The 144,179-nt window shown below is 46.7% G+C and overlaps 2 protein-coding genes and 1 pseudogene across 3 annotated transcripts; 1 reads left to right on the forward strand and 2 right to left on the reverse strand.

The window, feature by feature from the left end:
- Nucleotides 1–10,578: 10,578 nt before the first annotated feature.
- Nucleotides 10,579–99,284, reverse strand: SUSD6 (sushi domain containing 6). 2 transcript variants are annotated; one of them, XM_045564830.1, is made up of 6 exons: nucleotides 99,069–99,284; nucleotides 58,774–58,978; nucleotides 21,844–22,041; nucleotides 20,642–20,780; nucleotides 16,829–17,256; nucleotides 10,579–14,662 (listed from the first exon to the last, which is right to left on the reverse strand). In XM_045564830.1, the coding sequence occupies exons 2-6, from the start codon at nucleotides 58,892–58,894 to the stop codon at nucleotides 14,637–14,639; spliced, it is 912 nt and encodes a 303-aa protein (XP_045420786.1). In that variant the 5' UTR covers nucleotides 58,895–58,978; nucleotides 99,069–99,284; the 3' UTR covers nucleotides 10,579–14,636. The 2 variants fall into 2 exon arrangements, with proteins under 2 accessions (XP_045420786.1, XP_045420796.1); XM_045564840.1 differs by lacking the exon at nucleotides 99,069–99,284 and adding an exon at nucleotides 59,262–59,310.
- A 24,497-nt stretch (nucleotides 99,285–123,781) lies between these two features.
- On the forward strand, nucleotides 123,782–127,151 carry CCDC177 (coiled-coil domain containing 177). Its single transcript, XM_045554805.1, has 2 exons — nucleotides 123,782–124,120; nucleotides 125,021–127,151. The coding sequence occupies exons 1-2, from the start codon at nucleotides 123,819–123,821 to the stop codon at nucleotides 127,149–127,151; spliced, it is 2,433 nt and encodes an 810-aa protein (XP_045410761.1). The 5' UTR covers nucleotides 123,782–123,818.
- Nucleotides 127,152–135,749: 8,598 nt separating this feature from the next.
- Nucleotides 135,750–136,262, reverse strand: LOC123643782 (annotated as a pseudogene).
- Between the last annotated feature and the right edge of the window lie 7,917 nt (nucleotides 136,263–144,179).

A 144,179-nucleotide genomic window follows, 5' to 3' on the forward strand; every position in this document is an offset into this window, starting at 1 on the left:
GAGAAAATATTTGCAAAATACATATCTGACAAAGAACTTATATCCAGAATGGAAAAGAACTCTCAAAACTCAGTAATAAGAAAACAAACATCCCAGTTTTTTCAATGGGCAAAATATTTTAATAAACACTTTATCAAAGAAGACAAATGGATGGCAAATAAGCACATGAAAAGTGGTTCAGCATCCTCAGTCACTAGAGATTTATAAATTAAAAACACAATGAGCCAAGCAAGGCGGCACATACCTGCAGTCCCAGCTACTGGGGAGGCTGAGGCAGGAGGATCACTTGAGCCCAGGAGTCTGAGGTTGCTGTGAGCTAGGCTGACGCCACGGCACTCTAGCCTGGGCAACAGAATGAGACTCTGTCTCGAAAAAAAAATGGTTTGGTAGCAATAAACCCTATCGATATGTAAAATAATACATTATACTAACATATTAAAGAAAAATATGTCATCTTAATAGATGCAGAAAAGGTATTTGATAAAATTAAACACATTAATTATTAATAATGCTCAGAACTGGCATTAAAAGAAACTTCCTTAACTATGTTGATGCCCAGGGCCCGAGACCACACCTGCAGGCAGGCAGAAGGGGCTTCTCGGCACTTCCTGCCCCGAGGGGACTGCGCGTGTCAGTCGGGGCGCTAGAGAGGCTCGGCAGAGAAATCAGGCTCGTGTGACGAGCTTGGGGGAAGTTCGGAGGCAACATGGTTTTATGCTGGACTAGGTGCCGTCAACAAATGGGGACAGCTCTGTGACTGGAATTTTCATCTAGGAGGCGGGGCCCTCTGTGGACCCCTGTTTCATGGGTCTGCCTGTTAGGCTGCCTCTGCCCCTGGGAGTACCTCCTAGGGTGGCCACCAGCCATGAGAATGCCCTCAGTGCCCTTGGCCGCAGAGCAGGGGTCTCCAGGTCTGGGCTACTGGGCAGTGTCCCCGCTCCCACGCCGTCCTTCCCACCACGCCTAAGCCTCGCGCTCCCCACTCACTGCCGGGCCATTGTCCACGCCGCCAGCTCTGCCTGGACGGCCTGTCCCCGGCCCGCCTGGCAAACTACAATCGATGCAAGACCCCGCTCAAACGTCCCTTGCTCTGTGAAACTCCTGCCATCCCCGTGTCGCCTCCCTCCTCAGCGATCCTGCAGCTCTTCTTTCCTAGTTCAGCGAAACACGGAGTCTCTGGGCGGGCCCTGCTGGGCGCTGGGAGTCAAGGGTGGACGAGGGGGCCACAGGCCGGTGACAACACTGTTACAGAGCCTCAACGACAGAGCGGCTCCGTGCGCCCAGCCCCCAGCACCGCCTGGCACTTTGCAGATGCTCAGGTGACATTTGCTGAAACAAAGGAGTCTGTGATGGGTTGAACTGTGTCCCCCTCAAAAGATATATTCGAGTCTTAACCCCCAGTACCTGTGAGTGTGACCTTATTTGGAAATAGGGTCTTTGCAGGTGTAATCAAGGGGTCACACCGGACTGGGTGGGCTCTCATCCAGTGGCTCGTGTCCTTATAGGAAGAGGGAAATTTGGGCCTGGACATGCAGGGGAACATGCCCTGTGAAGACAGAGGCAGAGATTGGAGTGACGCATCTATAAGCAAACCAACGACAAGGATTGCCGGCAGCCACCGGACGCTAGAAAGGAGCAAGGGAAGATTCTCCCCGAGAGACTTCAGAGGGAGAATGGCCCTGCGACACCTTGATTTCGGACTTCTAGCCTTCAGAATTTTGAGAAAATAAATTTCTGTTGCTTTAAGCCGCCCGGTCGTGGTCATTTGTTAAGGCAGCCCGAGGAAACGCATCCGGGACCCAGGTAGCCGCGCATTTCTCGGACTCCCAGGTCACCTGCCCAGACCCACCCCGGGTCCCCGGTCAGGCCGCTGCTCTGCTTTCCGCTCCCGGCCGCTTCCCGGCCCCGCCGCCCCCTCGGCCGACACCAGATGGCGCCCGCGGGCCGACCAGCCGGGCTGCGCAGCCCAAGGCTGCGGAGGGGACCGCGTCCCCGCGGGTTGTGGCGCCCGGCCGCGATCCCAAATCCAAGATGAAGATCAGACATCCAGTTCTTCGCAGAGGAAGTGGTTTTTGTCCCGTGAGAGAGGTGGCCGACGGTCTCCGCTGCCAGGTGCCCGGCAGCCCGGCGCCCTGGGCGGCCTGCGCTGCGCTGCCCCGCGGGAGGAGCCGGGGGCCGGGGAGGCGGGCGCGCCTCGGGCGGGCGGGCACCAGGCCTGCGGGGGCTGATGCGCCGCGTCGCCGGCCGGGCCGAGGCCGGGCCTTCCTGGGCGAGGACGGCTGCCCGGCGGAGGGCATGGCGGTGCAAGGGAAGACCGAGCGAGGGGGCCACTCCTTTTCCCGGACTCTATTTTCAACTCCTGACTTGACATCTCCCTCTGGTTGTCACAGGCATCCCCAGCTGCTCACAACCTCCAGGTCTGAATGCTCAACCCATCAGCTCCTTCCCCAGTCTGCATCTCTGAGAACTCTCCCCAAAACTGCCAGTCATTTTTTTGATACCGTCTCTCTCTGCTCCTATGGCCCGTGTGGCATCTGGGGTTTGCCCGCCTCTTCTGCCCCTCTCCCTGCCCCTCATTGGTCCCGGCCGTCTCGGTGGCGCACCTGGTCTGTGCACCAGCGGCCTCGCATTACCTGGGAGTTTGTTAGAAATGCAGAGCGGGGGGTCCCACCAGACCCGCCGCGCCAAGGCCTGCACCGTGAGTGGTCCTGGGACGGGAGAGCGCTCAAGCCGTGGTGCTAACCCGTCGCTCCGCACCCGCTCTTGCACCCGCTCTTGCACTCCTCCGCCCCTTTCCAGCACAGTAACAGGGACATTTGCAGACACAGCGGACGTCTCCCCTCCCCTGCTGAAATCCGTCCATTGCTTCCCATCGTTCCTGCGCGACCCCCGTTTATCATGACCCTCGCGTCTCTGCCTGCTCCTCCAGCCGCATCTCACCCCACTCTCCCTTCTGGCCACATGCCCCTTCCTATTTCAGGTTTTCTGACATGCTGTAACTTTTATTTGGAACCCTCCTTGCCTAGCTAACACTTACGCATGTTAAAGTCTCAGCTCAAGGCAACTCTTCCTGACCCCAGCCGGTTCTCACAGGCAGGGGCCGTGTGGGTCTTGTTCCCCTCCCTATTCCTAGTGCCTCCTACAGAGTGTGGCACACAGTGGGTGCTCCATGCCTGTTTGTTAATTACACATTTGTTGATTACTATGTTGGAGATGACCCCTGAGGGCATAAGTGCTTGTGTTTTCCAGGAATATGGTGACTCTTGGTCCCAGGAATGTAAGAGGCCACAGCACCAAGTCCCTGAAAGTCTTGGGAGCCTGGTTGTTAAACGGCCTCCAGAGACCAACCCCAGGAGGCACAGCAGCCCCCATGCGTGGTGTGTTTGTGGGGAAACCAAAGCCTTCCTTCGTGCACCCCTGTCCCTTCAGATGTTCAGCCCCGGCCCTGGCTTGATTTGCAGCAGGTTGCCTTTGTGGCTGGGCTTCTCGCTCCCCTAGGGAAGCTCTGCTATGGGGAAGTCCACAATTGCCAAACCCTCTTCAGTGAGAATCATAGAGTCATCTGCTACCCCAGGCTCAGAACAGTTTAAGCTGTCCCAGACAGGCTGCTCAGGACATTCCTAGGTTGTGAAATTTCCTTTTATGGGGGCACTGGAGCATCATAGGAAATCTGAAATGCCAAACAGCTGTTCACCTCTCGGGTGTGGGATGGCATGGTCCCCAGGCCCCATGACGCTCTTCTACCACCAGGCAGCTTGGAGGAGGGGCCCAGGCCCAACTCGAGAATGTGTCATGTCTTGCCTGAGGTTCATAGCAGATGAAATTCCCATTTTAGTAGCTGAAACAGAAAAGCCTGGCAAGTCCCCCAGCTCTAGTTCCCAAGGGGAAGTGGGAAGACCTGAGAACTCAGAGCATCCTCTTGTACAACCCCTCACCTTTCACAAGCAAGGCCCAGAGAGCAGACAGGAGCTGCCTTGGTCTTGTGGCTTTGCCTGACCTTTCCAGGGCTGCAGAACTCACCCTGACTGCTGACACAGCAAAGCAACTGGGACTGGATTTTTCTAAATGGCTTGGTGTCCTGGCTTTGGGCTTTCCTGAGAGGGATTCTTGGGCAGGATAGAAGGTGGGATGTGGTCGGGTGCTGGGGAAGATATATCCAGGAAACAGGGACCAGGAACCCAGGGAGAAAAGCAGGGGAGTAGAAGAGGTGAACCAGTGAGCAGTGTGGGGTGAAGAATTCAGGGGAGGCACACCTGAATTTAAATCTCAGCTCAGCTGATTATTCATTATCTGTATGGTCTTGGCTATACTTGAATCTCTTTGAGCCTTACTTTCTTCACCTGTAAGATGGGGGTAATGATGTCTGCTTTGCAAGAATGGCTGAGTTGATTGAATAAAATAATATCTTTTATTTTTTGGACAGAGTCTCACTTTGTCAATCCAGCCAGAGTGCAGTGGCATCATCATAGCTCATTGTAACCTCAAACTCCTGGGCTCAAGCGATCCACCTGCCTCAGGCTCTCGAGTAGCTGGGACTACAGGTGTGCACCGCCACACCCAGCAGATTTTTCTATTTTTTGTAGAGATGGGGTCTCACTCTTGCTCAGGCTGGTCTTGAACTCCTGGCCTCATGCAATCCTCCTGCCTTGGCCTTCCAAAGTGCTAGGATTATAGGCATGGGCCACTGCACTGGGCCTGAATAAAATGATATCTTTAAAGCACTTTACCCAGTCCTGGGAACCTACTAGGTGGTCAACAAACATCCAGTAAGGTCAGGGAAAGTGGAGTTATGTGGCAGATGCCCTGTGCCAACTCACGCTCCTATACCACACTCCTCCCCAGACCAGTGTCCCTACTGAGGCACAACTTCCTTTGTCCCTGCCACCTTTCACTCTGAAAATAGACCCTAAGACCCCACACCATGTGAAGCTTTGCTTCTTGGACAACTGAGCCAGCAGGATTGGGGCAGTGTCATTTCCTTTCCCCACCCTGGGCCATTGCAGAGAGGGCAGACCAGCCAGTTCCTGCCATGGACTGGTCGTTCAGAATCTCCCTGTGGCCCTTTCTTCTCATTCCAAGGCCTGAGGAAGCAAAGGACGTATCTCTTTTCAGAGGGGCCTTGCCACTCCCAGAGTGGGGCGTTCTCCAGCATTGCCTCTGCCCAGCCGGTCTCACCACCCTTGCCTCTGAGCTCCCTCTGCTCCTGCCTTCTTGGAGCAGAAGACTCTGCCACTTGCAATGCAGGCGAAAGAGGCTGCCTGCCACTCAGCAGGATAGAAGCCGGTGGGTGATGAAGGAGGCACAGCCCGGCAGCCTCCTCCCTCCTCCAGCACCTTGTCTCCCCAGTCCAGGCTGCAGATGGGCCACAGCCTCAGCCCAGAGAGGAGAGACAGGAAGCAGAAAGTGAGCGTTGCCCCAGGTCTTGAACTCTGGGAAGTACCCGCTATTCATATGGGGGCTCTTGTTGCCTCCTGAACCAGGAAGGGAGTGAAGAGCTTCCCAGCATTAGAGAGACAATTTGAATTTTTGGTAAGAGCCTCTTGCAACTTCCCCAGACACTTAGACTGCCTGAGGAGGTTTGTCCTTGGGTGTCACTCTTCCTTCCAATCTCTCCAGGAGCAGCGTTTGGGGCCAGGGAGCCACAATGAAGAACCAGCAACCCCAGCATCCTCCGGAGCAAGGTGCAGCGGGCAACGGGGAAGTAGAGGGCAGTTGGGCTGGAGAATCGAGTGGAGCAGGGCTCAGAAGCCAAGCAAAGGAGAGTGGACTTGCTGAGGGTGGGGGCCCAGAATTTCAGTCCTGCTCCGCCACCAGCTGGCCAGTGGCCTTGAACAAGGCAGTGTACAGCCATGCACGTCAGCGCCCCCATCTGTAAAACTGGGCGTTTGAAACAAATGACCACTGAGGGTTTAGGGTCTATTTTCTTTCTTGCTCTAAATAATAAACACTCATGAAGAGTTTCTGAGGAAGAAAAGGAAGTCATTCAAGCCAAGTCTTGACAGAATTTAGCCTGGAAGAGGCACGCTAAGTGTCGGGTCAGCTGGGTGTCGTGGTTTCAGCCAGTCAGGTTTTCTGTTCTTGCAACATAAAGAAGCCTGAATGTTTGTGGGCAGTGTTCATTGAGGCAGACATTAAGGCAATGGGTTGTGAGACAGTCATGTTTGAGTCTCAGTTTCCATCATTTCAGAGCCATGTGACCTTATGACAAAGTTCCACTTCACTATTTTGAGTCTGTTTGTTCACCTGCAAAGTCAGGGTTCATCACAATGCCCACCCTCCGTGTGGTTGCCAGGCCAGGAGGAGTCACGGCGGGCCGAGCGCCTAGAAGGGCTCCTGGTACATAAGCAGGCACTCGGTAGGCCTGGCTGTCATCCTGAGCCCCAGCAGGCCGCCAGCTGTGTTTAGGCTTCCCTGACTGCATCCTCACTTCTCCATCCTCCCGCCCTCCTCCCCGCTCCTGCCCACTGCGCGGCCTGCACTGCCTACAGCTGCCATCTCCTGTCCAGGTAAGCAGATTGCTCCCCTTATTGGAACTCAGACCTCACTTCCTTCTTCCTGAAACCCTTGGTGTTTGGGGAGCCATTACCACATCCTTTCTCTCTTCCCGCTTGCTCCAAGACGCCTGCCCTCTCCCGGAATAGAATCCGCACGCTGCTCCTGCGAGCTCTGTTCAAGTTCCCTAACCGCACTGGCGGCGCGGTGGCTTTCTGCCCCGTTTGAACTTCCCTTTGCTGCTGTTCCCTTCTAAGCACCCCCATCCCACCCACACACGCCCACGTGAGCTTTGGTGACCAAGTCCTCTTATTTTGTAAATCCAAATCAATCTCAGCTAATTTTCCCAAGAACATTTCTAGGACAGTATCAAAAGCTTTCGTAAACATCCAAGTCCAAAACATGTTTTCCCTTCATTAACCGGGAATGAAAACCTATTGGGAAAACTTTGTTAGTGACGAGTAGTCCTGACTTAAGTCCCAGGGATAACAGCTTCCTTATTCTTGGTATTACAGCCTGCAGGTTTTATGATGTATGTATCTATATTTTGAATTTGGAGAAGGAATCACTGTTCTGACTTTTCATCTCAAACTTGGATTTCATGATTTTCAAGATGCCTCTGTCACAAAGAGGGAGCAAATTGTACTTAAAAACTCAACTTCAGGAAAATGAAACAAGTGTGAATTAAAATACTATTTTCTTTCAACTGGCATATTTTTTAATTCCCAGAGCTGGCGAGGTTGTGGGAAAACTAATGCTCTCCAAAGAGTATAATTTGGAGTCACTTTCTTGGTGGGCAATTTGAGACATATCAAAAGCCATTAAAATGTGCATTTCCTTTGACCCAGCAGCTTCATTTCTAGCACTTTATCCTAAGGAAAGAATTAAGAATGCTCTCAAAGCACTGGTCAGAAGAATTAAAAATTTTTGGTAACCTAAAAGTCCAAACTACCAATATGATAGAAAACTATGCAGCCATTAAAAATGACGTAAATGAATGTTTTGAAATTGCAAAAGATTGTGAAGTTTAAAAAAAACCACATAAGATACTATTAAAAGTGATCTTTTGGAAGAGGAAAATACACATTGGCATATGAGAAAGACTGAAAGTATACATGACATTATCAGTAGGTGTTCGTATATGGGTGACTTTTCTTTCTAGATTATCTGAAATGAATAGGCATTACTTTTGTGTATTTAAAGATATTTTTAAGTAGTCTGAGAAAGACCCAATTGAGAGATTGTCACCATTTTTGTTGTTGTCTAACAGTCTCAACTTTCCAACCTGGGAGGTGGGTTCTGCAGCAGGGCAGGAAGTTTCTCTTCTCTCCGCCCACCCACAGTTCACACCTGAGGCAACCACTTCAAAGGCGGCCCTTTTCCCCAGCAGCTCTGCAAGTTTTATGGGCTTTGCTACCTTTGTCCCTCTTCGCCTGTCATCGAGACAAAGGCAGCAAGCCTCGGTTGACCCCATGTTGGTGTGTCTCCCTTCCCTAGGCTCTCTGCAGCCTGCACTGGGGCCCAGCATTCCTTACCTGATGGGACAAGTGTCTGCACCTGCCCTCCAGTGACAGTGAAGACTTACCGCTGAAATAAGCAGTCTTTGTGAACTTTCTTATCGTGCTCTGCATAGCTTAAATGCCTCCTCCCCTAACACCCGCTGGGCATGTCCCATTCTTTGAGATAAGGGTAATTTACTATCCTATGAAAAATATGCCATTTCCTTGCCCTGAAATTAGTGCTTTTTCTCTACGTGAAGCTCCACGGTTAGAACACACTCTGACAGGCAGAAGGCAGGTGCGTGACGGCCTTGTTCCTGAGGAGGGCCTTGAGGCAGGCCGTGTCACATGGAGCAGGAATGTCACGGGAAAGGGTCACCCCAGCAGAACGGCACGTGTTTGAATTGAATCCTGGCTGCACCTAGGACAAGTTACTTTGCCTCTTTATTCCTCCGTTGCATCATATGCGTCGTGTGGTGGCACTGCTGGCAATAAAAAAAGGCCCCTATCTTGCAGAGTTGCTTTGTGGATTCCATGAGTTTATGCACACAAAGGGCTTCAAGTCAGGCCTGGTACACAGTAAGTGCTTAATCAGTACCAGCTATTGTTGCCATTATTCTTTTAAAAGTTGGTAAAGTGCTCAGTAAATGGTAGGCCTCTTCCCTTCACCGTCCTCCCTAGTAACAGCAGTGATGTTTGTAGGATTCTACGAGGGACTGGTGCCACGAAGGTAGGACTGGGTAGTTGGGTGGTTGACACAGATGGCCCTAAATTTTTTTCTCATGAGAAATGTTTTCTCTTTAGAGAAACGCATGCTGACCATCACCCCAAGGCAAGCTTAAGAGTGCCCTGTACATACCTGTCTCACGCCCTTAACACAAGTTCAGCTGCTCGCTGGCGGCTGGTCTCTGCCGCCTGACAGCTACCTCTTTGCTGCACATACTCTGCTTTTCATCTTCAACCTCCACCCTGAGACAGGCCCCGGCTGTTGTGAGGGCTGAATCACGTCACTCAGAACAGAGTGTGGCACATTGTAAGGTACTATCACCTCCATTTTACAAATGAGCATACTGAGGCCTAGAAGTCAAATGACTTGCCCAAGACCCTGCAGCTTGCAAACAAAGCTGGGCAGTCTGGCTCCAGAGTCCTGTCTTTGAGGGAGAAGGATCCTGTCCCCAGTCACCACCACCCCCATTTCCAACTTCTCCCATTGACACTGGCATTTAGATGTGTTCAAACCTCCCCATTAAGAGTAATAAGCAGCCCTCTTTCAACCCCTTCCTTCTTTCCTCCTTTTTTCCATGGCTTAACTTCCTCACCTCTGCTTCAAGCCTCTCCAGTCTGGAATGTTCCCACCACTCTACTGAATGTGTCTAAACCCAATGAGTTAAATGGCTTAAACCTCCTTAGCAGGGTTTGTCCTTCCCACCTTCTCTTGGCTTCCAGACACCTCTCCCTTCTCTTCTCCCTCAAACAAGTTCTCATCTGCTCGGTGTCTGCTAGGTCTCTCTTCTGGGCTCTAGGCGTCAATACCCACCTGCCTGGTGGACACCTCCAACTCAGCATGTGCCAAACTGAGCCCACCACTTCTCCTCTCCCCAGACTGTCCCTTCACTTCCCCATCTCAGAGAAAGGTGTTGCTACTCCCCCAGCTGCTGGAGTCAGTGGCTGGGTAGTCTTGACGCCTTTTTCTTCCCCACATCCAGCCAGCCACAAGCCCTATTGATTCCACCTTCTTAATCTCTCTTGAATCCACCAACTTTTCTCCATCCCTGCTGCCGTCACCCTAGTGGAAACCATCGCTGTCTCAGACAACACCAGTGGCTTCTTACATGGTTTTCAGGTATAGTATGTTTTATCTCCCAAAACCCATCCTTCATAAGCAGATGGAGAGCTCCCCAAAAAAGAAAATGTGGATCTTACTAAGTCCCTCTGTTACTTAAAATTGTTAAGGTGCTTCCTATTGCCCTTAGGATGAAGTGCAAACTTGTCAATGTGGCTGGTGAGGCCCACCACAATCTCATCCCTGCCCACCTCCCACAGCTCATCCTGAGCCACTCCTCCCTCAGCCTTGCTCTGCAGCGACACCAGACCCTTCTTGTTTCTTAAACACAATGTGCTCTCTGCACAGGTAGTGTCTTGCCCCTTGGCCTCGCTGTACTGGCCTTCCCATCTCAACTTCAGTGCCTTTTCATCCAAGAGACGTTCTCTTGAGCATCCCCATCAGACCTTATGCATCCCTGATCCTAACAATTACTGCGCACTTCTGCCAGTTGGCCTTCCTCGCGTCTCCAAAATTCCATGCAGGTCCAAACCACACATCTTGTTCACTGCTGAGTCCCAGCTTGAGCACAGTGGTTTGCACGCTGAGAGCACTCCAACAGCAGAGGCAATGACTTCCACCTCTGTTTGTGGTCCTTCCTTCTCGTACCACGGGCCCCTCCCTGTCAGTCTCCCCCATGTCTTGCCAGGCCCCGCCCACCACAGTTAGCGTCTCACCCATCAGGAGTTCCCACCCACATACATCCTTTTCCATCTGGAGTTTCTGCAAAAAACTTTCTGGAAGGATCACATCTGCAACAACTGTCTTCATAAGAATGTTTTTTAATTATTATTTAGAAATGCAGTTATATACATAGAACAATTAAAATTAAATTAAACTTTGTACAAATATTAAAATACTATCTTCACACCCACTGCAATGTACAGGATACCAAAAAATATATATATGAAATAAAATAAAGCAAATCCAAACTGATTGAGTGACATCCTGCACAGGGTCAATTACTCATGTGTTGTTTTAATCCATTACATGTGTACCATTCTACAAAGGATCCCAGAGTGGTGCAGTAATCTGAAGAAGCCCGGGCAGGGTGCAGGGGCTGTCACGCAACCTGCGTCCATCTCTCCTCCCTGCTTGGCAATCCGAGCACTCTGCCCCTGTGTCCTCTCCGGCTAGCTCTGCTGCTTGGCAGAGCACTCAACCTTGGGGTTTTTGTTCAAAATTCTATTAGGTTTTCAACTGGAAATTAAGAATCGCTTCCCAGCAAAGCTGGGCCTGCCACCTTTCCCACTCCAGAGAACCAGCAAATGCACCACTCAGACAAACATCTGCCAAGCAAAATACTCTCCAAGCCCCTCCTTGGGGCACCAGTAATGACTGTCCCTATGCTAAGAATCAGGAGACTCAGCAGGCCCCATGAGAGACATCCCAGCCTCACTGTCCTCGGCAAGCACATCTGGAATTAAGCTGTGACACCTCCATGCCACTTCCCTTCTAGGCTCTTTTTTCTCTTTGAAGAGGAAGGAGAAAAAAAAGTAAAGATGTAGAAATGTTTGCAGCATATTCCATTCTCTACGTGTGGACGTTCCCCAGAAATGGAGGCAACAGTGTTACGTGGGAAGCAAGAGGTGTGAGAGCCCAGCTGGGACCAGGAGGGAAGGGATCCATCCCCGGGCCACCACCAATGAAGCAGGAAAAGTATACCTTTGTCTGTCTCGCCTTCAGGCTTCTGCACAGAGCTTTAAAGCTGGGGGTGGGAGGAGGAGGGCAAGATGAATGGGGAAGACAATGTTAGTTTAAGTTCTATTTGCAAATGGAGTGCTTGTAGAATGTACATGGAAATGCCTTATAAAACCAAAGTGGCCAGGACTAGCCCACTTCACAGTTACAGCCAGTGAAATGGGAACACAGCACACAAAGCATAGAAATGGCGACAGACAGAGCCAACAAGCTAAACTAAGGCATGGAGGGGACGGAAAATTTAAGTGATTTTCACCATATTCTGGCCCTTGAATGGGACTGCAAGTCGCCAGGATATAAAACCTGCATTGAGTCAGCTCAAATGTGCAAAAAAAAAAAAAAAAAACAAAAAACCACCACCCTTTTAAAAATCCTTTGGTGCTGACCATTTCTTCTGGACCAGCCTTCTGCTAGACTCCCCCAGAGATGATCCCGGGAAAGCAGGGCTGTGGCCACAGTTTCTCCCCACTTTTTCCGGGCTCCTCCAGCAGCCTCCCTCCTAACAGCCTGCCATCTGACGCCAGCCCTGGTCTCTCCGCCAGGCCCCCACCTCAAGGCAGCTGTGGAGTCTCTAATCCCTCTGCAAGGGACAAACCCCAAAAGCCCCAGAAACAGCAGCACATGGCTGAGGGTTAAGAAATTGCTTCGGGGAAAAGAGAAATAACTGGGGGAAGAAGCTGTCACGGACTTCAGCAGCAACCCAAGAATTAGCTCCCGCACCCACAGGCCCAGCAGCCTCCGGGAAGTGGGCCTCATGAAAGCCAGTGACAGGAGGGGGGGGGGGACCTAAGGCTCCCATTGTTCTGATTTCTTACTCTCCTACCAAGTGGGCAAGCCTGGGCTTGTGATTCCCAGAGCAGTGTTAATGGAGGGCGAGCTGGAAGGAGGCTTTGGGAGAAGGCAGGCTTTCCATTTTACCGAAGGCCAAGCTGGTCACCAGCTTGGCTGAATAAACCCAAAACAGAAAGTGCAATCTCTTAGGGGAAAAAGCCCAGAGTAGCAAGGTAGAAAAGGGTAAGATCTTTCATTTTAAAAAATATACTAGAATAGAATTCAGGTTTTGGAAGAAGATCGAAGCTGAAGGCTCAGCAGTGAGACTGTAGATTCTTTCCCCTCACCCCATCTGCCCCTGCCTTCTTTTTTGGAGGAAGACAATGCCACCACTATGGGTGAAGGCGAGCCCATGTGGCAAGGTGGGTAGGGCCATTAGGGACCCCCTCCCTAACCAGTCTCATCTCCCTTCTAGTTCTAGCACCTTCTCCAACCTGTTCCCTACCTAACCGTGCTTGCCTAGGCTCTGGGCACAGTAGCCGAGGGCTCCTGGGGGCGGGGGACGGCCAACAGGCACAGCAGGCACTGCCCGTACCCTGAGAGGAAGGAAGGAAGACTACGTGCGGCAAGAGGCCAGGGGACGACCGGGCGGTAAAGTGCGTGTGTGACAGTAGAGGCAGGAGGTGAGGGCAGCGGCTGGGAGGATGCTGTTCCCCTCACCTTCCAGCCACCCATGCCTGGAGCTAACCCTGCTCGGTGAGGGAGCGAAAATACACTGAGCTTTTTATTATTTTTACCACCCCAAGCAGAGAGGCTCGGGGGAGGAGCAGACATGCACAGAGTCAGTTTTGAAGTTTCCCAGCCCCAGTGCTTCAGGGAAAAAAAACAAAAAAACAAACATTCCTTAATGCCACATCTATCTTGTGAAGATAGTAGCCTGGTGGAGATGGCACACCCAGGCTTGCTGGCACTCCACACGTGGCTAAGCGGGAGCACCCCCTCATCACCAGGGCTCCTCCTCCAAGGGCCCTGCACCCCAGGCTGCTCCACGCCCCTCCCGCCACCTAGGGCCAGGAAGGTCAGAGGTGCACGTGGACTGTTTCTCAGCCCTTCCCCCAGGGTGCCAGGGAAGAGGAGGAGTCGCCTGTCAGCTGAGACATGCAGAGGGGTGGCAGAGAAGGGCAGAAAAGTAGGAAAAGCAGCAGCGCAGCAAGCAGCAGGCCACTCCCTGGGCACAGTTACTAAGGCACGTGACCGTGGTGGGGAGGATCCTCAGGACCGGGCTGGAGCTGCCTGCAGCGCCCGGGGACGCGGTCTGTGCCTCTCAGCCTCCCCTCCATCACCACAAACCCAGACAGGGGCAAGTTGCCCAGACTGCCAGTGACCAGATGGGCACTCCATGGCATCCCAGCAACTCTCCTGCCCCGGGCCCCCGTGAGCAGCAAGGAAGCCAGAGCTGTCTGGGACAAAACCCAGGAGGCAGCATGAAACTTCCCCTTACTGCTCCAGGGAAACAGAAAAAAACCAAGGCCAGGAAGGCCATGCTGGAAGTAGGAAGTGAGAACTTGCATATTAGGAAGACAATCATTATCAGCCACCTGCCTTCCCTCCCCCAGGATCTTCTGGATGCTTCTTAGAGACTCTCAACTCAACAGGGCCAGGAGCCTGCACCTCTGAGCCAGGCAGCCAGGTGCTAGGGCAGCTTTGGCATAATTTTCCAAATCCTCTATCCTCAGCCAAGGGAACGTGCCACTCACTGGTGTCAACTGGGACAAGCCCAGGGACCAACACTCTCATCCCAATTAGAGCCAATCCTGACTCAAGAGCTCTCATGCTTGGATCTGCCCCTGCAAACGGCGGCAGTGACAGCCCTCAAAGGAAACAGGCCAGACCCAGGCCGGGCCCCTGCGTGGCGGGGGGCAGCAGTGCAGCCACAACGGCTTGTGGACAGCAACACAACAGGGAAAACTGGGCAGGGTGGGGAAGGCACAAGTAAACATGGCAGCATCAGCCCACGCAAGCCACGGCGCTGCCACCAAAGAGCTGGTTGGAGGGGACCCAGAGGCTTAGGGGAAGGGAGGGCTCGATCCAGCACATTCAAATATGTCCCCGACAGATGGGAAGGCTGGGCCAGGCAAAGAGCCAGCTCCTCCAGCTGTCCAGCAGGCAGATGGCGACAATCTTCCTTGAGTGTCCAACGAGGCGGGCCTGCAGGCCCTCAGAGATACACAGATACACAGGTGGCAGCTCAGGTACCTGGGCAGGGTGGCTGGAGAGTACAGGGTGCTCAAACCCACAGGGAGAGGGAGGAGGGCAGAGGACCCTCACAGAGGAGAGGCCGGCTGCAGCCCTCATGCTTCTTTCAACAGTGGAATATCTGCAGGAAGACAGGGAAGGAAAGCACAGTGGTTACTCCATGTGAGTCTCTCCATATTGTTCCTGATACCCTTGTAGGGGCCCCCACACACAACCCCTAATCTAAAGAAATAAAATGCCCCCTCATACATTTCTAAGTAGGCAAAAATTTCCTGCCTCTTTTTTAGGCCTTTTTGGCTATCTCCTCCCACTGCCTATGCGATAAGATCTGGATGTTCAATCTGGTTTTCAAACCACCACCATGAACCCTCTTCTGCCTTAGCTCTGCTGGTCTAGTCACTCCCCTTTCTCTCCTAATCCCGCGCTCTGAGGCTACAAGGCCCTGCTTAAGTCTCACTACCTCCTAAAGCCGTCTGCTAGTTGTGTGGTCTCCGATAAATCACTTCCCCTCTTTGGGTTTCAGTTTCCTCATATGTCAATGGACCTCAAGCTCCTGACTTCCTATGGTATTATCAGTCCCAAACAGCTCAGGTGTGGCCTGCAGTGAACTCACTGACCTGTGTCTTGTTTCCTGAACCCCTCACTCTGACACAGATCCTGTAATTCTTGGTACCACTATTCCTCAAGTATAGGTCCCACTGTCTTCCCAAATGACTGACACTCCACGAAGGCAGGGAGCATGTTTCATATTTCTCTGTATCAACCCTAAAACCTAATCCAGGCACAAGATGGGCTCTCAAAAATGCTTGTTCAGTACATGGAACAAAGTGCGGCATCGAGGAAGAGAAAGACGAACAGGGACCCATCTTTGCTCCTTGGGAGGAAAGGGCTGCAATGTGCACTTAAGACATGTCTCACAGTAAGTGTGGCTGACTGTCCACGGGTCACTGGCTTCCACATTCAAGCTCGCGAGACAACCAAGAAAAAAGGCAGCAAACTGCTGATAACCAGGAAGCACCAGAAACACAGGCTGTTTGTTTTCAGATATTCCAAACCTTAGGCATTTACCATGCCCAGGATACCCAGGAAGCATACAGTTTTCTCCAAGGCTCTTTTCGGGAAACTTTATGATTATAGAAGTCCTCACTACAGAAAAGGACATACAGGTTTAGTTTGCATCCTGAGTTATACTGGGATGTCACTTAAAGATTTTTTTTTTTTTTGAGACAGAGTCTCGCTTTGTTGCCCGGGCTAGAGTGAGTGCCATGGCATCAGCCTAGCTCACAGCAACCTCAAACTCCTGGGCTTAAGCAATCCTACTGCCTCAGCCTCCCAAGTAGCTGGGACTACAGGCATGCGCCACCATGGCCGGCTAATTTTTTCTATATATATTTTTAGTTGTCCAGATAATTTCTTTCTATTTTTAGTAGAGACGGGGGTCTTGCTCTTGCTCAGGCTGGTCTCGGAACTCCTGACCTTAAGCCATCCACCCGCCTCGGCCTCCCAGAGTGTTAGGATTACAGGCGTGAGCCACCACACCCGGCCAAGATATTTTTTTAAAGTGACAGACTCAAGCCCAAGGTTAAATTGGGCTCCAGGAAAGACAGAAACACCAGAAGGCAGTCATTTCATTCTACGGCTTGTTTGCCACAAATACGCTGGAATCACCTGGAAGGAAGCAGATTTTGGAGCCAGACTCATCTGGCTTCAAATCCCAGCTCAGCAATTTACCAATGGGCCAAGCTACATATCTTCTCTGAGCCCCAGTACCCTCATATATAAAATGGGGATAGTAATGAATACCTATATCTCAGGCGTATTGTGAGGTTTAACTGAGACAGTGCAAGAAAACTAGCACAGTACCTGGCGTATTTCTGTTTAGGATGAAGGAGCTGTCTGCTCTAGGAGAGAGACAGGCTCTTGTTTCTCTGTAATACATCCCCATGCCTCTTTGTTATTCCTGACCTTTCAGGAACATAGAAATTATAACAAGAGGACAGACCCCACCCCCACCTTCAACCAGCTGTCTACCTTTTGATTTAGTACAGCCCTGTGACCATGAGAGACTCCAAACTATAAGAATTCATAGACAACAGTGAAAAGTCTCTCTATAGAGAGCCCAAAGCCCTACCTGGTACTCAGAGGGTAAAATCCCATTTTATGGGCTAATAGCCCAGGTATCTTTCTTCACTGAAAATACACCAATTATTAGAGAGGCTCAGTACTTCCTCCCTCCCAGCAAGGACCTCATGCAGCTAACGATTCAAGTTCAGGTCAGACCACCTACCATCTGTGTACTCCTCTGAAGTGAGGGATAAAAGGCTTTGTATGTCACTATTCTCTGAATCTGCAGTGTCTTTGTGTGCCAGTCGGCTGTTCCCTGAGCCGGCCACCCAGGAGGAAGTGGTTGCCTGATGCACCATCACAGTCTCCGAGCCCCGAGAGCCCCAGGCTTCACACAGTCCAGACTGGCCTGGGGCCTCATCCTCTCCACCGGCAGAGGAGCAGGCTCCCTGGTCCTGTAGCTGCTGCTCCCTCGGCACACTCCTCCCACTGGGCCCAGACCCTTCCGACAGCACGATCTGCACTCTGGGGTCAGCGGGCGGCACACAGTGGCCGGAACTGCCATACACAGCCTCCTCGTACGACGGCAGTGCGACCTGGACTCCATCCACCATGATGGAGACCTGGTCCCCAGACACTCCCTGGTCACGCCTGGATTGGAGGAGGAAAAGGCAAAGGAAGAATTAGAATAAACATAAAGATAAACAAATTCCATAATAATATCAAAAACAGCCACCATTTTTGAGTACTTACTATGTGTCAGGCACAGCGCTAAGTACTTTAAACAATTTATCACACTGGATCCTCACCTGAGCCCTTTCAGGTAGGGATTCACCAAGAATGCAGATGAGGCTCAGAGAAGTTAAGTAACTTGCCCACAGTCACACAGTAAGGGATGGAGCTATGATTTGACTCCAGTTCCGTCTCCTTCCGGAGACAGTGTTCTTAATTTCTGGGTACACAGGCACCTGGCCCTCTGGTCCTGTGCAAAAACTAGGAGGCCAGAGATCTGGAAATAAAGCCATGCATTCAGCACAACTAAGATACAGGGAGAGAATGATGGTGGCACATATCTGTGAATATACTAAGAACACATTTCACTGTACACATTAAATGGATACATTGTATGGTATATGAATTATACCCCCATAAAGCTGTTTAAAAAAAAGATGGGGGGGAGCAATATGGTCTTAAAATGAGATACTGGACTGAGAATCAGATGAATTGCATATTTCCAATTCACCCACATTGCTTGACTTTCTTTTTTAAACTTTGTAAACTTAAAAAAAATTATATGTGAATTATAACAAAAATACAGAAAAGAACACACAGAAAAATCTACATACAGTTCACTGACTTATCTAAAGGTAAGACTGGTATAAAACTCCTACCTAGGTCAAGAAATAGAACACTGTTCACACCCTAGACCCCCTGTAGTGTCCCAATCACTCTCATTTCCTCCCCACAAAAAGGAACCGCTATCCTGACTTTTATGGAAATCACTTCTTTGCTTTTTACTTTAATAGTTTTACTATCTAAACATGAATCCTTCAACACTGTAGCTTAGCTTTGCATATTTTAAAATTTTATACGAATGAGATACACAGTACATTTGTGAATGTGTATGTCTGTGCATCTCTGGCTTCTTTTACTCAACATTGTATGTGTGAGATTTATTCTTTGTTATAAACATAGACAAGGTGAAGACGTTATTTAGCATGCACCACCTAAGAACCTCCTCTCAGATATAACTACAACATTATCACACCCCAGGAACTTAACATTGGTGTAATACACAAATTTTCCTAACTATCCAAAAATATATTCATTTCAGCTGCAACTGTGTTTGCATCCAGGACCCAATTAAGGATTACGCATTGCATTCAGTTGTTCTGCCTCTTTCACCTCCTTTAATTTGTAACTGTCTACTATAGTTTTTATGATACTGGCATTTTAACAGTCCAGGCTAGCTGTCTCATAGAATGTCCCACAATCTGGATTTGTCTAATTGTTTTCCTCAGGACTGGATTCAGACCCATTTCTGCCAAGAACATTACACAGGTGATGTTGTGTCCTTTCGGCTCATCACATCAGGAAATACACACGGTCCATTGCTCAACCATTTATATTGTTGCTAGATTGTTGTTAGCAGATCTCAATTTCCTTAGCTGGACTTAGAGATAAAAATCTGTGGTAATTCAAATAATGTACTCACTGTGAGGAGAAAAGTGGCCCCTTAAAAGTGCCCAGAGATTTTTGGAAGGAAGGAGAACTGATGGCAAGGTGGCACAGAAACCAGTGTGTACACTGGCATGTGCTTAACTTTTGCTATTCAAAATAGATATTTTTGTTTAAAAAGTAGTAATTTAAGTGGGGTCTAAATCTCCCCTCTACTCACATTAGGCAAAATCAGCCAGTTACTCTTAACAATCTTACTATAGTAGTTAACTACAAAGGGGGAAAAAAATCCCCAATATTCCATATTAGGGATTGAAATATTCCATATTTCATCTAATATATCTATCAAAATAGATCATTTTGACTTTATGGAGAAATAGCTGATTATGTCAAGTAAACAATCTCCTTCAAATTCTCTTTATCCTATTAATTAACAACCTTTAAAAATAACTCCTACCCCTTCCCAAAAACAGAAAAGGAAGGAGAAAGAAAAAAAATCACACAGTATACAGAAATTAAATTTAGCCTGGTCCTTATCTGTCAATTCCAAGCCTGGAGCATTTTATTGAATGCAGTTCAGTTTGGCCCTTCATGCCTGTGAGTTACAACAGTGACTGATGAGGGGCTGTGAATGAATATAAAAGATGTACTCAGGAGGGAATGGGAACTGCCAGGAAGAGTCAGGGAACTACAGAAGCCGTGACAGTCCGGGAAAGAAGTCCATCACTGGGAATCCACTCGGGGCCAGCACCACCGGGGACCCTCCTATACCCCCTCCCCAGTTCAGGATGATTTGTGGCTAATGCACTACTGGAAAAAGGCAGCCAAGAAAATCCACTTTCTCTGTTTCTCATCAGTGTACGGCAGTGGCTCTCAAGCCTAGCTGCACATCAGAACCACCTGGGAAGCTTTTTATAAAAACCAAATGCCAAGGATCCAATGTGTGGGAGATGGAGGCCCAGGTGTTGGTATTTGTTTTTAACCCTCCAAGGTGCCTCTACTATGTGTGGCCAGGACTGGGAACCAGGAGTACAGGGCAGTGGCTGACAAACAAGCATGCATCAGAATCAGCTGGAGGGCTTGTTAAGCCCCCTCACTGGGCCTCAGCCCCCGAGCTTCTCATTCAGCTGGTCTGGGATAGAGCCTGAAGATACACGTTGCTAACAAGTTCCATGATGCGGATGCTGCTAGAACCACACTTTGAGAACCACTAATGTAAGGGAAATGACATGGCTTTCGAATTGAACAGATTTAAGTTCTAATCTCAGCTCTGCTATCATTTAGCAATATGACCTTGAGTGAATTACTTAACCTCTCCAAGCCTCAGTTTCATCATCTGCAATGTTCTTATGAGAATTAAGATAATGTATGCAAAGCAACAAGCACAGTGCCAGGCATATCCAGGCTTTTTTTTTTTTTTTTTTTTTTTTTTTTTTTTTTTGAGACAGAGTCTTGCTCTGTTGCCTGGGCTAGAGTGAGTACCGTGGTGTCAGCCTAGCTCACAGCAACCTCAAACTCCTGGGCTCAAGCGATCCTACTGCCTCAGCCTCCCGAGTAGCTGGGACTACAGGCATGCGCTACCATGCCCGGCTAATTTTTTTCTATATATATATTTTTAGTTGGCCAGATAATTTCTTTCTATTTTTAGTAGAGACGGGGTCTTGCTCTTGCTCAGGCTGGTCTTGAACTCCTGACCTCGAGCGATCCACCCGCCTCAGCCTCCCAGAGTGCTAGGATTACAGGCGTGAGCAACCGCGCTGGGCCCAGGAATTTAACACATGGCAGGGCCCTCCCCGTTCCCTGGGCACACACAGACCAGCAGAGGCCGGCCGCACAGGAGCACTGCTGCTGGGCTCACCTGCTATGATGGAAAGACTTCAGTTTTGGCTGCAGTAACACAAACAGCACCACGAGGAGGAGAATGAATGCTACGGAGCTGGCAGTGGAAGCCACTATAGACAGCGTGGAGACCCCGAGTGATGTGTGGGTATCCTTCTCTATAAAAACAAACCATCATCAGAAGGGTTTTGCACCCAGACACACAAAACATAGGCCCCATAGCTGATCCTTTCAAACACCCTGAGTGATGCCATACAGAGATACCCCTATGGTCAAGGTCATTTCAGGAATGACAGTGTAGAATAATCTACGTATACATGGTGCTTCTGGAGAGGGACCATTGCCCTATCCTGTTTCCTGAATAAAAAATTCCCTTCACTCTGGGACTTTGAGGTCCATCTGATATCTATACTCACTTAACCCTAGAGAGTTTACCTTTATAAACCACTCTGAGCCTATCCTCAACAGCAGGTTGGTAAACAGCAATCATATAAATGGGCACATCATTCCACCATCTTAAGTCCCACTCATGTTTTCCCGATGTGGCAGGATAATTTCTAAGAACTGGGCTAGACTAAGTCCCTGTCCTAGGGTCCCACAGCTTTATTTGTAAATCTCAGGTTGGTTCCCACCCTTCTCTGGCATGTCACAGGTCAAACATGCTCTGGTCTCGAAGCCTGAGTGTGAAGCACAAAGATGGCCATATGACACACACTTTCCTGCAGGCAGCTGGATTTTCCTGTCATGCAAGACAGGAGGAGGCAGGAGGGGTGAGAGGTCTTCTGTCCAGCTGGACTATAGCTCCATAACAAAACAGTCCATTTCCATTCAAGGAAAAATAAAATGAAAGAGACACCAGAGAAGGTGTTAGCACTGTGCTCATTGTGTTAGCAGAACACGGTCAAAGGTTACCAAGATTTGGCCAGGCAAACAAGAGATCCTGAACATCAAAGGGGCTTTACATAGCAGGGCAGACGGCTCAGTAAAGCCACCGAGCCCCTTGGTGGCTCAGTGAAATGCAATGGGACATGCACCACCAACCCCAAATGTCTTCCACAAACATATGAAATCCCAAAGGAAGGGAGGATCCCAAAGGAAGGGCATCAAATGGGGCTATGCTGCACTGCAGCAAAGGGTGCTCCGGAGGAAGCAGCACCACTCCCCAGGAGTTAAAAGAGAGCAGAACCCCAGCAGCATCCCCTTCTCATCCGCCAGACTGACCTTCGTTGAGATGGCAGCTAATCTCCATGGCCGGTTTCCACTCGCCATTCTTACACGTCAGGTATTTGTAATCACCCTTCAACATGTAGCCTTCAGCACACAGGTATTCGATGACACTGCCCGCTGTCAGGGGGTCTCTGCAGGGCCGGGGGTGGCAGATGTAGCCACCATTCTCTGGCTCTGGTGGCAGGGGGCACACTGCAAAGACAGAGAGAGAGAGAGAGAGAGAGGAGTGGTACAAAAGTGAGGTTTTCCAGCAGGAGTCTCCTTTCCATGAGGCAGTGCTAACCGCCTTAACAGGAAACACACGAGGAGCAAAGAGTCATCCCCTTGGGAAGGCAGCTGACCAAACCCTGGAAATTCAGGGTGCCCCTGGCAGAGAGGGAAGTACAGGGCAACAGGGGAAGTCTGGTTGCTTTACAACATTTCCCGTCTCCCTCCCCACCGCGCCTTAAGAAAACTGCATCCATAACTGAACGGCAGACTCTAACAAAGTCTGGAACCTACAGAGATCTAGACACAATATGGTTTTAATAAAACCTACTAACACACACAATGAATCAGAGTAAAAGGAGGTAAAATACTGTTAAACCTGTTTCCACATCAATGTCAGAAAGGGCTCCATAATATAATAAAAATGTGCACTCTTGGCCTCAGAGGGGATTTCTGATGGATTTCTTGGGAGGCTTCCCAAGCCCGCTGTGCATCTTGCATTCTGACTATGGTGGTCACTGGCATCACTTATCTCTGTCCCAGAGCAAATCCCATGTTTTCATTCAGGTAAGGCTATCTAATTTTAAAAGCACCTTCACCTCCCATCTTATTTACTTGTCCTGACAACTCTGTGAGTAGGTATCATTTCTCCTCTTGGAAGATGAGGACACCGAGGCCCACAAAAGTTAAGTGACTTTTAGCCAAGCTTAAGGCAGGGCAGATGGCAGGCCTGGGATCAGAGTCAAGACTTCTGACTCTAAACCTGCGTTCCTCCCACCAGCAGACGCTGCTCCTATCCTAAGAGCTGCATGGCCTTTAAAGGGGCATGTGTGTATCAAGGTTACCTGCCCTTCTCTCCTTTCGAACCGTTCAGTTAGGAGTTGACAGGGGTGTGGTGGGAACCCTGGCGAGTTGCGGTAATGGTAAGTCAGGGGAGCTGGAAGGGCTGAGCAGCCCCCAGGAGGAGGAGGGCAGCCTCTGACTCCAGTCTGGACAGACACTGCGGAACTGAGGCCCGCATGCAGTGGACTGCTGGGTATTCCCAGCTGAAACAGGAGGGGTGCAGTGGGGGTGCTAAGGAATCACTGTTTGGAAGGCTGGGCTGGGGGAGAAGAAAACATGCTGGCAGGATGGCCAGGCACCCATGAATGCAAGAAACACCAAACGTTTTCCAAAGGAAGTTTGATTTTGCTGACACATACCCTGCCCCCATCCTGAATATCACAAGGACATCTGTATGAGAATAAGAACCGTCACTTTTTCTCACTTCCTCTAACAGGCCTGGAGTGACTGGGAGTCATGCTGCAGTGCCTGGCTATCCCAGATAAGGTGTGCTCCCATCCACAACACTGCCCGCCCGCACTACCACGCAGATGTGCCCTCACAGCCTCTCTCACAGATGCCACCTTGCTCCAGTCTACACGTGGCCATTAAGCACGCTGACTGCCAGCCAGGCTGGGGGTGGGTACCAAGTCAAAAAGAGATGCTGGCTCTCTGCTGTCAAGCTGCTGATCAACTGGAGGGTGGGGGAGTGGGAAGACTCCATTTTTAAAAAGCTATTAACAAAGCAAAACAAAGCTGGGTAGGTGCCATGGGATCCAGAGAAGTCTGGCAGCTTCTCTGAAACTAGGAGAAACGCAAATAAGCCCCCTCAGTCCCCTCTAAGGACACACCTTCTCGACTCTCCCCTCGCCCAGCAGGGTCTTGAACAGGAGGGAGATAGACACAAATACTCCTGGCACTCTACACTTGAGCCAAGTGGTTCAGAAAGCCGGCCAGCCAGATTCCCAGAGAAACCTCCGCAAACTGCTTTACCCTTCACATATTCCCTCTTTTGTTCAGGGCAGCAAGCCTGCCACAGATCTCCCCTGCTCCCTGGCTGTCCTTGGAGTGTGTCTAATTGGTTCATTTCCTCGGCATAATTAATGCTGAGCACCCCTGGGCAGCTCCTGAAAGCAGGCAGGACCCTCACGAGTCCAATGTGCTGGGAAAGACAGTCTCAGGGGAGAGCTGCTGACTCTACAGCCACTCCTACTTTGCTGGTTATTTCTGCCCATAAAGCCCATGTCACCACAGAATCTTTGAGGGGGACCCTGGAGGTCACCTAGCACTCATTTCTTAAGTAAAAAAAAGTGAGGCTGACAAAGAAGCGACTTGCAATTCAATTTAATTTCAACTCAACTAATATTTATTGATTACTGTGTAGGGGTCATTGTGCTATGCCCTGAAAAAGGAAATAAAAAGATAAGTACTTCAGGTACTTGTAGCCAAACAGGGATATGACAATTAAGTGTACACATATTTTTAAAACTCATTTTCTTTATGGCTTGTAGGTTCTGAGTTTGTTTAAAGGACATTTTTCTCTACTCTGAGACTGTCAACATAAACATAACTCTAATATTTTCTTATAACATTTTACAGTTTGTTTTACAGAAAAAAACAAACTCATGGGATATATGTACACACGTTATATATATATTGATATATATATTGTATATATATCAATATATATACATGTTATATATATATATCAATATATATCACGGTGTATATACATGGTAAACAAATTCAAATATATATATACATGGTATACAAATTCAAAAAGAAGGGTGTACAGTGAAAAGTAAGCTCCTCTCCTGTCCCCTCATTACTTAGATCCTCTCTTCAAAGGCATTGCACCAGTTTTTTCTGTATTCTTCTAAAAATATTCTATACACAGATTTGTTCTAATACATGTCAAAGAATGTGATTCATGCCAGAAGATATCACATCTTGTGAGGGGGAGACCAGGAAGAGCTCTCGGAGGAAGCAGCATTTCTGACAGGCTTTCCCTCACCAGGCAGGGAGGTGGCAGTCTGAAGCAAATGCACTGAAGTGGGAAAATGTAGGTTAAGCCTAGAGAACATCAAGTAGCCCAGTTTTGCTGGTTTGAATTATAAAAGTCCAAAAAATTTAAAAATGTGAAGAGGGATGAAACCATCTTGCAGAGGGACTTGACTACAACAGGAGATATTTATACTACCATTCAGCGGAAAGGGAGAGCCATTGAAGGTTCTTGAGAAGGTCAGCATTACCATAGGAGCTGAATTTGATTTAACAGATGAGGAGAGACCCCTTAGGATTATGTCAACACTACAGCAGTCTCAGTATAAAAGTTCTTTTTCTGTTTATCTATGAAGGTCACATGAAAGAAATAAGATAGAGTACATCAGGTTAAACATCATGAGATGCTGTTCCAGGTTTAAGGAAGGAAATGAGGAGGCCTTAGAAGAAAGGGTAAAAAAAAAAAAAAGGCAAAGTCATCTTAAGACACTGAGAATACATGGAAAAAATGTGGCCCCCATGCCCAAGAGCAGAGTGGGAGAGTCCTGGCCAAGGGCAGATGTTGAAGAAGACCTTCTTGGTGATTCCTGGGAAGAACATCAAGGAAGAGCAAAACCCATGCAGCAGATCAATCACCCAGGGGCTTCTGGAAGCGGCCATCCTAAGCAAGAGGCTGTCTTAATCTGCACATCAGGCTCGCTCTCTGACAACTCCAGGTCCGCAGAGGGAACTTCAAGCTCCATTCTTAATCCCAAGAAGGCAATAAACTCATATGATTTGGCAATGCTACATAATTTTAAAAAGAGAGAGAGAAAGCCAGACAATTTTACAGAAAAAAAAAATCAATTACTTCTCCTTAAGCTTCCTCTCTGCTTTCCATTCTCTGCCACAGCCACTTAGGCCCCCAGTGGGCATCCGGTGAAGCCCACCCGACCAGCTGGTGAGTAAGGATGCAGATGTGGAGAAGCAAAATGATACTTCCACCTCAGTGACCTCAGCTGACACCCTCAGCAGAAACCCACATCAGCCCTTCTGCAGGTGTTTTGCTTTTGTTGTTTTGGGGACCTGCCTTTCAGGAGGAAGTGGTGAATTAAAACAAAACAAACTTTTATAACATTCCATAAGAGCAAAGCAAAACAAGCTCCAAAGGCCCTGGGGGTCAAAGCATTCAGTTTAACAAAATGAACACATACCTGAGCCCCTTCAAATCAAAGCATGAGGAGTACGGCACATGAAGATCAGGGAGGCAAGCACGCCTGGAGCCTCCACGGGATTAGAGTAAGAGAAGCAGACATTGGAGCATCCAGTACATTTTTAAAAGACTCAGCAAAAGAGGTTTCTGGCTGACAGACAGTTATCAAGAAAACACTGCATTCCGCAACACAGTAACTGAGGATTTCAAGGATGTCAGTGTTCACTCACAGGTTTGAAATAATGTAGTGTTAGACTAAAATATTGGTACAGTAGCATTTAGGACACAAGGGGGCACAGAGAAATAGGTGCTTAATGAAGGTGTTGAAAGAAAAAATGACCAGAGAGAAGATTTCCTGGGAATTCAAGGGAGAAGAAAGAGGTTCCCCCAAACCCAAGGCACAAACTCTGCATCTGTAATCATCAAAAACACAGCTGGATAGTACTACAAATGTCCCTATTTGGTTGTAATTCCATCAAACACTTAGAGTGGGCCCTCTCCACACAGTATCTCTAGGAAGGTCATAAAGGAAAATGTGACAGAACCATGCCCTCAAAAAGCTTACAATCCAGAAGACACAGATATTGCACATGGCCAACTCTAATATAAATCAACGCAGTAAATGTGAAATATGACACAAGCTGCTCAAATGTGAGCTTTTCTAATAGCCTGGGGTGTCCTTCTGGCCAGAGATGACCCTACTCATCTGGCACCAGGGGAGGGTGAGAGCCTGGGGCAAAGAAGAGAAACTGGAGCAAAAACTGGGGAGGGGAGGAAAGAGTGGACAGAAATCCCAAACCTAGCACAGTGCTGTCGCATAGAAATATAATGTGACCACAGATGTACTTTTAGATGTTCTAGTAGCCACACAGAAAGGTAAAAGGAAACAGGTGAAATTAATTTAATACATTTAATTTAACCCAATATAAGCAAAATACCTTATTGTTTGTAGCTCAACATGTAATCAACATAAAAATTTACTAATGAGATATTTTATATTCTTTTTTTCATAGTAAGTCTGTACTTCAGCACGTCTCAGGTCAGACTAACCACATTTCAAGTTCTCAGTCACTGCATGGGGGTAGCCAGTAGTGGCTCCCAGAGGGGACAGCAGAGTCTCAGTGAAGGAGCCCCTCTTTAGAATCACGCCACGGGGCAAGAATGTGAGGTTAAAGAGAAGATGTGCAAAGAAGATAGCATTTAGAACTGAGGGACCCTTACTTATTTAGAAAAGCACTATTTATGTACTTGTTCTCAAAACCCTTTCTTATATATGAAGGTCCAATTTCTATTTCTAGCCCTCAATGGTTTGTCGGAGCAAAGAGAGCCAGAGAAAAAGCAAGGTGAATGCAGAGAACAAAGGTTCCAATGCACAGTTTTGGATATAAGACAAGGAAAACACTGATTATTGCAAACAGCAAAATGCCTGTGCCAAGCACGCTTCTGAATTCTCCCTACATGCAGCAGGTACTATATTTTCTCCATTTTGCAGATATAGACAATGAGGCTTAGCTAGTTAAGTGATCTGCTCCAAGCCAAAAATTTGTAAATGGCAGAGCGAGATTCAGCAGGCACCCTGGCTCCTAAGCTGCAGGCTTAGCCACTGAGTAAAGTCCGGCCTGCTAAGGAGTGCAGGACATCAGGAAAATGTGCCAAGTGCTGTTTTTTGGCTTGTCCCCCCATTTGATTTGCTCAGCCTGGAGCTTTGGAGACATCTAGCTACATTGTCCATACAGTATGTGAAAGGAAAAGTCATACCCCAGTATAAACAGTTTTGTTCAAAGAGTAGGTGATTCTCCTCAAAAAGCCTCCCAGGCAAGTTGGAATTAGATCATTCTAGATAAATACAAAGAGGAAGAAAAAATGATCACATCCAATTATGGTCAAAAGGTAACTACATTAAGTTTCACAAAACCCTCTACGAATGTACTATTACATCATACAGATGAGCAAAGTGAGTGAGAGGTTAAGATACTTGCTAAAGGTCACCCAGCAGCTCAGTGGTGCAGTCAGGATTGGAAGCCGGGAAGGCTGGCTTCCCACTCCACAGCACTGGGCAGTATCAGAGGGTCCCAGAGCGAGGCTCTCCTCCCACATCCACAACCTGCCAAGGGAGCCACAGAGAAGAGAGTCCAGTGACAACGACAATCTGGGTACAGCCTGCCTATGGGCACTGGTCTGTTTGGGCCTCAGTTTCGATACATAAACACACTGAACCAGACCACCTTCTGCCACTTGCGGATCTGTCTAAAGTTGGCAGGCCTCACCACCTCTCCGAGGTTTCTTCATAGAAGTCCTGCAGCCATTGTGGTTTTGCATTGTGCACAGGGTACGAAGGGGGGGGGGTCCATGCAGAAGCTCCTGCCCTGGGGCAGATTCCTGCCTCAGGCTTGTGGCAGGAGCAGGAAAACAGGTAGGAGTCCAGTTACTTAGGAGATAACCCAGGGCTGCTTCTGTCCACGGCTCTGCCCAGCCTTCTGCCTTCCTGACCCCCGACTCAAATAGTCAAAAGTCTGAAATAGGCTGCAGTGAGAGGGAAGTGAGATGATTTCTCATGCCACTTGCAACTTTCCTCTCCTGTGAGACAAACCTTCCCAGCAGTCAGACAGGAAGCCCATTGTCCAGCCAGGATCCCTTTCTCATGAGAACTTCCCGCTCACTGGGGGAGCGCCTGCCTGCGGTAGCTCAAGCCTCTCTGAGTGTGGCGCAAGAGCTGGGGTGGCGAACTCAGGGAGAAACCACCATAGCTTAGGCTGCCCGTATGGCTCCCCTCGGCCCCCACTGCATCTTCCTAAGAGAGGCCCAGCCTGAGCCCTGCTCTGGAAGATCAGCAACTGACAGGGGGGGGCCTGGCCTCAGAGCCTGTGCATTTTGTTTTAGGACTGGGCCCCTCACTCCCTCCACCTCCCAGGAGAAGGTGAATGCCAGCCAGGGGCCTCTGAGTCAACAAGAGGGAGGAGCACTTTCTTTATTGTACCTGCCCTAAACATGAAAACTGTCACCTGGAAGCAGCCACCAAAGTCCTTAGTCATTCAGGAAGAAGTACTACTTCTCTCCTCGGCCTGGCAACCCTGATCTGAAAGCACACGCAGTCAGCCGGAACCCCACCCATCTCCAAGGTTCCAAGGTTCCAGAAACCTTCCCAGAACTCGCCAGAGAGAATCAAACAGCAGCACAGGGGAGAGCTTACCAGCCTGGGCCTAGAATGAGACCACCTGGGCTGCGTGCTGCTCTAACAGTTACCCACTGTGTGGTCTCTGGTAGATCTTCCTATTCCTCAGTTTCCTTGTTTGTAACATGGAGATACAAAGGTATCTACCTCACAGGTACCTGGTACTGGGTCTGTCACACACTGGGTGTTCAATTAGAGAAGAGTTTTATTATTCCTCCTCTGTGTTCCCATAACATCTTCGTCACTCCTCCTGTAAACCATCACCATAGTATTGTCATCTTCTGTGATTACTTTCTTACAGGTCGGTCCTTCCCCCATTTCCCCACCCACCCAAGCTACAGGGCAGGGACTTGTTCTCATATTTTTGTCCCTAGCACTTGGCAAGGAATCCTGCAGACAGCAGATGATTAGTGAAAACGATGTGACATTTCAAGACACTGTCTTGTTTTTAACTGCAATGGACCACAATGGTTCTGATTTGAAATGAGTCCATGACACATAACAGCAAAGAGAATCCTTCTCCAGGGTACATTTGAATGTTCTCTAAATTGGTATCTACCATGAAAATACACTGCCTACCTAACAGGACCAGAGCCACGTGGGGTCAGACGGATGAATCTGGGCTTGACCCAGGAGTCCTCTCTGCAGCCTTATCAACTGCCCTTACTCCTCTGAGCCTCACTCCTTCGTAGCCAATACCCAGCTCCACGGGGTTTTTGAGAGAACTAATACAACTGCATACTTGAAAGTGTCTTGTAACATGCCTGGCACATATCAGGCACTGATAGATGTACACATTTATTTTCATATAGTGAACTAAACCCTTATCTCTGATTTTTGGAATGGGCAAAGGCTTTGGCAAAGAAAAAAAGGATTGTTTCAGAAATTTCTGGATACGTGTAGAGGAGGCAGGCAGAAAATATGGCAGGATGGGCATTGGGGGGACCTTGCTTTGCTCAATAATAAGCCAGCCCCCTTTCCCAGTTCCCTTCTCGGCCCAGGCTGCGCTTGGCTGCCAAATGGCCTCCATATGGCCTGTTACCCTTTCACCTCCTCTTGTTCTCTCGGCTCAGGTACCTGAGGAACAGGCTGCCAGCTGGGGCTGCTGCCCTTCCCCTGTTACGATTGCTAAAAGGAAGGGCAGGCAGGAGGACCACTCTCCTTCATCCCGCCACCCTGCTGCTCCAAGGCCAGGCCTGGGCCACTCAGTGTCCAATGCCACCCAACTCTAGTACAGTGAAGAACAGTGCAAAGCCCACCGCTGTCTCCCACCTCCAGGATGGTGGGATGATAGCAGAGCTAGGGAACCAGGCTATTCCATGTGTATTAACAAATGTTATTATGTTTCCCTTGAAATGGTAGTTAAAGGGTTAAGAGAAAGCAGAGGATACTTATTTTTTCTTCATTAGCAATTGCTACTTCTTGGTCTCAGCTCTTTCTCCCTATTATCTACCTAAGCTACACATGTTCACTCTCCCCCCCTCAGAATTTCCCACCTACAGGAGGCAGGCTGGTCCCCTGGAGGAAGGGCCCAGTCAGCTGCTTGAGGGCCTGTCCAGCCTCAGACAGGTAGCTGACAGGCGGGTGGTAATTAACTTAGGAGGCTGGTCCAGAGCCGAAAACACGGCTGGAGTCTTGGGTACAAAGGTCAAAGCTGTGGTTTTGCTTCCAATTCTACCATCTAATGGTAACTCCTAATGCCAAGTCCAGGGCCAGGCACACACAGTAGGACTTCAAGAAAAGCAAATTAAAATTTAAAACAAATGTAATGATCTCTATTGCCTAAAAGGGTAGAAATGAGGGAGAGAATTAACATGTACCACCGGGCACTACACTGGTGCTGTATGTTTATTATCCTATTTAATTCTCCCACCCTACAAGGCAGGTAGTATAATGCTCAATTTGTTCAGATGAAGAAACTGGGGCTCTGAAAAATTTAGTCATGGCCTGAGGTCACATAGCTACTAAGTATTAGAGTCTAGGTGCAAATTCTGGCTTTCCCTTCTCCCTATTATAGGAACTCCTCGGTTACAGACATCACCACAAAAATTTACCCCAAGACCTACAAAGAATAACATGGGGGTGTGGTACATATGGACAAAAGCTGCCATAATTCCTGTCTGGAGAAGAATATGGACTGGTGAGTTTAGTTATGCCCAGAGGACTCAGTTCATATCTCAAGTGGGGCCACATTTTTCCAGAGAAGTGGCGGGAAAAGGCAAGACAGATAGTTTCCTTCACTAATCTGTGCACTACAAACAATAGAGCTATTTAAGGATCACAGATACCAAAGCTGCAAGTGGGAGAAGATATGTGGGCATTTTCAGCTGAGAACACAAGTCTTCTAAGAGGGATATGTGAAAGGAAGACTGTCACTAAATGCAGAATGGGAATGTGACCTAAATTAGGGGGCTACCTTTCTGCCAGCTGCCCAGAGCATTCATGGCCACTGGGGCATCTCTGCCAAAGCCCCAAATAAACAGCCTCTGCCATGTACCACCCAACAGTGGGTCAAGCTGTGTGTTGCTTCTTGCAGGTACTCGCTAGGTCACTGCTACTCATGGAAGCCTAGACAACTGCAAAGAATGAAAGGAAACACTCAGTGAACTCTAGTTATAGATGGTGGCAAAAATCCACTGAGGCAATGGCCTAAAACCAGCAAAACATCACGGGTCTTTGAAAACCGCTCACTAGTAGTTGAGGGGTGGAGCTCTGAATGGTCTTTTCTGAAGAAAGAGATGTGCCTGGGTCTAAGGCATGCCACAAAGTGAGCCCTGTACATTCTGTGGTTAAGCCTGGCCCTACCATGAAACACGGACTACAAACATAAAAGGGACAACAAAGAGTCGTGGCGGGGAGGAAGGGGGTTGGATGAAGCTGCCAGGGTTATGCATGTGGTCTTTATCACCTCTGAACCAATAAATATAAGGAACACTGTGCTCAATGTGCACAGGCAAATGAGGTTGAAAGTTACAAAGTCCACTGATCTGGATATTTTTCCTCCGCTGTCTTGTGGGAGGTGAGATTCTCTGCTTTAACGTTTAATATTAAACTACAAAATTTTAAAGCACCTTCTCTCAGACAGGAAAAGCAGTTTGTCCTGCCTTCTTAGTATCTTTTGCCCTTCCCCAGAGAGGAACTTTAACCAGCTGACTCTGGACAGTGAGTAGTCAAATCCCCCAGGTGTTTCTTATGTTGTTTCACTACTTTCAACTTCGGGGGAGATTAGAGTTGGGAAGCTGGAGGAGGGTCACCAAGCCTGTTGCAGGAGGGAAGGGGCGGGCTTCCTGCAGCCTTCCTCCACACCCCACAGCTTCCTACCCTACCCGAGCCACAATAGCCGGAGGTCTGCAGGGATGGCCCACATGTGCTGGTCTCTAAGGCCCCAGGTTGGCATGCCCATCAAGGACAGTAACTACCATGGCTTCCAGTGCTTTGATGAAACCTCAGATGTATGGCCTCCTGGCCAGGCGTCTACAATTGCATATTGTTGGAGCACTCGTTGTATCCCTGAGGGTTCCAACTTTCTGTACGTTTGCTGTGGCTGAACCAAGAAAGAAAGCACATGTAGATTTCTATAGCAATTATGATTCTATGAAATATTTTAAGGAGATGAAGAAGGCTGTTATCTTTCAGAATGCAAAGTGACTTTGGAATATAAAGAGTTTCTTTGGGTTAATTTACATTGAAGCTTGTCACTGCCCAGTGTTCTTGAGCTATGAATATGTGGACTGAGGAATTGTTTCTCTTGATAAATAAACAATTAACAAACACACAGACACACACACACACACACACCCCGCTTCTAGGTCTCTCTAAAGGTCTGGATCAGATGAGGCCATGGAGGTGAATCGAGGTGCTGCTCAGCACACAGTGCTCCTGGCAGGTCCCTCTGCTCCTCCCACATGCTTTCCCTGTGAGGCCTTCCCATGTGTTTCTCTCCGAGGAAGCCATACTTATGATTCTTTAAGGATCTTTAAAAATGACAGGAATCCATTCAAACTGGCTGTGAAGTCCAATGTAGAGTGGGTACCTGGCCCTCAAGGTCTAGGACTTGCCTGAGATTTTAGCCTATGTATTTATCAGTCTGGCTCTAGCACACTGCCCAGGTTCCTTGATCTTATCTATCAGCCTGATAAGGTAGATGTCTTATCTGTCACCTAGCCATGGCCTGTCTTGCTCTTTGGATTCCTGGTCAGAAGACATTGCCTGGTGCAGCCTCACCCACTTTGCATATCAGTAGATAACTATGTCCAAATGCCACATCTCAGTACACACAAAATACCCTTTAATCTCTTGTTCTCCAAATAACAGGTTTAATACTTTCACCCGGAAGAGAGTAAAAAAAAAACATTTACAAGTGTTAATTCTTATTCTCTCTTGGTTTCACTTTCCTAACAGGAATTCCTTCATTAATTTAACAAATATCTATTGAGCACCTACTATATGTCAAGTTGGTGCTACAAATTCAAAAGCAAATAATTCACATGATCTGTCCTGAGAAGACTTTAGGGTCTCTGGGAATAAAGATAGGAAGCCCCAACCAGATTAAAATGAGAGTAATATCTACTTTGTTTATCACCTAGAGTCCATGTAACTATTACATTTATCCATTCATTCTTTTTTTTTTTTGAGACAGAGTGTCACTTTGTTGCCCGGGCTAGAGTGAGTGCCGTGGCATCAGCCTAGCTCACAGCAACCTCAAACTCCTGGGCTTAAGCGATCCTACTGCCTCAGCCTCCCTAGTAGCTGGGACTACAGGCATGAGCCACCATGCCCGGCTAATTTTTTTGTATATATATATTTTTTAGTTGGCCAGATAATTTCTTTCTATTTTTTAGTAGAGACGGGGTCTCACTCTTGCTCAGGCTGGTCTCGAACTCCTGACCTCGAGCGATCCACCCGCCTTGGCCTCCCAGAGCTAGGATTACAGGCGTGAGCCACCACGCCCGGCCATTCATTCTTTTAACAAGTTTTTACTAAGGACCAAAGCACTGTGGCAAGCAACAGAGGAAGGCAGGTGGGAAGATGAAGACATCGGCCCTCCTCTCCGGGAGCTCACTGTCTAATAAGTGACCGTAACAGACAGACATTAGAAATCAATATGGGCTATAGGACGTTCTGAAGAAGGATTAATCCAATGAGGAAGAGACCAGAGGAGGAAGAAGAAATGGTATTATAGCTCCAACTTTAGGGGAAGTAGGACTGCAAACACAGGACAAAGGACCACTGTGGAAAGTACATGTTGGGGGAGATACGGGCACAAACAAAGGCAGAGAAGCAAGAAGAGGTGGTATGTGTATGGGAAGTAGCAACTATTCCCAGGTTTAGCAGGAGATAGCTGAAGATTTATAAAATCAGGCTGGTGCCAGAACAGGGAAGAAATGCAAGGCTTAAAGAATGTGAAATCTTAGGTTCCTCTCCCATGAGGTGAGATTTTTAAGGACCCTTCCAGTTCTAAAATGCAAGGCCATGTGATTCATAACAAAATGAAAGCCTGCTCTATAGTACTAATCCTGCTGAAGAAGCCAGCCACATAAATCTGCCTGCCTCCCCTGGAAACTATTTCCCAGTGAGCTGGATGTGCTGGGGAGGTGGAACGGGAAAAGGGGAAGAACAAGGAAAACCATGTTGAGTTTTTTCCAGTGAAGATTCATCATGCTTCTCAAGTATGCCTAGGTGAGAGGGAACAGGAAAGAACTGGAGGGGCTGGGGCAGAGAAAAGGAATACAAAGATGTCTTGTGGTCAGTTTCTTTCCCAGGGTTCTCTCACATGGCAGCAGATGGCCGATCCCTGGAGGACTGGATCCCAGAAAGCAGCTGCTCCCAGGTCCTGGTTCTAACAGCTGGGGTCACAGGTCCTCTATGCACAAGCTGAATGCCAGAAATCAAAGGGTCCCTTTGTGCCTGCACGCATGAGCTCTCACGTCCAGCCTCATGCCCTGTGCCTGCCCGGAACAGATGACTAGGAAAAATAACACTACACACTTTGACAGACCACATTTGCAAATTCATGGAAAGATAGAGTATTATAAAACCCAAGTTTATTTAAATTACCTTGACTTTGCTAAGATGCTAATTATTTGGGAGATAAAGGACATGCCCAAAGGAAGGTCAAGAAGGGGGTGGAGGAGGAACAGAAGAAAGAGCATAATCAGAAGAAAATCACTAAATGCCTCTGGTCCTTCTCTTCTTCCTGCCCAATGCAGGGAGGAGTCTGGCTCCACACCAACCAAAAAGCAGGCTAGATATTTCATGTATTAGAAAGGGGAATAAAAATCCATAAAACAACGTGTGTGTACACAGAGGAGTATAACTGTATGATTACATAATTAGGCACATTAAAGTATTTATACTGCTGAGACTAAAAGCCCCTACTCAAAGGCATTCCACCAAAGTTGAAAGGGGGAAAAAAATAGAAAATAAAGCATCTAATTGCAATCTTCCACAAAGCCAGACATCCCCAGCTGGTGCCACAGCTGAATTCTCTTAATTAACATGTTGTAACAGCAAGTACGAAAGACACTGTATGCTTATCAACTCCATGCCGTGGCCAGCCAGCCATGGGAGAAGCCCGTAATACTGCTGTAATTAGAGAGATTTTTCTTTTTTCCATTGTAATAGTACCCTGGTGTGGAATGTTGGTTAGTTATTCTTTAAAACTTTGTTGTTTAAAGCACATACCTAACAACTCTATACCCACAGTTAGGGACTAAGACTAGAGAATAAGACAAAGTTCAGTCTAGGAGCTGGTTGTTTTTTTCCTAAACTCCCCAAACTTGGGGCTTTATCAGTTGGAAAAAACTAGCAATGTCTGAGCAGACCAGGCTTTTAAATTAAAGCCCATCTGATAGCTTAAAATCGTAGGTTAAATGTATCTAAATGGAGTAAAGATGACAGAAATTAGCATATAAAATGAGTACAATACAGGGGGAAAGGCATTAATACATGAAGAGACTAGGTCAACATGGAATGTATTCCAGACAACAGACTCCTACAGTTCTGGAAGGGCCTTTCACACTTACAAAGAGCGCTGCGTTTTTGCATGATTCTTAGTCACACCAGCACCTGTTGCAGGTGGTCCCTCCACTTTCCTGAAAAGGCCCCTCAAAGTCACACAACAGGTTTACATATTATAAGAAGGTCATGTTCTTAGAAAGCCAAACAAGATTATAAAATGCCTAATTATACTCTGCCCTTTAGACACAACCTTGGACAATATAGGCATTTTGGACATTATTCTTTAGCTGTGTTTTTGCTCTTTACAACTGAACAGGGCTGTTGACTGATAGTGAATGTCCAACTGATACTAAAGATTCCCCACTTCTGGAACACTCGCTGAATTTCAAACTCTTTCAATTCTATCGACTTTAGAAGGCCTACCCTTCTTATAACTACCATCAGCAATTTCATTTTTCCATTTTCAAATCCTTACAAAATAAAGGTCCAATAATTCCAGTTGCTGCTCCAGCACACACAGCTGCACAGACGGAGCCCGCAAAGCCGCTCAGAGCGTGCCGCTGGCTGGCAGGCAGCCATACCTCGCAACGCAAGAAGTTCTTTCTCAGCTGCTGCACAGAAGTCCAAATTCACTACACAAAGAGGGTTGGAGTGTCAATTTACAAGGTACCAGAGCACAGGTTGTTCCTAACACAAGTGTTTAAAAGTAGACTGTTCAGAGTTGCTGCACCGGTTATCAAATTTAGACTCCTTGCCCCCTCTCTTTCCTAGCCTCAAAGGCCCAGAATCATTTGGCAAATCCAGAGAAAATCAAGGTAGGCCCACAAACAAATGAGGACCAAGGATCTCTGGCACTCAGCAACAAACACACACCTGCAATTTACAAAGAGACCAGGACTGCATCCAGAGCGCAGAGGTTTGCACCACACCAAGGGAAGCGAAGCTAGTCAGCACCTGCACAAGCCTGTTACTCAGAATGACAGCTCATCCTGGGTTTCCCCAGCCTCTATGCCTTGTTGATGGAAAAGACTTGTCAAATGTGCAATCAGGGCCCTGAAGAGTCTCACAGATGTCTCCAGCCAGACCTTGCAGCGGAATAACATTAGCAGCACAATACTTCCTTCCCCAACCAACTGGCAGCAACTTGGCCTATGGAAAACAGAACCAATATGCCTCAGGTCCTCTGTACTCCTCCAAGTGGGTAATGTCCTCTAGGGCTAGTCCATTTGTACTTGCAGACCTACCCCTGCAAAAACAAAACCACCCACTCCAAAAGGGCACAGAAGCTGCAGTACAACTGGTTTTGAACTTGGGGACTGCTGCTTTCTCCCCCAACTCTTCCAGAGATCCCTCGATCATCCCATCCCAGAAGAGAAAAATAAATGTGAAAACTTCCACTGTGACTTGCTGCAGATGTGGGCAGAGCCACTGAAAGTCAAGCCTGTTTTAGGGGCACTCTGTTACTCAGCTGTACCAAAGTGATAACTCAGAATGCTTTTAGCAGTCTACCAACAGTTTGATGCAGAGTATGGGGCCTCAAGGCTTTCAAGAAAAGGGGGACAAAGTACTGGTCTTCAAGGGCAGTAACTTGAGATGGAAGTTAAAGACTCAGGCTCCAAGCTAAGTGTCCCTCCTTAGCACCTCCTCTGCTAGAAGGGCCCCAAACCCCTGGGTGGAGGGAGTCAAGGCTGGCAGTGGAGCCTTGGCCTAGCCTGCACCCTAGGCTGGCAACAGGCCCCAAAGAGGAACCACTCAATTCCCAGGGCTACAGACACGACATTTCCACAGGCCACACCATGGGTCTGTGCCAGGGTACTTGGGAGTTGGGAGGCAGTGGTGGCTGAGAGTGGCAGGCCCAACCCAGGCATAGCAGCTGAAACTGAAATAGTCATTCATCTTCTGACTATTAACAGAACTGGGCAGTACTTCCCCTTGGCAATAATTTACTCTCCCCACTTCTACTATAAATTAATAGACCCTGAGATAAGTATAACATGTTTATGCTTATGTGTTCCCACTGATACAACCTCTCAAGAAAATATTTTCCCAATTTCCATTTTTCACGAACAGCAACTGCTAGATACATTCTCTGTTAAAATGAACACTTATTAACTGATCCTCTGATTTTATTTATAATCAAAAGTTTTTACTTATCACTAAATTTTTTATTTAAAATCTTTAAAGGGGTATAGGGCACAGAGGAAGGACATAATTCCCAATATTGGTAAGGTTGGAGGAAACAGCACTCTTCTACCACTGATTAGGCATGTGGTGACTACTGTCCCCATGACCTGCGCAGTAATCCCTGGCCAATGTCATTCCAAAATGACCAGTGGAGGCTTGAAACCTGCTGCACATTATGCTTTACCCCACTGGGTCCACCAGGGGATATCGCCTCAACTTGAAGCGGGGCCTCATCAAAGCTTTACTCAGGGTGGTGCCGAAGAGCTGACCCCACTCAGCCAGCAACAACCTGATGGTCCCAGCTGCTGTGCCCTGCCAGGGGGAGCTGCGCAGGGCCACTGGCTTCACTGCGGGGCCATGCTCACCCAAGGCAAAAGCAGCAGCCTTCTACCCAGCCATTCCTCACCAAACTGCAGGCCTCCCTTCCAAAAACTGTGGACAGAGTCGGGGTTCCCTCCTGCTGCCCGCCTGGAAGCATACTCCAATTCACCCTCACAGGCTAACTTCCCCCAAATTTTTCCTTATGATGCTTTCTTTTCAGAATCTTCCAAAGGCTGCCAATTTCTTTCCACAAATCTAAATATTTCTGCCAGATATGCAGGTCTCTCCACACTTTGGCTTGTTCCATTATTCCATTTTTCCAACGTCAAGTCCCCCCAGGATGCCGCACTGGCTTCACTCACCCATGACCATGGCCTCAGCTCAGCCCTCTGGCTCTTCTCAGCTCCTCTTCCTTTCCCTCTCCCTCAATATCCTTTACTTTTTCCTCCATCAACTCAAACCCAATCCATAGTGTAACTCCTGATCTCAGTGCTCTCTTCCACAGGAAATTTCCTTCCTCTTTGAACTAAAGCATCCATGTCCTTACATACCATTTAGTTCACCATTTCTAAATGTAAGTTGGTCCTGCCTCTCCAGTGTACCATGAGCTCCTCCAAAGGGCAGAGTACTCACCTTTACTATCCTGGGCAAATTTAAGGCACTGGACAAATACCTGACAAAGCCTGTGTCTGGAAGGGCTGATACGTCTCACAACATGGACAAACCAAACTAATGCTTAAAAAGACCTCAGATCTTGCTTCGCAGGGTATCTCCCCTCCCCACACCCGACTCCTGACCCAGTCCTGGCAAACTCCGAGACTTCTGCCTGCAGTCAGCCAGCATGCCAGCTCGCATCAAAGCATGGAACAAAGGCTTTCACAACCCCCCCCCTTTCAGGGTCCAAAGCTCTTCAAGGGCACCCTGTTTAAACAAGAGGTACAGTATATTTTTGAGAAATAATGAAGCAACTTCCCATAAGAGGAAAGGAAAAATTCCCAAGTGCAAAAAAGGCTTCTTGGAAAACAAACAGAACAGCTTCCCCACCAGGGCAGAGAGAAAGGATATGACATCCAGGCTCTTCATCCTTGGCAAAGCCTGTTATGCAGGGAGCAGGAGAGACCAGGCTGTGGAGGAAAAAGGGAGGCAACTCCTTACGGCCAGATGTGGAAATCAGCATAGTTTTCAGAGTTCCAGGCCCAACCCATCGCTTCATCTGCTACTGCCCAAGGTGCCACTCAGAGTCCACTACTTTCTCTCATACATGCCTTAAACAACAGACACGATCCTAAAAAAGTTGAGTGTAAATGCAATCATATTATAGAGCACTTGCTATTTAAAAACAATTAAACAGTGACTCCTTTGGTGGACGGTAAAAATCCTTTTGTAATAAGCATACTCTCATTAAAAAAGAAAAAGCGGAGAGTTAATTTTGTATTATTTTATATACTTGGGTTGGTTTTATTTATTTATATTTTTTTTGAGACAGAGTCTCGCTCTGTTGCCTGGGCTAGAGTGCTGTGACATCAGCCTAGCTTACAGCAACCTCAAACTCCTGGGCTCAAGCATTCCTCCTGCCTCAGCCTCCCGAGTAGCTGGGACTACAGGCATGCGTCACCATGCCCGGCTAATTTTTTCCTATATATATTTTTAGCTGTCCAGATCATTTCTTTCTTTTTTTTTTTTCGGTAGAGACAGGGATCTCCCTCTTGCTCAGGCTGGTCTCGAACTCCTGACCTCGAGCGATCCTCCCACCTCGGCCTCCCAGAGTGCTAGGATTACAGGCGTGAGCCACCGCGCCCTGCCTTGGCTTGGTTTTAAGGATTGTTTTTTCACATATTCCAGAGTGCCTGGGTTTTGGAGAAGACATGGACAAAGTAAGGTAGAAAGAGAAAATTCATATCATTCTGCTTATCTAAATGTTCCCCACATTTCACTTTTAAAACTACTAGTTTTGTTTTTTTTTTGAGACAGAGTCTCGCTCTGTTGCCCGGGCTAGAGTGAGTGCTGTGGCATCAGCCTTGCTCACAGCAACCTCAATCTCCTGGGCTCAAGCGATCCTTCTGCCTCAGCCTCCCGAGTAGCTGGGACCACAGGCATGTGCCACCATGCCCGGCTAATTTTCTTCTATATATATTTTTAGCTCTCCAGCTAATTTCTTTCTTTTCTTTTCTTTTTTTTTTTTAGTAGAGATGGGGTCTCACTCTTGCTCAGGCTGGTCTGGAACTCCTGACCTTGAGCAATCCTCCCACCTCGGCCTCCCAGAGTGCTAGGATTACAGGTGTGAGCCACCGCACCCGGCCTTAAAACTACTATTAATCATCATTGCATTCCAGCCTGGGTGACAGACTCTGTCTCTTAAAAAAAGGAAAACAAAAGCTACTACCAATCAAATACAGCAACATGAATGGTACTCTTCATGTAAGGAGAAAGAAAATTATCACCCACAAAGGAAACTTCTCAGGTGCATGTCCTTATGAAAACCTAATGTCTCAATAACATTTAACAGTGTTTATTTAACACAGTAACACAGCATTTTTGAGTGTTTAGACTCCACTTCTTTGTCATAAGCCCATCTCGTGAACTTGAGAATTCAAATCCACCTGGCCTGTTTGCATGGGCTGGAAGGCAGCCTGCAACAGGTCCAATCCTAGCTTTGCCCTGGTGAGCCAAGGAAATAACTTTCCCCCATTTTACTGTCTTACTTTCTCCACCTTTATAGCAACCATTCTCAAGAACTAATGAAAGGGCCATAAACAAGCTGCCAAAGTAAGTCAGCTCTTTCAGAAGCAACAGTAACGTGAAAAGGGTTCCTGTAATCAGTGCCCTGCTGGAGTCCCCTGCAGCGGACTCCCCTTCTCTGGCCCACCTGGCCCACTCAGGCCTGCACTCTTTCAAATAGAAGACGCCCCCTTTCTCCATATCCATGTGGATTCCTGCATAAAGCTCTTTCACAAAATAAAAGTTAATGTGCCTAATTTGCATGTCTAACAGATTTCCCGGGTTTATAAAGTTTTATTTTTCTAGGCTGCCGAAGGGGAGGAAGGAGGCTAGTTGTGGCTAAATGGGAAAAACAGAACACCACCCAGAACTCTTTCTCTGAGCAGGGGGCCTTTCTGCAAGCAGCACTGATGCAGACATGCAACTCATGTACCACTTCTTAAATATGCCAGATGTCAATTTATTATTTTCCAAAATGAGCAATGAGTGAATTGGTGGTGGGGAATGGGAGGGACTGGGGATTCTATCAGTCTATGCTCAGTGCATTCCCTCCCTGCAGGCAGGATACACTGGAAGACAAGTTATTAGGGTGTCTACATCAGCTCTTAACCACAAAAAAGAAATCCCCTTTTTTGCAGCTACTAAAGAACTAGGCTGCAAAATGACAGGGTCTAACCCTGTAAATAGAATTTATGGGGAAGGAACTTGTGGCAAAGGGGTGGAGATGTACCACCCTTCCCCTAACAAAGCCACAAGTGAAACAAAGACTAACAGAAACTGAGTATTCATTTTAATTGAAAACGCTGAGGTAGTGGAGACTAAAGGAATCATCCTCTTAGAATTTATACTTGCTAAGCTTTGTGGGGTGTGGGAGACAAAAAGGATCTCCCCCCCGCAGACAAATGGGGAACAACATTTGAGTTGAAGGGAACAACATAAGCAAAGCTCTGGGCCATATATCATGGCATACTAGGTGAATAACGCGATGCCTGGTGAGATTCTAGGACAGAGGACTGGACAGGGAAGCAGGTAGAGAGAAAGCTGAAAGCACAGATAAGGGTTATGTTGCTAAGGAGTATGGACTTTACCATAAGCCTTATAGGGAGCCCTGAATTTGTTCTCTTTTGTTTGAAGCAGAGTAGCATCATGCCAAGTATGAGATTCTGAGAGTTACTCTGACAGCAGGATGGAAGACAGATTTGTGGGGAAAGAGGTGAGGAAGACATTGGAGACAGGAAAGCCAGCAAGAGTCTGCTGAGAGATGATGGGGCCCTGGATGTCAGCAGTGTTATGTTTTCCTTGGAGGGGCCACTGTTTATACCCTTCACTGCAGTTAACCAGCTGGCTGCCTGCCCACTCACCTACCCCAGCACAGACACAACCAGGAGTAAAAGCACTGGTGCCCCAAGTGGGATCTGAAGAAGGTGGCTACCCTCCCTTCCCTTCACCCCTTGCCCCTTTCCCCCCCTGCCAAATTCTATTATAAGGATAGATAGAAGAAATGTTCTATTTAGGCTGTGTAAGTATTTTTGAAAAGGTGTAAAATTAAAATCTATTCCTAATGGCTGAAGGGCCTGGGAAATGGCAGATGGCACCCATAAAAATATATTCCAAAACTTCTACAAGAAAGTATAAGAGCCCATCTTTTTTTTTTCTTTTTTTTTAAGAGGCAGGGTCTTACTCTGTGCCCAGGCTGGAGTGCAGTGGCATGATCATAGCTCACTGCAATCTCAAATTTCTAGGCTTAAGTGATCCTGTCTCAGCCTCCTGAGTAGCTAGGACTACAGGTGGGCACCATCACATGTGGCTAATTTTTTAAATTTTTGTAGAGATAGGGTCTTGCTATGTTGCCCAAGCTGGTCTCAAACTCCTGGGCTCAAGTGATCTGCCCACCTTGGCCTCCCAAAGTGCAGGGATTACAGGCATGAGCCAGTGCACCGGGCCCAAGAGCCCATCTTTATGAAATTTGAATAGGAAAGAATTTCTTAGGACAAAACACATTTCAGAAAGGAAAACATATTAATAAAATTGACACTGTAAAGCAGCAGTGGTTCTCAAACTCTTTACACTATTAAAAATTGTTGAGGACCCTCGAAGAGCTTTTGTTTATGTGTTACATCTATCAATATCATAATATTTGAAAATAAAGCCAAAAATTTTAAATATTTATAAATTTATTTAAAAAATAACAAGCCATTAATATTAACATTAGTGATCATGACAACACATGCCATATATCCTCTGTAAACTCAACTATCCATCTGTGAAGGAATGAGTGCAAAGAAGGCAAATAGCATCTTACTATTAATATGAAAATAGTTTCAATCACTTCAATCTCCTAAAAGGATCTCAGAGACCCTTGGGAACCATTGCCATAGGCAACGTTTAAGTAATCTATAAATTGGGATAAGATAATCAAGAAAATACAAAATTAGAGCCACATGGAGATTCCATTTCACGTCCATCAGGCTGGCAAAAATTAACACCTAACAATACCGGCTGTTGTAAAGCATGCAGAGAAATAAGAATTTATTATATATTATAGTGGTGTAAACTGGTACAACTACTTAGGAGAGCTATTTGGCAATCTGTAGAAAGCTGGAGTTATGCATTTCCAACAATCCAGCAGCTCCACTGCCAGAGAAATTCTGCATACATGCTCAGGACACATGTAGTAACACAAGGAGGTTCCTTGCAGTGCTGTTTGTAAGCGTGAAAAACTGGAGTCGCCCACAGATCCATCAGTAAGAAACTGGTTATAAATCTTTTATTATTAATACAATTATATTATGATCATATTTTTACTGTAATTAATTATAAATTTTAATTTAGAACTATAAATTTTAATTTATAATTATAAACATAATTATAATATTACATTATCACAATGGAATATTATGCTGTGGGTAAAACAAATGTATTAACATGGCTAAATCTCAAAAGCAATGTTGAGTGCAAAAAGGAAGCTATGGAAGGTTATATACATTTTAAAACACATAAAACAATATTCTATATTGCTTAGGGATACACGTGTAAGTATGTAAAAACACAGAAACGTGGTTGGAAGGATACTAGTTACCTCTGGAGGAAAAGACCTGAAGCAAATATGGCAAAATATTAATATTAATCTGGGTGGCAAGTAATCCAGGTACGATTATATTGGTCTCTGCATTTTTTAATGTTTGAAAATTGTCACAAAAAACTGAAAATGGGGTAACAGATTTAAAAGTGGCTATTACCTGGAACACTACACATTATGTGTTAATTCTTTCCACCTACAATATTTTTACAATGCCCCCGAACTAAACCATATCATTTTTAACTGGGTATTTGGTAACCTGGTAACTGTTTTCTAATCTTCACACCAACTTAGGTCCCATTTGGTCCCAAAATACAGACAGAAATCATAAGACTCACTGAGACTGCTAAATCTTCTGGCAGACCTGTTTCTACCTACCTACTCACTAATTGATCCTGCTCCTACCCCCAAAACACAGTCATCTAAAAGCTAAGCTACCAAACAGATCTTTAAAAATACTCTTAACAGTTAAAGTGACATGAGTAACTCTGAGTAGACCCAGAGCTTTGTTTTAAAAGTGCTCAGCCTCAATGGCCACCCCCACCTGCCTTTAAGTCAGGCTGGCCGACAGACAGACCCAGCTGCTGTCCAGGTCAACTTAATCATTTATTATCCACTCCTCCCATTCCTCCTTGGTTTCACCCTGAACATTCTTAGTCCTCAAGAGTGGGACCCTGTTAAAACCCAGATCCTTGATTCTTAACCTGCAACAGGGAGGGCAGCAGAATGTCCTTGGATTACAGTGTTTCTCAAAGTGTGGGCCACTTCACCACCTGCAACACAACGATGGGGGCAGCTGGTTGAACAAACAGTTTCTGCCTCTGGAAAGGAAGAAATGAAATCTATACCCTTGGGTTCTTCTTTTCAGGGAGAACTGAGGGGCTGGGGGACTGTTTCACATTATTTAAAAAACTTTTAAAGAATGCAGATTTCTGGGCTGTGCCCCAGATCTACTGAATTGAGTCTTTGTGAACATAGGGTATAGAAATCTGATTTTAAAAGCACAACGAAGCTGGGGAAGCATCACCCCACTGGATGCTGGTTGTCTAAGTCTGATGAAGGTGCCAAATCTCACCACCTTTTCTGCATCCCAGAGTTTGAGGCAAACACAAACCCAAACTCCACTTCCCAGCTTTTCCCTAGTTTGAATCCTGCCTTCCCACCAGGACCAATTTAAGTCTCAGCTCTTCCAGGAGCCTTTCTAGACAGACGTCAAGGTTAATTCTCTTCTTTTTAGCAGCATTCAGTACCTGAATCACCGGAGGAGAACTAAGATATACTCTGTCTTACCTTTTCCCCCAATTAGACTGTGAGGCCCTGACTTCCTGGCAGAGGACCCAGTACATACCTAACAGGTTCTTAACACTTAGTTCGTTGAATTAATACTAAAGACAAAGGCATGAGAAGTCACTGTTAAAGAGAAAACAAAACCATCAAACAAACAAAACTGTGTAGTATAAAAAATATTTGATTTGCAATGGGGACTCGGGTTGAATCCCAGCTTTGTCCTTTACTGGCTTTGATTGGTTTATTGTGTAGGCAACAATATGACAAGATATACAAGAAAGTGCCTTACATCTTGTCAACTGCCAATAGTGCTTAACTGTTACAGCTACTGCTACCTTGATTTCTCTGACATCAAGAGGTGGTTCCTATCATTTATTCCTCTTTAGCGCCAAGAAAGGAAGAGCACAAAAACAGGAGTTACAACCATAAAAACCTACAGAGAAAGAAAACCCCAGAAACTGCAGTTCGCAAGGTCTGTGTATAGCAACCACCCTGCTGGAAACTCACCTACTTAGGCCTCTGCATTTCCACCAAGGCCAGGAGGAGGTGCTGGGGACACACTCAGTAGCTAGAACAGTGTCTGACACACAGGCAGTCTGTAAATGTTGAGTGATGAAAATGAGTAATGAAAAGCTTGCACGTATACTGCCTGGGACAAGAGAGCATGCTCATGGGGACCCTTTTCCACCTGCCCAGCAAGCACTAAGCAGAGTTTTATAGGAGCCAGGTGAGCAAAACTGAGGCCCCCAGGTGGGTGTGAACTGAAGCACAGTAACAGTTTCAGGTTCTGGAAATACTGTCAAAGCCAGTCATTACAATCATCTTCAAAACGTTCTTCCAGTAAATGAAAAGGCAGAGTGCAGTATCCAGCTGTCTCAGATTAAAGCAGAGTGGTGAGGGGAAATGAGAAACATAGAGTCAGGGTTTCCAATTACTGCTAACAGGAGAGAGTTCAGAAGGGAGGAAATTAATGCAATCATCAAAAGGCTGGTGATTTTACTTAAAATGAATTAAATCAACCTCAATCTGTCCCTGTTTCAACAGAGACCTCTGGCAAGTCAGTGCTTGGGCTGCTGGTAAGCTGCCTGGGTTAGATCAGAGGGGCTAAGTGACAATTAAGCAAGGCTAGGAAATCTTCCTTTTGCCCTTCAGATCGAGGCTGGAAAGACAGGGCCAGATAATGTTTCAGAGGCAGGTCATGCTAATTCTCTCCAAGCCAGGAGTCCTTTAGCTTGCCAATACAAACACCGTTAGGCTCCAGCGGGAAATAAAGGCTGAAAATGGAGTCAAATTCGATCTGAAGAGCAGCAAACTCCATTCACAGCTACCCTAGACAAAGTGGGCAGAAGAAAGATGGGGGTTGGAAGAAGACAGGGGTGTTCTGGAGGTACCCCTCACCCAGATGCTTAAGTAGGATCTTTTAGAATCACCTCATGTGTACCCCAACCCTAGCACACCCCGACACTTAAGACACAAAGCCAGCTCTGCCAGAGTGCTGAGGAGTAAAAATGAGTACAGAGGAGGAAGAGGGAGGAAGGATGGAAGGGGAGGGCAAAGGAAGACAACCGTACCAAGTTAAGAAGGGAGACACTGAAGAAAAGAGGAGGTACTTAGATGCAACCCCCTATTCCATCCACCCAATAAACGAGTACAGAGGCCAACCAAGAGCCAAGCACTGTGCCGGCCCGGCAGTGAGAATGCCGAGCCACAATCCTGAGCACCCCGGGAATTAGAACTGATCACACAGCCGGTGAAGCCTGGCGGTGGAGTGAGATGTCTGGAGAAAAGGATCAGACGTGACAGGGATGCGCAGTCATTCCTCCATGGAGGCAGGTGTTACAGAAGCAGCACAACTGCAGATGCCAAAGACTCCAAAAAGAAAAGTTATTCTCTCCAATTCCCAAACTTGTCTCTAGTTTTGCTTTTGGCAAGCCAGTCTCTGGATGGGATTCTGATCAACAGAAGTTCTCACACACAGAAAAACTAAAAACAAGTAACAAGCAAGAGGTTCCTGACCCTGGGGAGGAAGCTGTCAAGGTAAAGCATTAAAGAACCAGAGTATAGAGCTCAAAGGGCACTGGAGAGCCAGTCCAAGCTCACGTCACCCCTGAGCAACGTGAGGTGTCTCCAGTTACTGCTCATTAGAGGCGGATTCCCAGGACCCCCCTCAGGGTCCTGTTCTTCACACCACAGAGCCCACGCTGAGGAAAGGCTTCCAAAAATGCAGACTTTTAGAGCTCACTGCAGCCTCAGAAGACAGAATAAGAAATGAAGGGGCTCACCAGGTCTGGCTTCTCTCTCTGTAGGGTAGTTGGCAAGAACCAGACCAGCCTGGAGAAAACAAGAGATAGACCTGCCAGCATCCTCCCTTAATTATTTAACCTTTCCTCAGTTTTAATATTAGGATGGTCCACCTGTAGCATCCTGTTTCTGAACTACCTCTCTTCCCAGTGGGTTCAAGATCTCTCCACTTCTCCATCCCCACCTTACCAAAATCTGCTCTGAAAAGGATTAGGAAGGTTTGTTCAGCCTAAGTGTAAATTGGTGGTTCTCAAAGTGTGGTATATGGTGGATTAACCAGTTAGTGTTAACCAGGTGCTTTGAGCAATTCAGAAAAGAGATACTGGCTGAAAAAAACAGCACTATAATAATGCCTTGCATTGGAATAGACTTTTATTGTTTACACCGCACTTTTACATATATTATCTCACTTAATCCTATTAAACACAATCTTAACTGTTCCTGCAAAGCCAGAGTCTGCCACTACTGGTGACAGATTTTCTGAATGCGAGAGAGAAGGGGCCAGGTGAACCGCAAAGACTCTAAACTGCCTAACAAGGTACTGAGAATAAGAGCACAAAGAAACGGTTCCCTTGCTGAAAGCCACTCTGAAGAAATCTGAACTGTTGTGACTGAAGTCATAACAGTTCTCTGCACCTCCAAACACATCAAATCACAGACAGTCCTCACTCCAACTTCTCCCATTACCCCAGCACAGTGCAAGATGATGAATCCTGCAATACATCCGCACAGCCCAGATGCCAGCTGCTCCTCCACTCTTCTCCCTTCCCCCATCAATAAAGGACCTCCCACACCCTCCAGCCTCCCCATGGAATTCGTGACGCCAGCTAAAACCCACAGGGGACCCTGCACGGAGTGTAAGACTTGCTGAAACAGGGAACCCTTGTCAGACACGCCTCCCATGGGTTGGGGGAGCTGGGGCAGATGATTAGGGGATAGAAGCGAGGACTGTCCTGAATGACCCTCCCCTTGGGCAGGCTGGAAGGGCAGCCTTTCCTAGCCTATCACTTCCTGTCACCTGGGCAAACAGGAGCCATTCTGCTCATCTCTGATCTTGTCCCACAACTTGTTCCTAAAATTAACATCCCCCCTCCAACCCTCTTTACTTCCCTGTTTAGACTCACTCAACCCCTTGATCCATTAACTAGTATTTATTCTTCTTTAACCCTTTGATGCTAGGCTACTCCAGCAGAGCTTGTTCAGGTCACAGTGGGAACCTGAACAGGTTTCCCCCCAGAAAAGCCTACTGTGACCCTCCCAAACTGGGTCAGGAGCCCCACCCAGTAGCATTCCAGTGTAGTGCCATGATTTCCCTGATCACAGCATGCATCACGTGACATTGTTCTATTTTCGGTAGCTGGCACAGTCTTGGCACTCAGCACGAGCTCAACAAGTACTTGAGGAATAAATTAGAGTACTAAACCATAAGCTCTGCACTCCTCTGGTGCAGAGCACAGTTCCTGGCTGCTGCTGCCCTCCTCTCACAGGCTACGCACATGTCATTAACGTCCATCAAGATCCAGCCTGGTACGTGGTCCCCAGAAAGCCTTCCATGGCATTACACACCTCCTGCTGTCCTCCCTGCCAACCTCATGTCAACACGTACTTGTTAAAGGAGTTAATGCTGATCATGAAAATACCAAACCCAATTTGTCCCACAGCAACCCTGGGAACCCTGGGTCATCTGGGTTTGGTGCAAGTCTATACAGTTATGTACCATCATCTGTAGACCAAAGGGTCTGAGTTCCCTAAAGCTGCAATTTCTAGAAGTCTTCACAAGCTATCCAATCCTTTAAAATCAAAGACAGTTGAGATTCTAGGAATTCTAATCCTGCTCCTAGGAAACCCTCTCTGACATCCTCCAAAGAAAAAGGACTGAGATTAGGAGCTCTTGTTAATTTCACTCAAGAAAATACACACAAAGCCTCCTACTCTCCTTTCTCCAAACCCTAATAATTCCAGTGGTAAGGGGATGGGTGATGTCCCACAAAGGAGGCGACTCTAAGCTGGACCTTGAAGGATAAAGACAAGTATGGGAGGGAAAAGGAAGAAGTGGGATTCTAGCCACAAGAAAGGGTCAGAACAGGCTTGACGGTGCTCATGTTCAGGGAAAGGGGAATAAGCAGTCCCTTAAACTTGATCTGGAGAAACAGGTAAAGGAAGCTGTGGTTGTAAAGGCAATGGGTAAGGAAGTGAAGCCAAACCCACCCAAGTGGCACTTCTCCAGCTCCTCTCTAATAGGTCAGGCTATGTTTAGAGCTAGCATGGTTTTCACATACATTCTTCTACCTTATCTGCACTCCCCAGTGGTCCCTCCTCATTACCTAGGAGGACAAATCCCCGCCCAGGCTACAAGGTAGCATACTCTACAATGCACTCTTTCTAGGCAGCCTGCCCAGCCGTCTCTTTTCCCCACAGGACAGCCCCACCACCTGCAACCCAGAGGGGACAGAATGCGACAGGAAACCATAAAGCAGTGGAAGGCCCTATGGGCTGCTACTGCTCACAGGGTCCTAGACTTGGTCCTGCTTTCCTCACGTGAAGGACAAGCCATGATTCTGCAGACTGCCCTGGTGGGGTGGCCCCACCCATGAAGCACCTTCCACAGGATGTTTGTTGGATCCACCTGGGATGATTACTGGCCTGGTTACAGCAAAAAAGCAACATATAACGGATTTTGTCCCTGCCTTCAATAAGCTTATGTGCAAACACACACACAACCAAGAGCAAGAACTAAGAACAAGGGACACTGTGTATAGAATATTTCAAAACTCAGAGACTGAGAGGGTCGACCCTGTGAGGAGTATAAGCAGAGGACACACAGCCCACTGAAGTCCCCGGCTAACTCCATGGGCACCTAATTAGCAATTCTGACAACCATGCCTGGTTATCAAGGAGGTTCAGTGGGCCTGAACTGGCTCAAGACATCACTGGGTCCTCTGCAACCCAGCCTCTGGATTCTAATGCGAGCAAGTGGCAAGAAGAGAGATCCAAGGCTTTTTTCCTCTCTGCTCTCAAATGTCTCTGTGCCTAGACCAGTGCCCAGGAAACACCGACAGGCTGATCCTCACCCACTCAGTCCTCGTCCAGAGTGCGCAACAAACCCAACGACATTCTCTTGTTCCTCCTACCATGGCCAGAGTCCACAAGGCCAAACTGTCAGAACTCAGACAGTGACAATAAACACACAGGTCCTGCCGGTTCCCAAGGTGACATGAGTCTACTGACATGCGAAGAAGTGATCAGGCCCTTTGTATTTCATAGTGTCACTTGTTACTTAGAATAACAAAGGATAAAGCTGAATTATTTTATAACCCTGCTTGTACATGGCCATAACTTCCTGAAACACATTCTGTGTCCCTCCTCCCATTGAAATGCCTAAAATACTTCTGTGAATTTAAAATGAAAAAAAAAAAAAAAAAAAAAGCTTTTCAAAGACGAAATTCTGAAGAGAATCTGTTTATCTTCCCTGCAATACTTCCCAGAATTTGAATGATTAAACAATTGTACTTTAAAAGATTTGACTACTGGCAAAGCTTACAAGTCAAAAAAGTTAAACAAGGGAAAAATCTCCATCTCTGGGAATGTCAATGAATCTAGGTAGAAAAAGGCTCTTAAAAGAAGAAATGTTGACAAATATAGCTAACAAAACCCCGAGGAAGCAAAAGGACTACCAAATGGAGAAAAGATAAGAGAGTTCTTATTTTTTAAATCTAGTACCGTATTCTCCCACCCAGATGTGTTTTGGAATCTTTTAAAACATAATCCTTTAATCATATCACTGTGCTGATGAAATAAAATATATTTTTAAAAGAAATGACCCTTGTCATTCTCACATTTAATTATAAAGTTTCAAAACTGACTCCAGGACCAGTGCAGTGGCTCATGCCTGTAATCCCAGCACTTTGGGAGGCTGAGGGGGAAGACTGCTTGAGGCCAGGAGTTTGAGACCCTGTCTCTACAAAAGATATCATAAAAAAAGTTAGCCAGGCATGGCTGCACACACCTCTGGCCCCAGCTACTCAGGAGGCTGAGGCAGGAGGATCACTTGAGCCCAGGAGAGGAGGTTGCAGTGAGCTGTGATGATGCCACTGCACTCTAGCCCAGATAATACAGTGAGACCCTTTCTCCAAAAAAACTGACTCCAAAAGTTCCTAACAAATAGCAGCTCTCAGGAACACCAGGTCTGAAATGCCAACATGGCAGCCTCCCTGAAGAGAACAGCTTACAGTGAGACCACCGAGCTGACCTCCAGCACCAGCATCTCAAAGGGGCACTGCTGCTCTTTTCTGCTCATCTTCATGTACGGGATACCGACACATGGTATTTGAGAATTTAGGGACTTAGGAAAACCTCATGAATATCACGGAGCTAACTCTATTCAGTATGCATGGAATGGAATCAAACAGAATCCAACAGATACAAAAGAAACAAGCAGCACCTTCCAACCCTGAGTCTGTCTGAACCAATTAGCTGTGGCATCATAAAAACCAGAAGTGTAGAATAGTATCAGTTGGTACTAGAATCTGATCTTCTAATGTGAGAATTACTACTTTGTGTGCCAGGTAATGTTCCAAGCACTTTACCTATGCTATCTTATTTAATCTTCACAATATTATGAAGCAGGCACTATTATCATCCCCATTCTGGGGAAATACAGACATTGAGGTCAGGAGAATTATCCAGAGTAATATAGGTATCAAGGAATAGAGGCAGTATTCAAACCCAGACAGTCTGACTCCAGGCATTTAATCAGACTACACTGCCTCTCCAAACAATATGCTGGAGAGTTGAAGCATAAAAGCAACCAGATAAAATACCAAGCTACACCCATGATCTCTGTGGCTGTTACTTTAAGGTGTGTAAGAACTGAATCCCATTCCACCTGATCAGAGACTGCCATGCGAGAAATTCTAGGGACAATGCTTTTTTTAAAAAAAAGTTATAATCTCCCCCTTGTCTTCCAGTGAATTCAGATTTTCATGGGTTAAACTGGCTTAAGGTGAGGTTGATGAACAGGGCTGGGAAGAAGTCAACAGCCAGGGCACCCCTTATTCACTTTACACCACAGAAAGGTTTTCTCTGATAGTGCTGCTATTCCTCCGGCCCCCAACCTAAACCTGACACAGGCCATGGTTACTTCTGATCTGGCCACAGTCCAGGCAGCCGGCCACACCACACCCGCACAGGCCACCTGGACCTGGAGGGCTGCTCACAGTCTCTGCAGGCTCACGCTCCCAAGTGATGCAGAGGAAAGGAATCTCTCAGTGGGTAAGAGATGGTGGAGGAGTTCATCTGGAAACCTACCTAAAATCATTAAAGACTCCAGATGCTAACGCTAATTTTTTTATTAGCACCCTGGAACCCCCTTTTGCAGAAAGAGTCAATCAGGTAAGAATAATCATCTCTAAGCTGGCAAATTAGGCCAGGGTAGTGGGGCACCACTGCTCAGCAGACAGAATTTATGTTTAATGAGGGCTTTAACCCAATCAAGACCCAGTTAGGTGTTTGCCTTGGTGGACTCCTGGTTTCTTTTGTTGGAAAGTTAAAATACAAGGGTGGTAGGTATCATGTGCCTATATTGTTCTAAACATGGCACAATAATTAGTCTGCAGAGGAAGATTTCTCAATGTCTTTTCTTGACACCAGGGTTCAACAAGCCCTATAATGACCCATCCAGCCTCCCACCACAATCCCCAAGTCTTTTTATAGTCATAGGTAATTACAGCATGGAGAGATTACATCACTTTCATCAGCAGCTGACAGGAAGATGCTCTGCGGATGTTTTGGGAACTACACCCTCATTTAGCAAACAATTTGTTATGGTCCCTATTGTTCCTTTCTAAGAATAGAACCACCTTGGCAAACCTTGTGCCTAAACTGGAACCAAACAACCAAGGGCCACTGTAGATGAGAACAGAAACAACCACAGAGGGAAACGTGGTAACCCAAAGATGACTCCTGTATCCTTTTTATGCATGGGGAGAGGACACAGACAGTATCTTCCTTCCTCTGTCATGGTAATCCTCTGAAGGCTGATCTGAGCGCTTCCATCAGGAAACACAAGCAATGGGTCGCAGAGAAGCCTGGCACTCGGGCACAGGTAGTGTGGTTCCCAGCAAAGACCATGGGCAACAGAGTCAGACACATTGGGCACAAATCCCAGCCAGCTTCACCACTTACCATCATCTGTCTCTGAGCAAGTTATCTAACCTCTCTCTTGGCTTCAGTTTCTCTTTCATAAAATGGTTACATAGCCACCTAGCGTACAGGTGTTCTGAGAGCTTTATATGGGATAACACAGAGCCTGGCACAGAAATGATGCTCTATGCATATTGTTTCCTATTTGTCCTTTCCTCTCAGCTCAGTGGACATTATCTCTGACTCGGGTCCCTTCGGACATGATGTGAGCCAGGCCACCTGCCAACATCTCTCTGCCACAGCAATGCTAAGGGCCAAAGCCATGTCATCTCCCAAGGAAACTGGTTCTCATGATCTAGGTGATCATGTGATTAGTTTAACATGGCCTAACATGCCATGGCAACATTTTGTGGGGGAAAAAGTCTGAAACAAGTAAAATATTGAGTTTTCTCATGAAAGGAAAAGAATTCAAACCAAAAGCTTTTTATGAGTCAGCAAGCCAGTTAGGTTGAGATCATCAAACTATGTAAACATGAGCTTTCTGGAAGGCAAACAGCATTCCTGAAATAATCAATCTCTCCTCACTGGTCAAATTTGACACCTGCTCCAAAATCTCTTATCCTCAACCCAGGGACTTTTGCACCTTCAGTTCTGTGTTCTAATGACAGCACAGAATGTCATCTGCATAAAGTCTACTGTGCAGCATGACTCAACAGTAGGTCACATACCAACTCTGTTGTTGTTATTATTTGGGGCTTACATCACACATTTAAATGCCACATGCTCTCTAATCATTCGTATTAGTCTACACAACAGCGCCAACCCAATATTCTTAAGGATCACTGTTTCTGTTTTATAGAAGACACAAAGAGGTCATGTGATTCACCTAAGGTCACACAGCAAGTTTCTTAAGATCACAGGTAGAGTTGTGAGACCTGAGAGATGCTGCTGCAAGGCTGGGATCTTAATCTCTCTCCAGTCCAAGAAAGGCAAATTGGGTAGCATGTGCACAGATTTTATTTTTAATTCTGGTCTTCCCACTGCATGGTGTGACTGGGTGTGAAGAATAAGATACGATTCCTTTTGCCACTCCTAAAAAGGAAACCTTTCAATAATTCTCCCCATTTAAAGGAATGACCAAGGGAAAGCCAGACCTAATGCCTCTCTAACACCTTCTCTGTTGAAAACTGCAAATCCTGAGCTGCAAATAGAGAAACCAGTATGGAAATTTAACCCCAAATGTGACATAATTCTACCCTAGAATTCAAGTGGCCCTTCATATGTGATTCTTTTCTACTAAACCTGAGATTATGATCAAGACCAGAGAATGACTGTGGTATTTATGACGAGAGACTATGTGAACAAACTGGCCCTGGAGGATGCCCATTAACCCATGTCCAGTGGGATTCTCAGAGTCATGAATGTGCATGCACACACATGCATATCCAGGGTCTACTACAGCTCACTGGATAACAAGGCTGTGTATTTTACAAATATTCCATTTTAAAATGTCTCTGGAATGGGTGTTCAGGAGCAGCTACAGGAACAGGTAAGAAAGGCAGGAAGGGAAAGAAGGGCTTTTCCTGAACTGAACTGCCTTTCCTTGGCTTTGGGGTACCTGAGAGTCTTGGTTTCTTGGCAAGCTTGCTTGGCACACTGCTCATGGCAGGCACAGCCATACAGGTGTGCTCTGGGTTTCAGGCCAAGGAAAGGGCATCTCCCTCCCCCAGAAGCTATTCCAGAGAGAGGGAAAAACATTGGCAGCAACTTGGCGCACTGGATCTAAGCAATGGTGAAACCCCTTCCCCTGCCTGCAATCTATTCCCTGTCAGGACATGTGCTTTATGGGGAGCAGGAAAGACTTGGGGGTTGGGGTGGCAAGGAAGGGAGGGGTCTTTGCAGATGGGGGAGGGAAAAGAAAACAACAGAGCCAACTTTCCCATCCTGGTCTGAGCCCACACTACAAACAGACACATTCTTCCACATTGGAGAATAATAATCCCTTTATCCGGCCAGTCTGGAACCTGATAATTGATTTCAGGCCTTGGATGGAAAGTTGGGAAGGTGTGGGTAGTTGGAAAATGGGGTGGGGAGGGGAATGAGAAGGGGGTGGAGCCAACAAAACGCAGGGTGAGGGTAAGTAGGATGGCTTAATGAAGCTAAAGAGGCTAAAGACTTCAGATGCTTAATTTTCTGCCACTAATACCGCTTTGCAACATGCCAGGGTAACTTCCCCAGAGGAGCCTTGGAAGAGGCAAGTTGCAGGAATATGCCAGGTACCAGGTCAGCTCCCAGCTCTACCATTAGCTGTAAGGCCCTGGGCAGCAAGTGCACAGTCTGAAGTCCAACCGGGCTCTGAACAGTCCTTCCTTCCTTCCTGCTCTGACAGTCATTCCATTCATGCTCATACTTATTGAGCACCATTTGTTCTGGGCTGGGAGGTGAGGGTAGGGCAGGGGGAAGAATCCCTTCTATAAAGAGCCAAGTATTTTAGGCTTTGCAGGCCACATGGTCTGTGTCACAACTACTCAGCTCTGCCACTGTAACACAAAAGCAATCATAGATAATATATACATAAATGAGCATGGCTGTGTTCCAATGAAATTATTTATGGACACTGAAATTTGAATTTCATATAAATTTTTTCATCTCATGAAATCATCTTCTTCTGAGTTTTTTCAATCATTTAAAAATATAGATGACTAACTCGAAGGCCACACAAAAGCAGACAGCAGGTAGGCCCAACCCCATTGGCCACAGTTTACCAAATTCTGCTCTAGAGACACAGTGATGAATAAGATAGAGTCTCTATGCTCTGTGGTTCTGTAACTACCACTTCTAGAGGCTTCCTCAGTTTTGGAGTAGCCCTACAAAAGTAAGCCCTGCTTCACATTGGTGTAGCCTATCACCCGAATAGTGTTCATTGTACCTGACAGGTAGGTTGTTACTCCTTCCCTCCTCCTCCCTTCCCCCTTCTTGAATTCCAATGACCTTTACATCTCCTTGTGCCCCTGTATGCCCATCAATTAGCTCCCAATTATTAGAGAGTACATGTGGTGTTTGTTTTTCCATTGCTGAGATACTTCACTTAGGATAATGGTCTCCAGTTCCATAGACTGGTCTTCTTTTCCTTCTTTTCAATATAACCATGATGGCCACACCCTGGGGTCCCAAACATCATGGCCCCCTGGGTTGTGCCAGGGGCTCCTCATGGCTAAAGAAAGGTTTGGGTTATATGTCAGAGGGAGAGGAAGGAGAGGCAAAAGAAAAGGAAATCTGTGTGTGGGTGGTAGGGAAAGCTATGATAGAACAAAAAAATTGTAATTGTTTCTCCCAACAATTCAAAAGAAAAATGAGATTACACTATTATCTGTATGTGCTGGGTAAGTAGGTGGTGGGAGCTGATAGAAAGGGAATGGAAGAGATAGCACTGAGCTATGGGAACTCTACAGCCACAATATACCACTCCCCCAACACTCTCAAGAAAGTCCCGTCCCAGAATCTAGTTCTGAGATCTCTCTCCAGGGAGCGCTGTCCAAGGAAACTGTCATATGTGTTTCTAAAGAAGTCTGGTAGGAACACCATTACAGGAGAGCTCAATGATGATACTGGGGCTCACAGACCCAGAAGCAGGTTCTGGCAAACCACCCCAAGACCTGCTATACACACCCAACATGTCCTTCCTAAAGAGGACCACACAAAGAGAACTTAGGGTCTTTGGAACATTGTTGAAGACAACAAGGACTGTACAAACTCAAAAAGGCTCAGTGCTGCATTTCTAGCCCCTGCTAGTGCCCCACCAGCTCACCATGTTCAATCAGAAAGCACTCAGAATCATGAAAGCATAAACTGAAGGAGCTAGAAGTGACCTTACAGATTATCTAGGTCAACCCCTTCATTTGACAGAGGGAGAAACTGAGCTTGAAAATGGATAAGTGGCTTGTCCAAGATCGCAATGTTTACAGTGTCAGCAAACCAGGTCTTACTGTCGCTAAATTACAGGACCTCAACTATGTACTCATTCTGAGAAAAAGCACAGAAAGACAAGAAACAAATAAAAAAGAGCTAACAATCATTAAGGGCTTACTATGTTATCTCAATCTTCACAACTACCCAATGAGGTAAATACCATTAGTAACCCATTCTGCAGCTGAGGAAACTGAGGCTTACAGCAGTAAAGGGACTTGCTCAGGGTCACAGAGTAAGCAAGTAGGAGGCATGGGCTGTAACAAGTAGAACGCAGTAGTCTGATTCCCAAGCCTGCACCCTTACCTGTATATCGTGCTCTGAACCCTGCCCCTCTGTCCTGCCTGATAATGACTACTGTAGGAGAGAGGGGGGGTGACAGGTTGTCACCAGCAGGTTCCCACACAGCCCTCCTCCAGCTGGCTTATTAGGCCCTGGAAGGACAGGCTCTCTCCTCTAGATACCACAGCACGAAAGCCCTGCCAGAAGGAGAGTCCCCTATCCTAGCCTTCCAGAGAAACCGTGGTATTAAGTCTTCTCCCTCCCAAACACAGAAGGCAGGTCAGGACTTACCAGAAGCGAGTCCATCTCCAAGCAGGGTGCTAAGAATCACCACCGGAAGGAATGCTCCATGTCTCACGGAGGCCACGCCAAACACTGAGGTGCTCTTTGGTGCTATCCTGCCATGGCACATCTTTTATCCGTCCAAGTTTTTTTTAAGAGAAAAAATTAAAAATCCAGAAGTAAGAATCCTGAAGTCAGCCAGGGATAGATTCACCTAAAACAAACAAACGGAAAACAAAGACATGAGTAAAGTGAAAACTTTAGCCATAAGTTAGTTAAAAGCAGTCACTTTGGTAAGAAAGCAATAATCACATACGAAGTTGAAAGAATTCTAGCAACTGAAACCCTGCTGCCAGGAGAGACAAGCACAGAAGTGGCTTTTCAACTCCTCCCTGGGGAAATGCCAGGGCTTGCAGCAAGCTGCCATCAGCATCCCAGAGCCAGATTTTTCAACAGGGCCAGGAGACTGGGCTCTGTTTCACGCGGACACGTTTCACCTGGACATCCGTCAGGCACAGCAGAGCTTTCCGAAACTGCCCAGCAGGCTCCAGCACAGAGGAGCAAAGGTGGCTGTTGACACAGAGCTGCTACGCCTGAGTTAAGCTTTGCCTTTGCCACTTGGACTCAGAACAAGTTCAACTAACCAAAAGGGAAAAAAGAGAGAGAGAGAGAGAGAGAGAGAGAGAGAGAGAGAGAGAGAGAGAGAGAGAGAGAGAGAGAGAACACATGTCTTAAAGAGGGAAATACACCGCCTAGAGAAGGAATGCAGCAGTGGGAGCTGAGGGCTCAGCCTGCTTGCTAAACCACCAGAGGCTGGATGAGCCCCCGAGGATCTGACTCGACAGCCTTGAATCTCAAAAATGGACCAATTAATCAAGGCTCACTGACACACCTGTGACCACATTCTGTTGGCTGACCCTGACAATGACGGGGGTGGGGTGGGGGGTGGAGGAAGGGCTGTAATTGCTAATTAGCCCTACCACCCACTCTGGTTCAGATAGACTTCAGAAGAGTAGGAACCAGCATCTTAAAAAAAAAAAAAAAATCTGGGGTCAGCACTTTTAGGATTATTTTCTACATGCCTTTTAGGGAGGCAGCTGGGTTGATGATACAATATGATGTGGGACTATTAATTTTAGTTCAATTATTTTATTTCATTTGCCAGTTACTCATTTATTCCAGTTTATAACAGGTATTCTAAATAGTATTACACTTTTTTTTTAATTCCACACACACACCCTTCCCCATTAATAAGGCTTTATGTGCACAGATAAGGGAATCTGCCATCTAGAACCCTAATAAAGGATGCTCCTGAGACTCTGCCAGGGATACTAACCAGATCTGATTTTAATCCATGTCTGGAGATTGACTCAGGCCTATGTTCTCCTCCTAAATAGGGTAACTGAAAACAGCAACATGAATGTCTCAGTCAGAAGGAAGAGCAGCTACGAGAGTCTTCAATAAGCATTAGCCAGGGGCTCATGAACAGAGCTAGCCACTTGTCCTCACCCACTTCCCTCTAATAACTGTGACTGTAGCAGTCTTCTGCTCCCAGCTTTACCCAGACTCCAATATGAGCCTTTAAAGCTGTGGAACACGGGTGCTTCATGAAGAGGTCTGGGGTAGAACTTGTGAGTGCCTGAAAATAGTACACAAAACTCTGTTGTATGTGTGTGTGTTTATGTGTGTAATGCATAACGTATACATTAGGTATACATGTATGTGGCTAAGAACAGTAAAGTCAGAATGCCTAGATTCAAATCTGTTTCCTCTATTATGACCTTGTGGCCAAGTCACAATAACTCTCAGCCTCAGTTTCTTCATCTGTACAATGGGGATAGTAACCATACTGTCTCTGCAGGGCAAAGACGTAGGATTAGAATAGACAAAGTGCCTGACACTTTGTAAGTCCTCAGTAAACACTGGCTGCTGTTGCTGTTCAATCTTAATAAGACCTCAGCCGCAGGTACCGTAGAGTTCATTGAGCTTCAGTCTCATTTGACAGATGGCAAACCAAGGTCCAAAGAAGTTAAAGGATATGACCAGGGCCCCAGCTGGTTAGTGACAGAGTTGGCGATGGGCCCTTTGGTGCTGCCGTTTTACATGTAGCCACATCTGGTAACCCTACCAGGCAGTCATCATCCCCTGAAGGCAACACCAGTGGATCGTCAAGAATGATACCTGTGTGTGCCACATCACAGCACGTGCACAACAAATATTTAAGTAGTGAATGGATGAGGCCACATATAGTGGTTAGGTGTTCTGTGCATGAGGAAAGACTACCCAGAGAAGGTGATGTTAAGCTGAGTCCTAAAGGATGGGTCTAGTGGGAAAAAAAAAAAAGAAGGAAAAAAAGGAAGTACCAAATATAAGTGGATCAGAGTACCATGGGTGCACAGTACTCCTGGAGGAGGCTGGAAGCAGGGGCTAACCCAAAGGGTTTCAACATTACCCTGAAAACCATGTGGTGCTTGCAAGGGTTCTAAACAGGGCTGTTACAAGACCAAATTCATTCTGGAAGAACGCTGTGGCAGGGATCTTAGAGGACTGGGGGGAGCAGAAGTACTGTGGGGCCAAGTGATAAAGTACATTCAGTATTTTGTCATCAAAGTAGAGCTCATTGGAAGGCAACTTGATAATATCTGTTCCCAAAATGCACATATTCTCTGACCTATCAATTCAACTTCTAGAATCTGTCCCCTGAAATCACATCTCCAATGACATATATGAAGGATATTCACTTCATGGTTTGTAACGGCAAAAGATTGGAGCAATCTAAATTTCATCAAAGGGGGACTAGTGAAATAAGTTATAGTGCACCCAAAAGAATACCAGTGGTTTAAAAAGAACAGGGTAGTTCAATCTGTGCTAATACAGAATGACTTCTAAGATTAGTTCACGAAGAAAATCATTTGCACATATGCATGTATTTTTAAAGGATACACACACACATATACCTATATGCACTGAAAACCCCTCTGGAATGATACACAAGAAATTGGTAACTAACAATTGCCTTCAGGGAGAAGAACTGAGTGGTTAACAGTTAGAGAAGGAGAAAAACATTTTTCACTGCACATATTCGCTTTTAATCTCCTTTAGTGCTATGCTTTGTACACACATTACCTATTCAGACAAAATATAAAGTTAACGTAACAAGGCCTTCCTATAGATTGCTGGTCTCCTCCCTCAACAAACTGACATTCAAATAAACCTCAAGAACCTGTGTTCCTGCTGCCTGCAATAGTCACTTCAAGGGTATGGCACAAGGGTCACCTCCTGAAGGAATTCTTTCCTGACACTTCATACCACACCCACTCCCAGCAGAAATGACCCCTTCTTACCCAGCTATGACTGTACCTTTAACAGGTTATTACATCTATTTGTTTATCTGTCCCACCTCAATAGGCTGAGAGTTCCTTGAAGGCAGGGACTATGAATTACTCAACTTGGAATCTTCAACAGGAAGCATGGGGCCTGGCATCTGACAGGCAGGGAGCAAATGTTTGCCAAACACATGAATACTGTAGGGAGGAGCCAGTACGGAACTGGGTAGAAGAAGATGTACATGTATGAGCTCCTGATTTTTTTTTTTTTTAACAGAAACAGCTGGCTCCTCCCTTACTGCTTAAGCAGCTATCTGAGTCAAGAGCAAGGGACCAATTCCACCATGTAGCCTAAGACCTGATCAAGTACAGAGGGGGTGATGGAAATGGAGGCTTTGCAAAGAAAAAAGAGAAATGGAGGGTAGTTAATGGAGTGTTTACATGTAAGGCTAAGCCAGGGGTTGTTGCTTCAATAATAATTCAGAGGAAAACTAACCCTCAAGACCCCAGAGAAGACCTGGTACTGCAGCTTACACACCTGTAATCCTAGTACTCTGGGAGGCCAAGGTGGGAAAATCACTTGAGGTCAGGAGATTGAGACCAGCCTGAGCCAAAGGGAGACCCCATCTCTACCAAGAATAGAAAAAGGCCAGGTAAGGTGGCTCACACCTGTAATTCTAGAAACTCTGGAAGGCTGAGGCAGGAGGACTGCTTAAGGTCAGGAGCTCGAGACCAACCTGAGCAAGAGACCCCATCTCTACAAAAGGAAAAATTAGCCAGGTATGGTGGTGTGCACCTGCAGTCCCAGCCACTTGGAAAGCTGAAGCAGGAGGATCAGTTGAGCCCAGGAGTTTGAGGATACAGTAAGCTACGATGACGCCACTGCACTCCACCTGGGGCGACAGAGCAAGACTCTGTCTCAAAAAACAAAAACAAAAACAAAAACAAAAAAACCCAGAGCATCACCCAGAGCAGGAGAACCCACCCAGCTACTGTAGAGAAAGGGTCACACCATAAATCTAGTAATTTTAAGAAATGATATGTTTTGAGCATAAAACAAACTCTGTCCTTGGATTGTAACCTTAGCATACCAAATAAAAAGCAAAATGTTTCAGAACAAATTAAGACTAGGCATTCATTATCCCTAGAGAAATTCTGACACAAAAACTTTCGCTTCAGTATTCCTTTAGTATTAATATGCTAGTGACCACTTCTAATTCAAAACAATTATCACTGAAGAGGAACCTGGAACCAAGCCTCATGTTCAAAGCTAGCACTCACCCAACCTCACAAGGAATATAGCATCTAAACTTAGAGGTGAGACAGAGAGAGGGCCTGCCGCAGACCCAGCCCCGCCTCTGCCGCCAGCCAGCTGGTTATCTGGCTTCTGTTTCCACATCCAAAAAAGGCTCTAAGGTTCTAAGTTCTCTCCCAGCCACAGAATTCTTCACCACTTCCACCCTTCTCTTCTTGTAACCCATCTGTTCCTCTGGTGGCCAGCTTTCCCCTTCTCTTCTTGTAACCCATCTGTTCCTCTGGTGGCCAGCTTTCCCCTCCAAAACACAGGGGAGGAGTCATGGAAAACCTGCATTCACCCCTCTGATCCTTTCTTGGGAACGAGTGCTGTTGCCCCAACAGCTTGTTGGTAGCAGGAAGCCTCGTGAGCTAGACTGTCAGCCTCACGGGGCAGGGGCTTGCCTCTCCCACCTCTGTGAACCCAGAACAACAAAAACTGGGTGACTATACCCTGCTGAATGTGATGTCATGACACTCATTTCCTGTCCGTAAGTTCCTCCAATGAGGAAGAACACTGCCCTCGAGCCACAGCTCTGACCTGAGGGAAGCCACTTACCTCATCTCTGCCTCTGTTTCCTCATTTGTAAAATAGGGCTATTGCTTGCTTTGACTATCTCACTAGGATACGCTAAGGCTGAAAAGGGACAAAATACTAGGAAATGCTCAGTAAACTAGAAAGACCCAGGGCTTCTATTCACAGTCTTAGCCAAAAGCCACAGACAGCAGAGGGCTATCTGAGAAAAGATGACAAGCAAGGCAAGCTTCTGGTCTTAAGAAGAACCTGCAACCTGAGCCCAGGGTTCACATGGTTTACTTGCTTGTTGCCCTGGATGCTTCCTGGTTAACCCAAGAGCCTGGAGTCTCCTTCCAAAATTGCTCCTGGCTTGGGAAGGCAGCAGCAGCAAGTGGGGCCAGCCGTGAAGCAGTCAGGGCACCCTGTTCCCTAGGCAACCTCTATGTCAGGGCCCTCCCCAGCCCACGACCCCTGCTGAGAATGCCACAGTCCTGCTGGAGGTGTGAGGTCATCCCACACTCTACTGAGCTCTCCTTTGTAGAGGCAAGAGGGGACTGACTCAGTCAGGCTGGGCTCCCAGATGCTGGGTAGGTGAAGTCAAACTCAGTGTACATACAATTTTTAGAGCAAATTATTTCCTAAACCATGGCTCCTTTGTCCATTAGTTAGGAAAGGGAACTGAGAAGATAAAACCAACATAAATGCTTTTCTTGCCTCAGACTAATCAAGAAAGGGGATGGAGGCAGTAGTGGTGAGAATCTAGAACAAGAGAGTTTATTTCTTTGATTAACCATCTTCACCAACCGCATGCTGCCACATGATGGGGGAGGACAAAGAACAGTTCCAGAAGTGTGAACGGAATTTAACCAGCTAATTACATTTCAGCCTATGATAAGAAGTTCCAACCCTTTGAAGTCCAAAGTTCCCCAGAAGAGTATGGTAAGAGACGTGACTAACACGGCCAAAGTTACCCAGGCCCTCCCTTACCTCTCTTTCCTTCAATGCCTCCCCTCCAGACTCCCACTCACCCAGAAATGGCCAGGCTACAGTATTAAAAGATATCTAAACATGTAACAGATCTTAATGCCTCCTACTCCCCCTGCCCCCAAAAAGATAAAATTAAGTTACTTAGAGATGCCTTCTGCTTTTTCCCCCTGTGGCTCCATGGATCCTTCCAATCCTACTAACCTCTCTAGCCTGTCCTCTCCTTCGAGCCACTAACACTCGGGCACTTCAATAGCCACAAACTCTTCTATTGGACTTCAAGATCCTTGCTGACCAGAATGTTACCGTACCCATTTTCTTTTAATCTCCAGCTCCTAGTCCAAAAGGCACAAACATCAAACTTTTGTTAAAATTTCACCCCCTCCAAGTCACATGAGGGGGGGTAAATCACACATTTACCCTCAGCTTTCCTCTTATGCCAGCTAAGCCACTGCAGAGCCTCAGAGGTCCTTCTGAGTTGCTTTGATATGCCTTGTGCCCTTGTCTTGTTCCCCTAGAATTGCTCACCACACACTCGGGATATCACATTCCACCCCCCAACATTGTTCCCAAAGCTTTAGACATCAGGAACACCAGCATACACACTACCCTATCCTGAAGCCTTCTCGCCAACAGTCTCCAGCGCTTCTCTTCTGGAATCTAACAGCAGGATGACTGTAGCAGGGACCTGTCCTGCCTTAGCTCCCAGCTCCACCACTAGATAGTGGATTGGCCTCAGGCAAGTCAGCCAGTCTTCATGGCGCTCCGGGCTGAACCTGGATGATCCCCAAAGGCCCCTTCAGTTCCAAGAAATCTGGAATGTCTTCTAGGGAACAGGAGGGCCCAAAAGTATTTCCTCTAAAAATGTAAGTCAACAAAAGTTCTGACTGGAAGAAACGGTAAATCTATCCTCATTGTTCTGCCTGAGCGGCCCTTTCCCCTACATCTTCTGAGACTGATGCCCAGACCACCTCCCCCTGCACTGCAGCAAACCCAGAACAGTCCACTTCCCCATTTAGAGCTTAATCAATCCATCAGCACATTTGTATGGGCCATCCCATCATACACAGTGTTCCTAAAGTGCTTTCCAAAAATAACAAACATCTAACAAAAAAAAAAACCCAGCCTCCACACAGGATCACTGCAGAGCTACAGGGGCCCAGGGAGAAAGAGAGAAGAGACACAAGAGAGAAGAAGGGCAGAGAGCAGAACAAAAGACAGGACAGAAAAATGGGAGAGGAGGTAGAGCCCCTGTGAGCGGGAACTCCACCTGCCATAAATTCTGGAACTGAAGGCAGAAAACCACTTTTCTAGTCCCAGCTTCACCAATGATTGATGGACATGGGCTGACCTTGAGCCAACACTCACTTCCCATGCCTCTGTTTCCTCACTGGTCAAATGAGAAACACTTCAACTAAATATCTCTTGGGGAGCCTGGGATTGTAAAAAGATTCTGGCAGATATTATTAATTGGTACTCCAGGGCTGTGGTCCCCAACCCTTGGGCCAAGGACGGGTACCAGTCTGTGGCCTGTTAGGAACCGGGCTGCACAGCAGCAGGTGAGTGGTGGGCAAGGGAGCAGCTGCTCCCCATCGCGCGCATCACTGCTTGAGCTCCGCCGCCTGTCAGATCAGTGAGGGGCATTAGATTCTCATAGGAGCTCGAACCCTACCGTAAACTGCACGTGTGAGGGATCTAGGTTGTGTGCTCCTTATGAGAACCTAATGCCTGATGATCTGAGGTGGAGCTGAGGCGGTGATGCTAGTACTGAGGAGCAGCTGCAAGTACAGACTATCATTAGCGGAGAGGTTTGACTGCACGATAAATGTAATGTGCCTGAATCATCCTGAAATCCTCCCCTCCCCAGGGTCCATGGAAAAATTGTCTTCCATGAAACTGGTTCCTGGTGCCAAAAAGGTTGGGGACTGTTACTCTAGGGGAAGTTATTTTCAGTGTCTGTCTATAAGCTGGATGAACGATACCCACCTCATTGGGTTGCTCTGAGGTGGAAATAAGATAAACCTGAGAGACTAGGACAGTGTCTGAAACAGTGTGCGCTCAAATTCGTGCTGGGTAAGGCCCCTTCCTGCTGTGACAGGCTGTGACTGTGCCCCACTAGACACTCAGAGGGCACCATTTCAGCTGGTTTGGAAACATATCCACAATGTTAGTCTAGACAAAAGAACAGCCAACAGGTTAAACAAGTGAACCTCCCAGGTACTTTCCCATCAAATTCTAAAAATATTTTTTAAGGTACCTAGTTAGCACTACCCCCCTCCCCAAATTAAATAACTATGTCTGTGAATATACTAAAATAATATTAGTGTCTGGGGGACCTAGGGAACACACATATACACACTTATTACCTCATTAAATAGGTGGTATTTGCCCCACTTTACAGAAAAATGGAATCCAAGGGGCCTAGAAGTCTTTCCTCCCCCTGCTTCCCTACTGAAAAGGATTCTATGCTCTTTGTTTTCCAAACTTAGTTCCCTTAGCTCTGGGAAAACTTCTCCAGACTTCAGCCCACAGGCACAGAGCTTCCTCTAAGCCCCTAGCATCACTGCCTGGATCCCGAAAGGGACAGCCAATCATACCCCTCCCCGAAGCCCATTCATAGTTACTTAACTTCTGCAGGCTGCATGTACCACAGGCACAGACCACCAATTCTCTCTGTGCCCCAAACTGCTCAACAAATACTGTTGAGTAAAAGGGAAAAAAATATAAACTCAGAAGACATAATTTGTGTAGAAAATACAAATCTGCAAAGGAGCAGCAGATACAAAACAGGAGAGGGGAAAGGGTATATAGAATCCTGAAGTTTTGGCCAGGTAGATGATTGGCGGAAGTGGCTGTAATTGGTTCCCAGACCCCAGAGATATATCTCATGTGTCATCACATCCCTTTGCTTGGTTCCCATCAGAGCTAAGTGGAACAGGCTTCAATACCCACTTGGCAAATAGAGTCCGGGAAGCTGATTTGCTAAATCTGACTTCTTAGGGCTCTGTGTTTCCAGTGACTATACTGCAATTCAGCAAATATTTACTGGCTGTCTTCTATGCAAGGCCTGGGTGATCACAGAGATGAAATGGTGCACAGTTCTTACTCTCAAGGAATTCACAATCTACGTGAGAGGAATTATATGTTTATCCACATAACACTGTCAAATTGTTAACAAGGGCCCAAAAGAAGGTTTTTTTAAAAAAAAATGCTATGAGAACACAGAGGAGACAGGAATAAAGACTTCTGATAAAAGCAGGGGAGAAGTAAAAGAGAAACCTTTGAACTGAACCTTGAACTCATGCACCCATTTAGTGAGCTATGAGGACCGTGTTTTGCATGCATAGTGCTGCTGACAAAGAAAGATAAAGCAATGGGAGAACAATTCACCAAAAAGACAACGGTGGGGTGGTGGGGAGGCGACTGATAATCTCATGATTTTGTCTGCCTAGAACCACTGAATGTCGCTGTCTGGTAACAGCAAACAAATATTTTGTCTGCACACCTTCATTCAAGAGGATGTTTAGGAGCTAAATTTTGGTATTCAGAGTACTTAAAGCTGTGCAGGAAACACCTCCTCTAGGTCAAAAATAGCTAACCCCAGAGAACTGGCTGGTGCAGTTATGTTTACTTTTTACCATCTCTGTGGAGCACTTTCCAAAGGCCTCCAAGTGGGATGGTATAAACAGGTCTGTGTCACTTCCTGGTTCTCAGGCCTTCTGCTACATTCCCAGTCAGTCTGGGAAGGCTGCCTATTTAAAAATAAACTTTAAAAACTCACCCAAAACCCCAGCGCTAAACCACCCTTCCCTCTATTTCATTCAATTTCACTAAAATTAAAAGGAGAGAGCAAGAAATGAAACAAAAATGACCACAGAGAATGAATCCTCAGGTCAAAACAAAAAATATGTGCTTAACTGAGCTCAATCATGGGCAAGAGATTTGGATTCTACTTGTGTTTCATCTTTAACTGGAAAAAGTGACCTTGAGCAAGCAAGCTGCTTCATCTCTCTGCACAATAGCTACTGCAGCATACTCTTAATTCCCATGCAGTTATCCAGATTTTCTGGACCTCAGTTCCCTTATCTATAAAATGGCACTAATAATACCTATCTCATAGGGTTATTTTAAGTATTATATGGGGAAATGTGTATAAAGCACTTAGCACAGTGTCTGGCACTTAGTAAGTCGTTAAAAATGGTAGTTACTGTTATAGTCATCACTATTTATCATTATTATTGTCATCATTACCTGAAAACATAGGGTTGGGCTAAATGATCTCTACTTGGAGCTTCTCTGGCTCCAAATCCTGATTCTTTAAGTCACTCTTTCCTTTTTTCTTTTCTTTCTTTTCTTTTTTTTTTTAGGGGCCTGGACAGCAAGAAAAGGCAGATAAATTTGGCAAAGCACATATCCTCAGCCTTTACGTCAGAAACACGAGGATACAATTAGGAAATCCTTCAGTGAGTGAAATGGGGCATATACTACTATCCCCACTAGGTAAGTCTTGCCTATTTCTCGCATTAAACCCTTAAACTGTGGCCAAGTTCACCCACAACACACTGCCTGTACTCCCATGAGCACTGAGAACAACACCTGACTCCCTCCACAGCCAGCACAACTTGACTTCACTGACCTCACCTTTACTTGTATAGGCAATTTTCCCAGCAGCTCCTTAGAGCACCCTGAACGATAGCACAGTGGCCAATCTATCCATTTCTAACAATGACTAATTTTTCCACAAAGTATTTCTGTTTAAAAAGAATCTTCTTGGCCTGGTGTGATGACTCTCACCTGTAATCCTAGCACTTTGGGAGGCTGAGGTGGGAGGATTGCTTGAGGCCAGGAGTTTGAGATCAGCCTCAGCAACATAAAGATACCCTGTCTCTACAAACACTAGAAAAATTAGCAAATTCGATAAAATATTTTTTTTTTTTCAGAATGGAAGAATACTCCTTGCGCAGATGATAAGAACTCAACAAGTCAGAGTTACTCAGTTCTTAGCTACGCAATCCAGCCCAGGGCAGCAAAATCTCTTCCTCATTAGTACACCCTGGGCTGGCATTCCATTCAGAGTCCGGCTTGGGGCTCTATACATCTTGGAGGGCTCATTAATGTGGCAATTCATTATTCCATGCATGTTGGTCTGGTCTCCCCACTAAACTGTAAACTCCCTAGAAGGCTGAGGCCACATCTGTTTTATGCTTCCTTTATAACTCTGAGACCTACGAATATTCAAAATGCAAGAGGTGCCCAAGAGGGTCTCTCCTCCCCAAAATACTCTGCCTGAACCAGTAATTCTCAACTGGGAGCAAGATTTGGCAGTTGTCCGGAGACATTTTTTTTTTTTTTTGAGACAGAGTCACGCTCTGTTGCCCGGGCTAGAGTGAGTGCCGTGGCATCAGCCTAGCTCACAGCAACCTCAAACTCCTGGGCTTAAGCGATCCTACTGCCTCAGCCTCCCGAGTAGCTGGGACGACAGGCATGCGTCACCATGCCCAGCTAATTTTTTCTATATATATTTTTAGTTGGCCAGATAATTTCTTTCTATTTTTAGTAGAGACGGGGTCTCACTCTTGCTCAGGCTGGTCTCCAACTCCTGACCTCGAGCAATCCACCCGCCTCAGCCTCCCAGAGTGCTAGGATTACAGGCGTGAGCCACCGCGCCCGGCCCGGAGACATTTTTTTATTGTCACAACTTGGGGGTGGGATTCTACCGGTATATCATGGGTAGGGCCAGGAATGCCGATAAACACCTGAGATATATATTTAGTGTGTGTGTGTGTGTGTGTGTGTGTGTGTGTGTGTGTGTGTACATATATATATATATATACACACACACACTAAATATATACACTAAATATATTTATATATAATAGAATAGAATCTACAATAATCATATATTATATATTATGCATAATATATAATAGAATATATATTATACATAACATATAATAGAATATATATTATACATAATAGAATATATGTAATAAAATATAAATATATATTTCTAAATATATATTTTTAGTCTTCATCTTGTTTTCTGGCATACTCCTAAAATCCTTAGAATCTCCAAAGTGCTGTCTTTTTTATATGCTAATGTTGACTAATAACTTCAGGAGGGGGCTGGTCAATGGAAAAACCAAGGCAAGATTAGAGAGTTGAGACTTTCAGCCCCACCCCCCAACCTCAGGGGAAGAGAGAGGGGGTGGAAGATCAAGTTGATCATCAATGGTTTGATCAGTCATGCTTAGGCCTCCATAAAAACCCAAAAGGACTAGGTTTGGAGGGCGTCTGGATAGCTGAACGCATGGACATTCCTAGAGGGTGGCACACCCAGGGAGGGCATGGAAGCTCTATACTGCTTCCCCGCTACTCACCCTAGGCATCTCTTCATCTGTATCCTTTGTGATATCCCTTATAATAAACTAGTAAACGTATGTATGTTTCCCTAAGTTCTGTGAGCCGCTGTAGAAAATTAATCAAACCCAAACAGGGGATTGTGGGAACCCCAACTTGAAGCCAGTGGGTCAGAAGTTCCAGAGGGCTAGACTCATGGCTGGTAGGAAGGAGGGTCAGTCTTACGGACTGACCCCTCAACCTGTGGGAACTGACACTATCTCCTTCGGGCAGAAAATGTCAGAACTGGATTGGAGGACACACAGCTGGTGTCTGCTGCAGAAGTGAATTCTTGTTTGTGGGGGAGAAACCCCCACATTTGGTCACAGAAGTCTTCCTCTGTGTTGATGATTGTTGTGGTGTGACAGCAGAGGAAAAAACACAGTTTGAGTTTTTCCACAAACAACATCCTGCCATGCACAGGACTACCCCGCACAACAAAGAATCATTTGGCCCAAAATGTCAATAGTGCTGCAGTTGAGAACCCGGAGCTGAGTGAATAAATGCTGAGATCTAGATGTCAGTAGATCTCCCTTAGTTGTACAAGTGGTACAAAATTCCCCTACACCACTGAAAAGCCTTTTGTCAGCCCACATGTCTCCAAACCAACATTGAGATCCTCTCATGCTTCCCAACTCAGGCTCACAGTCCCTCAGAGAGGAGCTCGGGAAAGAAGGCATCTGGCTTTTACCCCAGCTCTGGGGCTGGCTCTGATTCTGGACGTGTCACAAAACTTTTCTGGGCCCATTTCCTCCTTGGTAAAATAGAAGGTTGGAAAAGACATTCTTCCGGCTCTAAAATTCTATTTTAAATGCTAGGTTTGGTCTTATCTATTTACAGTGAACTAAAGAGAAAGGGCAAGGAGTATGCACATCCACCTTCTCAAGGACAATGGTCCTTACATTGTGGAAACCCAGCTGGACCCAAGACAGCTCAGAGAAGCCAGATCAGGTAAGAGGGGCCTGGGAAAAAGCTCTGTAGACACGGGCTGAGAGGCCTGCCCAGGCCCTCAGGTTTGAAATACGAAAGTCCTGACCAGCCTCCCTCTGCCTTCCCAGGGCCAATCTTTTTAATAAAGTTTTAAAAGACAGACAGACACACACACACACAAACAGTTCAGAACCTCTAAGCCCAGAGTCACCAAGAGTGATGGAGGGAAGTTACCTTCTTCTTTCTTATGTCCACACAAGGTGAGAAAGAGGCAAGGCTTGAAACACAAGCTAAATTAAAGCTCTTTCCAATGAGTGATTCAGCCCACCCCTGCTGTTGAAAGATTCCCTAAGAGGAGACATGGAAAACCGGGTAGTAAACCCAAAGGTACAAACTCTGATGTGAACAGACTCATCATTTGCATCTGAACAGAAAACAACAGGGTCCAAAGTTTCATTTCTAAAGATTCTTTTCTTTGTTTGCTGCTGCTGTCTTACATTACATAAAGATTCTTAGGGGCATGGGCAAAGGGCAAAGCACACACACAGAGGAAACAAAAATGCAGCAAGGGTTCTCCTAGCAGAGTGGTGGGGGGCAGCAGCTGGAACAAAACCAAGATCTGCATAACAGAGCACTGGGACAGAAGAAAGGACGTGGGAGAAGGGGGGCTGACTCTGCCATGCAGTCAGTACAGTGAAGGAGATTAGGTTGCCACTCACCCCACACTCCCTCCCCTGCACAGGTCGCTCACCCCTCTCACCCTACCCGCTGTCACAAGCAGCAGATGGCCCAGCCCCAGGCAGCTGGCAGAAGACACCAGGGCAGGAGATGGGGAGGACAGGGCAAAATCAAGCCCCATTTCTGGTAGAAGCAATACCTAGCAAGAGTGCCCTGGGGGTAAGGGTGGCAACGGCACCTTTTGCCACAAAGAGACACAGCTCAAATATAGCTCAGCATTGTGCTAGGTTCCTAGCATCTTCACACAGCTTGGAAAGAGAGAGCCTTGGGGGTGGTGAGCATTGGGGGAGGGGGGTCCCAGAACAGCTCCCAGAGTGTACTGGGGCATGTAGGCCTAGGAGGGATCATTTATTCGTTCAACATAGACTGTATGTACACCACATTCCAGGCACTGTGCCAGCAACTAGGGATACAGTCTCTGTCCTCAGGAAGCTCATGATAAGGTCAGGAAGAACAAGGAAACAGACAGTAATATAGTGGGTAAGTACTAAATAAGCACAGGGTGCTACGGCAGCACAGAGGAGGGGCACACCAGTGTGGGGGCAAGCGGCAGTCTAGCTGACACCTGGCTTTAGCAAGGGTGCAAGCAGAAAGAGGTGGGAACAGGGAAGGCGGGGCATTCCAAGGAGAAACACACAGGCAAAAGCTTGGAGGCAAAAGGGAACCAGGAAGTGTATGCTGTCTCAGCCTTTGTTAACTCTGGTCACCGACACCAGGAACAAACTCCTGGGTTTGTCAAGGAATTCTAACACATTACTGCCTAAAGGAACTTTGGGATCAGCTTGTAAAGCCCAATCTACCAATTTTAAGAGGGCGAAACTGAGGCCTATCAAAGGATTATGACCTACCTAGGAACACAGGGCTTGTGAATGGCTGAACTAGAACCCGGGTCTCCTAACTCTCACTAAACAAAGTTCCCTCAAATATCTCCCAGTCACAATCTGACCACTGACTGAGCCCTTCTGGACAGACAGACAGCCCCAGTACTGTACTCCACTGGGCTAGTCTGTTCAGAGCACCCAAGCCATGGCTCTCATCCAGGCCTCTGCCAGATTAGGAAGTCCAGCATCATTAGTCTCAGGAACGTCAACGTAGCAGAACAGCTCAAGAGAAAGCAAGAGTGGCCCAGGAGGCAGAGGGCATACCCAGCAGTACTGGAGATAGACTGTGTATGTGTGTGTGTGCGTGTTGGCAAAAATGAAGGGCCATTCTGAGAGCTGAAGGAAATTATCAGCCAATACAGAAACAGGAGGCGAGTATGAGGCACTGCCAAACCAGGCAGGCTTAATTAAGACTCTCCCACCTTCTTCCCCAGGAAGCCCACCCCCTCCTCTGGCTGGTCACACTAACTGAGCAGTGAGAAGCAGTCATTTCAGGAAAACTGAAGGCCTCCTCTTGGCTTAGCCTTAGGAGGTGGGCCGCCAGCCAGGGGGACAAACCACTGGAGCTCCAGGGCCCAGCTGCCCTCACTGTCACCTCCTCTCTGCCTCCAACAGCACTTTCTCTATCATGGTCCTCCAGCCTTCAGCCTGCCGCCCACTCCGGATCAGAGTGTGTGCAGAGTGGAAGAAAGCACTCATTAGCTTTGAGCATAACCCTCTATAGAATCTAAATAGAGGGCACAGTTATTTAACTGCCAAGGCAGAATTCGTCCTCTTCTTATAACAAAACAAAGATGTATGTCAACACCCAGCTTGCTGGTAAAAACTGCAGAAAGAGGCTACGGTGCACCATAGTTAAAGCCTGGTGACCTCAGGCTCCAAGACCCTCAAGTATGGGTGTGATAGAAACATTCTAATGATCAGAAATCTTTCCTGTCCAAAATGTCCTCAGATTCTTCCTCTGACTGTATGCTCAAGTGCAAAAGCCAAAGGCTGGCCCTGGCCTTGAGGGCCAATGCCAGTCCAGGGCCCTAGACATGGATATTCAGGGCAGGAAAGTGGCCTTCCAGAAAAGCTGACTTACTCAGGGTCTGAACAGCCATGTTTGGTCTAGTACAACAAAGGGGTTATGATGGGAACCCCGTGTCCTAAACTCTTTCACATCTGCCACAAGAAACCTCTGGGTGGAGGTAAGGGTTTGTATGTGTGTGCTATGCATTTATGGAGAGGACAGAGGACAACAGACTTCCTTCTCTTCCACCCAAACAACAACCCTTTCGAACTTGCCCTCCTGAAAGGCAAATAAATGTAGTTCTGATTTCCAAACCTCACTGTTTGAGAGAACTTCTTGTTTTCTCTTTCTGCTTTTTAAAACAGATGAATGCTCCCCTAGGGGAAAAAGCAGCTGTAAATATAGAAGAGGGTGGAAAAAGAATCCTGCTTTGAGTTCCAGAGGAACCATTGTACTATTGTAAAAGGCCTTCTCAAAAGAAGCAACACACCCTCTTCCAAACAGAAAACACACAGCCTCATCCAAAGTTCTTCTCTAAAGTGCGACCTCTGGGCAGATGATTTCTCCACATGCTGCTTCCTCCCCTACGTGACACTGAGGCCTTCACATATAAAGTGAGTTAGCAATTTTCTTCCTGGGAGCCTTAGAAAGAACTGGCTCACAACACAGTCAGTGCACCTGCTACTGAGTGTCCTTCACCATCATTACCATCATCACCATCAAGCATCAAAGGACTACATTTTATTACCAAACTGCTACAGACATCTAAACAAATTTAAGCCACTATCTTTTTAGGCAAACTGAGGCCATGTTATTTACTAGTTGAGAATAGAATGGGAAGAGGGTATAAATCTGAGACAGGTGGCCTGGCTTCTACATTTATTACTTTCCAAAAGCAACAGCATTTTTCAAAGGTTCAGGGTTCTGGGAAATTACCCACTGGCTTATTAAATCCCTCCATTATAACAGCAGAAGGGCTGCCACCCCAAAATCCATATGCCAAAAATAAAAGGTCTTAAAAAGTGTTTTAACGAAAGTTTGTCAGAAGAAAATTCAAGCTGGTTTTATTTTCATATAAGCGACAATTACATGCTTTTCCCCTTTGCAACCTACACTTCCTACCTAGAATTCCAGTAAATTTAGATGTGCCCCTCAAATTTAAACTGGGTAACAGGGGATTGAGCTGGCTGAAATTGGTCCCAGGCCACAGATGTTACCAACCTGTTTTACAATCCTAGGTGGATCTGAGAAATGAAAGGGAGATGGAAGGAAAGTTAACATGATGCTTAAAGCTCTACCAAAGTCAGAAGTGGAGGACACTGCTTTTAATTTCATGCAAGATTCTATTATTCAAAGAAAAAATGCAAGGTAACCCTATAAACCACGTTGGTGACAAGGCACAAAAAGAAAATGTATTTGCAGAATACATTCAAATCCCCAAACTTCCCAGAGGCATCTATACAAACAAATCCTCAGTCTGACAAGTCTGCTCACTGTTGCCCCTAAGTGTCCATTCTCTGTGGCCAGGCACCTTTCACACCCTCCTTGTGGATGATTCACCAGAGAACCTGGATCAAACAGCAGCATCTGGCCTCACCACCATTCCCCAAGAACCCTGTCAACTTCTAGGATGAGCACATTTTCCACGTGAACTTGGGTTTCAAGAGAATCTCAAGATGGAATGAACTCTTGAGGGACAAGTCTGACCCTTCCTGCCCTTTCCATTTCCTCTCAGGTCTTGGTTCCCAGAGTCCTAAAGGATGGTCTCTAGCCTCCAGACCCTGTTCTGTACAAGGTGACCCAGAATCCTGCTGGGAACCATACTCTCAAAGCACTGTCAGATCACCTGTTACCTCCAATGGTCCACCTTCATCCACCCCATGTATCATCCTTCCCTGACAGTCTATATACAGCTTACAAAATGCACAGAGGCACGGTCCCCAATCCACCAGACACTTTCAGTGGAGGTGGGGAGGCTGCACACCCAGACAGCAAAAAATCAAGGCACACAATGAGGCAGGCATATGGATTTCAGTATTCTATATGGGTGCAATAAAATGCTAAATAGTGAGGTATGAGTAATTAGAAAAGAAGGAAGAATAAGCAGCAGCTATTTGTGAGTTATGGACAAAATAATGAAAAAAATAGAGAAATTGATCTGAACCAAGATAATCAAAGACGGCCTTAAAAAGAAAAGAAGGGAGATCTGACCTGAAAGCCTTGCGGGCTGAATAAGTATGGAGACAGAGAGAGAATATTTAAAAGGGAAAGAGGAAACATTCCTTCTGGGGCAGGAATGCTGAAGTAAGCAAGCTAGATGGGGAGAGGAGGGAAGAGAGAAGCCAAGGATCAGAGAAGAACAGAAAATAAATTCCATTCTGAAATCCTTCAGGGCAAGGGACAGCTCTTACTGGTGTCCCTAGTATCTGCCACAGGGCAGACTCTGGTTATTCCACAAAGCATTAAGTATGCATACTTAATGAATGTATGTATGTATGACCTTTGTAAGGTCAGTATTCAAAAACTGCCCTTAAGGCCAGTTAGGACAGCTATGAGAAACAGGCAGAGAAATTCAGCCTTGATCAGTAGGTAGTGGGGAGTCAACAAACGTTCTTGAGCAGGAAACCTGACCTAATCCACTTCAACAAGCACTCACTAATGGCCTCCTATATGTGAGGAGAATCCTTGGCCCTCAAGGAGCACCCCAGCATGGGAAGGGGTGGCAGTCCTGCCTCCCATACACACAAGGCTTTGCTCTCCTACCTAGTCTCACTGGAGATAAGAACCGTGTTCAAGGGAGATGAACCTGGCAAAAGAGACTAAGGCAGGCTGGAAGGCCAGGCAGGATGACAAGGTCTGGCCCGGGTGGTGGAGGCAGGAACCTACCTGCATGAGAAAGAACTGGCAGGGGCTGGTCACTGACTAGACTGGAGGAGTCAGGAGAGGAGGGGGAGTTTTGGAGGAGAGCAGGAAGACTCAGGTTTTGATTCCCAGATGGTGCCATTATCTTCAGGCGACGCTTTGGCTCAGTGCACACCAAATGCTAAGGTCAGTCAGTTCAGCCATCCTGCTTGTTTCTGGGAATGGGGCTTACACATTCCATCCTTCCCATCTGCCTGAGGCTTTTTTTTTATGCCAGTTGTGATTTCCTGTAATTCCCCTTTGCAAGGGGCGGGGCAAGAGGGATCGATGAGAAGATAAAGAAAGGAGGAGCCGACAATGTCTTTAGCCCATCACATGTTAAATACAGCTCAATAGTCCTGCACTAAAGTTTTACTGGCAGCTCTTATTCTGGGAAGAAGAGAAAAGGGGAAGGAAGCATTACATTTTAAAAGCCACGAGAGAAGTTCTCCTTACACAATGATTTTTCCTCTTCTAGGCAGAGCCTCCCTGGCTGCATTTAGTGAGGGAGGAGGAAGGAGACAGAGAAATCTCTGAGACCTGAGAGCCCCAGGAGAACCAGCCTGGCTCCCAGAAATGCAGCCCCTCCCTCTGAAGCCCAACACCCTGCCAGCCACAGGTATCCCTGACTGCTAGAGACACAAGTAGCAAAAGAGCAGGGCAAACAGTGGTGCTCTCTGGAAGGGCTGCAATTAACCTGTTATTTCCGAATCTTTCTTCTAGAAACAAGTATAACTTGTACTCTCTTAAAATTTTTTTAAAACAAGTCAGTTACTGGGGGAAACAAATTTGAGTTATACATCTTTACAAAGAAAAGATGCAACTTAGCCCTCTCTCCTAACCATTAAACAAGCATAAGGAAAAAAGTGCCCAGACCAAATGAAAAACAAATTGTTGTTGGTTAAAACAACTTGGTAGATTCTCTGCTATTTTCTAGACAAGGATTTTCCTTCCACCTGTGACAGATTTTTTTTTTTTTTTTTGAGACAGAGTCTCGCTCTCTTGCCCGGGCTACAGTGTCGTAATGTCAGCCTAGCTCACAGCAACCTCAAACTCCTGAGCTCAGCGATCCTCCTGCCTCAGCCTCCCGAGTAGCTGGGACTACTAGGTGCGTACCACCACACCCCGCTAATTTTTTTCTGTTTTAGTTGACTGGCTAATTTTTTCTATTTTTAGTAGAGACAGGGTCTCACTCTTGCTCAGGCTGTTCTTGAACTCCTGACCTCCAGCGATTCTCCCGCCTCTACCTCCCAGAGTGCTAGGATTACAGGTGTGAGACACCACGCCCAGCCCACGTATGACAGATTCTGGCTACCCTAGAACAGTCACACTGTGCCCTTCCACACAGAATGGTCCTAACCTCACCCCAGTAACATGAAACCTTGGGATAACAATAACAGTATCAGTATTTATTAACTGGCATTTGTGTGCTTATTCACGGCACACAGATCTAAGCATTTTATATCTAATATCTGATTTGATCCCCACAACAATATTAAAAGGTAGGTACTATTATTATCTCCATGTTTAGGCAAGGAAATCAAGGCACAGAGAGATTAAATAACCTGCCCAAGGTCACACAGATAGAAAGTGATGAGGACAAGATTTCAAACTAAGCAGTCTGACCCTAAAGCATGCAACCTTGGTAGAGGTTCACATGTATTCCATGTTATATAATGTAATTCATTTTAAATGTTAAAATTATCCTGTATGTATTATGGACCAGGAGTCATCATTATAAAAAGAAAAAGAAAAGCTTGGAAGATTGTTCCCACTGCTGCTTGCAGCTATACACCCTCTTGAGGTGACATGGGACCTTATTTCCCTGCTCTACTTCAGAACGTGAACAGAGGAAAGCTAGTTTAACATGTGATAAGAGGCAGCTGATTCTGAAGGTCTAGGATGGGCGCTGTGATTCTGGAGCATACTCTGAGAGACACTGCCTTGGGGCATTCTAGGAGACTTCTGAAGCCACTGCAAGATTTGGGAACACAGGTCAGTAGATGATGGTTAATTCCCCCAAACTGCTAATGAGACAGACAATCACTTTCAGTCATAGGCCACAGGCGCCTCATGTTAAGAAAGCTGTTGACAGAATGGAGTGCAGTGAACAGGAATTCAGAGACATTAACTCCCAGAGCTCCCTTTACAGACACGCACCTGAGAGTGCCTTCTCCATGATCTGCATGTATCCCTGTGCCCAATCTTCCACATCTGAAACAACCAGGCTACAACTGCCTCCAGAAATTAGCCTGGTTTCTCTGGAAAATAACTGCTGAAGATGGATGTACTGAATATTAATGCTCAAATTCATATATTCTTTTTTTTTTTTGAGACAGAGTCTTGCTTTGTTGCCCGGGCTAGAGTGCCGTGGCATCAGCCTAGCTCACAGCAACCTCAAACTCCTGGGCTTAAGTGATCCCACTGCCTCAGCCTCCCGAGTAGCTGGGACTACAGGCATGAACCACCATGCCTGGCTAATTTTTTCTATATAGATGTTTAGCTGTCCAAATCATTTCTTTCTATTTTTAGTAGAGACGGGGTCTCGCTCTTGCTCAGGCTGGTCTCGAACTCCTGACCTCGAGCGATCCACCCGCCTAGGCCTCCCAGAGTGCTAGGATTACAAGCGTGAGCCACCGCACCCGGCCTCAAATTCATATATTCTTAATAAAAACTTTTTAAAAATTTTAATGGAAAAGGGCCAAGAGAGGAAGTTATTATTTGTAAATGTGTGCACTTTAGGAGTCCAAACACGAAGCACGTTGCTTGGGTCTTTGTGCTTGTTTGTACATTGAATAAAGATGTCATTTTAAGGTTTTGCCTCTCTGTTTTAGTCAGAGTCAATAAGCATCCATCCACATTTGTGAGCTCACCAATTTTGTCCTTCCTCCTTGGCTTAAATTATCTATTTCAATTGTATTACTAACCAAGAAAGATGGCTCTTAGCTCGGAAACGGTTTCAGTAATTTAATTAAGTTGTGCAGAAATTCTGATGCTTTCTTGGGCACCAGTCTGACCCCTCTCTGCTCCCTTCTGGTCTCTGAGGGTAAGTCCTGGCTGTTGTCTGCCCTTGGGGTGAGACCACCTCTACTCCCTGACTTCCACAAGATCTTTACAGAAGCCACACACAGTGTGTGGCCAAGAGTTCAGCCACTGACCAGCGGTGCCATCTTAGGCAAGTTTTTTTAATCCTCTTTTAACTGTAAAATGGGTACAATATAAGCAACCTACTTCAAAGTTGCTGTGAAGATTAAATAAGCTAACGGATATAAAGCACTTAGAACAGTACCTGGAACACAGAAAACATTTAATACATATCAGCTTTTATTATCAGCCTACCTTGTAATATGAATAAAGTTTTGCGCTTTATACTTCTCGAAATAGTCTCAGTTCATTATTACTACATTCAATCCCCACAACCACCATTTATGTTAGTTGATGGACACTTCCTGCTATAAGGAAAAAGAACTAGTGTGACCACAGGAGCTGTTTACTCATCAGTCTCCCTCAGTAGGTGGGAGACCTGCCACCATCATCTTCATATACCACCCCCAACAAACACACAATAGCAGGTGCTCAATAAATCCTCGTTAAATTTGACTAACTATAGGGTTGGTCATGCTGCAAATGGAGCAACAGCCTCATGGTGAGAAGCTGGGGAACGAACCAGAATCATCACTGCTGGGCACCCCTGGCCAACTGGAACAGAGACAAGAGGGCTGCCTTTCCCAGTCCTGGCTCCAACTCATCCCCAAGAGGAAAAGGAGCATCTGCAGCAGAAGGGTCAGCCAGAGGTCACTCAGAGGGAAATGGCAGAACTGTCCCTGAAAAACCTCTGTGGCAGCAGGGAATCAGGATAATGTAACGGGGCATTGCCCGGCCCCACCCGCTAGGCCAAATGGGGATCCATAAAGCCGGTGTTTCAAAGACAGATAATGCGGCCTTTGCTAACTGAAATAGGAGTCGCCTTTCAGTAGAGTACAGGCCAGTCTATAAATACCAGGGATTAAAGGGCTTCCTGTGGGGGCCCAACTGCCACCTACCTAAATACAAAGGCTATCTGGTCTTCCAGGCCCCTCTGGCCCCTCGGGGAAGAGTTGCCAGCATCCAACATTATGCCCCCTCCAAGAGACACCCCAATCTCTCTTTTTCCACTCCGGCTTCTTTTTGCTCACCATCCTCTCCTTTCCACACTCCTCCCCAGGACCATCCACTCCCTTGTGCCCCTCACTGCAGCTCACACCTGGCCCTACCCTCCACTCTCCAGGCACTTGTCCTCTGCTCCCTCACCACCTCAACCCCTGCCCCAACCTTCTAGTCCACGTGTACTTTACCTGCCATGAAAAGAACACTGGCTTCAGAATCACTCCAACTTTGGCTCTAGCTCCAACACAGTAAATTATAGTACTTAATGTTTCAGAGCTTGGTTTCCTGATCTATACAGTCAAGATAAGCCCATCTAGGTAAAGCACCTAGCACAGTGCCTGGCACTCAATACTTCCCGCCTTGTTCCACTCCCCAAAAGATTTTTCTTATTTTCTGGGCTCCTCTGATATAGTCACTCTTCCTAGACATCGTACCTGCTAAATACAAATGTCTTAACCCAAAAGAATGACTCAAATGATGAACACTTTGATCACCAACGATATCTCTGTAGCAGGCACATGGCAACCTTCAAATACACTAGAGAGGACTGGTCACTTTCATACCTCCCCACCACAAATGACCCATTTGATGAGAAAAAGTAATCAGAGGGCAGGGGACGACATGGAGTTAAGAGTCACTTCAGGCAGAAGCAAGGAACAAATAAAGACTCTCTAAGGTAGGAACAGCTCCACATGAGACTAAAATCCCAAAACGAAGAATCTCATAAATGCACATTTACACGTAAAACATTTTTAATTAACTCTGACAGCAAGAACATCTGCCAGATTTACTAGAAATATCATCTGGTTCATTTCCAATAAGGCCCAGGCACAACATTACATAGGCCAGGGACTACCTACAGTATGGTCCCCAAAAGATGGCATGCTAGATGACAGCTCCAAGGCAGAGTGCCATGGCTGTCTCCCTGGTGTCCTGAAGCTGCTCCTGCAAATTCGTGATTAGGCCTGAAATGAACTCAGAGCTTGCTTCTAAGTACTTCCTCTAAAACTTTCAATCATCACCCTTAAAACCAGAATTAATTTAAGCAAGACTATCTTCAAAAACCAGATAAATACTAGAGAAACATGATAAAGATCCTGAATAACTTGTGTTTTAGAGGGGCTTTCACCAAGGAAGTGGGAAGGGGGTTTCTCCACTGAAGATTCTTATTTTGCAATTAGTTAAAGACCCCAAGGTCTGTAAGAGCCTCCTAGGATCTTCTTGTTGCCAAGCCAACAGGAGTCAAAGCAGACTCCTCGAAAGAGGTGCAGTGACTCAGTTGGACTAAGAAAAAGCAGGTGCCTCAAAGCTAGGCCGCCTCATAATTTTCAGATCCTGATGGGGAATTATAAAGTGTGAACCCAATACCCACAGCAAGGAGATATTCCAAAGAAAAATGAATTACAGAATTTGTCAGCCACCACTAAATGCAAACTTGGAAAAGGGTATATTTGGAAGACATGTAAACTACACAAAACCTATCAAATGTTGCAAAAGTCTGTACAAATATGCACACTCCTTCTTCCAGCCCACTATGCAAACTCAGATTGGTAAAACATTTCACACTGCATTGTCTGTATTTTTTACCAGCTGGTAAGTATTTCATGACCTCTGTGAAGCCGGAAGGGAACAGGGCAAATGTGGGAAAGTCTGATAAGGAGAGAACAGAAAGGGCAATGGTGAGAAGTATACTGTAAAAAAGCCAAGGTGGAAAGCTGGGGGCTTAATCAGCTCTGGCCTCAGGACTGAGATTAGGGTGGAGAATCTCTTGCTCTCTGGAAACAGTACTGGGCAGAAATCACTCAGAGTTTTTTCCTCTCAAATTGTGAATATACAGAACAGAAACCCACAGCAAAGCTCAAAACCTATTTCCCACCAAGACTGGCTTCAACTCAACCATTCAGTCCCACAAACAGGCAGATAGTTTTGGGGAGCAGGTAGAATCTTATGGGCAACACCAAAGTGGTGTAGAGAGAGAGGCTTTCCCCTAGAGCAGGGCCCATCAAACCTACGGTGAGTTGCATAATTATTTCATTTATATATCATTATATATTACAGTGTAATGATAATAGAAATAAAGTACACAATAAATGTAATGCACTTGAATCATCCCCAAACCACCTCCCCCCAATCCGTGGAAAAATTGTCTTCCATGAAAATGGTCCCTGGTGCCAAAAAGGCTGGGGACAGCTGCCCTAGAGAAACTGAGCCCATCCTGGTGCAGGCCTTCCAGGATGAAAGAGGAAGGCAACGAGCAGACTCAGGCGATGTGGCTGTCGGTGTGGACCCAACTAGCAGAGACAGGGTCACAGAGAAGGCCAGATCTGAATTTTCCGGACCTGACAGAGTTCAGTGAACTAAGCTCACGACAAGCATAGGAGTGGTAGGGAGTGTGCCACTTACCAAGACCAGAAGGATGTGAAAGAGTTGAGAGAGGAAACAAGCCCTTCCCCTTGGTCACTCTGCATGTGGTCCATCTACCCTAGAGAGTGGGGAAAGGATGTGGTCCTAAGCTGGCTTCTCCCACTCACTCAACCCCACCAAACAAACCAACCCTCTGTCCAGACAGGCGGTGCTCTGCTAGTTTCACATCTGCAGCCCAGCCAATGCTTCCTGTTCACGTACCCGTGAGGCCTCCTCCGTGGTTTGCTGCCACCCACTCTGACAGGGCAAGCACTGAACCATGAAGGAGACCACGCCGGTGTCAGCCCCATTTCTGCTGCTAACCTAACACCTGCCCCTCAGACAAGTCACTCTGTGCCTCACTTTCTGTCACATTAAAGTGGGTACCAATCCCATCTCTCTTCAAGCATAGTTGTGAGGATAACAGCCAATAATAACTGATATTACTGAGCACTTACTAAGTGCCAGATACCAGGTTACCCACTTGACATGTCTCATCTCATTTAATCCTCAAAACCCCCCACATGGAGTAGATGCTACTGTTAACCCCCATTTTCAGTTGAAGAATCTGGAGCTTAACAAAGTTAAGAGATGTACCCAGAGCCACACAGTCAGATGAAAATCCTTTTTAAAAAAAAATAAAGCACCACAGTGGCTCACGCATGTAATCCTAGCACTCTGGGAGGCCGAAGTGGGAGGATCATTGAGCTCAGGAGTTCAAGATCAGCCTGAGTGAGACCCCATCTCTACTAAAATTAGAAAGAATTAGCCAGAAGTGGTGGTGGGTCCCTGTAGTCCCAGCTACTTGAGAGTTTGAAGTTTCTGTGAGCTAGGCTGACGCCACAGTACTCTAGTCTGGGAAACAGAGTGAGACTCTGCCTCAAAACGAATAAATAAATAAATAAATAAAACACCTCAAATCCAAACACCCTAACACAACTATGAAGGCTTTCTTCTTCTTCTTCTTTTTAAATTAAGAGACAGAGTCTTGCTATGTTGCCCAGGCTGGTCTACAACTCCTAGGCTCAAGCAATCCTTCTGCCTCAGCCTCCCAAGTAGCCGGGATTACAGGCATGAGCCACAGAACCCAGCAAGTGGAAAATCTAACACTACAAAAGCAAGGGTCAGCTATTATTTCATACTTCTCCCACAAACTGCCATTTAAATATCTTTTAGTTGTCAGCCACTATATCTGTTGTTTGTTTTGGAGACAGGGTCTTGCTATGTTGTCCAGGCTGGTCTTGATTCTCCTGCCTCAGCCTCCCAAGTAACTGGGATTACAGGTACGTGGTGGCTCCTGGCTTTGTACCTACCGTTTTAAATATCTCATTTGATTTTCACAACAATTCTATAAAGGGGTGTTTTTAAATGTAACTTTAATACATTATTCAAATTATAGATGCCAACAGTGAAAAATTCAAATGACACAAAAGGCATGTTTAAGAAGTTATAGTTTCCTTTACCTTTCATCACCCAGAATTCCCCACACCAGGTAATCATTAATATTTTGGTAGCTATCCCTTCTAGAGACAGGTAGTGTCAACATCATTTCCACTTTACAAATTATAAAACTGAGGATCAAACAGATTAAATTTGCTCAAGGTCATATAGCTGGTAAGTGGCAGAACTAAGACAGAAAGCAGAGTCACTGATTCCAAAGCCCAAGACCTTCCACTGCCTTCCATTAAAAACCCACTTCTTAAAACAATTGTCTAAAAAAAAAAAAATTGTCTATTTTCATTCATCACAGAAAAGGGGAAACTGCCCAGCCCAAAGCCAGTCTTACTCCTCCACTCTCTCAACCAAATGGGAGAAAAACAGACAGGGCTGTCCAAGCACACCCCTGCCCCAACAGCATCAGCACCGAATTCCTTCAAATCTAAGCTGTCATGGGGAAGGTGGGACCTTCATCTCTACCTCCTCGCTGCCCGCGCAGGCTCATCTTCAGCCGAAAATATGGGCAGGACGATGGGGAAGAGGAGCCTCACCTACAGAACATGCTGGGCTCCACATGTCAGCAGTAAAAGGAAACTCCTTTGGGAGCCCTCAAAAGTTCTGAGGTGAAGGCAGTCCCCTTTGGCAGCAGTGTGGGGGGCATATTAGGGGAGCCCTGGATCTGCCACTGCTACCTAGAGTCAGAACACTCCTGTAGGAGTTAGAACAAAAATTCCAGCAATGCCTGATACAAGGTGAGCTTGCAGAGTTGCTCAAAATCCCCATCACAGAGTCCTTAGACCCCAAGGAATTCAGAATTCCTGCTCTGGCTTACTCTCATTTGGACCCTCTAATAACCTGTCAACTTCATGGATTTCTAGATATCATGGTTTTGGCCTCCCCCCTCCTCCAAAAAATAAAAATCAAAACCCCTTGTACTGCATGGGAATGCTTTTTCCTTGGTTGTGAGACAAGGGCTGCCCTTTCAAATTAAGTCATGCTTCACTTAACGACGGGGATACTTTCTGAGAAATGTGTCATTAGGCAATGTCATGTGAACATCACAGAGTGTACTTAGACAAACCTAGATGGCACAGCCTACTGCACACCTCGGCTATATGGCATAACCTAGGCTACAAACCTGTACAGTGTGATACTGTATGTTACTGTACTGAATACTATAGATACCTGTAACACAATGGTAAGTATCTGTATATCTAAACATACAAAAAGTACAATAAAAATACAGTTTTAAGGATAAAAAATGGTACACCTGCATAGGGCACCCACTGTGAACGGAGCCTGCAGGATAGGAAGTTGCTTCTGGGTGAGTTAGTGAGTAAGTGGTGAGTGAATGTGAAGGCCTAGGACATTACTGTACACTACTGTAGACTTTATAAACACTGTACACTTAGGCTACACTAAATTTATTTTAAAAAATTTTCTTCAATAATTAGTTACTGTAACATTTTTACATTATAAATGTTTTGATTTTTTTAATTTTGTGACTCTTTTCTAATAACACTTAGCTTAAAACCTACATTGTACAGCTATAAAAAATATTTTTTCTTTATATCCTTAATCTATAAGCTTTTTTTCTATTTTTATGTTTTTTATTTTTATTTTCTTTACTTTTTAAACGTTTTTGTTAACCACTAAGACACAAGCACACATATTAGCCTAGGCCTAAATAGGGTCAGGTTAATCAATATCCCTGTCTTCCACCTCCATATCTTGTCCCACTGGTAGGTCTTCAGGGGCAAAAACACACAGGGAGTTGTCATCTCCTATGATAACAATGCCTTCTTCTGCAATACCTTCTGAAGAACCTGCCTGAGGCCATTTTACAGTTAACTTTTTTTTATAAGTAGGAGTACACTCTAACAATAAAAAATATAGTAAATACATAAACCAGTAACATGGTCCTTTATTATATTATTAAGTACTATGTGCTATACATAATTGTATATGCTAGAGTTTTATATGACTGGTAGCGCAGGTTTGTTTACACCAGCATCACCACAAACATGTGAGTAATGCATTGTGCTATGAAGTTAGCATGGCCATGACGTCACTAAAGCAATAGGAATTTTTTAGTTCCATTATAATCTTATGGGACCACCGTCATATATGCAGTTCATCATTGACTGAAATGTCATTGTGTGGCGCAAAACTGCATGTAACACGTTCACCTTTTAGTCCCATCAGTACATAAAAACATACTGACCTTGAGGGTTCCTGTCCTGAAGTGGGGGTGGGGGAACAGAAAAGGGGCTACTGCTATTATATTGCTGTTAAGCTAAAATTTATCAAGTCTGCAATCCCAGAAGGTTTCCCATTTCTCAGCATGAACTATCGTACCAGTGTCTGATTTAGCATTTGAGCCCCAGCTGACTCAGCATCCCTACTATACAAGCACAGTCAATGCAAAGCACACACGGCTTGCCAAAGACCTTCTCTTTCTCATGTGTAAAATGGACCTAAAGTCTTCCTTACAATATTACATGAGATGTCTTATATAAAAGCACTTTGTAGAAGGAGAAAATCTTTACTGCTGTTAATATGGATGTCCAGCCTGCATAGGAAACACAGAGGAAACTTAAAACATCCTCAAGGGGATTGAAATCTGTGAGGAGAAAAGACCAACCAAAACACTGGAGAACAATTCAAAAAATGCATAATTGTTAAACTATGTGCTGCAAAAAATTCCTGCGGGGAGATAATTACTATATGGGAAAGAACATCCAATACTTGTTCAATTAATGAACAAATTCAGATGCGTTATTTGAAAAATACCCCACCTTGTTGCCTTAACATTACATTACTAACATCTTCACTATTCACAGAAAGTTATACTAACACCAAAGGCTCTGAAATCCGTTCATTCTACTGTTGCTCACACATATCCAAAGAAAAGCATGTCAGCATTTGTACAGAGCAGCCTTTCTTTCAAAGAAGTGCTTTTAGAAAAGCATGCAGACCTTCAAATGAGATGACCCACACAATTATATAATTCTAGAAGCAATAGAACTGCCCCAAAAGAGCTCAATTCTGGAGAACAAAGAGAAACAAGTCATTCTGTATTAACTATTTCTTTGCCTGCAACCCAATTCACATTGGATACTAAATATATTTCTCCAAACTGCAGAGACAAATGTGTAAGTTCATTTTAGGGAGTGAATGATGCCTCCTGAGGCTTTTAAAAGAACAACAGAATTCTAGAAATAAAGGTATTCACCCATCACAAGGCGTCCTGTAGTTAGTTTTTGGCTGGCCTTGCTAGGACATTTTGGACACCACCAATAGCCCTTCTCTCCTTCACCTCCCACTGCCATGGTTTCTGAGCTGTCTTCTCGACCTGCCATCAGTCAGGGTGAATTTGGTGAATGCTAACAGCTTTTTATCACCTTGTTTATATTTGTTTTTCACTTAAACCAGACCTCCCTCCAAATGTCCCCATTTTCAGAATTTCATCAACAATACCACTTTCATTCCTTGTCATCAAGGCTCACGGCCTCAAAGCTACCTTGCCCTCCTACACTCGTTGTTTTAATCCTCTACACCTAGTCAATCACTTATTAATCAACCCATTAATCCAGAAGCGGGTACACAAAGAAGTGATGAGACAGTCACTGACCTCAGGGAACTTCCAATGTCAGCACAGACGGCTATCACAAAGGTAAAACATATTTTGGGGGAGGGTGAGAGCCTAGGTCTTTCACTGCCCCCAGCAAGTTACAAAACCACAGATATATCAGGAAGAGAAGGCTTGCAAATCAACATTTCTATCTAAAATTGAGGCTTAGGGGAGAGAGAGGAGAGGAAAAAAAGATTCTCTAAGGAATTCAATCCACTGATCCTGTCTATTCCCCTTCTCCCAGTTTCTCACAGTTGAACCTACACCTTTTCTCTCTTAATTAAAAAAATGATATTTCAGGGTCTGAAAACATTCCCAGATTAAAAACTAACTGGTTAAGTAAAGCCAGAAAACAGGAATCTTCACACCAAACTCCCAGACCTAGCTCACCGCAGAGAGAGACAATCTACTTTCTTGCTAGGGAAGCCAGAGGGACTCTCCAAGGATACTTTTCAGGTACTCCCTTCCAGGGTGACTATTGGTTTGAAGCACAGAAGTCACTGACAAAGCCAAAGCAGTCAAGCTATACATCTACTGTACACAACAGATTCCTCCAATACTGCTCTCAAATTAAATAACTCATGTGTATTCCCCCAAACCACAAACTCCATGTGGGCAATACTGTGTCTATTTTGTTCTTAACACTGTACAACCTTGCACCTAGAACAGGCATTTCACTGGTTACTTGCCAAACCACTAGATTTACTTCCTTTTGGTTTCTGCAGCAACCATCTACCAGCCTCCCACCAGCATGACATCATAGCCCAACCAGATTATCAGTTCACAAATTATTATGGCTTGAGGGTGCATGTAAAGGGGGAAAAAAGATGGATCAATGAACTCTTATGAAACGCAGAGCCTGTTTTTCTTGCTATCCTGCTGTGTGACAAGCAAAATCCCCACAAGACTGAAACAAGGCGGCAGATGGCCTTCCCATCTCAGAGTTTCTACCTGGAGGCGGATGGGAAATCAAGGATTGATAAAGGTGTGGACCAGCCAACACACCATTTGGTAATTCTTTAGCAATGCCTTGAACATGCCAACTGAAACAGCAGCACCCACTGAAAACAAAACTCTGCTCACTGGCGTTCAGGGATGGGGAAAGCCAGCATATATGACCTGTTTCCTTCCTGGCTGGTTAGACACATACAGTTAGAGATGTGTGTTCACACTGCATTTGGGTGGGTGGCTGATTCCACATAAAATAAGTCTGAGAAGTCAAAACCACAACTGTGAAGGTTTGGGTCTGCTCATGGGCTGGGAGGTGAGGTGGGGTCGGGGCAGGATCGCCTCTCCCAGACAGCACGTTCCCAATCTTTAGACAATCCTACTGTATCCAGGACACCAACAGCACCTGCCACTGTTCCACCTGGGCAAGGGAGGCCCAACGGGAAATATGACAGAGAACACACTGGCCTGGGGTCCAGTGGTGCTTTTGAATGGCAAAAGCACACAGCATAGAAATAAAACAGTTAAGCAGCCCCAGCCTAAGCACAACTACACTCATTTTAAAATAGTTCTCCCTCAGAAGAACTGGACTTAAAGACTCATTCTCCTTTGTAATTTCACTATTAGACTCAAAATCACAATCACAAAAGGGACTTGTGTTTGCTCCAAACAATATGAACCACAAACCCTGATGGACCTCGAATTCCCTCTCCTGGGACAGGCCCAGAGGAAGAGGAGAAACAAGGAGGTAGAAAAAGCACCAGGAATCGGGAGCCCTGGCTTCTCTGCTGGCCCTTTCACCACTAAGGAAAGTCAGCTCTGAGCATCCATTTCCCATTTCTCCTTTCTATAAAATGAGAAGGTAGAATAAAGTCCCACCTCTCCCAACCCTAACATTTCATGAGCCTACATAGTCTCTCTTCACATACTTGGCTCATTGTGCAAGGAGTTTTGGTAGCATCTAGATAGCTACAATCAAGAATTTGAGTGTGCAGATAAGAGCTTGTCTCACCTCACTCAGCCTTCTGAAACCCTAGGACTTGGGAATAGAATGTACATTAACACAAAGGGCCTACCCCAAATTCCAAAATTGGCAGTGAATTGTGGCAAGGAAGTTATGGCTGCATTCACACACACACACACACACACACACACACACACACAGGAAGGAACTTTCTGGAAAGACAGATCCTTGGGCTTGGCTCCAGATACAGGAACCCAGAGAAGATAAATCAAGTTGCTGGTTTTTGTCTATCTTGTTGGACAAAGGGTATATGCCCTATTCGCATGTTTCTCTGGGGTAGAACCATCTTGACACTGTTAAGCAATTAGGGGGCTGGCACCTACCCACTTTCAAGACCTTTTAATAGGTACCTAGGAGCAGGGAAAGCAAGATCAGCTATTGATCATGAATACTAGTACAAGTTGAGTATCTCTTATCCAAAATGCTTTGGATAAGAATTGTTTCGGATTTTGTATTTTTTAGGATTTTGCAATATTTACATATACCTAACAAGGCATTTTGGGGATGGGACCCAAATCTAAACACATAGCCTGAAGGTAATTTTATAAAATATTTATAATGATTTTGTACATGAAAAAACCATAACCCATCACATGAGGTCAAATGTGGAATTTTCTACTTGCAGCATCATGTGGGTGCTCAAAAAGTTTCTGATTTTGGAGCATTTTGCATTTCAGATTTTCAGATTAGGAATACTCAACCTGCAGTTTGAATTAGGGCAAGTGCAAAAGGAGACATTCTATTGCATTATTTCATTAATTTGGTTGGCATAATGCAAAATCACCCAGGGACAGATCCTGTAGAGGAAATGACACTCCAGGCAGCACCATATGCTCCTTTTGTGTTTGGCATGATCTGTATTTTTAACCTCAAGTGTAACCCTTAGGTCCACCTGTAAAAGCCCCGTGGGAGCTGCTCTAAAGAGCACTCTTTCTCAGACCTACATACTCACAGCCCCTCTCCCTCCTCCCTACCTTGCTGGCTGGCTCTCTATCCACTAAGCATTCCACTCCCTAGCCTAGCAGAAGCCCCTGAGCAGGTGCACAGAATCCTGGGATGGAATTTTTTAACAAGAAAAGTAAAACCTTCTGAGAACTATAAATTATATTTGATAAAGAAGGCTCTGTAGGGTTCATGGTAAAGTTCTCTCTATAAAACACAAAGATGCAATTTCAAACTGACTCTTTCACATTGAAAATCCTCTTTATTTTTTTAAAGCAGCAGTACATGTGCACTGAATTTAGGCACTATTGCAACTGTCAACTCTCACCAATGTTTAAAAAGTTCTGCACCAAAGATTTGGAAGCAATGCTACTGCAGAGTTCAAACTTAAACACAGGATTCTTTTTTGTTGTTGTTAGCATCTTCTCTTGATTTAGGCCAGTATCTGCAATACCACACAGTAGGACCAAGAGATTTTGCTGTAACACTGCTCTTCCTCAAAAAAACTGCATAACCAAGTAGAATGTTAACTTCAAAGTAAAAATATGGCTGGGCTCAGTGGCTCACGCCTATAATCCTAACACTCTGGGAGGCTAAGGCAGGAGGATCGCTTGAGGTCAGGAGTTCAAGACCAGCCTGAGCAAGAGCGAGACCCCGACTCTACTAAAAATAGAAAAAATTAGCTGGATGTGGTTTTTGTCTAGCTTGTTGGACAAAGGGCATATGCCCTATACCACATGTTTGTGTTTCTTTGTAGGGTGATGAAAATGTTCTAAAATTAGATTACAGTGCTGTTTGTACAACTCTGTAAAAACACTAAAAATCATTGAACTATACCTTAAGTGGGTGAATTTTATGATATGTAAATTAGATCTCAACAAACTTGTTTCTTTAAAATATACTTATAATATGACAAAATAAAATGCCACCCCCCCAAAAAAACTCCCTGAACATAGAAGAATATAGAAATAATCCAGATATATAAGGTAAGATATTTAAATCACAGCTCATCTATTAGATGGAATATTATAGAGCCATTAAAAATAATTGTAAAGGGTATGTGTCATCATAGGAAAGTGTTTATGATATAATACTATGTAAAAATAAATAAAATTAAATATACAGGATTATCAACTAAATATAAAAAAACAGAATATACAGAAAGTAAGGTTTTGTTAGAGTGGTAGAATCGTGATGATTTTTTTTCTCCTCTATTTTCCAAGCTTTCTGTAATCTTGTCCCAGTGTATGGACAATTAAAAAAAAAACTCAGTCTTCTTGAAAATAGTTTGCATAGACTACTACAATTTAAAATGAAAATAAGCAAAACCACCTTGTTCTCTTTTTCAAGTTACCTTTTTCAAACTTCTGCCCACTCAGTTTGAGATCAATTGAGAACCAAAGAAGGAAAAATTGGATAAACAGGCTCCTATCCCATTCCCAGAAGCCAGTTTCATTTTACTGGCTTTGTCAGAAGTCAAAGCCTAGTCTAGCCAAAGAAAATTTCTGCAAGGACAGCCTACATAAAGGGCAATTCCACACGCTAATCTTAAATTTCTGTGGGTGAAGGCAAGTCCCTGCTGGCAGTAGATTGGATGTGGAAAGATTAGACATTCCCTCTCCTCAAGAAAGAGTGGTAAGAAAGGAGAGGCTGGGAAAGATTCCCTATTCTTGTCTCTCCTCTGAGGTTTTGTTTCCAATCTCCAAGTACAGGAGAAAAGAATCCTGAATAATTTAATTTTTCACCATACAAGATCCTCTTCTGAGTAATAAAAAATTGTCAGTCACCACCCCTGCCGTCTGCTAACCCACTGAGAACCTATTACTGTCATCAGGAATCCCAGGCTAACTTCCCCCCCAAATCAAGCAACGAGGATCTGCCAAACAATAAAATAAAACACTTGTGTATGTGTGTGGGAAGGGAGAGTACATTTAAGGGCACACTGCTATCAGGTAATTTTAAGGCTCTACTAACACTGGCAACAGTAACAGGGAACTACATCTGTTTCTGCTTGAGAAAAATGCTTCAGTAATATCCTGTTTCAGGAGTACTGCATGAATTCTTGGCATGCGGCCTTCAGATGTTTCAAGGGTGGCTATTTTCCTTTCTTGAGATGGAAGAGCCAGCGAGGGAAAATACATCACAGGCAACACCAGAGTCTGTGAAACCCATTTTAGTTCTCACTGCAGTTGCTGCACTTCCTGCTGTCTCTGTACCCAGTACCTTCACAGAGACACAACTGTCCCCCAGCCCTGACAGCACAGCTGGCCTTTCACGGCTGAACTGACCCAGCTCAGCACCACTGCAAGGTACACCAGCAGAGTGGAGACTTCCACACTCAGGTAAGAACCAGAGGATGAGAGAACAAATGGAGGAACGCTGCTGGTTTCTACGCCAAAAAACTAAAAGAGAAAGAAAGAGGACACCATCACAGACAACGTGAGCACAGCAGCAGAAAGAACACAGGTATCTCACAGGCTCTGCCGCTGAAACCTAAGCCTTGTAAGAGGTGCCTCTTGCTCCAGAACTTCTACTTTTTCAGATGAAAGATTTTTACACAGACACTCAAGAACTTACCATGAGTGGTAACTATGATACCAGTAGTAACCTAGTTGTCTGAAAAACTAAGGATATGGAAAAAGAGCACAAGATCTAAAGCAAAAGGCAAGTTTTTATCTGGGGAACATCCAAGAGAAGAACAGCTGTTGCCTTGAATCTGAGCCAGGGTCAGAGTGAACAATCTTGATGCTCAAGGGCAGTCACCCCAGGCTCACCTGACTGCTGCTTAGGTCTGAGATCCACAGCTTCAAACACCCCTCACAAAGCCTCCAGCCCCAACCTCAAGCTGCAGCCTTCACTCTCATCAACGTGGAAATTGCCTTCCCCCTTTACAGGGAATATTTCTCACTGCTTTAGTTTCCAAGGTCCCTGCAATGTGGCAACATAACTTAAGAACATTAATTTTTTAAAAATCATTCCACTAAATGAAATTTCACTACAGTGGAATATGTGGGTGACCCCTAGATTGAAACCATCTTGAAGACCAGGGGAAAGGGTCTCTATCATCACATATGCATTTGCCCCAATGCTTACCACTCTTAACCTAAATGTCCTAATCCTCAACACTCAAGTCTAAAACAAAGCAATGTTTGCTCTCAAAGTTAAAAAAAGACAAAAGACAAGACACAGGGCTCCTTCCTCTATCTGCTACTTCTCATCTTTCTCCTACTGCTTGATGGAATGCCCCCTAAACAAGACTTCCCCAGTATTCAGGCAGATAAAAGAGGGAAATTGAATCCTACTTGTCAACTTCTACTAGGAGATCGCATGTCAATTCAGGCGCTCAATAAAATGCTTCATGTACGGCAATTACACAACCTGGGTCCAGTGGATCTGCTGACAGTCAGGCCTACAGGTGGGCCCTGTCACTACCACTTGTGAATTGTCCCTTGGTCAATGGGGAACTTGAAGGGAAAGACAAGCACATGTGCTCTCTGGCTTTCCCTCTCTGCTGGCAAGTGGTTCTGCATCATTCTCTCCAGTTCATTTGTTTGGTACTGAAATCAGGAAGATTATGTGCCTCACTATTTTTTTTAAAGATGCTGTTAGGAGGGAGGATAACCGTAGTAACCTGGTCGTCTGAAGAGCTAAGGGATATCAAAAAAGAGCACAAGATATGAAGCAAAAGGCAAGTTTTTATGGGAGATGGACAACCATAGAGGGAGTGAAACAATGCTTAGTAGCAACAATCTTGAAAGTTCTTACTTTTAAGAATCCAGGTAAATTATTGCCTTTGGGGGGGTGTGGGCATGTGTGTGCACATTCGTGTGTGTGTGCGTGTGTGTGTGTGTGTGTGTGTGCAAGGGGAGCGTTGCTATAAGAATTGCTACCCCACCAACAGCAAAGGAGGAACTCCCCTACCAGAAGATGCATCATTACATAAGAGCACAAGTTCAATCACCACACCCCAGAGAATGGCCAGGAAACCAAAGTGCTAAGGTCTCTTCATCTGCCAGCCGGCATCTGTAACACCTCATTCCACCTTTCTCTCTCTTCTATCTAACCAAAGTCTAGGCTTTGAGAAGGCAGACCTCAGCCAAGAAGTTAAACTATGCCATTTGACAGTGTGTTCACTCCCACTGAGCACCCTGGGACCTGTCCTTGTCTGGTTGTAGGTGAAGATTTGTTTCCTCTGCCATTTCTACCGAAGTATCCAAAAAAATCACTGTAGACAGGAAGTCCTATCTATCTGGCCTCAAAATAATACTGCCCTCTGTTTAATTTATGGGGCAAAAGGTCCTTAAGTAGCAAATGACCATTAATGGAAGCTAACAACATAAACCAAAATAAACTGCCTTAAAGACTGTGAGCTCCATGAAAGCATGGCTGGATTCTGTCCTATTCATTGCAGTGTCTCCAATACCTAGTACAGTGCCTGGTATACATTCAGTATCACATAAATACTTGTGAGTACTGACTGAAATAAACAAATGTTATGCAAACATACCATAAGTGTGAACCTGGGAGAAAGAGTTAGGAATGCTCATGGTCTAAGAAACAGCCTGAAGAAGTAGTGCTTTGAGAAGGTTCTAGAAAAACTCCACTTTCAGCCAGGCCCACACCTGTAATCCTAGCACCCTGGGAGGCAGAGGCAGGAGGATTGCTTGAGGTCAGGAGTTTGAGACCAGCCTGAGCAAGAGCAAGACCCCATCTCTACTAAAGTAGAAAAAATTACCCACGCATGGTGGCACTCGCCGGCAGTTCCAGCTACTCAGGAGGCTGAGGCAGGAGGATGGCTTCAGCCCAGCAGTTTGAGGTTGCTGTAAGCTGGGCTAACGCCACAGCACTCTAGCCTGGGTGACAGAATGAGACTCTGGTTTCAAAAAAAAAAAAAAAGGAAGACTCCAGTTTCAATTTTACCAAAAGGTAAACAAACTAGAAACTAGCAATATAATCTAGTAGTTCAGAATGTGGGCTCCACCGTGAACTAATTTTGTGACTTGGGCAAGTTATTCAACTTGTCTGGCTTTGGTCTCAACTAGAAAAATGAAGACAGTAACAATGTCTACCTCAAAAGGCTGTTATTAAATGAAATCAAGAAAGCAGCCAGGCCCAGTGGCTCACGCCTGTAATCTTAGCACTTTGGGAGGCCAAGGTGGGAGGATTGCTTGAGGTCAGGAGTTTGAGACCAGCCTGAGCAAGAGCGAGACTCCATCTCTACAATCGAAAAAATTAGCTGGGCATGGTGGTGCACGCCTGTAGTTCCAGCTACTCCAGAGGCTGAGGGAGGAGGATCACTTGAACCCAGGAGTTTGAGGTTGAAGTGAGCTAGGATGATGTCACTGTACTCTACCATGGGTGACAGAGTGAGACCCCTGTCTCCCAAACAAAAAAAAAAAGAAAGCTCTTAGCACAAAGCTTGGTACACAGTAAGTCCTCAAGAACTCTTCCATATTATTGCTATTGTTGTTGCTTTATTAAATACCTCCTTTACTGAGGTGCATACATACCCCACAAACTCTGTGAACATTTTCATTTCTGGTTGAATAGGCATTTAGCTAAAAAGGCAAAAGCTCAGAAAACTCAGAATTCAGTGCCAAGCACATGTCTCTACTAGCCTCCACTAGATAGTGACAATTTGGGTGTGGAATTCCCAAAACAGAAAAGGTGTGTGTATGCATCATTCATACGCATTTTTTACACCAGAGGAATGAAAACAGCAAGAAATGAATTAGCCACTGTGAAGGGTAGAAAGACACAATCCTGTGTAGATCTGGAAAGGGAGTAAATACCTACGGTCTAACTGAACTGGGTAATCTTACTGCACCTCTGTACAGAGTACACACAATCCCTGTTAGCAAGAGTAACAAAGCCCAGCATGTCGCCTGCCACCGAGTAAAAATTCTGTGGCAACAACAGCATTAGGCCTCTTTGTCCAGACCCGAACTTCCCCGCAACCAACCAAAGATTTAATGTTGACGCCTTTTTTCTCCTGGGTCTTGCTGTCCTCATAACCGTCTTCCGCACCCCTCGACCCTCGCCCCAAACTCGCTACCGGTAACTTATTCCATTTCAGCTGCAGGAAGGGTCAAACCCATACTAATATTTGGAGGCTCTAAAAACAAGACGTAAAAAAGAAAGTCTATATGTACGTATACACTTTTTTTTTTAAAAGAAGCGATTTCGGTGAGTTCAGCCCAGTTAACAAGAAAAGTTGTTGAGATTAAAGAGCAGAGCAGGCGAGGGGGCTCCAGAAAGCTCCCGTGCACACACAACACGCACACACGAGGGCTCCAAGATTTCCTCAGGAAATCCACCGCTGCTAAGCCAGCCCTGCCCCAGCGCAAGACCTGCAGCTTTTCTCGGCTGGAGAGAGTAACAGGAAAAAAGAGGGCCTCTGCCTACCTTCTCTGCACCGACCCCGCAAAGTGTCTGGCTCTCCCCGCAGCCTGGGCAGCGACGGAAGACAGCGCGCCCCGGACTGCGGGTCACCAAGTTCCCGGACACAAACCAGCCGTCCGGTCCTCCGCAGCCGGGGCACAGCCCACACCGCCGCCCAGCAGCCCTGCGGGGCCGGGCCACGCCAGCGCGGGGCTCCCGGCTGCGCCGCTCGAGGCCGGGTGACAGCGGGCCGGCGCGGAGAAGCGCGGGGAGCAGCCGGAGCCGGCCCAGGTTCCGGCCAGCGTCCCTCCCCGGTGGTGCGCACTCGCCCCGCGCCTCTGACAGCCGCCGGACGCGCAACTGACACAATGCCGGCCCGGTTGTCCCCCGGCCGCCGTGACAACTCACCCGGGGAGCAGGCGGAGACCTCCGGGAGGGGGGCGCTCGCAGCTTCCACGCCGCCGGATCCGCTCCGCCGCCTGCGCGCGCCCGCAGCCCTTTCGGGTCTAGGCGAGGCCCCTCGTGCCCTTGTCTGGCTCGCGCCGCCGGCGCTGCAGGAGGAAGAAGCGGGCGGGAGGGAGGGAGGCGGCGAGGCGGTCGCCGGCTTCGAGAACGGAACGCTGCGGCGGCTGCGCCCGCGTCACTGGCCCAGCTGTACGGCGCGGGCGGGGGAGGCCCCGCGGAGGGGAAGGGGCGGGGAAGGGGCGGAGCCGGGCGCGCGCGCAACCAGCGCCGGCGTCGCGCCGCCGCGACCGCCCCTCCGGGAAGCTGCGTACGCACGCGCTGCGGGCCGGGCCGTTCGCCCGCGGGAGGCGAGACCGCCGTCGGCGGCGGCCTTAAAGGGACAGTCGCGCCGACTGCGCTGGAGTGGACGGGGTGGTGGCACCGGCTCGCTCGCAGTGCGCCGCGTTTCCGGTGCGCTCTCCAGTTCCTGTACTATTATGATTATTTGGATTATTCGATTACTATTATTTGCAAAGAATCGAATTGCTCTCAAGTTTACGAGGCTCTTTGACGCATGTTGCCTCGTTAGATCTTGAATCGCTCGCCTGACCTATCTCGGAAGCGGGTTATTATCTCCCTATTAAGCAGTACTCCTCAAACTATGGCTTGCAGCCTGCTAACCTTAAAATTGCCCCAGGGAAGGGGTGGGAGTGAAATGCATATTTGGGGCCTCCCCCACGGCCATTCTGATTCACTAAAACTAGGGTCAGAGAGGGAATCTATAATATTTTAATAAGCATTCCGAAGTGATCCTTAAGCATTCTCAAAGTACACGACGGATCTCAATGTTGAGAAAACTGGTGTTCAAGGCAAGGACCGGCAGAGCTAGAAACCCGCCACCCTCCTTTGTTTCCCCTTCCTGAGCTTTGCCTCATGAGGGTGTTTGCCAGCATACACTATGTGAGCAGTCTGCACTGTATGGCTACATCACTTACTGGTGACCTCTCACTGCGGCCCTAGCAGATATGTCCTCCGTTTGTGTTTCCGAGGCGGGTGGCAAATGGAGAAAAAGAGGGAAAGAGAAAGGAAAGGGAAGAAAGCAGGCATGGACTGTGGCTTTTTATCTTTGTGCCCCAGGGCCTTTGTGCCTGTCTCAGAGGTGCTTAATTAATGTTGAGGCCCTCCTAACTTGAGAATCTGGCAGAATCCACGTTTTGTTTGACCCACAGACTTCTGTCTTGGCTGCAGCTTGGGTCAGGCAAGCCTCTTCTAGATGCTTTGTATGCGCCCCCTCAGGGCCTCTCACCAGGCCTAGTTCTAGTAGGCAAGCTTTCAGGAACAGAGCTGTGAATTAACAGGGCATGTCCTCCAAGTAGCTCTAAACAGGCCAAAGTGCCCCTCCCCCATGCACACACCCTCTTCCCCAAGAGAACCCCTCCCCTCTGGGCTCCACAGCAGCTGTGGCTTGTTGCTACCTTTTCCATAAGCCTATCCTTGCCCTGCCTTCTTCTTCCCTGCCTTCTTGGGCCCAGATTCACTGGAGAAGATGGAGGAGACGCTTTCTGCCCATTTCCCTCCCTCTATTGGGGCGACACTGAAAAGCAAGAAAAGCAAACATCAGAACTGCCTGGGTCTGCAACAGAGCTCAGCAAAACCTGTGTGAACACCCCAGGCAGACCAAGGCTCAGGAAGGGGACAAGGGGGAAGGAAGGAACGGAAAAGGGTGGAGGAAGAATTGGAGAAGACAAATGGAAAGAAGGGGAAAAAAAGAGGGAAAGGGAAGAAAGCAAGCACCGATGGTGCAGGTCAGATCTTCCACCAAGGCAGCTGAGCTCCAGGCAGCTGAGCCCTAGCTGGCCACTAACAGGCTTAGTGACTTCATGCAAGACTTGCCACCTCTCACCTTGAAAAATCGCTTCTGAGACCCTATGCAGATCTGTGAATCACTACCGAAAAATCCTCTCCAGGCCTCCAGCGTCCACAGAAAGAAATCAAACTCATGAGCAAGGACTGTGTCCAGTGTTCTCCACAATCTGGCTCAAATCCTCTCCTGTCCTCCTCACAACCCACACTCCAGTCTCCCCAATCCACCTGCTTATCTCTAACAAACCACAACTGTCAGAGCTCAGTCCTATACCACTGTGCCCATGCTGTTTCCTCTACCTGGAAGGCCTTCACAACTTCCCAAAACTTCTCCTCCTGCCCTTCTGTTGCACTTTGGGTAAGCCTCAGTATAGCATTCATTTCCTCCTGCTTTGTATTGCCAAGGTAAGGATGAGTCCCTTTTGGAAATGCTGGCTCACCAGCCTTTCCTCTCCCCTCCTCTCCTCCTCCCTGACATTCCACTGGCCTCCTCTATAGAGCTGGGCAAAAGCCCCTGTTACATTCTGCTTCTGGGCCTTGCTCTTCTTGCCTGCGAAATGGGGATGGTACTTCCTGGCCTGGGGGAAATATTATTTTTATGCCACTGAAGATTTTTCAAGATGAGAATTAAGAATAACTTAGCCAGCCTTGGTGGCACATACCTGTAGTCCCAGAGACTTGGGAGGCTGAGACAGGAGGATTGCCTGAGCCCAGGAGTTTGAGGCTGCAGTATGCAATGATCATGCCTGTGAATAGCCACTGCACTCCAGCATGGGCAATATAGTGAGACCTTGTCTCTAAAAAATAAAAATGAAAAATAAAGTGTGCAATTATGCATCTGAAGTGTACAATTCAATGGTTTTGAGTATATTTACAGGGTTGTATAGCCATCACCACAATCAATTTTAGAACATCTTCAAGATCCCAAAAAGAAACTCTGTACCCATTAGCAGTCACTCCCCATCTCCTCCCTCCCCACAACCTTCCCGATCTCCCACCCTAGGCAACCAATAATCTACTTTCAGTTTCTATAGATTTGCTTCTTCTGAACACTTCATAAATGGAATCATACAATATGTGGCCTTCATAATTGATTTCTTTTTCTTATACCTAACATAATGAATTTTAAGGCCAGAGCTAATTTTTTAAATTTTCACTTATGTATTCAGACCCTGCCTTAGTCTAAAAGGACTTAAGATGGCTCTTTGAGCTAATATTCCTGGGTCCTTCCAAATTTCTAGCACACACCTTAATACTCTTAATCTAGCCACTGGCAACTGGCTTAGGGGTTAGATTGGTACCAGTTGGTGGTGAGTGGAATAGCCAACCATCCCAGTTTGCCTGGGACCAAGGAGTTCCTGGCACGTGAGACTTTCAGTGCTAAGACTAAGGCAATCCTGGGCAAGCCAGAATGAGTTAGATACTCCTGTAGTAAAAGTCAGGAGAGATGCTACTCCTTCCCCTCCCAGGAATCTAACAAGGAGCCTATGCCTTTATCACTTGCTGGCAGGACAGAGGAGTTTGACTCTCTCAAAGTGAAAGAAAAGGTTCAGAATAAGCACATGTTACCTCTGTTGCTATGGTTATTACATATAATAGCAGTAATGATAGCTACTATATAGAGAGCACCCACTGTGCACCAGGCACTTGGTAGGGACTTCTTTATTCGTGTAACCTCTAATTTTGGCAACAATCCTTCAAGTATCACTGACACCATTTTACACATGAGGCTCAGAGAGATTTTTGTGACTTATCAAAACCACAAAGTAGGTATGTTGCAAAACCAGAATTCATTCCTGTTTATCTGTTCCAAAGGTCACCCTTTTCCAAAGAAATCATGAGACTCCTCCTACTCCCAATAAAAATAGTAAGCAATGTCCCCGATTGTGCTTATATATCTCTTGATCTTTTTTAAAGTGCTTTTTTGTATATCAGCTTATTTTATCCTCACAAGATCCCCATACAATGAAGAAGCATTATTATCTCCATTTTTGCCTATAAGAAAGTTGAGGCATTGTGAGATAACTGGCTTGTCTGATCTCATACAGGAATTAGCACGGGTTTCATGTTTCAATTCAAGATTCTTTGGGCAGCTTTCAAAGCCCCATGAAAGTAAACCCGGTTGACTGCCGAGGAAGTGTAAGTATTCAGGTCACCCACCCCAGAAAGTCAGAGTCCCAGATGGGAAGGCTGGGGGGCGGGGCTAGGCCAGAAGGAGTTGAGGGGCAGCTCCCACCCTGGAGGAAGAAGATCCTGAGCTCAGGTGGTTTTCTGGATATGTGAGCCTGCACCATCATCCAGGGCACCATTCCTTGGAGCTTATTAATAGGAACCTGTGGGAGCCAGGTTTGGTGGCCTAATCCCTTGTTGGTTACTGGTCAGAGGGGTCTTTGTAGAGGTCAGAGCTCAGAGCTCAGACTCAGGCTACCCAGAGCAGCAACTATGGCTCCCTGCTTACCCCAATCCTGATCCCAGCCCTAGAAAATATGCGTCTTTACTTGATGTTCTTGTGATTACAAAATTACAAAAAAAAAAAAAGAAAGAAAGAACGAAAATAGGCACTTGAGGCTTCCTAGTCAGCACCTATATGTAAGAAGACAACCCAGCCCCTCCTGCTTTTCCGAAGCACTGAATAGTCCTTGCCAGCATTTCTGACCTAGACCAAGTAAGCTGGTTAAAAGCATTGGCCCCATTTTTCACACAAGGAAAAGCCAAGGTAGAAAGGGAGCATCTGCATGCTGTATCCCCAGATGGTAACCCCAGTGGAAGAAGGATGAATTCCAGATCTCTCCAGCACACAGGTGCCAGCCAGCTGATGACCTGCCACTCCTCCCTGCCCTTTGCCCAAGGGCTGGGCAGTGACTCTAGGAGAGAGTCAGCAGGGAATGGGGAGGGGACTGGAGACAACCCCTGGCCTGAGGCCTTTCTAGTCAGCCAGCCTACAATCCCCTCCTCCACTGCTCCTGTCCTTTGACCCTGCTTTCTCTCGAGACTTTCTTCCTCAGGGCTACCCTGATGGATCATTTTCAAGTGATTTAATGGTGAAAAGAGAGGGCTATATGATTGGCCCTGCTAGCTCTGAACTGCCAGTGGATGGAAGAATGGAGGTGCTCCTCTTTCAGATTGCCTGGGGAGGCAGGCTCGGGGCTGTGAAGCTCTGGCAGACCCCTTGCCTCAGCAGGGCTCTTGGCTCCAGGACCTGTTGGCTGGCCAGGGACGGGGCACTCTGGCCACAACTCAGGGTACTTTGAAGCTGCACATGGCAGAACCCAAGGTGCAGCTTCACCCCTAGCCATGTTAATCAACACCCCCCCACACACAAAAAAGCTCCAATTTATTAAGTACGTACTGTCTGCCAGGTACTGTGCTAATGGTTGTATATATATGATTTCATTTAATCCTTGCAGTAACCTACAAATAGGTATTAATACTATTATTTCCATTTTGCAGATGAAGAAACTGAGGTACAGAAAGTTTAAATATAAGTCCAAGGCCACAGTTACCAAGTAGCAGGGCCAGGCCTGCCTGCTTCTTAGGGAATGCAACTCTGATTAGCACTATAAAAAGCAAACGTGATTTTTAAAAGGAGACCAGAGCAGGTTACCTGCAGTGGTGTACTGAAGCCCGCTCGTACTGTCTCCCAAGGACCAGTTGTAAGATTTCCAAGATTTTTGTGAGCCAGTTATTAAATACAACCTTTACTGAAAATTAAATTATATATGTAAAATTAAATAAATTATAACTTTAAAGTAATAAATACTCAAAACTTACCACTTTCTAATTATTTGACTACCTTGTACTCTCTGCTTTCAAGTTTATTTACATCTATCACATCTGTGTAGTGGAAATACTATATAATAGCGTGCTACTTAGCATCTCTTCCCACCTCCACATTCAGTGACATCACATTGATAGCTTGAAATCAGACATGGTAGAAGTATTTACACCACTGAAATGAGCAAACACTATAAATCAGCTCCCCACCCCCAGAACAAATTGTTAAACATTTACAACCGAAATGTGAAACGTTTATAACTGGGAACCTGAAAGCTTCCAGCACATGTGTCTGCAGAAGTCAACGCATAGGAATGGCCCCAGTGGCCCAGAGCTAGCTAAGCTCCCAAGAGAGCCAGTCGGATGAGTGAGCGCAGGGAGCACATAGAGGACCCCCAGGAGGCAGCCAGACCCCAGAGACTCTCCATTTAACAGAGAAGATGGGTCCACAAACCAGGTGAGAAATGTTTAATGCCCCAAAAGTGTGTTGGTTCCATCTGCCTCCACTAAGATTTCTTTTTATTTTATTTTTTCATCTCCCAATAGAGTTGGATTCCCAGTTACCAAGGAAAATGAAGGGGCAGGAACCTGAGAGGAAGCCAGCCTGGAAGGAGGGGCCGCTGGTCCCCAGTCCCTTGTGAATGCCTGGCCTCTAGTGGTGGGAGTGAGAATGCAAGCCTCTGCTCTCCAGCCCTAAAGCAAGATTCTCAAACTCTCTCCCTCCGAAGAGCACAGCCATGGCATTTCCCAGCTAGGAGCACAGGACAGCAGGGACAATCCTTGTGGACAGACAAATAAACAATGGAAAGAAGTACCTGCTTCAAACCGCAGGGTCTCAACCATTCCCTCAGAACCTGTCCCCCCTTTGGGTAACAAGTATTTTATGACACCCCTCCTCCACTACCACGAAATGAAAATCATAGATAGCATAATCTGCCCAAACACGTATTTGCAATAAATAAATAAATACGTGTATATGTTCACCAAAAGACATGCACAAGAATGTTCATAGCACTGTTACTCACAATAGCCAGAAACTGGAAACAATGCAACTGTCCACATACAGTAGAATGGATAAATAGGTGGCAATATGTCCACGTGACACGAATGAACAAACTTCCGATTCACACAACATGAATGAATCTGAGAAATATAATTTTGGCTGAAAGAAGCCAGACACAAAGCAAGTATGCAATGTATTATTCCACTATATCAAGTTCAAAGGTAGGCAAAATTAATTTATTAGAAATCAGGATAGTAGTTATCTTTAGGAGGAGTTATGACTTGAAGGCACCATGAGTGGACTTCCAGGGTGCTGAGAATGTTCTGTTTCTTGATCTAAGTGCTGTTTATACAGGTGTGTTCATTTTGCAAAAGTTCATAGAGGTGCACCCTTATGATTTGTTAACTTTTTTTGACGTATGTAGTTATTCAATAAAAAGCTTACTAAAAACAATCAATTAGGCCGGGCGTGATGGCTCACGCCTGTAATCCTAGCATCTGGGAGGCCAAGGCAGAAGGATTGCTTGAGCTCAGGAGTTCGAGACCAGCCTGAGCAATAGCGAGACCCCATCTCTACTAAAAATAGAAAGAAATTAGCCAAACAACTAAAAAGAGAAAAAAATTAGCCGGGCATGGTGGTGCATGCTTGTAGTCCCAGCTACCCGGGAGCCTGAGGCAGGAGGATCACATAAGCCCAGGTGTTTGAGGTTGCTGTGAGATAGGCTGACGCCATGGCACCCTAACCCAGGCAAGAGAGTGAGACTCTGTCTCAAAAAAAAAAATTTATTACTTATAAAACATAACAGGGGTAATAGTGATACATGAATAATAAAATAAATTCACAAATGGCAAAAAATACTTTTCCTGTCATATTTTATATAATGCAATAAATAATAATACTTTATTAATGTTATAGTATCTTGATTGATCAAAAGATTTTCCTGGTTTGCTTTTCTGCAAATTAATGTATTAGTTCATCAAAATTTACAAGTTTAGCAAGTTTATTTTCTATAAATATAATTGAAAGCAATGTTAGTTGCCCTTGGCAAATGCAAGATCATAAATAATATATATATATATTTTTTTTTTTCAGACACAGGGTTTCACTCTGTCACCCAGGCTGGAGTACAGTGGCACCATAATAGCTCACTGCAGCCTCAAACTGCTGGGCTCAAGCAGTAGCTAGGACTACAGGCCTGTGCCACCACACCTGGCTAATTCTTTTTCACATTAATTTTTTGGAGAGACAGGGTCTCATTATGTTGCCCAGACTGGTCTTGAACCCCTGGCCTCAAGGGATCCTCCTGCCTCAACCTCCCATAGCACTGGGATTACAGGCATGAGCCACCATGCTGGCAAATAATTTTTGATGATTTTTAATTTTGAGAAAAAGTTTTCTGCCATTGAAACTATTACTGAAACTGTTAAGAGTATTTTATGAGCTGTGACAATATTGAAATACTGATAAATTTTTCCAAAAAATCCTGATAAATTATTTCAAAATATAAATTTCAGTGCATTTAGAGCTGATGATTCTCATGGAACAATTTTTCTAAACAAATTTAATTCTTCATACAAATCAGCTTCATGCAAGTCTGAATTTAATTTTAAATGTAAGTTTACACAATGGTCTTTTAATGTTTCCTCCAACACTTCCTATAACTTGTAGAGTTCATGTAAGAAACTAAAAATGGCTTCATCTTTTGTGCATAATTTAAAACACCTGCTTATGCATTCGTTCACTACATCTTCAAGTACAAGAAAAATTAGTATTGAAATTGCCTTGCTTGTTAATAATGGGTTTACCCAAAGCTTCTTCTTTTTTTTTTTTTTTTTGAGACAGAGTCTCACTCTGTCACCCCAGCTAGAGTGCTGTGGTGTCAGCCTAGATCACAGCAACCTCAAACCCCTGGGCTCAGGCGATCCTCCTGCCTCAGCCTCCTGAGCATCTGGGACTACAGGCATGTACCACCATGCCCAGCTAATTTTTTCTATTTTTAGTAGAGATGGGGTCTTGCTCTTGATCAGGCTGGTCTTGAACTCCTGACCTCAAGGGATCCTCCCGCCTCAGTCTCCCAGAGTGCTAGGGTCACAGGCATGAGCCACCACGCCTGGGCTTCATATGAAAGTGTTCTTTTCCATTGAATACAACAACTTTTCAATTTAATTTCTCTTTCTACGTCTATGAATATTTTCTCTGCAATTTTGCAGCACTTTTCAAAACTGAAGATTCAGAACTCTTTGAAGAGTTCTAATAATTCGCTGATATGCTGTATCGCAATGTCCATATATATACTCTTTTATTTTGCAATAATTTGCTGACAAAGTTTACTGCCTGAGGGCCAACAATTCCTGTCCTGGAGCTTAGACCTAAGAGCTATTATTTATGAAGCTGGGGACAGATAAGCAGTCCTCGCGTCATGGGTCCTCATGCTGTTGCCTTACAGTCCCTTCTCTTTCCCATGGTTGTTGCTGCTGTCACTGTCACTGCCACCAGCCTGCGCTCAGGCTCTGCCCACCTTGGTGCCCAGTGGGACTTCAGACTGTTGGAGGCACAAATGTGCTTATAGGGCCACCAGGCCCCTTGTTCTGTGTTCCTGATGCCTGCCCCACTCTGTCTGTGCTGTCACCAGGCAACTAATCTCCATTGCACACATCCATGCTACATTGAGCCATTGGATTTCATTTGTAAAACACAAGTCCAGAGATAAAATTATTATGGAGATAGCAGAGCATTAAACCAAGGCGGGGTCCTTCTGAGCACAAGATCTGGTACAGCTACACAGGTTGCATGCCCAGGAAACTGGCCCTGCACTGCGTAGTGATAGGCATTGCATGAGATGGGGCTTAGTGACAGCAGTGACCATGAGAAGCCATCAGCCTCCCAGAGGCAGCAGGAGCCTATAGAATGGGGAGCTGGAAGACTCTGAGGACAAATGTGGTGTCAATTTTAGAACTTACGCAGAGGCATTCCCTGCACAGCTTCATGGGGGACTGCCTGCTCTGCGTCCAGGAGTGGACAGGAGTCCCTGGGTTGTGGCCAAAAGCCTGTCCACAAGGACTGCTGGTTCCCACAGTAATTTAGGGAGTGACCCACCGGCCACAAGGCCTCCTACCTATCATCACCCCTAACGCCCTGCACTTTCTCTGTTTGCTGCTGGTACATCTATTCCTTTTCCTGACTTCCCTGCAACTTTTTCTCTCCTCTTGCTTCTCTTTCGACCCTTCCCAAGTGCCTGCCCTACCCCCTTTTGCATATTGTCCTGGGGCAGGCCCAGATCTTCTTTGATGGTAAAAAATACTTTCAGAGAAAAATTAATTTCAGGGGAACGAGAAGGATGAAAACCCTTCTCCCAACAGCCAAAATTAAATGAAAAAAACATGACAAAGAAAAACTGGCCTCAAAATGCAAATACCTTCTGAAGCCTTCAATGAAATCCAAGCCTCCAGCCTTTCAACAGCTAGCAGGGAATGTCTTCACAGTTTCTAAAGTAACTGTCCAAGAACTAGTGGGCGTCTTGAGCTCAGGTGAACGATGACAGCAAAGAGAATTTGCTCAGCTAAAGGAATGTCCCAGCCCCAGACACGCATTGTCCGTGTTGACTCTGGGGCTGCAGCTTCTAACAAATTACATGTGTGCACGAGGAGCATGTTCACATTCGTAGCAACCCTGTAAGGCAGGAATGATTGGCCCTACTTTAGTGATAGGAAATGGGAGCTCAGAAACATTAAGTGACTAGGTCAAAGTCACCAACTATTAACTAGTAAGTGTCAGAGCCAGGATTCAAACCCAGGTCTGCCTGACTCCAAAGCCAGTGCTTTTTTCTCTACACTGTGGGATGTGTCTTTTTCCTAAGCTTGCCCTTAAGCAGGTCATTGTCATCAGCCAAGTGTATCTCTCATTATGTCTTTTCAGGTCTCCTGGCCTCTCTTTTTCGCTCCCTTCTTCTTTGCCCTGACTCAACTTCCCAGTGATCAAACTGGCAATGGCAGAATTTCAGGCATGCCCAGGGAGAGAGTCTATTCTGGTTGGCATACCTCTCTGGTCCCTTTTAAATCACCTGTTCCAAAAGGCAGTAAGATCACCTCTGTCTGAGCAGAGCAGCCGGGCTTTTTTTTTTTTTTTTTTTTTTTTTGAGGCAGAGTCTCACTCTGTTGCCCAGGCTAGAGTGCCATGGTATCAACCTAGCTCACGGCAACCTCAAACTCCTGGGCTCAAGTGATCCTCCTGCCTCAGCCTCCCAAGCATCTGGGACTACAGGCATGAGCCACCATGCCCAGCTAATAGCAGCTGGGCTTTGAGTGCAAAAACATGGTTAATGGATATGGTGCCTACATTATTTCTACCATTCCTCAAATCCTGACTCCTTTGCAAATTTCAGGCATTAAATTGTTCCCATTTTTAAAATGGGGAGGCTGAATGTAGAGCTGAAAGAGGGAGGAATATCCATTGAGTGCTCTGTGGGTGAGGCGTCAGGGAGAGTTCACATGAGCACTTGTTCTGTGTCCTTTCTTTCACATTGATTCTTTCACTGTGATTCTAGTCTCCTGGGGGACTGAGTGGGCTCCCCCGGGGAACTCCTGACAGCTGACCCTTCCTCATTTTCTTGACTGGGTGCAGTCTGCGGCTCTTTGTTCATGGTTTTTTGAGCTATCCAAATCCCAGCCCATGCCTGCTGCCTGCCCAGCTCTCTGAATGCTGTCAATCCACAGCCAACATCTGCTCCAGAGGCTTAATCCAGCATTTGGAAGGCTTCTCTTCCAAAATCTCCGGCCTGGCACCACTCCCAGCCCTAGTCAGCAAAGAGCCGCCGCGTTCATATGGCTTTTCCAGCAATGGCTTTGTGTGGCCTAGGGAGCGGCTTTGATCTCCGTGATGCCGGGAAGAGCTAAGAATGGAGAAAGGAGGTACAAAGACGAGAAGAAAGGAAGGCCTGCACACACTTGTTCAGGCTCAAGACCTTCCACCCAGCACTTCAGGGCTCTGTACAGCCCCAAGGAGTCAACAGATGTGATTTACACATCTAAAATTCAACTTTGATACTAACCCTCAGGCAGAAATAGTTGTCAGTTCCAGCAGTATGTGGTGGAATCTGGAGTTAAGAAGGTTGTCTATGAATGCACCTTTTTATCTTTTGGAGTTAGGGAATGTCTATGAATGCACCTTTTCATCTAGTTATGAGGCATTTAAATATTATGTGATCATATTAACAAAGACACTATTTCTACATTACTGCTGGATCCCTGGTTTCATGGATTATTCTAAAGTATATTGCTCTACAATATGCCTCAGAAGAGGACAAGGCTTGTATGGCAAATGATGACACAGACGCTCAAAACCAAGAAGTAATTTGACAAAGGTCACAGCCATTATGCAGAAAAAAACACATAATTAACAGTCCAATGACCCCTAGGCCCCAAAATTTAACAAACTCAGGGATCCAAGTTTCCCATGATTCACTGTGGCCTCAGAATCTTGCAGTGGGACCTCCAGACTCTTCTCCCCAGTCCCAGCCCCCAAGAGCCCTCTCCTCTCTTCCACTGGGCCCCTTGGTAGCTTTTGTAGAAGCGCTGCATGTTCACTTTTTGAAACCATCCTGGCATCTCTCAGGCTACCCCCACCACACACTCTCCGACAGCCAGACTCAGGCTCAGCCCTCTGACTCCAGCCCTCCTAATGTCCAGGTCTCCCCAGGGCCCCTCGGAGCCAAGACTCTCAGTAACTCCCACCCCCACCCCATCCTAACCCGTATAGGGCCGGCTGTTTCTTTTTTCTCTTTTTTTTCCCCAATTAAAAAAATTTTTTTTTCAGTAGAGACAGGGGTCTCACTCTTGCTCAGGCTGGTTTCAAACTCCTGAGCTCAAGCGGTCCTCCCCCCTCGGCCTCCCAGGGTGCTAGGATTACAGGCATGAGCCACCTCGTCCGGCCAGGACTGGCTCTTTCACTGGGTTCAGGAACAGGATTAGGTGAAAGTCCATCACCTCTGATTGGTCGTTTTCTGCAAATCCTCCAGGGAGCCAGGACCCCTCCTGGGCTCTTGCACCCACGATCTACCGTCCTCATTTCTCTCTCTCTCTCTCAAACTGGCATTACTGGATGGAAATATGGTCTTGTGCCCCTGAAGCCAGCCCTGGATAGGACCAACACGTCCTCTGTCTCTGCAGTAAGGCTCGGTGGGGGCCTCCCCTCTCACTGTCACTGTGGTGAGGCGCTTCTTCTCTCCACTCCACACCTGAAGCATTTGCAAGAATCAGACATTGGAAAAGATACTGGGGCTCAGTGGGGGCTATGCCTACCTACCCAGCCAGCAGCCACATGCATGCAAAGCATTTGTTCTTCAGATGATCTCTTTGCTATCTTGAGGCCTCAACTTCGTGTTTGCCTGGCACTGTATATAAATGTGTTTGGGCGTGAGTGTGTTTAGGGAGAGCACACCCACTCTCATCCAGCCCCAGTTCCCTCCACTCTGTGTTGCCTGATCCTCACACATTTACAAGAACCTGCTATAGGGGCTACAGTTATCTGGCTGACTTCCAAACACTAGCCAGCAGGCTCATTTTCTGTCAGATCTTCTCTGGGAGCAGTGCGGAGGGTATTCTCCAGCAACTGGTCCCTGACCCAGGGACAACCACTGTTAACTAGTTTTTGTACATCTTTTCAGAGATAACATGGCTTTGAGCTGATCTGGATTTTAATCCTGGTTCCACTAATTAGCTGAAGTTATAGGGTGTAGGTGTAAACCAGAGCTCACTTCTGCTAAATGAATCATTGATATGCATGAAACATCTTTAAAATCCACAGTTAAATTATTGTCTGTCCTTAACAAGAAATACTACGCAGGTATTACAATCAAGGAGAAAGCTCTTTATATAACAGTAGGAAATGTCTCTAAGATATATTAGGTGAAAAGCGCAAGATGTGCTTATAGTATATTACTTTTTGTTTTTTAAAAAATGTGGTTATACACACATATATCTGCTGTTTGTACTAATTATCTCTCAAAGCATAAAAAAGAAACTGCTTTTGGTGCCACTGAGTGGAAAAAGTAGGAGACAGGGGTTGCAGGATATTCTTACTGGACTGTTTGAATGTTTTACCATTTGTATGTTTTTCCTATCTGAAAATGAAATATTTTAAAAATGTTTAAGAAAAAGTTCACATCCTTTAACTCAGTAATTTCACTTCTGTGACTCTATCCAAATGAACTAAACAGAAATGTAGACCAAATGATCGGCATGAGATAATCATCATTTATAAATAGTGAAACATTAGAAATAAACAATGTCTTATATCAGGGGAATATTTACATAAGCTATAGTAAAAATATACAGTGTGGTTTTATTCAGACAATAGAAAGATGTTTACACAAAATTCTCTATGTCACTGTGAAATGCTTATGATATAATGTGAAAAGAAGGATATTTATTTATTGCATTTATTTATTTACCTATTTATTTTGGAGACCAGGTCTTAGTCTGTCACCCAGGCTAGGGTGCAGTGGCATTATCAGCCTGCAGCTTCGAACTCCTGGTCTCAAGTAACCCTCCCACCTCAGCCACCTCCCAGTAGCTGGGATTACAGGTGAACACCACCATGTCTGGTTAACTTTTCTTATTTTTTGCAGAGACAGAGTCTCACTATGTTGTCCAGGCTGGTCTTGAACTCCTGGCCTCAAGTACCTCGATCCTCCCACCTTGGCCTCCTTAAGTGCTGCTATTTATTTACTAACATTTATCAAACGTGTACCTTAGGTTTGTTCAGGCACAGTTTTTAGTATTTATAAATACTATTACCTCATTTACTACTCAGACAACTCTGTGTGGTAGATACTGATATTATCCTCACTTTTCAGACGATGAGACTGAGGGATGACAGCTGGAGTCCCTTGCTCAGGGCCACACAGGTAATGAGGGGCAGAGCCAGGATTTAAGCCCAGGCCAAGCACTTCAGAGCCCACCTCTCACCACTCCCCTTCCCTGCCCCACTAGACATTCACACATGCACATATACATCAACAAAATCATGCATATGCACACCATGATTTAACTACATTTTTTTAAAGCCTGGAAAGAGTATTGGAAGAAATTATGCCAAATGTTACCGTTGATTACATCTGGATAATGGGATACAAGGTGACTTCTTTTCCTTTTTTAATACTTTTTTTCTACTTTAGAAATTTTAGACACATATTTTATCAGGGTAACAAGAAAGAAAGAAAGTCTGATCCCTTGTAACTCCTTCCCACTGACTTCTTTATTCTCTTAGATTTTCCAGAGGTAGCTCTTGTGGCTCCTCAAATTTTCTCTGTGTGGAATAGATGGTTTTTCTGACCCATCCTGCTCGCCATCCTGGTGGCAGTTCTCCAGGTGAGACAGTCTAATTTGTCTGCTGTGAGCATGAACAGATCTGCAGGTGGGATGTTGCCAGCAAAGAGAGGAGAGAACCCATCACCTTCTCCACCCCAGACACTACTTTATCAGAGCAGCTCAGGATCATGACAACTTTACCAGGTCAACTGAAACTCCAGCTTCTCTCACTCATGCCCAGGCTAGACAAGTCCACAGTGTCCTGGGCTTAGGCAGGTGGTATCGTGAGCCCAAACACAAGACCTGACATTTATCCCAATCAACTTCTTGAAATTTAGCATAGACTCGAAGCTCACTTAGAACCCGTTAAAGTCGATGCTGTTTCTCAAAGACACCAAACCCACTCCTGCCCAAGGGCCTTCCCCAAATCCTGCCCAACACACCACAGATATCACCTCCAAAGAGACGTCTTCCCTGGCCATTCAGTATAAAGTGGCTCTATCCTATGGCTCCACTTCATTTGTGATAGCACTTCTGTGAAATTATCTTTTTCATTTGTTTACTTCTTTATTCTCATTCTCCTCACTAGGAGAAAAGCTCCCTGAGCACAGGGCCTTGTATGCCTTACCCCAAACACTTCCTGGCACTTGGAAGGAGCTCAATAAATATTTGTTGGATGGATGGATGGGTGGGTGGGTGGGTGGAGTTTGTCCCGGCTGGTGACAGCTTTAGATGGTTTTACAAGCCCATCTCACTGTTTACTAGCTATGTGACACTGGGCATGTTGCTTAACGTCTCTAAGTCTCTGTTTCCTCATCTGTCAACTAGGGACTGTAATAGTTCCCACTTCTTAGCGTCTTCATGAGAATTAAATAAAAAGTAAAAAGTGGCCACGCCAGGTGGTTCACACCTGTAATCTCAGCACTTTGAGAGGCTGAGGCGGGAGGATCGCTTGAGGTCAGAAATTTGAGATCAGCCTGGGCAACAGAGCAAGACTCCATCTCTAAAAGAGAAAAAAAGTTACCTGGGCATGATAGCGTGGGCCTGTAGTCCTAGCAATTAGGAGTGCTGAGGTGGGAGGATCCCTTGAGTCCTGGAGTTCAATGCTGCAGTGAGTTATGATCACACCACTGCACTCCAGCCTGGGTGATAGAGTGAGACCCCATCTCTTAAAAATAAATAAGTAAAAAGTGTATGGCAAAGTGAAAAGTGCATGGCATAGGAAAGCTAGCTATAATTGTTTTTATTATCTCTCTGCCCAGATTAGTGTCATCTTTGATCACTCTATCTATATCCAAGTTGTCAATAAAACCCTCCAACAGCACAGCATTCAGGACAGCAGTGTCACTGGAGATGACACCACATGGCTACAATCTGACCAGGTGTATGCTCCTCCTTCCCTTCCACAAAAGATGTCTGGGATCTTGCCTTTTATTGCCAGTGTTGCCCTGATCTGCCAGCCTAGTCAAGAAAAGAAAACGAAAGCAGCCTGGCTCCAGTTTTAGTGATTCCTTCTTTCCTTTAGAGGCTCATAGACCATCTGTTGGCTGACCTTGCCCAGCCTGATATCAAGTTCATTTTTTGCCCTTGGCTGGGCTGGGTCCCATTACCCAGCAATAGAATACCTGCGTGCCCTTGCTGATCCCTGGGCTGCCCGGGGCCCTGGCCTCTAGCTGTGCCAGAACAAGAAGGACAGGCTCAGGGTGTTGCATGCTTGCTCTGACGGAGAGAGGCTAGGGAGTGCAGTGATGTAGGGAGACAAAAAACATGGACCCATAGGGCAGAAGATTGTGCTCAGGATAGAGTCAGCAAAATACTAGCCAGAACGTGCCTGAGATCCTCAGTATCTGGAATATGTTCTCTAAAGACAGTTGATCTGTATGCATCCTTGAGTGAAGGCAAGAGCTCTGGGTTGAGGGGCCCTATGTGGGCACCCCACAAGTTGATGGGAAAGAGGGTAAGCAGGGAGTGGAAAGATGGAAGGGTTCTCTCCTCCCCACCCACTTGGCCTGGCTAACTTCCATTTGTCCTTCATATCTCAGTTTCAAAATCAGTTCCTCAGGGAAGCCCTCCAATTCCCAGAGCAGATTAGACTCCCCCGTCATTCCTTCCCGGAGCCTACACGTTCTATTTATAACCCTTACCGCAATTGCAGTTAGGGCTGTTGCAAGACTCGCCTGTCTCTCACCCTCATCCACAAACTCCCCTGCAAACTCTGTGAGGGCAGTGGCCGAGTCTGTCTGCTCACCGCGGCGTCCCAGCACCTAGTCCTGCACCTGCACACAGTAGGCACTCAAGTATATTGAGTGTTGGGTGAATGAATGAATGGAAGGATGGATAAACAGAACCGGGAGGGCACAGTACAGGGGCACTGCAGCCCCTTCTCATTTTGCCCTGCCCTTGTTGGATACGCAGGACTTGGGTACTTGGGTACGCAGGGAGGCTGACATTCCATTTCCTGTGCCTGGGCAGGAGAAGCTGGTGTTTCCCAAAGATCCATGAGGTCATTGTTCCAGCTGCATGGTGAATAATAGCCATTCCTCCCCCAGGATGAAGTCATTTCCCTAGAATCAACATAAAACCCACAGGAAAGGAAATTAGCATTTTTTGCCCACCTACTATGCGCCCAGCAATTGGGTATCTTGTTTGATTCTCCCAACCATGCGGCAAAGTAATATAATTCCTGTTTTTCCAGAGAATGCAAATGAGGCTCAGAGACATTAAATTAACTTGCAGTGTTCATTTTTTTAAAAAAAGAGCTGAAAGGTGAATACATGTGTGTGGTTCCAAGCCCATGCTGTTTCTAACATACCAAGCTTTGATGGAGGAGGGTGTCATGGCAAGCCACCCCTAGTCCTTAGTGCTGGGGGAGTGCCCAGGGCTGGCCCCTGCTTGCCTCTCAAAGATTGAAGGCCTAGATGGGGAGAGCCTCCCAGAAAAGGAGAAAAAGGAAGAAGAGTGTGAACAAAGAAATAAGACCAAGTATACCTCCATTTATTTCTCAAATCTATATTGAGTATCTGTGTCAGACACGGGAGCTGGGAATAAAATGTCACAAAATGCAGGTCCTTTCCTCATGGAGGTCATTATCTAATAGGTGAACTGGATAAGAAAATCAAAAATTAAAATTCAGTAAGATTGACATGGGGAGAGTTATTAGATAATTTATTTTTTCTGTTTGAAGTTCTCTGTAATAAAATATTTAAAACTATATGTTAGGCTGGGTGCGGTGGCTCATGCCTGTAATCCTAGCACTCTGGGAGGCCGAGGCAAGTGGATCGCTAGAGGTCAGGAGTTCGAGACCAGCCTGAGCAAGAGTGAGACCCCGTCTCTACTTAAAATAGAAAGAAATTATCTGGCCAACTAAAAAATATATATAGAAAAAATTAGCCGGGCATGGTGGCGCATGCCTGTAGTCCCAGCTACTCGGGAGGCTGAGGCAGGAGGATCATTTGAGCCCAGGAGTTTGAGGTTCCTGTGAGCTAGGCTGACGACACGCAATCTAGCCCGGGTGACAGAGCAAAACTCTATCTCAAAACAAACAAACAAACAAAAAAGCCCTTGTAAAGAAATAAAAAAAAAGGTGGGGTCATTAGGGTGGGCCCTAATCCAATGTGGCTGGTGTCCTTATACGAAGAGATTAGGACACAGAAAATGCAGACAGAAGGACGACCATGTGAGGACTCAGCGAGGAGGTATCCACATGCAAGCCAAAGAGAGAAGCCTCAGAAGAAACCAAGCCTGTGACGTCATCATCTTGGACTTCCAGCCTCCAGAACTGTGAGAAAATAAATTTCCATTGTTTAAGCCACCCAGTCTGTAGCATTTTGTTACAGAAGCCCTAGCACATGAATACAATCAAGAAAGGAAATCACACTTAGTGAGGCTGAAGGACTTACCCAACACTGTATGGCTCATTAGTAATGCATTAATCACATTCTGCCTTGTGATCACTCTTTTATGTTGCTTGCTGACTCTTGTAACTGATTTAACTCGTTTATTATTCAACTTCTTGAATGTTTGGGTCTTGTCACTCCAATCGGCACACAGCGCAAGGGCCCTGTCTTACCCTTCTCAGTATTCCCAGACTTCCTAGCTAAGCAGTCAAGCCTGGTGCTTTTTGATAAGAAGTTTTCAATTCGCTTTTTATCATTGTTGTGTTATTGACACATTTGGATGGGTAAAAAGGAGCCTCATGGCTGGGCGCAGTGGTGCATGCCTGCAGTCCCAGCTACTCAGGAGGCTGAGGCAGGAGGATCACTTGAGCCTGGGTGTTCAAGGCCAGCCTGAGCAATATAATGAGACCCTGTCTCTAAAAAAAAAAAAAAAAATGATAAAATAAAAGGAGCTTGATCCCCAATAGACACATGCAAAAAGGCCACCATTTCCAGAAATGGAATATGACTCATCTCTGAATTTCCAAATATAAACATCGAGATGGCTGGCTAAGGCATCATGGAAGGCAATGATGCACAATGTTTGAAGTTAGGATTGTCCATTAAGGAAAAAAAGGAGTGTGTGTACACATGTGCATGCATTGGCAGTGGGGATTTGAGGGAGAGGCCTGTGGAGAACTGTGGCTGTAACTTCAGAGTATCCCTTTAAATGGAAGGGGCCTAAAGGCATTTAGCAGGCAGGTGGCTTATGCCAGAGTCAGACGACCCAACAAGAGATGCAGAGAGACTGGAAACAGGCCTGAGCACCAACCCACTCCCTCAAGCAGACACACAAACATTTCACAGAGGACATGCCCATGGGACAGTGCCCCCGGTGCCCAGTCATACTCAGGAAGGAGAACACTTCTGCAGTATTATACAACAGGGCAGTGGATGGAATGAGGCTCAGCTCTTCTAGAAGTGAGAGCAAACCCCATCGGATTAATTGTAAAATTTCCTCTAGATTTCCTTGCTGACACATATCCACAGTTTAGTGCAGGTTGGTCTCTCCTGTCTCACAGGACAATTCTCAAACATAAGCATCACCTGCTTAAGATGCTTAACTCTGGAGATTCACCAAAGCGGCTTAATGGCTCAAGGTATTTTGACAAGGTGGTTTCAATGTACATACAGTGGGCAGAGTAGCATTCAGCAGGAGGGCTACCATGTACTCGACCCTAAGCAGCTGTGAGCAGAAACGGACATGAATCTGTATTCCCGCAGCTTACAAGTCCCTGCCAACTACACACCAGGATGTAACAGTGGTGCTCTTCGGGTGATTATTTTTCTACAGGTGATTTTTTTCCTTTCCTTTTTCCTGTATTTTCTAATTTCCTACTTTGATGAACATATATTACTGCATCAAAGTATGAAATAAAACACTTTATTTTTAACAAATATGCTTTTTACTTGCTGGTGTGTGTCCTAAATTCCCTTTTAAGGCTTTAGTTTCAAGAATTGGGAATAGTTACATGTTAAGCTATATATTGGTCTGGGTCCAATCAGAAGACAGAAACCACACAGTAATTTAAACAGAAGCTTAGTATAAAGAGGTATTAAGGTATGACTGCAGAGTAAATATAAAGGTATAAAGACAACTGTAAAGGTCCCCTGAGGCTGAGGAGAGTACTAGAGGAAGGACAACATGGAAGGGGAGCTCCTTCCTCAAGATCGGGGTTCAGACCTCCCTGGAGAAGGTATGGTTGCAGCCCATTGGGTGGCAGGGAAGTTTGCCCAGGGCAGAGCTGCTCCACAGTTTTGAGCAAACGGGACACAATCTTGAAGGATGCAGGTGAACTGAGGCTGGCGAGAGGAAATCAGAGCACTACTATGGGTATAAGGCCTAGAGCAATTTGGTGTCCACCTCAGGAAGGTACAGGATGGTGGTCACCAGGCCTGGGCCAGGGCTGCGAGGTTACCAAGGAACTGCTCTGGGCATGCAGCTGGAGCAGGGCACCACAGGATGTTCCCATACTCCTGGACCACTAACGAGGCAGCGGCAAGAAACGGCCAACAGCACAGCAGACGGGAACCAGGAAGAGAAGCCCCTTCTTTCTGCGATGTTGCTCTAGCTCCCTCTACTGGCAAGCTTTAATACTGGGCTCATTGTCAGGTAGCAAATTCGTAGAGCACACCATCCCAGAGCAGAACTGCAGGGTGAATTGGAGCTATGGGGCAATAAATTGATAACTGGCATAAGCTGTTATCAGTCATTAGAACAGGGCTGGAAAACTTTTTCTGTAAAGAGTATGATAGCAAATAGTTTATGATTTGTGAGTCATCCAGTCTCTCCAAACTACTCAAGCCTGCCTTTATCGTATGAAAGAAGTATAGGCAATTTGTAAAAACATAAGCATGACTGTGTTCCAATAAAACCTGATTTATAAAACCAGCCAGTGGATTTGGCCCACAGATCATAGTTCAACAACTCGTGATGTAGAACTACAGAGTGAAAACACCTCTGTTATGCAAACAGGATTATGTTGAGAGGAAGGGGACCAAGCACAAGTGCACAGAGCTGGGGGTGGGGTGGGGGCTGAGCAAAAGGAATTTAAATGGAGATGATAATGTCTACATTGTAGGGGGTTTTGTCTACATTAGTGAGCTATCATATTAAACTATCTAACAGTATACTTAATAAATTATTACCATCTCTAAGGGTCTGTACAAGGCAAAAATAAAATAAAATAAAATAACAGTCCGTATTGTGCTTTCCTCTTTTAAAGACTGGAAGTTGAGGCTCAGAGGGGTTAAGAAACTTGCCTGAAATCACACAGCCTGGCAGAGCTGGAATTTGAACTATCAGTCTGTCTGACTCTTAAGCCCACATTTCTCACCATCATATCTGCTATCCCATTCTTGAGGGGCAGGTGGTGTTCCCAAACTGGGCTGCTTTCTTAACTTTGGCAGGCTAGGGCTTCCAACCTGAAGTGAAATCCATCTCCTGAAATGTCCAAGGCACTTAAAGATGAGAAGGGAGAGATAGCTGACTGTTCAATGGTACCCCATTGATTGCCAGGCCAGTTCTGCTGAAGTGGCTAGCTAGGTCAGTGTCCTATTGCAAGGGCCCCTGACCAAGCCCTCTTCTCCCATGACCTTCCCAGATGAAGAGTCATTTCTTAATCAAGGGTATAACATTTGCTGGGCTTCCCCTTAAGAACTTGCAAATACTACAGATGTTGATTCTGATCAAGTCTATAAGAGAAGGTTTATTAAAATAAATGCTAACTATTTGATCACTGTTTATTGACAGTGTGTTGGTTTAGGTACTTTTCATATAGTCTTTCTAGTTCTGACAACAACGCTGTTTAACAAATGTGAAAACTACAGGACAAAGGTAACACTCACATAGTTCTTTGACAGGCACAATTACTTTGAGGGAGGCACTTTAATGAGATTCTATGTAAACAAGGGGAAAACGAGGTTTGGAGAGATTGAGTTGTCCACCCAACTTGTCTCCATCCAAACCCACATCTTCCCAGATGCTCAGCTTGGTGTGGAAATACAATGCATGGGATTCACACTAGGATCAGACAGAGCCAGGTCCAAATCCCAGCCTCACCTCTTACTAGCCAAGTGATCAATTGCTCCTTTTCTCTATTGAGAGCAATTCTTGATGGCATTTCTGGATATCTTGCAAAGGCTTTTGTTCTGGACTATTTTTCAAGGATGGCAGAGGAAAGATTTATTTGTTGTCCAGGATAATAAAGGTAATGCCTCCCTCAGGGCAAATGTTGAGCAGGTTTGCTCATAGCCCCCTTTAAAAGATTAGGGTTTACTGAGTTTGAGGTCACCCAGCTGTGACATAAACCCACTGGATGTGCAGTATCTACCTGGGCCTACCTCTTCATGGCCCATGGGACTTACAGAGCAAGGGGAGTCAACAAAAAACATGACTTCATGCTGCCTTCTGGGCCATGAGTAACACAAAGTCCTTTGTTTCTGACCCTGGAGTCTCCTGTCTTCTGCCAGCATCTATGTGGCAGGTTAACTTGTCAGCATGTAAGTAGGGTAAAATTCCAAGCCCTTCACAATTCTTTTGTGTTTGTTTGTTTATTTGTTTGTTTTGAGACAGAGCGCAGTGGTGCCATCATAGTTCACTGAAACCTCAAATTCTCGGACTCAGGCGATCCTCCTGCCTCAGCCTCCTGAGAAGCTGGGACTACAGGCCTGTTCCACTATGCCCAGCTAATTTTTCTATTGTTAGTAGAGACAGAGTCTTGCTCTTGCTCAGGCTGGTCTCAAACTCCTGAGCTCAAGCAGTCCTCCTGCCTTGGCCTCCCAGAGTGCTAGGATTACAGGCATGAGCCACTGTGCACAGCCTTATAATTCTTAACACTACCACCCAAATGTCAAGAGAACCAGTAATTCTCACTTTCTCACCTCCCATTGCACCACACCATCCTGCACTTTGGCATCTGCCTCAGTACAATACTGAGCCATTTTTTGCCAATGTCACCAAAGACAGACAGCCGCCAGTTTCAGTGGGTATTTGACTCCAGGTGAAATCCTTCTGCAGCCATTTAACACTAGGGCACATTTCCCTGAAGTGCCCCACTGTTAGCTTACACAGACCACACTTTGCTGTCTATATTTACTGGTCCCCTTCGTGGACTCCTTTTCCCTTGGCAGCCCCATCAATGCCCCGCCAACCTCTCTCCTCTCTCCACCTGCCCTCCCTGAGCTCGCTGGCTCACACTGTTGGTTTTACGAACTGTGTATATGGTGATGACGCCCTAGTTCTAGCTCCAGTCCAGACCTCTGACACAACTTATTGGCCACCTGCTGAGCAGCTCCACCTCAAACTCAAATAGTTTAAAAAGGAATCTGTCCTTCCCTGGCCCTCCACTCCAGCTAATCCTCCCTCTTGATCCACTCTGCTTGTGGTATATGCGCCTCCCCCCTTAAGCCATTGCTTCAGGCAGTCACCCTTTGAGTATTGCTTCTTTAACTCTCTGTTTCCAGAATCCATACCCACTCTCCACCAGGCCCATTCCTCCTACTTTTGTTCCTGCACTTGTCCCAATCCTTCCTGTTTGGGCTGACTGCAGTGTCCAACTAACTGGGCTTTCTGTCTCCTCTTGGCCCTTGTAAAGCCTTCACCCCATTGTCACCAGAGTTATGTTCCTAAAATATAAAGCAAATAATGTCACTTCCCTGGTTGAAGCCCTTTACTTTCTCCTACAGCCTACCTGATGATGTCAAGGTTATTTAACACATAGCTCACTGTGCTCTCTAATGTTATGTCCCACCCACCTCCGAAGCCCCCAGGCTCCCGTATTCCTCCCATCTGCCTCCTGTGGCCACTACCACTCAAAATGCAAAGAGGTGGGGAGGAGATGTCTCAAAAATAGCTCTCACTGAATGGCACTAACTGGTTATAATTTTTATTATCTGAAACCAGAGTCATAACATGTTGCATTAAACACCAGTCACACACGTTCTGCCTGCCTCAAACCCGTATGAGTGTTCTTAGTTTTTCTTTAAAAAAATAATTATAGTTTGCATCAGGCACCATATTTCTACCCAGTTATGTGCTATCAAGTTTGTTTGCTCCTCAGGGTTCCCTTGAAAAACAAGCTGAGCGATTCCTTCATTCTACCCAGTTGGGGTGCTGAAAAACTAGGGTTTCCTGGTGATGTATCTATTTATATCTATATCTATATATATGTGTGTGCAGTATAATATACATAATTATTATATATATATGTATATTTTTTTAAACATTTCTCCGTCCTCTAAGCAAACCAACCAACACCCCGGACTGTCCACCAGGAGGCGCCGAGGGCAGTCTGAGACCTGCGGTACCTTCGCGGTGTAGAGGTGGAGATGGATGCTGCAGCGATGGAACCCGGCTTCCTTTTTACAGAATCAGTGTGAGGGAAGGGAGCAGAGCCGCGTTATTTTAGGGGGACTTTGTCGCACTCCCCCTCCTGCATGTAAGTCGCGTCTGGGGTGTGTGCTCCCCGCTCGCGGACCCCATGGAGAGATCCCGGCGGCGGCAGCTGGAGCTCCTTTCGCGGCTGCAGCCGGCAGTAACCCGACCCCGCCGGCGCGGAGACTGAAGCAGCGTAGGGGACCGCAGCGAGCTGCGAACAAAAGCCCCTGGCGCGGGGCCGGAGCCCAGGACGTGGGGTAAGCGAACCGGTCTTGGACAGGGGAGCTGCGGGCACTGGCGCGACCGGGATCGCTGCGCTCTAGAAGCCCACCCCACTGGGATGCGGTGGAGGAACTCGGAGGGCACCTGAGGTTGGGCATCTGAATCAGACTGGGGTGGATGGTACCGTTAGCACATTCAGACTTGGAGGAGGTTGGGCGCATCTGGGAGGATCCAGGCGCCTTCTCAGTCCCCCGCGAACACCCAGTGGAGGGGTGGGGAGTAGGGGCGAAGGAGGCGGGCAGAGCCCCTAGCAAGCCCTGGCTAAAGCAGGGACAAGAATTGATCACCCCTTCCAGAAAGGCCTTTGGGGATTTCTCTCAGTCCTTCCATCACCCGTGGTCCCCGCGCCCGGGTCTCCTTTGGCAGTGGGAAATCAACCATAAACTTCTCCCCTAAGCAAATGGGGTCCTCTCAGAAATGCACTTTGGGATGAACAGGCCTCTTCCTTTTTTGTTCCTGCAAAGCTGCATCCCAGCAGCCCGCCTAAGCTACAAACAAATACGCTAATCCTCCCGGGAATCCTCCAGCGCCTCCCTCGCTGGCTGCTGCCTGCACCTCGATCTTTTCATTTTAACTTGCAGCAGGCAGAGGATGCATCTAGCGGGCCAGGCGCCCAGAGGAGCCTCGCCACAGGCCTGCGCTCTGCATTCGGGGCTCAGGGAGATTAAGGCTGCTCTCTGAGCTCGAGGGCCCGCCCCGCCCCCACCCTGCCCGGCTCCCAGCCTGGGTCTTCCGGCATCGGTTTTATGATTTACGTTCCACCAGGCTTCCGAGCCTAATCCGAAAGCGGATTAAGTTGGGAGGGGTGAATACGGGTGAGGAGGGGGGAACAGCTCTGAAATGTATTCCTTGATGTCCCGCCTTGTCATCCGCAGAGATCCCAACAAAGGACGGGGCTCAGCCATGGTGGACCCGGTGCCTGAAGAGGAGAAGGCGGGAGCCGAGCCGGCTGGCTCGGGAGAGGACGGGGCCGCAGCGTCCGTGCCCCCTGACGCCCAGGGCGCCCAGCAGCCCGCAGCAGCCTCGGCCTCGGCCTCGGCCTCCGCGGCGGTACCCCGCAAGGCTGAAGTGCCATGTGCAGCAGAAGGCGGGCGGCGGGAGCAGTCCCCACTGCTGCACCTCGACCTTTTCAACTTCGACTGCCCGGAGGCGGAGGGCAGCCGCTACGTGCTGACCAGTCCCCGCTCGCTGGAGGCCTGCGCCCGCTGTGCCGTCAAGCCGGTGGAGCTGCTGCCACGGGCCCTGGCCGACCTGGTGCGCGAGGCCCCAGGCCGCTCCATGCGGGTGGCCACTGGCCTGTACGAGGCATACGAGGCGGAGCGGCGCTCCAAGCTGCAGCAGTGCCGGGCCGAGCGCGAGCGCATCGTGCGTGAGGAGAAGCGGCGCCTTTTTACACCGTTGGGCCACGCGGCCGCCGCGGTCTCGGCTCCAAGCGCGGGCAGCAGCAGCAGCTGCAGCAGCGCCAGCCTCCCGGCCTCGCCCGCACCGCGTGCGGCCCGCAAGGCATCCTCCAGTCCCTCCCCGGCCCGGACCCAACCTCCGCCAGCGGGTTCTCGGACAGGCAGGAAGAGCCACTCACTGGACTCGCTGTCTCGCCGGCGGGAGGGTGCGGTCAGCTCTGAGTCGGGCGCGTCGTCATCGTCCTACAGCGGGGAGAGCTTGCGGGAGCTTCGCTGGCCGCCGCGGGCTTCGGCCAGGAACAGCTGTCCGGCGGGGTCGGCGTCCTCTGCCATCAACCCTCTGGGCCGCCCATCTGCCCTGGCCCTGGTTCCGATCACAGGCCGAAGCTTCAGCCTCGGTGACCTGAGCCACTCGCCGCAGACTGCCCAGCACGTGGAGCGCATCGTGCGCCAAGTGCGTGCGGAGCGGGGCCTCCGCGGGGTGCCGGAGCGCGACCGGAAGATCGCGGCGCTCATGTTGGCGCGGCACCAGGAGGAGCGCCTGTTGCTGGAGCAGCGCGCCGCGGCCCACGGCCAGTGGGAGCAGCAGCGTGTGCGCGCCGAGCAGCGGCGGGAGCGCGAGGAGCGCGAGAAGCAGCGCGCCCTGGAGCAGGGCCGCCGAGCCTGGGCTGCGCAGGTGGAGGAGCGGCGGGGCCGCCGCGGCCGTGAGGAACGCGAGGTGGCGCGGCGGCGGCAGCGGCAGTACGAGCGCAGCGAGGAGCGGCGGCGGGAGCTGACGGAGCGCCAGGGCCTGCTGCGGCGGGAGAAGGCGGAGCGCGCGGCCCAGGAGGACCGGCTGCGCAAGCAGCAGCAGGAGCAGAACCTGAAGCAGCGGGAGGAAGGCCTGCAGGAAGGGCGCGAGCGAGCCGAACAGGTCCGCAGGGAGCGCGCCCAGCGCGCGGCGCGCGCCAAGCTGCGGCAGGAGGGCCAAGTGCAGAAGGAGAAGCGGGAGCTGAGCCGGGCCGAACGGGCGCGCCACGAGGCTCTGATTCAGGGCCGGGCCCGGCAGCAGCAGCAGGAGCGAGAGGGCCTGCGGAGCTCCCTGGAAGCCAGCTTGGGCCGCGCGCAGGAGAACTATGAGCATCTGGTGGAACAGCGCACCCGGGAGCTACGGGAGCGGGCCCGGCGAGAGGAGCTGCAGGGGCGGCGGGCCAAGGAGGCAGCCGAGCGCAAAGAGCGGGAGCATCAGGCGCACCTGGAGGCGCTGGCCCGGGCAGGGGAGCGACGGCTGCAGCACGCGGCGCAGGTGGCCGAGGAGGCAGTGCAGCAGAAGGCGCGGCGCGTGGGCCAGAGCCGGCTGGAGAAGGAGCGGGCCCAGCGCGCCAACAAGGAGAAGGTGGAGAGGGACGAAGATTGCCGCCGGCGAGAGCTGCTCCAGGCAATCGGGCGCAAGCTGGAGCGCAGCGAGCAGCTGTCGCGGGAACGGCGCAGCGCGCTTGAGAGCGCCCGCTCCACAGCCCGGGCCTCCTTCCACGTGCGCGAAAAGGTGCGCGAGGAGACCAACACGCGCTCCTTCGACCGCATGGTGCGGGAGGCCCAGCTACACGCCAGCCTGGACCGCAAATGACTGCAGCTCTTTGCCTGCCAAATTGGCACTCACAGCCCTGTGGGGCCTCCCTTGGCCACTTTGACCATCTGTGGGAGTCCCACTTGGAGCACAGCACCGTACCCTTTCCAGGCTTCTGACCAATGAGGCAACGAGAGGATGGACATGTGGGACCTGTCCGCAGGCCCCCTTTGTTTTTAAAAACTTAACTTCGTTTGGAGATGACATAGCACAATCTTTGCCCACATTCACCCGTGGTGGCTCCTGTGCCGGCCCTTGCCAAACTTCCCTATGTGTTTCTTGGGCTGGAATAGAGAGGAGCTGGGGGAAGGGGGCTGGTCGAGGCTGGGGAGAGGGTCCCCTAGGAGACAGCGCGGAAGTGGTTGCCCCCACCCCTTCTGCAGCAGTGGCCCCAAGCACCTTCCTTGCACTGGTGTCTGAGACTACTCTCTGCCCCCCCCCGCCATCTTGCAAATATGCCAAGCCGCACAAAACATGGAGGCCTCCCAGAAAAGCGCAGCTCTTCCAAAGTGTCACTTCCCAAGTGACCCCAGAAGCTATTGATTTGTGTATATTTGACTCTTAATCGGCCACCTGAGCAAATTCTCATCTTAGTTCTGGTAGATTTTCAATTGAATCCCCCAGGTTTTCTAGTTAGACAATCATCTGCGGATAATGTTCAATTTGTGTCTTTTCCCCCCCTTGCTCCTTATTCTACCAAGTGTCACAGGAACTCGCTTGGTTTGGTGATGCTGTTTAGCTTTAATGGAAGCCTCCAGCCCCTGTAGGAGGCAGTTCCTTCAGCAGCAGTGTTCCACCTAATTAAGCTTCCTTGCAGGGTGGTTTCAGAGGAGGCGGTGCCTGATGCCGCCTCCCAGAGTGGGGCCCACTCCACGAAGACAGCAACCATGCCTTAAGAAGCAGCGCTACCTTATGTGCCTGCCCAGGCCATTCCTGCCTAAATCTCCAGCCTTGGATGCAGTCTCGAGGGTGGGCCCCAGAGAGTTTGGAGTGTAGGATTCCCTCTGTGAAGGAATCATCTCAACTGCTCTGAGGACAATTAGGGTATCCTTGGCTGCTTCACTGTGGTGGCTGGAGAGCTGGAATTGCCTCTTTGTTGAGAGTTGTGCTCGCTATTGTTGGCAGTATATCTCCTTCCCCCACCCCCAGGAAAAAGAGAGTCTCCCCTTAAATTTCCTGGTATCCTCTCACCTGTGATTGAAAGTATTTAATTGGTTTCTCCATGCCTCACCTTTCCCATCAGTACTCCTCTCCTGGTACCTCAAGTTCTGGATCCAAAGCACCGCTTCAGTATTATTTGTTGGTCTTCTTTGTGCCTTTCTTAACCTGGAGCTGGGAGGCAGGCAGACTGCTGTTAGCCTAGTTTGTTTCTGGGAATATGGATTCCTGGCATTGGAAGAGGCAGTGCATCAAGGACAGATGGTCATTTAGCCTCTGGGGGGAAATACTCATAATACCAAGCCATTCCCCAGTCCAAAAGGTCGAGTTCAGTTGTCATCAGGCAATTTTAACCCTTAAGAGTGCTTCCCTCCCGTGAAGCTAAAGTTGGTCGCCTGCCTGCTGTATCCACCCATTGACTCTGCCTTCATCAGGGAAGGTGGGAAGCAAAACATCACTTTTACATTGAATCAGGATCAGTAAATTAAAAGTTACCAAAAAAAAACCCGAAAAGGAATCAGGGTAGAGAACTACTACATTAGACATATTTCATGTATATTCTACTGGGCAGAATTGTCTCTAAAAAAGGCTGGTTATTTTACACACACACACACACACACACACACACACACTTAACTTCATCGACCCTTCACCCCTAACCCATCACATGCCAGCAAGTATAAAAGGAGTATTGTGTAGAAGGATGCAGTCCTTAGGTGTTATGCTTAAGATGTTGTGAAACCAGAAAAGTAGTTGTGTACCAAGGTTTATTTCTTGAATGAGTGAATTTTTCCCTCAAATTTTCTTCTTGTTGATAACGGTTGTCAGTGAGTTGTAATAATTGGTATTGTCTGTGAGTCACGAACATTTAACTGAAAGGATAATGTGATTCTGGTTCTTACCTTGTAGTTCCTAAGTTGGTAAAGGGCTTTTGAAACCATCATAGAAATTTCTACCCTAAAACCACTTACTTCCAAAGTATGTGCATTCGTTTGAGGAGACAATCTGATTTTTTGAACAAGGCACTGAAAGGTAAATAGGTGATCTTACCTGACCTTTACTCAGTTTTTTTTTCTGACTTACTGAGTGACTTTAGATAGATCACCTCTCTGTGCCTTGGTTTCCCCTCCTATAGAACGGGGATCATGATTTCTGCCCTCCCTTTCATACAAGCACTGTGAGGAAGAATCAGAATCCAAGTGGTGTTCCCAGTTCTATCACTCTGGAACTGCAGGTGCTATAAACAGGAAGGACCATGTGACCGTACTATGGCCAGAGAGTGTGATGTACTATCATGACCTGGTGCAGAAAAGAGTAGTCTTGAAAAGCACATTGCATGTTATAGTGTCACATGTGATGCAAAGGCCTGGGCCTGAATGTCACCGAATTAGAGGTTTGTACGTGGAAGTACCATGTAAAGGCAAAAACTTGTAGATTCTTAAAAGAATAGAAACGAATGTAGCCAAGTAGAATTAAACAGAAACAGAAGCCAAACCTAGTGACAGTAAAGAATAGCTCCTCCAAATTCCAGATCACCCACTAGAATATAAACCCACCTCTATATTTTAGAATAAGTGTCCATGTTGCTTCCTGAGGAGGAGCAATTTCCAGAATCTCTGTTGGACCCTTTATTTATATTCTTTCCTTTGAAGCAATGCCAGAGAGGAGAGTTGTTTCTTATTCTGAAGTGCAGAAAGAGAACATTGGAGGGGGAACAGGGATGGTGGGTGGAGAATGGCTCCTGATGCATATTCTGCTGGGCAGAACTGTCCCTAAATGACATTCTAACAAATGCTCAGAATTTGCCTGAGAGCACCATGCTGGAAGTTTTCCTGCCATCCAGGGAATTGCAGCCTTGAAGTGGGGATAGATCTTCCCATCTGCCCTCTTGGGATATCCCCTTGTTCAGAAAAGAGAGGATGTGAAGTGAGGCAAGGAGAGATGGGAAGAGTTGGAAGAAGCTGTAGTTGGGTTCACTACCAAGGAAACAAGCAGGACAAAACCATTTCAAACAAAATCATCGGTGAAGCTTAGTCCAGTGTCCTGCTCAGACAGTGACCAATGCCTACACCATATTTGGACAGGAAGATGGAGGTTTCCTTTTGAAAGCACACAGACTGTGAGTCTGCAGTGGGGGCAGTAACCAGGATTTGCCAAAGGTGAAAAGTGTGGCATAGTGAAGATATATGAGATATATATGAAGATATATATGTGTTCAAGCCATTCTTTAAAGTCCACCACTTACCATTTCTTCTCCTTCAAAAAGTCCATTGAAACAGAGATGACTCTACGTAAGCAGCTGTATCTTGTTTACCATTGAATCCCCTACAGCCCATGCTTTCACATCTCACAGAAATACTGGATGGAGAGAGCGATAGAGGGATGGATGAACAAACAAATGGTGCAGAGGAAAAGTGTATAGACGAGGTAGGGAGGACTCCAGTCATTCAACAAATTCTTTGAGCCTCCTATGTGCCAGGCACAGCTCTTGGTGCTGGGGAAATCATCTCTCTGATCACTGGGCCCTAGGGAACATGTGTACTGCGATGTCATGAGCAGACACCTTTGTTTCCATGATGGGCTTAACTACCTTCAAACCTTTTCCATTTCCTGGGGACAAGCTGTCCACCAGTCAGTCATTATCTAGTCACTGTTGCTCTCTTTCCCTTGAAGGAGCCTTGATTAATCAGGTCAAATTCATGTCATGCATTTAATCAGTTTTAAATTACAGTAAAAAAGAGAGGGAGATTAATCACGTTCAAGGGCATTATCTGTCATGCTTTTAAGAGAGGCAGCTTAAATAATGATCGTGGACCCAAAGAACCGAGCCTCAGGCAGCACAGAGTCCTAATTCACCAGAGTACCAGCTCCATCATTCAACTGTCCTTGCTGAGATAAGAAAGTCAACATTACAGAAGTATTTCCAGTTTAAAAGCCCCAACAAAAAGAGATATCTGGTCAATACTGAATTGATGAGAATGTTTAGTGAACCAGAATATCCCACTTCTTAAGCCTTCCTGGTAATTGAGCCCCTAGACAGACTACGCTAGGTAGACTTGCCTTTTCTCCACTGTGTGACTATATCTCCACCCTGCGTGCCCTAGAGAAACATTTGGCAGAGGAACATAAGGAAATTTGGCATTTCTTGGCACAACCTGGAAAGTGACTTTCAAAGACCCAGTGGCAGAAATCTCTCAGATCTAGAAATATTGTTTTAGGCCTTATCTGTGGCACATTTGACTTTGGCTGTCTGGTGTAGCACCCGAATATTACACCTGAGCACATGCTTTGGTTATGTGTGTCTTTAGACAAGAACACCCATCCATCGCCACACGTGCTCTGTTACACAGAGCCCTGGCACTCTCCCTGCATGCAGTTCTACCAGCCCCGTGCATCTCCTCAACAATCCCCCAGCTCTTCACCCCGGTGCTGCTTTGGTTCCCAGCAGGTCAGGGCTGGGACAGCAGGTAGAGTTAGTAGCAGGTGTTAGGATGTAGGATATGGGAGGGTATCATTCTGAGGAACACTGATAACATCATGATTTGCAGTGTTATTACTTCCAAATTCATCAAATACAGTCATGTCCCCCATGAGCACAGAAACCTAACCTAAAGTGATTTTTAAATTAGCTGCCATTCTGAAGTGTCCATGCCTTTCTTCCTCTCTACTAGTACAGTGTTGATGGCGTGTTCATGTGTCAGACACTTGCACAATTCATAGGACTATCAGAAAGATGATCCGTATCTACTGTGTTTGAGCACACGTGTGTGCATGCACACACAGAGACACAAACACACATGTGCCCCTACCGATCCCAGCATCAGTGTTCTCGCAGTGTTCTTGCAAAGGGAGGGAACCTGTAGGCATCTTGTTCTTCCAGGGAAGGACAAGCTCTGGGAAAATGAGCTGCCCCTTGGTGGGGGTCCATTGCTCTCACCTGCCTCCAACCCCAATGCTCTGACCTGTAAGTGTAGTGTCCACGTTTCCCAAATCTATCACTGAGCTTCATGGTGACAAAGGATTCTCATGCTGCCACTGCACTTGTCCTTCCCATTGTGTTCTCTCAGGGTGAGAGATTGACTGGGAAATGGAGTTAGAGTCCAAAATGTTGACATTCAGGAACATCTTGATGTAAGAGAATGACTGACATCCACAAAGTTTTGAAAATCCAGTCCATGTGGTTACCACACATTCAAGGCAAAGAGTTTGCCAAAGAAGCTAGTGTTTTGGCCTATGCAAACTATTCCATACTCTTCCACAGGCCCCTCTTGTCGGCTGTAAGATGGAGACACTAGATCCTACTTGGTAGGGAGTTGTTATATCAGTTAATGCTTGGGAAGCAGTTAGCACAGTCCTTGGCAAATAGTATTCAATTCGTGGGTACTGTTATTCTAAACTTGGGAGGATGGTAAAGGAAGAAATGGGGCTAGGTTGCACTTAAACCAGGTGGTCCTGGTGGACACCAATCTTGGATGGTGGCCCTTTTGGGGTTGCCTGTATCCTTTGCTGTGTAGCAATCCTCCAGCCATTCCAAAGGAAGGGACTCTGGAATAACGGTGTCCCTGGTAATATGCAGTATTCCTGGGGTTTGGGAGGAGAAGGGATTGTTTACCAAATTACCTTGTTTGGCAATAAAATTGACATCTGATGATAATTTTGGGAATTTTATTTTAAGACTTCCTAAATAATGACTAAAATGACTGAGTGCTTTAAAATTTGTATATCTTTCTTGGGCAAAAGAAGGTATGCTTCTGTCCTGGTGCCACCCAAATTCTATGATAGCATCTTTAGGAGAGCCAAGTAGAAGTGGTTGTAGGAGAACAACTGCTTTGGGGGGACTCTGGTACTGCAGGATGTGGTGGTACCTGGCAAGAATTCTGGGCCACGTGGCCATCTCTGCTATGGCAACATGGGAATGAGGAAGAGGGTCCAGGAGACCAAGCTGGGAGAGTGCTGATAGGCTCAATGTAGGAGCAGATGCTGGAGCAGGAAGGAGAAAGGTGGATGTGCCTTGGCATCTCTTCATCCTCAACAAATGACTTTCTCTGAGGAGCCTCAGCAAATGTCCCCGATCTCCTTTCCTGGCCCTGTAGACAGCTGCTTGGAGGTTAGCTTCAGCACTGGGTTTGTGGACATCCATTTTCCACTCTGGATGCACATCCATGCACAGAGGTGCTGAACAGGTAGGCTGGCCCGTGCTGGCTCTCACTGTGCATGGGGAAGTGAGGACGAAGAGTGTGCCAAGCTGCCAGGAGCTCTCCCATTTGTTCACCTTTATTCTGCCCTTGGGTACCCTAGAGGGAGGCCCCAGTAGAGCTCAGAGGCCTACTGAGCCCTCAGCAAAATAGTAGAGCAGGCAGAGTGCAACTCCCAGGAACATCTGCTTGTTTGAAGAGAGCCTGCAGGGTAAGCAAGCAGAGTGATAGTAGAAGGGAACAATTTGCTAATGCTGGGATTGCAAGAGTAATGACAGCTAATAGCTAATGCATACTAAGCACTTACACTGTGCAGGTGACTGTTTTAAGCACAAGATCTCCATGAGGTAGGTACTATTATTATTCCCATTTGACAAATGATAAAACTGAGGCACCAAGTTTAAGCAATTTGCCCATAGTAAACAGCTGGTGTTGAGCAGAGCTGGTTTAGACTCAATCTGGCCATACAGCACATGCTTTTAACCAGTATGTTCTATTGCTTCTTGGGAATCAGTGGTAATGATATTTTATAACAAAGGAGCCCTCCTGGAGCATCCCAATGCCAGCCATTTGAATCACTGCTCACTACACCCACATGTAAGGTCTGCAGGGAGAAAGCTCAGACCTCATTTGGACCAGGTGGCACTAAGGGTGAACTGAGACTCATTGCCCAGAGGCAAGATAAGGGACTCTGGTGCTGACCCTAAAGCTCACCACATTTTGGATGGTGTATGTTCTAGAGCAGACGTACTCAAAGAGTGGGCCCTGGCATGGTAGGATCAGCATCAGATATTCCATGGTGGGACCATCAGTCTGTGTTTTCACAGGCTCTTCGGTGATTTTGATGTACACATAAGTTTGAGAACCACTGCTCTAGAACTGTGCTTTCCAAATCAGTAGTCACTAGCCACATGTGCCTATTTAAATTAGTTAAATTTAATAATAAAACTAAAAATTCAGCTCCTCAGTCTTACTAGCCAGCAAGTGTTCAGCAACCACATGTGGTTGGTGGCCACCAATTGGATAGCACAGATACAGAATATGTCCGTCATCACAGAAAGTTCTATTGGGTAGCCCTGCTCTAGAACCTTACTACTCCAGAGTGCGGTCCACAGGCCAGTGGCAATAGGCATCACCTGAAAGTTTGTTAGAAATGAAGAGCTCAGCCCCACCCTAGACCTTCTGAATCCAAATATGTTTCTTTCTTTGGCAATGTTCCCACGTGCTTCATGTTGCACATTAAAGTTTGAGAAGCATTGCTCTAGAAGACAAATCTTTTTTTTTTAATTTAATTTTAAATAACAATGGTGGTTTTTTTTGTTTTTTTTTTTGAGGCGGAGTCTCACTCTGTTGCCCTGGCTAGAGTGCCGTGGCATCAACCTAGCTCACGGCAACCTCAGACTCCTGGGCTCAAGTGATCCTCCTGCCTCAGCTTCCCAAGTAGCTGGAACTACAGGCATGCGCCACCATGCCAGGCTAATTTTTTTAATACATATTTTTAGTTGTCCGGCTAATTTCTTTCTATTTTTTAGTAGAGATGGGGGTCTCGCTCTTGCTCAGGCTGGTCTCGAACTCCTGACCTTGAGGGATCCTCCCGCCTGCCTCGGCCTCCCAGAGAGCTAGGATTACAGTCATGACCCACTGTGCCCAGCCTAGAAGGCAAATCTAAATCAAGCTCAGTTTGTATGTGTGGCAAACTGCCACTGGTAGGTTCTCCTTGCCTCCTCTACCTCCTTGTTCCTTGGCAACTCTCCCTCCTGGCAAATTTGTGTCATTTGGGGCTTGGCTCCAACTTCCTAGGCCACCAGATTATGATATTTTGTTTTATTTATTTAATTTTTCAGGATTAAATAGTTTTTATTTGGCTCAGACCAGAGGACTTCTATGTATTTGTCAATTTTCTTCTCCACATTCTTTTTTTTTTTTTTTTTTTTTTTTTGAGATAGAGTCTCATTCTGTCACCCGGGCTGGAGTGCTGTGGCATCACAGCAACCTCAAACTCCTGGGCTCAAGCGATCCTCCTGCTTTGGCCTCCCAAGTAGCTAGGACTACAGGCACCCACCACAACGCCCAGCTAATTTTTCTATTTTTGGTAGAGATGGGGTCTCACTCTTGCTCAAGCCAGTCTCGAGCTCCTGACCTCAAGCGATCCTCCCGCCTCGGCCTCACAGAGTGCTAGGATTACAGGCGTGAGCCACCGCACCCAGCCTATTCTCCATATTCTTTGAGGCTGCTTTCTGTAGCCTTATGAGTTGTTTTTTCTTCTAGTGATCTTGGACTTCTCCCTCCTCTTCTCCAGGGTGGCTGTCACTGTCTGGTACCAACCTCGTGAACCAGGCGTCTCAGGTAGAGACTTTCTCGTAGGCTTCACACACACAACCCTGAGGGCAGCAAGAACCACTATCCACTTTTTCTTGTCATAGGACAGTGGGATCCCATCAAACACCTGAGGTGGTCCAGGGCAGCCTGGCCTCCCTTGGTCCTGGGGGACAGCCTGCCTCTCATGCACAGGCCACCAAAAGATGCGTCTGGGGGCCTGGAAATGGTAGGGGCATAGGGCAGGGTTGGTGTCCATCCCCTTGCAGAAGAAGGCCTGGTACTTTAGCTTGTTACTATAGAAATTGCTAGAAATGTCGATGCCCTCATAGCACACAACCATCACCTTCTGGCCCAGCAGTACCTGCTTGACCACGATGGCTGCCAGGCAGCCCAGGAGATGGCTTTGGCCACCAAGCGCCAGGACCTGCCCCTCTGCCATCTTCGGCAGCTGCCTGGGCAGATCATGATATTTTAGAGCTTGAAGGGAAATCAGGTACCATTTGTTCATTTGAATGATATGAACAAGGCCCCTCCCCTGGCCGGAATTTAGAATGATTTAGAAGGTAATAGGTTGTATTTATCAGGGAAGAGAAAATCTACTGCCGGTCTTCTTTAAAGTTCTTATCTAAACCTGATGAAAGTTGCCAAATCGCCTTGAAGCTTTCAGTTAGCTTGAACGCTATGAAATTGTCAATATTCAACTGTTTTTGACCTACAAAGCAGCAGACAGGGGGGTGGCAGGTGCCCTAAATGGGCTGTCTGAAGTCCCTGCTGGAATTTGGGTGCCCAGATGACTGGGGGATCCAGGTCCCATGAGGGGCTGGCACAGAAAGTTCAAGGGCAGCCTGCTGGTGTGCATGAGCAAAGGGTGGCTTTTCTGCCTGCACTAACCATAAATTTACATCAGTGCATCTAAATGGCCAAGAGCCCCCTTGGTCTCTTCCCACAAACTGGGCTGCACAGCAGTTCATTTCCCCAGAATCTGCAGACTCTCCTGCAGAGGCTGTGCCCTTCTGTCTGATGTGAGCTCCCAGGAGTCCTGCAGAAACCCAGGCAATCGGCACACTGCTGCCTGCCCAGAATCCCAAACAGCAAACCGCGGGGCAGGCTCCCCGTCCCTCCGCCACAGCGCTGTCCAAGCTCCCCCGTCCCTGGCACCAGTTCTGTCCTCCAAGAGCCCTTTCTCTCCTCTCACTGTGGCTTTTCTACAAACCCACTTGTTACCAAGTGGCAGAAATACACTCGAAATCCAACAATATGTTTCAAAAACCTTCTCCATGACAACGCGGAGCGGTGAACAGGCTGCCAGAGCTGAGCCAGCCAGCCAGAGGCCCTGGGGGCAGACAGTATACAGACAGCGCAGCACAGCTGGGAATGCCAAAATCCTGCCTTAGCAGTTAGGCGGTCTGGGGTGAATGTACCCCGGACTCTGGGGAAGCGGGTTAGGAGACAGAGTAGACCAGGGAAGCAGCGGGTTAGGAGACAGAGTAGACCAGGGAAGCAGTGAGCACATGTCTACAGATGCCCAGTGATGATAATTTACAAACATTTATTTTAGCCCAGAAGCCAAACAGTCCAGGACGGCTTGGACTTCCTTTCTTCTTAAAAGATCTTTTTCAGCTGAACAAGAGGAGGGGAAATTATGAGAAACCAGCAAAGAAGGAAGGACTTAGCGTTTGAAATGGGCCACCAGTGCCTTATAATGGGACAAGTTCTCTATGACTCTAAAAAGTTGTCCAGATGGTGTCTCACAGATGTTGTCCCTTGCCACCCCACAACACCCCCTGCCCCAGCTGATGTCACAGTGGCCAGAGCCCTAATAAGAACGAGAATCCCAACTCTCCCTTCCTCTCTAATATTGAATGACATTAATCCTTGGGGCAGGATGTCAGGCCCAGCAGAGATGCTGCTGGAGACCTGGAATCCACAGAGAAGCACCTTGGAGACAGCTCATTGTTGGAGGGTCATCAAGAAAAATTAGAAACAAGTGGCCGGGCGTAGTGGCTCACACCTGTAATCTCAACATTTTGGAAGGCTGAGGTGGAAGGATCACTTGAGCCCAGTCGTTTTGAGGCCAGCCTGGGCACTATAGCAAGACCCCATCCCTACAGAATATAAAAAGGTTAGCTGGGGGTAGTGGTGCACACCTGTAGTCCCAGCTACTTGGCAGGCTGAGGCAGGAGAATGGCTTGAGCCCAAGAGTTCAAGGCTACTGTAAGCTATGATTGCTCTACTGCACTCTAGCCGGGGCAACAAAGTGAGACCCTGGCTCAAAAAAAAAGAAACAAGAAAAACTAGAAATGAGCCAAAGGAGCAAGGTAGGGGCCTGTCTGTGAGTGGGAGAAAGGGGTAAAGACAGGAGCCAAAGTAGATGGTACCAATTCTCCTTCCTGACTTTGTCCTTCAACTGAGTTTCTTATGGCTAGACCATAAGAAGAGGCTGGTCGTCCAGATCTCCAGGTAAGGCTTTGGTAGGGAGCCGGGGGTTTCTCCACCCTTCACCCTGCCTGTTTAAGCAGAGCCCTCTTCAGGGGGTTGGTCGTTCAGTGGTTTGGTTTCAAAATAGGGAGTACTGAATGCTCTGAGCTCCAACCTGAGATCAGAAGGCCATGTTCATGTCAGAGGCACTGAAATCAGACCATCTGGGCATCAGGCAAATCCAAACTCTTGAAACCTTAAGCCACTTACCCTGATTCTCCTGGGATTGTCAAATGGGACTAAGGCTCCCTCCATCTCTGTTCCCCTCAACTCTTTTTTAAAAAAAATTTTTTTCATTTAAAAATTTTTTTAATAATTATAGATACATAATAGTTGTATATATTTGTGGAATACATGTGATGTTTTGATACAGGCATACAGTGTGCCCTCAGCTCTTCTGATGGGTCCATCACTGCGCTCCTGCCCTGACGCCAACGCCAGCTCTCACTGCCGGACAAGGGAGTGGACAGCATCCTTGTGTGGTCACTTACTGTCCACACAGAGAGAGTGGACAAGGGGAGGACCACAGGCATGCCAGTTTTGGCTCTGGAGTAGCTCTTGGCTGTAACTATTCTCAGTCATAGCGCATTATTTTTATCTCCTAAATTGCAGGATCAGCTACATAACTTCCAGTGCCCGGGGCAAAATGAAAACACATTGCCTCTTGTTCAAAAATTATTAAGAATGTCAAGTTGGCAACAGAAGAACATTAAGCCAAGGGAGGGTCCTTCTAAGCACAGGCCCCTGTGTGACTGCACAGGTGACCTCCATGAAGCCAGCTCTACCAAATCATTATACCTGGCTGTAGCCAAATGAGGCTGTAGCCAAATGAGGCTGTAGCCAAATCACCAGAAGATAAAATTTTTGGAGTTTTTAACTCTGAGAGTGATTAGGATTTTTACAGTTGCAAAACCAGACCTGCACTGGACAAAAGGAAGAAATTCAGACACCCCATTGTGTTACGAATTCCTTCATCTAATTCACATTCAGATCACTCCCTACCATAAGAACAAGGATTAGGGAGTGTTCTTCTAGGACCATCAGACATGGGTGGTAGGACATAAGCTTTCCCAAAGTGGGAGTAGCTGGTTTCTGCCCATCCACTGGGAATCAGCCGTCTTGCAAAGTTGTGTGAAATCCAGACAACCCTGGCCTTTGGGTCACCTTGGGCAAATCACACAATTTCTCTGAGCCTCAGTTTCCTTATATGTAAAGTGGGGACAATAAGAGCTACAGCACAGGTTGTTGTGAGGACTGAATGAGAAAAAGCATGCAGAGAGAATGAGGGAAGGAGAAAAAGCACAGTGCCTTGAACATGCTATGTGCTCAATAAATAGTTTTTGTTATTAATCTCATTATTATTTTTAAGTAGGTAGTTGTAAAAGTTGAGCTCTGTTGAAATAAAGGCAGCCATGGCTGAACTCTTTCTCTTAGTTTCACCCTCAGAGAGAAGGTGCTGGAAGGGATGCAGAGAGGCTGGCTGGGGGTGTCCCTGTTCAACCCAGATCACAGACCCTAACAGCCCATTAGAGTGGGATCACTGACCCTTAATTAAGCTCCTGAGTTATCCGTCCTCCCCAAAGCTGAATAAAGGCAATTCTCATCCCAATTCAGACAAAATTAAGTCTGTAAAACTGTCTTACTTTTAGATTTTCCCCAATGATACTTTTTCTTAAGACCTTTAAAGTCTAAGACCACAAAAATTCATGACTTCAAGGGCTTTGTCACCTGAACAGGTTTAAGTACAATGAACACGAACTTGGGAACAGTGACCTTGCATCGACATTAGCTAATGTCAGCTCAGGAGGAGTAAGCAGAGGATGATAGTGGCCACAGAGAATTCCCCTGTTTGAAGGGGTTCTTTGAAGATGACCTCCCTCCTGCCCCACCTCACCCTGTGCTCCACTAGGGAGGGAATATGAGAGGACCCATCAAGGACAGGGCTGCAAACAGGGCCATTATAAAAGGTGGTTGGAACTGGGCACAGCGGCTCACGCCTGTAATCCTAGCACTCTGGGAGGCTGAGGCGGGAGGATCTCTTGAGCTCAGGAGTTTGAGACCAGCCTGAGCAAGAGCAAGACCCCATCTCTACTAAAAATAGAGAAAATTAGCCTATCATGATGGAATTGAAAGTTAAAAGTAGCTGGGACCTGTAGTCCCAGCTACTCTGGAGGCTGAGGCAGGAGGATCACTTGAACCCAGGAGTTTGAGGTTGCAGTGAGCTATGATGAAGCCACTGCACTCTAGCCAGGGTGACAGAGTGAGACTGTCTCAAAAATAAAATAAAATAAAAGGTGGTTGGGTGTCCACAAACAAGAGAGATTTGGGTTCTAACACCAAGGTTAGTTAAGCCACCATAATCACCTGGTTACGGTAGAGAACATGCCTGAGACGAACGTGGGGTTTGAATCCCTTCCCCCTGAGTTGGCACTTCGCTTCTCAAAAGCACCAATCTCACTCTTCTTAGGCAAAAGGATATAGAGCCCTTTGTTCTGGGGCAAACCCAACCCCTAAAGACCTGTTTGCACCCCAGCTATGGGAGACCGGCCCCTCCGAGCCCTCAGGTGAGCTGCCACAGTTTCTAACCCTCCTGGGCAGTGAGTTCATAACTGTGTACTTGGAGGTCAGTTTAGGAGTGTGGATGATGCTGTGCATTTAGTCCCCAAAGCAGAGGATGATGGGTGGTGACAGGCGGACCATATACTCTTCTGAACCTTCAGGCCGTAATGAGAGCTGCTGTCTGGGGAAAGAACCCCAAGGAAGGGCCGGGCAAAAGAGCAGGAAGCACTACTGAAAAGCAGCAGCATCGATGCTGCCAAGGCCAGTGCTCTTGGGCCGCGTCTTCAAGGAATGGCTGGCGGGGGGCCAGAGCCCTGGCTTTCAGAGCCGCTGCCAAGGCCTCGGTCCTTGGAGGGTGCAGAGCTCCCTCTACACAATGACCAGAGAAATCCACCAGCACTGCCCCATCCCAGATTTGTAAACAGACCTCCATAGCTGTATATAAATTGAAAACAAACTATAAAAGAGTTTGCATACCTTTTCCAATCACATTTGATGTGTGGATTCCTTCCCTCCCATCCCCCTTTTTACCCAAAGACTCTGTTTTTTTTTTAATTTTTATTTTGAAATGATTTCAAACTCAGCTTAGAAGTTTCTGAACTAGTAGAGGGTCCCCTTCACCCTGCTTCCCCCAGTGATGACATCTTACCAAAGACTCTGTTTTTGCCTAGGTTTTCCAGGGACAAATAGTCTAGTGAAGGTAACTGCTGCTACACTTCACAGACCTAGTCAAATACTACCAGGTCTCACAGTGGGGTGGAACTGACCTGATGACAGGGGACTGATGGAAATATATGCACATAGGCCAGTGTCCAGCTCGGCTCTGGCTGCAGTTAACAAGCCCCCCGGGCAGCACTTGGCAGTAGCTCGCACACGGCAGGGATGCCGTACCTTAGTTACATTATTTCACGTGAACCTTGTGATCTTATAAATAAGGAGTATTACCATTTTCATTTTACAGAAGAGGACAGTGAAGGCCAGAGAGGTTAGGTAATTTGGCTGAGGTCACATAGCTGTAATGATGATGCCAACATGGTAATCTAAGCCCACCCAGCTCCAGAGTTGCTGGTGTCTCCACGAGACTACACTTCCCCTCTGTAAAGCTACCTAGAGGGCAGGAGATGCTATGGGAGGTCCAGGTGTCACCAGCAGAATGGTGCCAACAGTGGGGCACTTCAGGGAGTGAACGAAGACTAGGAGGCCGGGAGGAAATTGGTAATAATCGGCAGGTGAATTCAACAGGCAGCACCTGATAAAGCTAACCAGTTTTGAGTTTAAAAGAATCCCAGTTCAGATTCTACTTTGAGACCAAGTCATTTCTAGTAATTGAACCCTAGATTTGTGAGGAACCTTTCAAGATGCATAGATGTGAGGATGATCTTGACCTTCAAATTGACCAACAGGATGGCTTTGAATGGTCACCCACAGACATCTAGTCCAACTTCCCCCCAGAGAAGGAGCCCCCCACAGCATGCCTGATGGTCACTCATCATTGCCAAGTCAAACAGTTTCAGTGCTGGGGACCTCACCACCTCTCCAACAAGTGACTCTATCAAACTCTAGGTACCCTGGTGCTCTTCTGAACGGTCCAGCAGAGGGGAAAACAGATTCCACGAAGGTGTAGAGGTTGTGGAGGCCCAGCTATCCACTCATGTTTAATCCATCAATCCACAGGCTGAAGAGTTCAGGGACAGCAGACAGTGAAGAGCATTTCTCTTCACGATGCTTGTCCCAGGGCTGCATGAGCCCAAGACTCTGGGACGTCTGATTCCTGATAGCATTTCTCACCTCCATGAATGTGGGCATGTTCATTACCCCTTTCACTCGTGGCCTCACAGCCACAACCTTGAAGAAAAATCCTCTAAAATTTGCAGTAGATTTGGCCTATGAATAATTTAGTGTAGCTCCCGACCCAGGGGAAGTATTCTGTTTCTGATGCTTCTTAACCTAGAGAAACAGTAGCTAGCACACTGCAGGGATGCATCTGCTTAGATCTGAGTGAACGGATGGGAGGAAGGCGGGAGGGAAGGGAAGATAAAAGGAAGGAAGACAAGGAGGGTGGGAGAGAGGGGGAAGGAAAGATATAGAATAAATGTCCTCCTTCAAGCATTCTTGGAAGCTCCCAAAGACTTTAGCTCATGCTGGGTAACAGGCTCTGGGGAGAGAGCTATGGCCAGGTTGTGGGAACTGCCTGGGTGACGGGCCACCCTGCCCCCGGGGGGCAGCCACAGGAGTATGATGATTGAGTGCGGAGCTCATCCACAGAGCCATGGACTGAAGTAGGCACCCAGAGCCAGTGTGCAAAGCTCCTTCCAGAAGACCCAAGGCTACAGGACCATCCCCCATTTGGACCTAGCATTGTTTCAAGACTGGAAGAGGTAGGAGAGAGGTATGGACTTGGGTCAAAAGTTCCAGTCCCAGCTCTGCCTTTCATGGCAGTGGGACTATGGGAGGTCACTAGTACATGGGGTGAATGAGGTGACAGCAGGATAATGGGATCTGAGACCAGAGACCCTGCATCCTCTAATCCTGTCCCATCTCTGGGCAGGCAAATGCAGACTGTCTATTACTGAAGTTTTTTTGCCCTGGTGGACCAGGCTGCCCCATGTAAGGGACTTCTTACTGTAGGCTGGGGGCTCTTCTAAGTAGCCCTGAAACCCAAACCTACTTAACACACCCATAGTAAAGAGAGGTCAGTTCAAGGAAAAGCACACCAAGGAAAAATGAGCAAGAATTTCTGTCCAAGATCCATACAGAGCAGGTCCAATCCACCCACCTCATGCTCACTCGGGGAGGGAAGTGCCAGGGCATAGTGGAAAAGCCCAGGGAGGGCCCCTCCCCATCATGCAGGCCTAGAGCACCACCTCTGTCCCCAGTCACTAGAGTGATGTCCTCCCAGCATCATTCTGTTCCTTAGGGATGGGAGAGGAGGGTGGGCAGGGCTAGGCAGCGAGATTTCAAGGTTCTTTTGAGGCCAGCACTCACTGAACCCTGTTTCCTCATCTTTAAAATGGGAATTGTAAAAGCACCAGCCCTGTTACCTCAAGGGTGGCTGGGGGTAAGCTGAGGCCATGGAGGTGAAGTATGCCCCAAGAGCGAGTAGCCTCACAGCAGCGTGTCCTGGAGGGTGTGCACCAGGCTCCCTGGAGATGCATATTGTGTACAAAATACAGGCCCTACCAGACATGGTGGCACATGCCTGTCATCCCAGATACTTGGGAGGCTGAGGTAGGAGGACTGCTTGAGTCCAGGGATTTGAGTCCAGCCTGGGCAACATGGCAAGATCCCACCTCAAAAAAAAAAAAAAAAAAAGAAAGAA

Source organism: Lemur catta, chromosome 1 (genome assembly GCF_020740605.2).
Source record: "Lemur catta isolate mLemCat1 chromosome 1, mLemCat1.pri, whole genome shotgun sequence".
NCBI lineage: Eukaryota > Metazoa > Chordata > Mammalia > Primates > Lemuridae > Lemur > Lemur catta.

Excerpts from the sequence above, each read along its gene's own strand:
- SUSD6 (XM_045564830.1), bottom strand. The coding sequence starts at position 58,894 with ATGTGCCATGGCAGGATAGCACCAAAGAGCACCTCAGTGTTTGGCGTG. Across the intron at positions 20,781-21,843 it reads TAGCTGCCATCTCAACGAAG|AGAAGGATACCCACACATCA; the intron begins GTCAGTCTGGCG and ends TTGTTTTTATAG. Across the intron at positions 14,663-16,828 it reads TTCAGAGGAGTACACAGATG|ATATTCCACTGTTGAAAGAA; the intron begins GTAGGTGGTCTG and ends GTCTTCCTGCAG.
- CCDC177 (XM_045554805.1), top strand. The coding sequence starts at position 123,819 with ATGCTGCAGCGATGGAACCCGGCTTCCTTTTTACAGAATCAGTGTGAG. Across the intron at positions 124,121-125,020 it reads GCCGGAGCCCAGGACGTGGG|AGATCCCAACAAAGGACGGG; the intron begins GTAAGCGAACCG and ends TGTCATCCGCAG.